This window comes from Scylla paramamosain, chromosome 7 (assembly GCF_035594125.1).
Source record: "Scylla paramamosain isolate STU-SP2022 chromosome 7, ASM3559412v1, whole genome shotgun sequence".
Classification (NCBI taxonomy): Eukaryota; Metazoa; Arthropoda; class Malacostraca; order Decapoda; family Portunidae; genus Scylla; species Scylla paramamosain.
Genome location: NC_087157.1, coordinates 17127554 through 17271732, shown reverse-complemented (window position 1 = coordinate 17271732; position 144179 = coordinate 17127554). Strand labels below are relative to the sequence as shown.

The 144179-nt window shown below is 39.7% G+C and overlaps 1 long non-coding RNA gene and 1 pseudogene across 3 annotated transcripts; both read right to left on the bottom strand.

The window, feature by feature from the left end:
• Positions 1-36021: 36021 nt before the first annotated feature.
• Positions 36022-114511, bottom strand: LOC135102136 (uncharacterized). 3 transcript variants are annotated; one of them, XR_010269538.1, is made up of 8 exons: positions 113688-114502; positions 96682-96814; positions 66293-66415; positions 64903-65097; positions 64558-64649; positions 51294-51394; positions 50677-50769; positions 36025-36841 (listed from the first exon to the last, which is right to left on the bottom strand). It is a non-coding gene; the product is annotated as an uncharacterized LOC135102136 (long non-coding RNA). The 3 variants fall into 3 exon arrangements; XR_010269537.1 differs by lacking the exon at positions 64558-64649 and having other exon boundaries at positions 36022-36841; positions 50129-50769; positions 113688-114511; XR_010269536.1 differs by lacking the exon at positions 64558-64649 and having other exon boundaries at positions 36027-36841; positions 113688-114491.
• A 242-nt stretch (positions 114512-114753) lies between these two features.
• LOC135102135 (Y+L amino acid transporter 2-like) lies at positions 114754-126442 on the bottom strand (annotated as a pseudogene).
• Between the last annotated feature and the right edge of the window lie 17737 nt (positions 126443-144179).

Here is a 144179-nt window from a genome sequence, read left to right as displayed (position 1 = left end):
AGGAAGAGATAAAAACAGAAAAGATGAGAGAGAGAGAGAGAGAGAGAGAGAGAGAGAGAGAGAGAGAGAGCAATCTGGCGAATGTGGACACCCAGTTATGTAGGGTAAGGAATTTTTTTTTTTATTTGCTACAATTCCCTTTAGAGCACCATATTAAAAATATTATCATTTGCAAGAATAGAAATATGAGTACATCATGACCTAGTCCGATTGGTACTAGTCCTTTCAGGGAAGTTTAGCAAGCAAAATTAATAAAATGTCAATACAGCTTGTATGAGTAGTATGAGGCGGGAGGCTGTGTATCACACCCCTATCACCAACTATCTATCCTGAGTAATTACTGACGGCACGTGCCTGTGGTAGACGGTCACTGTTCTCCTAAATCTATTAACAGTGGTGTTCCTCTGGGTTCTCCTATCACCCCCTCTCTTCCTATTTATTTTATATTTTATTCATCAATGATCTAAACCAGACTTCTTGTCCTATCCACTCCTATGCTAATGATACCACCCTGCAATTTTCCACGTCTTTTCGTAGACGTCCAACCCTTCAGGAAGTAAGCAGTTCACGCAGAGAAGCCACAAAACGCCAGACTTATGATCTCTCTAAAATTTCTGATACGGGCAGGACAAACTTGGTATTGTTCAACACCTCAAAAACTCTATTCCTCCATCTATAAGCTCTACACAACCTTCCAGATAACTATCCCCTTTTCTTCAGTGACACTCAACTCTCCACCTCTTCTACACTGAACATTCTCGGTCTGTCCTTTTCTTATAATCTGACTGGAAACTTTACATCTCATATATATATATATATATATATATATATATATATATATATATATATATATATATATATATATATATATATATATATATATGGTGTAACGCGAGTTTCTGTAAATACTGAAAGAGGTGAAAGAACGTGTAATTCTAAGTAGAAAATGTTCTATACACATATGTATTTTAAGGCTTTGCTTACCCGTCAGAGATGAAATTGTATGGGACTCACAGGTGTATTATGCGTGTAGCTATGAGGTGACGGACACACGGTTGCATTGTCGCAGCCTCGGAGGTGCCACTTGTTCAAATTACTAATGGTTTATTTTTATTTATTTATTTGTTTATTATTATTATTATTATTATTATTATTTTTTTTTTTTTTTTTTTTTTGCAGGCTGTGGATTATTGGAATATCTTGTAACAAGAAAAAAACGGTATTTACCAAAAAGCATTACACGGCACCATTATTGAGGTGATTAAATTACTCCTCTAAAATGATACGTGGCATCATTTAAAGCGAGGGAGGACGGGGGAGCGAGTCCAAGCGACCTTGAAAACAGCTGTGTGATGATGCCAAGTAACATTTTACAGGAGTACTTTTAATCACCGCTGTGAGGCTGCTACAATGCAACCGTCTGTCCGTCACCTCATAGCTACATGCAGGTGACCACCGCCTTCGAGTACCAAGCCGATCCTCCCAATTTACCTTGGCATTGTATTGGACTACACTAATTTCTCGTGGTGAGTCTTCCACGTTATATAAGTTCAGTTCCTGGATCGTATAACCTATCTGAGTATCACTGGGTCATCTTAACCTTGTGCTGAGACAATATATTATATATTTATATAACACTCGCGAACTCATTCTCTCGGAGCGTAAGATGAATGAAGTCCCTCTCTGTCTCTCTCGAGGATGCTTCTCCGGCAGTCAGGTGAAGTATCCACGTTACAAGTGTACGCCTCGTTAAACCACAGCGTCCTGCACTACACTCTGAAAGCAGACAAACCCAAATTGTCTCCACCGGCCCGGACAAGGACACAAACTCAACCAAATAAACTACGTAAATTTGTGAAGTGCTGGAGAGGCGGTAGGAGCACATGAGTTACAAGAAGAAAATGTCGAGTAGCGTCAAGAAGTTTTGTTGAAAAAGGCTTTTGTACATAACGAGGCTAACTTGTCCAAACACTGGCTATGGAGGGCACTCATGTCAGAGTACAAGACGTAGTTGTAATGAATGCGAGAAATAAGGGAATCTCTCTCCTGCTTTTTATCATTATCATAGCTCTCATCGTTATTGTTGTTTTCATTATTTTTTTGTTGCTACTATCATCACCACCACCACTACTAAACTACTCATCTTTAACGTTCACTATTATTATCATTCCTATCATTATTACTTGTTTCGTTCTTACCATTTTTTTACTTTTCTCTCTTCTTATTCAATATTCTTCTCTCCCTGCCTTGACTTATCCATTCTTCTTTTTATTTCTTACAGTCTGCCTTTCCTATTTTTTTTTCCTTTTCCTCACATTATTTTTTAGTCATCTTTCTCCTTCCCTGTTATTCTATTTTTTTCCCTCTTTTCCCTTCCTCTCTCTCTTCTCGCCGTTCTCCCCCAACCTCTTTTACTTTAAATTACCCTAGAATTCAGGTAGCTCGACTATTTTTTCTTTTCAACTCCCAGTCCATGTTACAACCGCCAAGATGATGAAATAAATTGTCGTCCGTTTTTCGTTTCACGTGGCTGCTTTTTTTAATCTACGTGTGTGTGTGTGTGTGTGTGTGTGTGTGTGTGCTGAAAGTAATTGTTAGTCTTTCCCTAAAAATGGAAGAGAGAGAGAGAGAGAGAGAGAGAGAGAGAGAGAGAGAGAGAGAGAAAGAGAGAGAGAGAGAGAGAGAGAGAGTGTGTGTGGTCAAACACACATACACACAAACACACAAAAATACGAAATTTGTTTTCCATATAGATCAATTTAGTTTAGCCAACGTTTTGTCCGTCACGTGATCGCCGCTTGGGAATCCCGACAGGCTATTCGCTATGCATGAAGTATTTTCAGGGCTATTTCATTTTATTGACTACGTATTTCAGTGTTCCATGCACACGTCAATCTGTGCTGATTATAGTGTCATGGAATGCTCTCCTACTTTATATCATGATCGTTCTACGCTCCTGTACCGAGGATGATTGACGTGCTAATGAAATGAAACTAAAACGAATACGCGATTGCAGGGACACTGTATACTTCAACAAAATGGTAAAAAAGAAAGGACTTTTTCGAAAACAGTTTTAGTAATACGTGTGGTGCATCCTGACCCGTTGATGCGCCTGTAATGTCTCTGCCAAGGCCTCTACGGAGACCTTGGGCTGGAGACGAGGCCTTTGTGTGTGTTTCTCCTGCACACCAGTTAAAACAATTACTAACGACTCTCGGCGATTCCCCCTTGGCCATTTATTTTGTCATGATAAAAAATAGTGAATATTAGATAAGGCTGCCAGCCACGACCACCCAAGGACTCTGGGTCCGCTGGATCCGCTGAGAAAGAAACCTGGCAGAGAGTAGGAGCTTCACGTTAACACGCCATTTTTATAAACAACGAGGACAGTCATGGCACAATTTACATCCCCAAGACAACCGCAAGAGTCGTCGCGTGACCCACGCCAGACTGCCAGTGTCCGCCCGCTCGGTAACATATGGCGCAACCGAGCTAAAAGCTTCGCTGTAATTTTTGGTGAGGCCATTACTGCTTCCTGAGCACGACACCACCTCAAGCTGTGGCGCTGGCCAGGCGGTGGGGATGGCAGTGAGTGTGTGTGAGTGTGTGTGTGTGTGACAGAGAGAGAGAGAGAGAGAGAGAGAGAGAGAGAGAGAGAGAGAGAGAGAGAGAGTTAGGGGGGAGGGAGAGGGGCGGGCTGGCAGAACAGACAGACAGACAGACATACGAACAGACAGACAGACTGATAGACAAACATAGACAAACAAAAAAGCTACCTGGCTGACAGACTGACTAACCGACTGATCAATTAAGTAAATGCTTGAGGAGGAATAGATTGACGGACAGACGCACGGCCAGCGAGACGCGTGCACGACGTAACTATCTGAACAAAAACTCCATGAATCTCCTGAACGTCCTTCACCCAAGATGACAAGACGTCAGCTCCGCGTCGCAGGTCACAACGCACACTCCTGCCTCTCTTCGGTGTGGACGAGGCGGAGGGTGAGGCAGGAGACACAATGAGGGAAGGTGAGGGGCTGGCGAAGGACAGCCTCACAAAGCTCGACATTTACGAAACTTTGATGAGGAAACTTGTTGTGTTAGTCTGATTTGGTCCGATCACCAGTCAAGTAATAAAGTAACATACGTTGTGTATTGATGATCACAGCAATATACATAAAAAGGCTTAAAAGGCACGAATATTTTTCTCTTAGTGCTCAGCGTATAGTGTGAAGTTTGCTATGTTCGTCCAGCGACACCTCCGATTTAATGCAATATATTTCTTTTTATTAGTCATGATCTTTCTCAAAGTGCAGGATAAGGAAGCATCGAGCACCGAGTGACCTTCGACGACAACAGAGAATACTGAGCTCCAGCTTGTAAAAAGAACAGCACATACGCTTATCGAGATCACGCCTCAAGAAATAAAGAAGGCAAACTAAACACTGAATAATTTATTCTTCTGAAATACATATTCTGTTGCAGGTTAAAATTGTTTCATCTAAGCACACACTTTATTGCTGTTGTTGTTGTTGTTGTTGTTGTTGTTGTTGTTGTTGTTGTTGTTATCAATGTTATTATTATCTTTAATGGGGATGGAGGCCAAGAAAGTGACTAAGGTGTTACGAGTCTCTCTTCACCTTCACACTGAATGTGCTGCAGAATATGTGCATTATTGTTTAGTATGTAATGTTATTATTATTTTTTTTTTATTGTTGTTGAATGTGTAGCATTTTATTATGGAAAATAGATGTTGAAATTTGACAATCAATAATATATGTTGCTCTTTGTAGCTTATTGTATTAACAAATAGTGTGCCATTCTATATAACATTATTGGGATAATATTACATGCTCCATTATTAGTAAATGATTACTAAACGAAATTTCGCCATAAAATCACTTGACAATTACGATTACTATAGAACACTGCTGCTCAAAATTAATGTCATTACTATACATCACGAAATTATACGAATACTATGCAAAATTATTTTACGAAACTATTAACATACGATTACTGTATAAACGAATAGACAAATAAATAAACAAATAAATAAATAAATACATAAATAAATAGTAAACAGAAAGATATAAGAAGAAAGAATTGGAAGATTTGGCCAGGGGAGATTCGGCCGTAGTCAGGATTGGCCAGGGGAGATTCGGTCGTCGTCAGGATTGGCCAGGAGAGGTTCAGTCGTTCTCAAGATTGGCCAGGGGAGATTTGGCCGTCGTCAGGGTTGTCCATTAGAGATTCAGTCGTCATCAGGATTGGCCAGGGGAGATTTGGCCATCACCAGGGTTGTCCATTAGAGATTCAGTCATCATCAGAATTGGCCAAGGGAGATTTCACCGTCGCCAAGATTGTTCATTAGAGATTCAGTTGTCGTCAGGATTGGCCAGGGAAGGTTCAGTCGTCTCAGGATTGGCCAGGGGAGATTTGGCCGTCGCCAGGATTGTCCATTAGAGATTCAGTCGTCGTCAGGATTAGCCAGGGGAGATTTGGCCGTCGCCAGGGTTGTCCATTAGAGATTTGGTCGTCATCAGGATTGGCCAGGAGAGGTTCAGTCGTCGTCAGGATTGGCCAGGGGAGATTTGGCCATCGCCAGGATTATCCATTAGAGATTCAGTCGTCGTCAGGATTGGCCAGGGGAGATTTGGCCATTGCCAGGGTTGTCCATTAAAAATTCGGTCGTCGTCAGGATTGGCCAGGGGAGATTTGGCCGTGGCCAGGGTTGTCTATTAGAGATTCAGTCGCCGTCAGGATTGGCCAGGGGAGATTTGGCCATCGCCAGGGTTGTCCATTAGAGATTCAGTCATCATCAGGATTGGCCAGGGGAGATTTGGCCGTCGCCAGGGTTGTCCATTAGAGATTCAGTAGTTGACAGGATTGGCCAGGGGAGATTTGGCCGTTGCCAGGGTTGTCCATTAGATATTCAGTCGTTGTCAGGATTGGCCAGGGGAGATTTGGCCGTTGCCAGGGTTGTCCATTAGATATTCAGTCGTTGTCAGGATTGGCCGGGGGAGATTTGGCCATCGCCAGGGTTGTCCATTAGAGATTTAGTTGTCATCAGGATTGGCCAGGGGAGATTTGGCCGTTGCCAGGGTTGTCCATTAGAGATTCAGTTGTCATCAGGATTGGCCAGGGGAGATTTGGCCGTTGCCAGGATTGTCCATTACAGATTTGGTCGTCATCAGGATTGGCCAGGGGAGATTTGGCCGTCGCCAGGGTTGTCCATTAGAGATTCAGTCGTCGTCAAGATTGGAGAGGGGAGATTTGGCCGTCGCCAGGGTTGTCCATTAGATATTCAGTCGTCTTCAGGATTGGCCAGGGGAGATTTGGCCGTTGCCAGGGTTGTTCATTAGAGATTCAGTCTTTGTCAGGATTGGCCATGGGAGATTTGGCCGTCGCCAGGGTTGTCCATTAGATATTCAGTCGTCGTCAGGATTGGCCAGGGGAGATTTGGCCGTGGCCAGGGTTGTCCATTAGAGATTCAGTCGTCGTCAGGATTGGCCAGGGGAGATTTGGCCGTCGCCAGGGTTGTCCATTAGAGATTCAGTCGTCGTCAGGATTGGCCAGGGGAGATTTGGCCGTCGCCAGGGTTGTCCATTAGAGATTCAGTCGTCGTCAGGATTGGCCAGGGGAGATTTGGCCGTCGCCAGGATTGTGCATTAGATATTCAGTCGTCGTCAGGATTGGCCAGGGGAGATTTGGCCGTTGCCAGGGTTGTCCATTAGATATTCAGTCGTCGACAGGATTGGCCAGGGGAGATTTAGCCATCGCCAGGGTTGTCCATTAGAGATTCAGTTGTCATCAGGATTGGCCAGGGGAGATTTGGCCGTTGCCAGGGTTGTCCATTAGAGATTCAGTAGTTGATAGGATTGGCCAGGGGAGATTTGGCCGTTGCCAGGGTTGTCATTAGAGATTCAGTCGTCGTCAGGATTGGCCAGGGGAGATTTGGCCGTCGCCAGGGTTGTCCATTAGATATTCAGTCGTCGTCAGGATTGGCCAGGGGAGATTTGGCCGTGGCCAGGGTTGTCCATTAGATATTCAGTCGTCGTCAGGATTGGCCAGGGGAGATTTGGCCGTGGCCAGGGTTGTCCATTAGATATTCAGTCGTCGTCAGGATTAGCCAGGGGAGATTTGGCCGTGGCCAGGGTTGTCCATTAGATATTCAGGCGTCGTCAGGATTGGCCAGGGGAGATTTGGCCGTGGCCAGGGTTGTCCATTAGATATTCAGTCGTCGTCAGGATTGGCCAGGGGAGATTTGGCCGTCGCCAGGGTTGTCCATTAGATATTCAGTCGTCGTCAGGATTGGCCAGGGGAGATTTGGCCATCGCCAGGGTTGTCCATTAGAGATTCAGTCGTCGTCAGGATTGGCCAGGGGAGACTTGGCCATCGCCAGGGTTGTCCATTAGAGATTCAGTTGTCATCAGGATTGGCCAGGGGAGATTTGTCCGTTGCCAGGGTTGTCCATTAGATATTCAGTCGTCATCAGGATTGGCCAGGGGAGATTTGGCCATCGCCAGGGTTGTCTTTTAGAGATTCAGTTGTCATCAGGATTGGCCAGGGGAGATTTGGCCGTTGCCAGGGTTGTCCATTACAGATTCGGTCGTTGTCAGGATTGGCCAGGGGAGATTTGGCCGTGGCCAGGGTTGTCCATTAGAGATTCAGTCTTTGTCAGGATTGGCCAGGGGAGATTTGGCCGTTGCCAGGGTTGTCCATTAGATATTCAGTCGTCATCAGGATTGGCCAGGGGAGATTTGGCCGTTGCCAGGGTTGTCCATTAGAGATTCAGTTGTCATCAGGATTGGCCAGGGGAGATTTGGCCATCGCCAGGGTTGTTCATTAGAGATTCGGTCGTCGTTAGGATTGGCCAGGAGAGGTACAGTCGTCATTGGGTTGGCCAGGAAAGATTTGGCCGTCGCCAGGATTGTCCATTAGAGATTCAGTCGTCCTCAAGATTTGCCAGGAGAGATTTGACCTTGGGTGATTCGGTCGCCATCAGGATTGGCCAAGGAATCGTCAGGATTGGCCAGGGGAAATATCACCAGGATAGGTCATGTCACGTCAGTTGTCTCAGTCAATGGGTTCTGTTTGTTTCATCATCAGGAACAGTCCGAAGGAGTCGTCTTCTTCGAACTGCCCCACAATAAAGTGGACAGCGGAGGATTCCTCACGGTATAGTTCGCCAACGACGAACTGAACGACGAGCGATTCTCCATCGTAATATTCTCCAGTGTAATATTCGCCTAGATGATATTCGCCAGTGGGAGACTGGCCATTAATCTCAGGCATAGGAATTTTGGCCAATGGTGCTTTGGCCATGGGAACCCTCTGGGCAGGGTGCTCCAGCACGGGCAAGCCTCTGTGCTGCTTTTCGTTTGGCGGCCCACCGCCGAGCCTGCTCCCGGCCCCACCGGGCGGCTTCGGCCCGGCACCAAGCCACTCGTTCTTGTACCTTAGTGTGTTGCACGTTGCTGTAATCGAATTTTTCGCCGTATAGAACCATTTTCAATCTCAATTATTTTATTTAATTATGATTTGACCAGGTGTAGGATGCGTTACTCCAATCACTAAAGAAAGGAATGAAGGTTACTCGTGTGTGCTGAGTAACCCTTAAAGTGCGTGTAAGGGTCTGTTACTCACTTCCCGCTGCTTCTCCGCACCAAATTAGGGAAGCTTTTAGTACACACGATACAATGCATTACTGGTGCAGGAATAAGCCATTGCGCGCACCTTACAAGATGACGTGCGTTACATACTTTTGCATGTTGGAGGAGAGAGAGAGAGAGAGAGAGAGAGAGAGAGAGAGAGAGAGAGAGAGAGAGAGAGAGAGAGAGAGAGAGAGAGAGAGAGAGAGAGAGAGAGAGAGAGAGAGAGAGAGAGAGAGAGATATGAGAAAAAAGAGAGCCTCAAATGTGCCCGAGGCTTTGAAATAAATCGAACTTGTTGGGTGGTAAAAAATTTAACATAGATCAGTAAACAAATCCGTATGCTGATCCTGAATATCAAGTCAAAACCATCCATTGACAAATGACAGGAAGCATTTGGCACGCAGCCCCTGAAGAACGCTCAGGAAGGTCCCTTTTTTTTTATTGTGTGTGTGTGGTTACGGTGCCCGCCAGACCATAAGCCGCTACACAGGTGGTTCACATAATGTGGTGGCGAGGGTCAAATGAGGCGTTTGCGCCGCAGATGTCCTATACTGTCACTATAAACAGTATCTACAGTTATTGAAGTGTAGAATATGTGTAGAATATGTGCAATACCTTCCTCCTCCTCTTCCTCCTCCTCCTCCTCCTCCTCCTCTTCCTCCTCCTCTTCCTCCTCCTCTTCTTTTTCTTTTTTCCTCCTTTTCCTCATCTTCATCTCCCATCGTCTCTCTCCCTTTCCTCCTCCTGCTTCCTGGTCGTCATAGTCAATCCGCTGGTCTGTTTTGGTTCCATCAGGTAAGTGATGTTACGTAAGAGGGAGTTTCCTTACTTTTCTATATTCTTAATAGTTCCGTAAAACAAACGCGCGCACACACACACACACACACACACACACACACACACACACACACACACACACACACACACACACACAGACACAATAAATATAATCAAAATTGAATTAAAAATAAAAATAATGATAATGATAACAACAACAACAACAACAAAAACGACACAACAACTCCTTTTCTTGCTGTACAGATTGTATAACATGTACAGACACTCAAGGAGAGTTCCCGAAACCGTACCTGAGGAGGATCTGCTGCCCACTACAACTCGATTCTTTAATCTATCGTGTAAGAAAACTGCATACCTGGATGTTAAGACGACAATATCGGTTATGAAACCTCAGCAATGCACATTTAGTTTGTTTCGGCTACCACATTCACCTACACACATCCCTGTTGTTACATTTCATCTTCGAGGCTCGTCACCATTAATAAGTATAAGAATAAAACATACATTTGCCTAACATTCTGACCTTGCTAATTGCATGCCTCTCTTACTTCCGCGGCTTCGCTCCACAAGACTTTCTACTTTCCCTCACCCTTGTTCTGTCCACCTGTCCAATGCAAGAATTAACCAATATTCTCAATCTTTCACTTTTTTTTTTTTTCTGGTAAACACTGGAACTCCTGCTTCTGTATTTATTTCTCTCTTCTTGTGACTTGAACTCTTTCAAGAAGAGAGTTTGAAGACACTTATCCTCCAATTTTCAGTAATTCATTTGGCTGTTCCCTTTAGGGACTGGCACCTCAGTGGGGATTTATTATATTTTTTCCATTTTTTTTTTAACCCATGGCCAGATCTCTTCTTACATGAAAAACATATCTATCTATTCTATCTATCTAGTTTTTTATCTATCTATCTATCCATCTCTCTCTCTCTCTCTCTCTCTCTCTCTCTCTCTCTCTCTCTCTCTCTCTCTCTCTCTCTCTCTCTCTCTCTCTCTCTCTATATATATTATGTGTGTGTGTGTGTGTGTGTGTGTGTGTGAATAACTGAGATAAAATAGAATACATGAATTATGTAAATATAAATATATAAAGAAATAAATACATAACTACTTCACAATCAGAGTAAATAAATAAATAAATCATAAAATTAATAAATTAACAGACAGATAAATAAATGATAACATAACACAACATGAAACAAAAAATAAAGAAGAGCGAAAATCCTGCAGGCACTTTTCCCGCTGAAAGACAAAACAAATATCTGAAAGTTTTCCGGCCCGCTCGTCGCCTGTGTTTGGTGTCCCCGCGCCGGCTCTTTGATGAGGCAAGATTTATGCAAAAAATCAGTCATTACTGTCCCCCCTTCCAATTTGTTGCATTTCCACAACACTTATGCCTCTTTTTTGGCCGGCATCACGACAGCCACACAGCGCGCGGCTTACTGGCTGAAGTGTGGCTTCATTGGGAAGGTGAATCGTTATTGAAGCAGAATTAAAACACGGAGCAATTAGTGATTCAAGAGAAAAAAAAAAAAAAAAACTATAATCACTGAAATTCTGCCTAGGAAATTTTTCAATATGACCAACATTTGTTTTCCTTTTTTTTTTCCTTTCTTTTGGTAGTCATTATATACAAGCGTGGTAATTTATAGACTACTGGAATAATCACTCATCTGAAATTTAATAAGCAAAATTAATGTAACAGGCGCGGTAATCATATAGAATATTTAAGCCCCTCTTTTTTCCCCTCCACCACATCCCCGGGGCGGCCAATAATGTTCCCCAGTATTATATTAACCAGCCGCACCACACCTCGAGGCACAAACTGTAATAAATTCCTGTTGACTATTTGTAATACATTTCCATCCCTTCCCGGAGAACGTTTACCAAACCTTTCAGATACTCTCCCGGATGCTCTTCTACCAATTTCCCTTTTCCCTTTCATCAGTAAATCTTCCCCTCTGTACTGACTCTATCTGAAAACTTTGAACCAGTCTTCGTACCTCAAACGTCTCCCAGATGATCTCTATGCCTTTTTCATTTCTTTTGCATTTTTTCACTTTATTATGTACCAAAACACAAAAATGAATGCAAAGCGTGTGATTTGAAAAACAGAACAACGTTACCAAAAACGTGTATTGTTTGAACTCGTTAGGTACCAAAACGCCAAAAAGCATCCAAATTACTCTATATGGGAAAACAAAAGGGCATTATGAGACACGTGTATAATGTGTTTTTGAATTTGTTAGCTACCGAAACGCAAAAATGCGTAAATAGGACTCTATATGGAAAAACAAGGACATTACCAAAAACGTGTATTTTCAGTGTTTCTCACATTGTTAGATAAAAAATAAATAAATAAATAAATAAACGTAAAAATGCATATGGGGAAACGCAATATTACTAGAAAAGTGTGTTTTAAATGCTTTTGAGCGTATTATGTACCAAGATGTTAAAAAAAATCATGTGAACTTCCTGAAACGTGCATTTCTTGCTTTTTTTTTTTTTTTTAGCTTCGCAGGTACCAAAAAAAAAAAAAAAAAAACGTGTGCATATCACCCTATATGGGGAAAAAAAAAAAACTCGTATTTTAGTTGTTTTTGAGCCTTTTACATATGAAACTTATAAAACTCCAATTTGGGTGTTTTTTTGAGATTTTTTTCGCATGAAACCAATAAAACGCAGGCAAAAAAAAAAAAAAAATGAAGGAAAAACAGACAAACATTACTAAAATTTCAGCAATTTTGAGCTTGTTAGATACAAAAACGACAAAATGCATGCAAAATACCCGAGATGGTGAGACAAATTACCAGAAACGTGTATTATCAGTGTTATTAAGCTTAGGTAACAAAACGCTAAAACGCGTGAATAGCGCTCTATAAATAGAAACAGAAGAAAATTACAAAAAAAAATGTATGTTTCGAAAGTTTTTTTTCACAGTTAGGTATTAGAATGACAAAATGAATACAAAGATATGAGGAAACGAAACGACATCACCAGAACCGTGCCTTTTTTACTGTTTTTTTTTTTTCATCATTTTAGCCACTAAAACGCTAAAAAAAAGCATAGAAATCATCTTATATGGAAATACAGAATATTACAAAAACGTATCTTTTTCAGTGTCTTTAAGCTTCATTATCAAAAACGTTAAAACGCATGCAAAACACATTTCATAGACAAGCAGAATAACATATGGAGAAAGAAAATGACGTTACCAAAAACATGTATTTTGAGTGTTTATCACATTGTTAGGTACCAAAACGCCAAAATACATGCAAATCACTCAATATAGGAAACTAATGACATTACCAGGAACGTGTCTTTTAAATGTTTTTGAGCGTTTTAGGCACCAAAATGCATAGAAAGCACCCTTTACTGGAATACAAAACATAAAAAAAAAGGTGTCTTTTGTGTGTTTTTCAGCATCTTACCAAAACGATAAAAAGCACGCAAAAACACCCATTATAGAGAAACAGAGCAACATTTCCAAAAAAAAAAAGTGTCTTATCAGTGTTTTTGAGCTTCTTATATATTAAAACGATATTACCAGAAACGTATATTATAAATGTTGTTGAGCTTTTTTATTCAACAAAAGGCTAAAACACGTGAATAGCACTCTAAATTTAGAAACAAAACCAAAAACATGTGTTTGAGTGTTATTCAAATTGTTAGATAAGAAAACGCCAAAAATCCATATATGGAATAACGAAAAGACATTACACAAAACGTTTAATATGAGTGTTTTTTTTTTAGCTTCTTAGGTACCAAAACACAAAAACGCCTTAATAACACTCTGCATGTAGCAACGGAACAACATAACCATAAACGTATATATTGTTTGTTTTTACAGGTAGGTACCAATAATATCAAAATATATGTAAAGCAACATATATTGGAAAAAGAAATTATATTTCCAAAGACGTGTCTGTTGAGGGCTGATGAACATGTTAGGCACCAAAACACTTTATGGGAATACCAAACAATATTACGGAAAACGTTTTTTTTTTTTTTTTTTTTTTTTGTGTGTGTGTGTGTGTGTGTGTGTGTGTGTGTGTGTGTTTTGAGCTTCTTACGTACCAAAACGCTAAAACGCATGCTAAAACACTTATTATGGAAAAAGAATAAGATTACCAAAATTAAGTATTTTGAGAGTTCTTGATCTTATTGCGTACAAAAACGCCAAAATGCATGTTAAGTACATTATATAGGAAAAAAAAAAAACGGACATTACGATTGATGTGTATTATGCGAGTTTTTGAGCTTCTTAGGTACCAAAACATTAAAACGCATGAATAGCATTCTATGGAGAAACAGAACAACATTACCAAATATGAGCATTTTGAGTGTTTTTCACATTGTTACATGCCAAAACTCCAATGGGAAAACAAAACAACTTTATAAATGACATGTCTTTTGATTGTCTTTGAAAGTGTTAGACACCAAATCGCTAATGAAAATCATCCTATATGGTATACAAAAGAACATTAAGAAAAAATGTCTTTTAAGTAGTTTTGAACTTTTTCGTACCAAAACACTAAAACGCATGCAAAACTCCCTTTAAGGAGAATCAGAATAACATTAACAAATAAATGTATTTTGAGAGTTTTCTATCAAGTAATGTAGAAAAACGGAAAAATGCTTACAAAGTACTCTATATGTAGAAAGGAAAAGACATCACGTGATTCGTGTATTATTAGTGTTTTCGAGCTTCTTAGGTACCAAAATGCAAAAAACGTGTTAATAACATTCTATATAGAAATATAAATCATTACCAAAACCGTGTATTTTGAGTCCTTCACATTGTTAGATATCCAATTTCCAAAAACTCCAAAATGCATGAAAAATCCCTTATATGTGGAAACAATTGACATTATTAGAAACTTATGTTTTGATTTTTTTTTTTTTCATGTGTGTGTGTGTGTGTGTGTGTGTGTGTGTGTGTATGATATGCTTCAATACGCTGAAAAATATTGAAAGCACCTATATGGTGATAGAAAACAACACCAAAAAACGTGTGTTTTCAGTGTTTTTAGCTTACGTACCAAAACCTTAAAACGCATGCAAAACTCCCTTTATGAAGAAACTGTATAACATTACCAAAAACAAGTATTTTGAGTGTTATTGCGCTTGTTACATACAAAAACGCCAAAAATACATGCAAAGTATCCTATATAGGGAAACGATAGGACATTACGAGAGATGTGAATAATGAATGTTTTTGAGATTCTTCAGGTACCAAAACACAGAAACGCATAAATATTGCTCTTTACGGAGAAAGAGAACATTACCAAAAGTGTGTATTTTCAGTGTATTTCACATTGTTAGGTAACAAAGCGACAAAATGCATGGAAAGCATTATATAAGGAGAAAACACACTTTTTTCAGAACGTTTCTTTTAAGTGGTTTTGAGCGTGTTTAGCACGACAACGCTAAAAAGCCCGGAAAACACCCTATATGAGAAAAGAAAACAATATGAACGAAAACGAGTCTTTTTAGTATTTTTGAGTTATTTACGTACCTAAACGATAAAACGCATAAAAAACACACTTTATGGAAAAAAAAAAAAAAATATATATAAATAAATAAATAAATAAAAAAATAAATAAATCATTTTGAGTGTTTTGAACTTATCTACAAAATGACAAAATGCATGAAAAGTAACTAATATGAGGAAACGAAAAAATGATAACGAGAAACGTGTATCATGAGTGTTTTTGAGCTACTTAGGCACCAAAATGCGAAAAGGCATGAATAGCACTCACTGGGATGGTTAGTGAAAGGTGAAGAAAGCCAAAGCTGGTGGTGAATATTGAAGTCTCCAAGAATGGAAATTTCCACAAAAAGGAAGAATCAAAATGTGTTCCACTTTGGAAGCTAAGTAGTCAAAGAATTTCTTTTAATCAGAGGAGTTAGGTGAGAGGTAAACAGCAAAGATAAATTTAGTTTGAGAGTGACTCTGTAGTCGTAGCCAGATGGTAGAAAACTCGGAATATTCAAGAGCGTTGGCACGAGAGCAGGTTTAGTCATTGCGAACATAAACGCAACATCCAGCTTTGGATTGAAAATGAGGATAGAAAGAATAGGAGGGAACAGAAAATGGGCTAATGTCAATTGCCTCAGACACCTGTGTTTCAGTGAGGAAAAGAAGATGAGGTTTAGTAGAGGAGAGGTGGTGATGTACAGATTGAAAATTAAATCTAAGACCGCGAATGTTGCAGAAGTTAATGAAAAAAAAAGTTGACGGGGATGTGAAGACACTTAGGGTCGATATCAGAAGAGCAGTCCGACCTGGGGACATTTGTGATCCCTTTCCCAGATAGGGAATCCGAGGATGGTGTAGGAGTCGCCATTATAATTTTGAATTTTGAGTGAAGGGTGTTTGTAGTTTTGTGAGAAAGAAGAGAGTGGTCTTTAAAGGGCATGGTGTTATTACCTCCTTGTGTTGTGAGACACAAAGGGAATTGTTCAGTGAGGTCACAGCTGGGTTTAATGATAAGTTCACAGCACCCACTGATCCAGTGCTTTAGATCTCAGTGGGAGTAATTATGACTGGGCGATCAAAACCTTTCCGGGCGATTCACAGTTTTAGCGTGAAGTGAGTGAGGGACAGGGAGGGATGGGGCGGAAAGAGAGGAGGAGGAGAGCTCAACTTTTTATTCACGACCACAGTTACCAGCTCAGGTAGGCTTAGGAGAGGAAGCAAGCGTACCTACCAATCCTCTTTCTCTGTGATCCCACATTACTACCAAACAGTCTAGTAAGCCTTGATAGATTCTCTCTCTCTCTCTCTCTCTCTCTCTCTCTCTCTCTCTCTCTCTCTCTCTCTCTCTTTCTCTCTACGTATTTTTTTTTGTGTAACCTTTTTGAGTTGATATTTTTTTTAAAGTTGTTTGTGCCTTATTACTGGATGTATTACTCGTTTTCTTTTGTTTCTTTATTTTCTTATGTTTTTTTTTAAGTGTTTATTTGTTTTTATTAATTTGAAAATGTTTTGTTGCCTCGTATTTTTTTTTTTTTTTATGTTGGTTGGCTTATTCCTGCAAGTATTACTCGTTTTCTCGTTCACTTCATATTTTTCCGTTGTATTGTCTGTGTATATTTTATTTGTGCGTTTTCGATAATTTGAAAGTGCTCGTTGCCTCTGTTTTTGGGTAGATTTTTTTTTTTTTTGTGTGTGTGTGTGTGTGTGTGTGTGTGTTTTCATGTAAATATCAATATGATTTTCTGTGGTTTGTCGTTATTTTCTTAGCATCTGTGGTGCTTGTGTTGCGTTCCCCTTGACTGTAAAATATGACAGTGTTTCTTTCAGTACCTCGCTTTTGCTTGAAACTCTATTTGTGTTTCTCTCCAGCTTCATAGTTTTGTAGGATTTTTGTAACCTTGTTCCTAATATCTCTCTGGTTGCATTATTTAGACATTATTCTGTTTTGTAATGTCACTCCCTCATTAGCTCGTATTATCTTCATTTTGTAGTGTTTTATATTAAGCGCTTTCACTTTGTATTGGTCTTGTTTCATAATTCCGTAGCATTTTGTACTGTGACTTGAAAACTACAGTATTTTGTATTATGGCTTCATTACTTTGTAGTAACTTATGCACTTATGTATGACTTGCCCGCCACGGATGCCGCAGCCTAACACACACACACAGACACACACACACACACACACACACACACACACACTCACACACTCACACTTGGCAGATCTGTGATGTAATTCTTAACTTGTTAGTTTTATTCACTTGACTTGGACGCAATTAAGAAATCAATGTGTAGGATTCCGTTGGTAACTGCTCTCTCTCTCTCTCTCTCTCTCTCTCTCTCTCTCTCTCTCTCTCTCTCTCTCTCTCTCTCTCTCTCTCTCTCTCTCTCTCTCTCTCTCTCTCTCAGAATGTTTCCTTTTGACACACACGCATGGAAATTAAAAGAAATCATCGTGGTTATGAAAAAAAAGTGTTTAAGAATGTCAGTTTGACCACGAGTTAACCAAAACAATGGTGACGAATGAGGCTAAGCTAAAAACATGATCTATACAACATTTTACCACCACAAATACATCACCTCTCCTTGGATCAAAGTAAACACACACACACACACATACACACACACACACACACACACACACACACACACATTGTATAGATCATGTTTTTTTAGCCTCATTCATCACCATTGTTTTGGTTAACTAACATTCAAGTTTTTTTTTTTTTTTTTTTACATAACCACGATGTTTTCTTGTCATTTTCATACGTGTATGTCAAACGGAAATATTCTGAGAGGGTACGGGGCACCAGCCAAGGACAACAAGATTATAATGGAAAAAGGCCCACTGAGCCGCGGTCTCCGAATAGTCAAAAAGTGATCATCAAAAATTAAAGGATAAGTGTCTCAAAACCTTCCTCTTGAAAGAGTTCAAGTCATAGGAAGGAGGAAATACAGACGCAGGCAGGGTGCTCCAGAGTATACCAGAGAAAGGGACGAAAGATTGAGAATACTGAATGACTCTTTCTTGCATTAAAGAGGTGGACAGAATCGGAGTAAGGGAAAGGAGTCTTGTGCAGCGAAGCCGCGGGAGGAGGGGAGGCATGCAGTTAACAAGATCAGAAGAGAAGTTAGCATGAAAATAGCGGTAGAAGAAACCAAGAGATGCAACACTGCGGCGATGAGAAAGATGCTGAAGATATTCAATTAGAGGAAAGAAGTTGATGAGATGAAAAGATTTTAATTTCATCCTCTTTATAAGAGTGGTATGAGTGGAACCCCCCAGACATGTGAAGCATACTCCATACATGGATGGATAAGACTCCTGTACAGAGTTAGCAGTTGGCAGGATAAGAAAAAACTGGCGGAGATATCTTAGAACACCTAACTTCATAGAAGCTGTTTTAGGTAGGGATGAGATGTGAAGTTTCTAGTTTAGATTATAAGTAAACAACAAACCGAGGATGTTCAGTGTAGAAGAGGGGTCAGTTGTGTGTGTGTGTGTGTGTGTGTGTGTGTGTGTGTGTGTGTGTGTGTGTGTAATAAATAAGAACTTCAAGAATTCAGGACCATATTGGACGTTAGTTCCCAAATATTACTAGATCATATCATAATATTTTCACAACTTGAAGAAAAAAAGGGAAACAGGCAAACCGTTACCAGGAATCCAGCCTCAGTATAATTATTTAGCTTTACACACAAGAAGACTGTGTCCATCACCTCAGCCCGTCGTCCTCGACCTCACCATCAACACAAGCCTGCCGCCCTCTTTCCTCACATCCTGCGCAGCTTAACCAATCTTGTTCTGCTCTTAACCAGTTATGTTGTGCATTGTCTTATTGATCAGGTTAGTGGATGTGATGACTTTGTAATATTTGTGAGTCTCTTTAATTTTGTTTCCTTTTTCATGCAGGAATATGTGTATGAGTTCAACTTTGCCTGTAACTTTTCAGTGGTTTTGTTACACGGGTAACAAACATATATAATGCATCCCTGGAGCAGGGATGCATTATATATGAGTGAGTCATGAAGGAGTGAACACACTGGCTAGTTGCACTAACTGAAGGTGGACAGAACAGTGACTCAACAGGTGAAAACATAAACAGGCAAGGAGTGTATGAGTGAAAGGAGGGAAAGAGAGAAGACACTGGTCCACTCTTGTGACTGGTGGCGATCGTGGGATAACAAGGTGACACACCCAGCCCAAATCAAACTGAATGTTCTTGTTGCTGGTTTTTGCATGAAGCAAAACTTTTTCATAATCACACAAAATGTCTGAACAAATTGAGAAAACCTCTACTAAGAAGAAAATGAAGAAGGGCTCCCGATTCCTCCGTGCGCTGAAGAAGCTCCTGTGCTGCTGCTGTTGCAAGGCGCAGCAGCAGGACGAGGAGGCCGAGGAGTACGTGGTAGTTGAAAGCTCACGTCAGGATGAGAGAGAGAAAGTCGATGTGTGTGAGGAGAGTGGCAGCCTGGCTGACAGCGGCTCGGAGACGGCCCAGTCACTGCAAGTGACTTGCGGACAGTCTCCTGAGTGCGAGTCGGCCCAGAGCTTGCCTGAAGAATGCGTGGCGCTGGAAGATCCTGTGCGTGAGGCTGGCCAGAGCTCCTCTGACGATGAGTATGTGTCTGCGCCTGACGTGCAGACGTCGTCAAAGGAAGACGATGAATCCCCTGAAGAGTCCCTAGACTGTGAAGCGGTGTGTGATGAATCCTTGATTGAGAGTATTTATGCTCTGATTGAAGAGCCTCGGAAGCCATCAGCGACAGAGGCTCTAAAGTGTGTTGAGGCGATGCCTTCACCGTCCGAGGAGCAAGACAAAGCTGAGAGGCAGACAGAGCGCTGTGCTGCAAAACGTCGGCGACGCAGGAAGAAAAAAATGCGACACGAAGAGGAAGACATTGGTGGCGAGTGGCAATTGGTGTGTAAGAAACCAAGACGGAAGAAGAATGAGACAGTCATCCAGGAAGCCATCAAGCCCTCTGAGCCTGAGCCACAGCGCGTGTCCCGCAAGTCCAAAAAGCCACGCTGGAACAACAGGTGCCCTCAGGACGACCGTGACCGAGTGCGTCTGTCGTGGCAGGAGAGCACAGTGGAGGTGGCGGTGCCGGTGCCGCCAAACAGACGGCGTCACGTCATCGGCACGCGGGGAGACACGATCCGTCAGCTGCAGCAGCAGTACCCCGCCGTGCGTGTGTCAGTGCCCCTCCCGCAGGACCTCGAGTCCCGGGAAGTGATTATCGAAGGGCCGAAGACACAGGCTGACGCCGTGGCGCTGCAAATCACCCTCCGCCTGCAGGCAATAGAGGAGAAGCTGCGCGAGGCAGAGCAGCTTCGCCAGGAGAGAAAGAGAACGGTGCTAAAGGTGCAGGTGGCATCCCACATGCGGCGCCACGTGGTGGGTCCTCGAGGCGAGACGCTGAAGAGGCTGGCACAGGAACACCCCACCGTCAGGGTGACTGTGCCGCCCCCCAGCGACACTCGGACCACCAGTGTGAGCATTAAGGGGCCACGCAATGAGGCAGCCATTGTCGCAGACTGTATCATGGCCTGTGTGCAAGTTGCAGGCCAGCGGCAGCGGCAGCGGCAGCCCAACAAGGGAAAGCAGTGAGGAGGCAGCGCACTAACTACTGCACCCCGTCATTACAAGGACATGACAATTACAACACGCTAGACTAGTTAAGGCTTAGCTAGGTTAGGTTAGGTTTAGGTTGGGTCAGCTTTAGTCATACATGTCGAAGTATCTTTGTGTGGGAATAACAATGAAAGTATTTCCTAGAATATCTAGTGACTAGTTTCGGAGCGACAGGAGGCTGTCATCACAGGGGAGCGCAAATACTGCCATAGGAAAAATGTGACCCGGCACGCTAAGGCCCTGCCGCACGCGCCCTCACATTCACTGCTCAGTAATAAAATTAAATAGAAAATAAATTAATTATAATAGAAAAAAATACACTTAAAAAAAATACACTTAATAAATAAATGAAAACTGAATAAGAGGAAAACGTAATAAAAATAAGAATAAAAAGATGATTACATAAAATGAAAATGGAAATGAATAATCGGAAATTAATAATTAAATATAGATAAATATAGTAAATAAAATATGATTTTAATTAAAATAGAATATAAGCAAATGAAATTAGTTAAACAAATTAATTAATAAATAAATAAATTTATGAAAATAAATAAATAAATAAATTTATAATCAATGAATAACAATAAATAAATGATAGAGTAAAATAATAATAATCAATATTAAAAAAAAAAAAATATGAAAAGAAAGTGCGGAGTGACACGTGAGAACATGTTGCGCTGCACTGAGGAATTGCAGTGAACGGCGACTGAAAAAGTTACTCTGGTGTTGTGCAAGATTCCACCCACCATGGCCTGGGTGTTGCCTCCTCAGCCTTTGGTGTGGCTCAGGCAGAGACGTGGCGCCGCCTCCCTCAGTCTGCTGCCACGACTGTCACCACTCGGCCGCGTCCAACTCTAGTGATGGCACTTCCCAAACACGACGGTCGACTGGCGCTCTCATCTCTTGTGCGTTTCCTCCAGTACGTTTAGAAAATGAAATAATTCCCTTGCTAAAAACTCTACCTTGGATGAATGATGGGTTGTTCCTTCCTGTTCTCCACCCTCCGTCTACTTCATGCTGTCAGGATCCTTCGCAATGAAGTTTTCCATGCCCTCGCTGGCCTTAACCCTCGGAAGGCTTATGGACCTGATGGGATTCCTCCTATTGTTCTCCGAAACTGTGCCTCCGTGGTTCAACATTTACCTCTCCTTCATGCTGGAAGTTTGCCTGCACTTACCTTCTTTCTGGGTGACCGTTCTTATCTCTCAAACTACCTTTCTATTGCTTTAATTTCCTTCCTCTCTAAAATATTTTTTTTTAATCTATCCTCAACAGAAATATTCTTAAACATCTATCACTTCACAACATTATATCTGATCGCCAGTATGACTACTGGTTCCCGTGTCAGGGATCCGTCTCCGTGTGCTGAGCGAATAACAGAGTTAATAGTGTCTGGCATGGAGGCGTACATTCCTCGCTCTTTCTTTCCCCCTAAACCTTCCAAACCTTGATCTAACACAGTCTGTTCTCGTTCTGTACATAAGAGAGAGATGGCCCACAAAAAGGTATTTGAGCCTTCCATCACCAGAATCTCATGCACTTTATATTTCTGCTGGGAATCATGCCAAGTCTGTTCTCTAACTAGCCAAAACTCCTTCATTAATAGAAAGTGTTAAAATCTTTCAAGATCTAACTCCCCTCTTGACTTCTGGCACCTAGCCAAAAAACATATCTAACAACTTTGCTTCTCCTTTCTCTCCTCTTTTTCAAGCTGGTGGCACCACTGCCATCTCATCTATTTTTAAAGCTGAACTCTTCGCTCAAATCTTTGCAAAAACTCTACTTTGGATGATTCAGAGCGTGTTCCTCCCTCTCTTCCACCCTCTGACTGCTTCATGCTATCCATTAAAATCCTTCGCAGTGATGTTTTCCATGCCCTTGCTGGCCTAAACCCTCGAAAGGCTTATGGACTTAATGGGGTCCCTCCTGTTTTCCAAAAACTGTGCCTCCGTGCTTGCACCTTGCCTAGTCAAACTCTTTCAGCTCTGTCTGTCAACATCTACCTTTCCTTCTTGCTGGAAAGTTGCCTACATTCAGCCTGTTCCTAAATAGGGATGACCATTCTAATCCCTTAAACTACCGTCCTGTTCCTTTAATTTCATACCTCCCCTAAGTTTTCTAGTCTCCCTGCAACAGGACGATACTTAAACATCTATCACTTCAGAACCTTCTGTCTGATCACCAGTATGGGTTCCGTCAAGGCCGCTCTTTCTTCTGACTTTCCTTACTGAGTCTTGGTCATCCTCATTTGGGGATTTTGGTGAAATTTTTGCTGCTGGCTTAAGACATATCGAAAGCTTGTGATAGAGTCTGGCACAAAGCTTTGATTTCCGAACTAGCCTCCTACGGCTTCTGTCCTTCTCTCTTTAACATCATCTCAAGTTTCCTTTCTGACTGTTCTATTGCTGCTGTGGTAGACGGTCACTGTTCTTCTCCTACATCTATTAACAGTGGTGTTCCTCAGGGTTCTGTCCTGTCACCCACTCTCTTCTTGTTATTCATCAATGAACTTCTAAACCAAACTTCTTGTCCTTTCCACTCCTACGCTGATGAAACCACCCTGCACTTTTCCACGTCTTTTCATAGACGTCCAACCCTTCAGGAAGTAAACATTTCATGCAGGGAAGCCACAGAACGCCTGACTTCTGATCTTTAAAATTTGCGATTGAGGCAGGACAAACTTAGTATTGTTCAGTGTTTCAAAAACTCAATCCCTCCATCTATCAACTCGACACAACCTTCCAGATAACTATCCCTCCTCTTCAGTGACATCCAACTGTCTCCCTTTTCTACACTGAGCGTTCTCGGTCTATCCTTTACTTCTAAAGTAAACTTTACTTTATTTTTAATTTACTATCCTTTACTGTCTTAACTGGAAACTTCACATCTCATCTCTAGCTAAAACAGGTTCTATGAACTTACGCGTTCTGAGTCGTCTCTGCCAGTTTTTTCTCCCCCACCAGCAGCTCACTCTGTACAGGGGACTTATCCGCCTATGTATAGAGTATGCTTCACATGTATAGGGGGGATGTTCCACTTATACGATTCTTTTAGACAGGGTGGAATCAGATGTTTTTTTGTCATAGCAACTCCTCTCCTCTAATTCACTGTTTTCAGCCTCTCTCTCTCTCTCTCTCTCTCTCTCTCTCTCTCTCTCTCTCTCTCTCTCTCTCTCTCTCTCTCTCTCTCTCTCTCTCACTCTCTCGCAATGTTGTATCTCTTGCTATCTTCTACCGCTATTTTTATGCTAACTGCTCTTCTGATCTTGCTAACTGCATGCCTCCCCTCCTCCCACGGCTTCTCTGCACAAGTCTTTTCTTTCTCTTACCCATATTCTGTCCACCTCTCTAATGCATGCAAGAGTTAACCAGTATTCTCAATCATTCATCCCTTTCTCCGGTAAACTCTGGAACTCCCTTTCCACTTCTGTATTTCCTCCTTCTTATTTTCAAGCGGGAGGTTTCAAGACACTTATCCTTTAATTTTTGAAGACCACTTTTTGACTGCTCGGGGACCGGCACCTCAGTGGCCTTTTTTAATTATAATCTTCTTGTCCTTGGCTGGTGCCCCTCCTTCATAAAAAAAAAAGAAAAAAAAAGAAATATTGTAACGAAAAGGGAGGAAACGGACAGAAAGGTGCGAAAGGTGAGAGGGAAGGGAAGGAGAAAGGGAGGGAGGCACGCTGGGTCAACACCTCGCGGCTCTAGTCTCGGGAACGCGAATTTACTCAACCTACACGAATACTGAGGTGTGTGTGTGTGTGTGTGTGTGTGTGTGTGTTTTTCTCTGCCACTTTTGCACTTCCAGTCTCAAGCATGTTTACAAGCAACTTTCCCTCAAATTGCTTTGTGTTTGATCAATTCATGCGTTAAATATTACAGCGTCAATTCTAATTATCTCATGTCCACTCATCGACTTGCTTGCTTTCACTCCGTGATTTCTGCTTCCATTTTCGCCTTTCTGAATAATTGTATTATTCCACTTTTTTTTTTTTTTTCCTAAACTTATATTGTTCATTTGTCGCATTTTGTTTCCTTCTTCCGGAATGACGTGACTAACCTTTCCGGGATCATCTCAGGCTTGCAGGTCGTCATGGCAACGGACATTTACTGACCACCATGAACTCTGATCAATTTGTTATCCACGCAAAGAGAACGGAAAAAAAAAATGAAAAGGGAAAATACTGATATTCCAGCTTACACTTGCAAATTATCCCTACGTGTTGAAAACAAGCAGATTATAGATTATAGTACTATATGTTTATGATTCAACTGTTTATGCATTTATTTTCTTAAAAAGAGAATTATATGAAAAACTGAATGCTTCACACTCCTTACGTAATTAACTAAACTAAATAAAAAAAAACACTACATTTATGTTCACGACAATACTGTTGTCACTAGTTACGGAAATGAAAATATCACATTACGTCCAAGTGACTGAAGAAACAGAGCCAAACAGGCGGTGATATAACATGGAGCTGAGAACACAACAACAATTAATGACCGTTCACTTGAGGAAGGCAGTATTAGGAGAGAATAACAGCGCTGACTAAATTCTGGCCACCACGATACCAGGATGGGTGAAGTCAGTAATTGTCTCGGTGCTATCACAACACATAATTTCACCATTATCCCAAACCTGGGTGATGATGGTGCTGCCTCCCACGCTGTTGGTCAAGGAAATCCTCTCCTTGAATAGTAAGAAAGCTGAAGTCATACAAGTATACACAATAAGGCATTATATGAAAAAAAAAAAACTTGATTGACTGACTGACTGGCTGGATGACTGATTAACAGATTGACCGACGGAATGTGTGACAACAGGATTATAAAGCACCAACACACAAAAAATGATAGACTTTGCTAACCCTTTCACTGCTACAGCTTCTCATCTTCGTATAACAGCCTTGCACAAGTTTAAATGAGGATTTTAAAAGATTACTGTCACAACAAAGATTGCCACCGAATATCTAATAGAACCTTTTGATGTTCGTTGTAAGCAAAATTGTGCAAAGTAATATCATGTGTGTCATCAGAAGTCAGAGGGTTAAGAGATAAGACAAAACAACAGGAAACGCCAAACAAAAATAAAACAAGACTCTCATTTCACAGTGCCATTCTAATCTTTGTCAAAATGCAGTGCAGATAACGCCAGCGGAGGATACAGCCTCGCCCACACGTTCTCGTATATCCCTTGAAAGACGACCCGTACCCTGACGACACGCCCGCACCACTGACGCCGCAGCCGCGCACCAAGTAAGGGAGGCCGGGCTAAGTTGGCAACATGCAGCCACGTTAGAAGGTCGCATTATTTGATTGGAGTGAGAAAAGTTTAATTTTTGTGCTGGTGAGTAAAGTTTCACTGATATTGTTTGTTGCCACATGCATGTAGTTACAGATGAGTGATATTCATTTTAGCCATGATCTATCTCAGGGTTCAAGGACTGTTTACTCTTGAAACAGATCGTAACAGATTTCTTAAATATGTAGGAAAATCGTTTGTTTCAATTAGTGGTATGGATGGGGCAAGGTGGCACGAAGACAATGGGGCAAATTGCCACACTACCAACTATATATAATTAACATTTGTCTATTTATTACCTGTCCATTCTAATTTTATATTTGATTTATATTTTTGTAATACATGTATGTTGGTACATATACGAATTGGCTTCCTGAACAAATTTTCATCTTGTATTTTTAGAGATGGTTCGAACATAGAAATGAACTTACTTTCCTCAGTAAGGGAAATATATATATTTTTTCCGTTGACTGAACCTAATCTTCATGAAAATTAGCTTTACAGATATCATGCATCTAAACATACAATTACCTATATTTGATTTGCTATTTATATGTAATGTGCCAATTTACCCGATAGTGTGTGTCAACTTACCTCTGATATGGGGCATGCTGGCGCACTTATTATTATTATTATTTTATTTTTTTTCTAAGTGTGAGGAGTCAGGCGGAGCTAGACGCATCGTGATGTTCAGCTGCCTAGCGTGGGGTTTGATGGGAAGTGTTTGCTTTGGAACGAAAGAGATTTTGGCGCGGAACACGGACACTTGAGGCGTTGTTTTAGAGGTGTGGATTGTGTGGCTTTGTCAGCATAGCAGGTATGTGATAGTGTATATCATTGTGAAGATATTGTTGGGCAAAGTATTGGATGTTAATGAAATGTAAGGAGCGGAAGAGAGGATGATTAGAGTGCACCATGGGTGTGTTGCAGGAGTTTCACGGTGATGCTTAAGGACGCAGTCGTCTTCACCAGTGTGTGCCTGTCTACTGGAGGAGTGGTGTAGTGTGTGGCCATCCTGAGCCCTATCAGTTTGTGGTGACAAGAGGGAGACACCTGTCATCACTCAGCAGGGGACCAGAAGCGTTCGTGTGAACAAGGGTTACCCGTGGTGTCCCTCAACTGCAAATTTTGAGGTGTATAAGTTTTATTTAGTTATTTCTTTCTTTTTTTATGGTTGTGAGTTTACACGAGTTGTGTATTGATTTATTCTGATATACATTAAAGTGTTATTTGTATGTTTTATGTTTGTTTACCCTGGCAGGAGATTTATTTTTAGTTTTCACTCCAGTGGTGAAGTTAAGGTGAGCCCAGGCTGGCTGGTGGGCAGCTGGTACTTCATTACATAAGTAATGCATAGCTTTGGTTTCTAATTTTTTTTTTTTTTAATTCATGGAAAGTAAGATGAATGTTTCTATCTTTCAATAAAAGCATAAATAAACAAATATTCTTTGTAGTTTTGTTCCATCATTGAGAATGTACAAAGTGTGCCAACTAGCCCTGGTCTGCCTTGCCGGATTGAAGGGGACGAGAATGAAGGGCTAGCTGAATGAAGCGACATTCTCCAGCCAGCACCACAGACTTGTAGCTTACACTCGCTAAAATTGTAAGGAGTTTTCATATGAGTGAAAATTTACAAGTAAAATTCTTCCCCAACACGAGGCTATGTATTCGTCAAAAGGGAAATATGGACAGGAATGACTTTACGACTGTGAGTGACAAAGTTGAAGACTGGCTTAAAGTTAAAATGTAAGTACGAATCTTCACCAGCAGGAGGTGATGTGTTAGTCAAGAAGCGAATGTAGATAACAATTGATGTAAAAGTGAGAGTGACAAGAAAGAAGATTGATTTAATGTTCGCAGCACAGACTTGCATCTCAGACTCGGTAAAAATGTAATGATTTCCAGCATGACTGCGAAAATATACAAGTAGAACTCTTCCCTAACACAAGGTCATGTATCGGCCAAGAAGCAAAGGCAGATAAGAATGCATTTGCAAGATATAAGACTGATTTAATGTCTGCAGCATAGACTTGCTTCTCAGACCCGCTAAGAATGTAATAACTTCTAATATGACTACGAAAATATATAAGAAGAACTCTTCCCCAACCGGAGGTAACGTATTGGTTAAGTGAAACAAAAAAATATATATATAAATAAATAATAATAATAATCTACAAGTGTGAGTGACAAAGGAAATCGATTTATTACTAAAATATGTTTGCAATGTTCGAGTTCACTAATGTTTACTTGTTACTTGGTGCCTGAGAAATGCTTAAATTGGAGTATATTTCTAAACCTTTACATAATATAATTATACTTTATCTACTTTTTATGAATAAAAGTTGCAAGTGAATCGACAAAGAACAATTTGACAGCATATAGTATACGCATGACAGCCAACATGATCGTTAAGTATTCATTACTTAGTCAAGGAGCAAACTCGCTAATCTGCTGACTAATTGCTGACTGACTAAGAGGCTCACTATTTGGCTAAAAGGCCCATTATGGTGAGAGCTTCAGCTTCGAAGACACGAGCGATTTAAGGTCGCGGGAGGAAATACATATGTAACAGAGACCAGCACGAGGCGGAGAGAGAAAACATGGAATGACAGGACTGGGAACACCTACAGCACGAGGACGAGGACGAGGACGAGGAGCAGGAGGAGGAGGAGGAGGAGGAGGACAGAGAGAGAGAGAGAGAGAGAGAGAGAGAGAGAGAGAGAGAGAGAGAGAGAGAGAGAGAGAGAGAGAGAGAGAGAGAGGGAGGAGGGAAGAGAACACAGTATCTGAAGGAAATAATTTGACAATTTCCTATGACAAGATCAAGTGTATTTGTGGCCCATACATTGGTTCCAGACATTGTCACCTTTACTGCACATAGATACGTAATACAGCTTCATTTGTGCCTTAGTGTTATTATGAAAGGATACAAGATACAGCCAAGATACAGATACAGTCCGCTTTGCTGACGAAGTATTGGTTTCTCGTCATTATTACAGTCCAAAGTTCAAAGACGTTGGAGTGATCGCCGCTTCGCCGAGCCCAGACTTGCCAAAAAGCGCGGCGTCACAAAACAGTCAGTCCTGCAGCCTCTCGGAAATACACGGCGAGCAGTTCTGGTTCTTTTAATGAAGTTTTGTTGTTGGGATTAGTTTTCTGGCACGGAATTGTGTTCTCTCCAGATATCACAAATCTTTTCCGTAGTATTGGACATCACAGGAGCACCGAGCATTGAGGGGAGTCTCTCTTGCAGATTGTGTAGCGATAAAATGATTGGCCGTGTATTGGATTCACATTTCCTCCATGTGAACCCAAGCATCGCGTCACCTTTGTGGTTCCGAGATGCGCAATCATGTGGCCATTTCGCGTCGCTGGTAACGATGAGGCCAGTCTCCTTTTTACTCTGCCCGCCATTGTCAGGGATCAGAGTGCGTGCTGCTGTGTTGGATGGATTTTCTTTTATCTTTTTTTTTTTTTTTTTTTTCAAGTGTATCAGTTTATCATATCAAGGTCGAGTGTTATTTCTCAATTTCCGGATCAATGAGAAACCTTAGAAAGGTGTTTCACGACTGACCACACTGCCTGGTGCTCCTCTCTCCTTCCACTAAGTCAGTAAAGCAGTAATCTATCAGTTGCAATTCTTATTTTCTATAAACATTGAGTAAGTGGGTTCTTGAACGTTTCAGCATCTTTTGTTTACTATTTTTAACAGGCTATAGCAGAAGGTATAAAGATTTCTGAAGGCGTTTTCCTTCTTCTAAAAGTTTAGCGAGGATTCTGCATCTTTATACAGAAAAAATAAATAAATAAAAATAAATAAATAAATAGCATGCCTGTGAAACGAACTCATCAGCTCTGTAGTCTGTGAAACAGTCCGATGAGCACCTCAAACGTTTACCACTTGGGTTAATCCTCAGGTTCACGACAAATGGCATAATTACAGCGAGATTCAGCCATTCAGTACAGACCATTGTCTTTTCCCAGCCACCTCCTGATCCTGGCATATGAATGATGTATTTACGCTGAGTGTAGTTTATCTAGGAGTCTCGCATGAGGGTCCTCGTCAGGTCCTTGTTCCAGAAATCGAGATGTATTTCACTGGTGAGCATTGGCCTATTCCTGTGTTCATGAATATCGTAAGAGAAATCCATCTGGAAATTGAGGATAAACATTGGCTCCTGCTTCCCTGCTGGTTAGCTGTGCTTGCTGAATTTATTATTTATTATTTATTATTATTACTTATCTTGATTACTTCACTGCAGAGGTTATTTTTACTAACAAAGAGAGAGAGAGAGAGAGAGAGAGAGAGAGAGAGAGAGAGAGAGAGAGAGAGAGAGAGAGAGAGAGAGAGAGAGAGAGAGAGAGAGTCTACGTATAGTCGCATTTTACAGGAGTATTTTTAATCACCGCAATATTGTTGTCGTGTAATGCTTATCGGTAAACTACATGCTTTTTAATGATATTTTTCTTGTTATAAGATAATGTAATATTCCACAGCCTGCAAAAAATAAGATTAAACAATTCGCAATTTGACTCAGTGGCACCTCCGAGGCTGCGACAATGCAACCGTGTGTCCGTCATGTCACAGAGCACACCAGCGAGTCCCGTACATTTTCAACTCCACTGACGGCTAAACAAAGCCTTAAAATGCATATGTGTATACAACATTTTCTACATAGAATTACACGTTATTTCACCTCTTTCAGTATTTGCAGAAACTCGCGTTTCGCACTGTATTTATCTCTCCCTCGATCAGAGAGAGAGAGAGAGAGAGAGAGAGAGAGAGAGAGAGAGAGAGAGAGAGAGAGAGAGAGAGAGAGAGAGAGTTGGAGGAAGGATAATGAAGGAATGGAGGAAGGAAGGAAGGAGAGTCTGGAAATCTTATTCATGGTATAAATTTGGTGCTTAAAGCTTCCTGGACGAGGCAAGATGGACTCCGAACCAAAAATGGGAAAGTAAATTTTCAAAAATATATAGAAGCCCATCGAGGCGAACAGGGAAATGAAAAATTGCAACTGAAAATATTAACATGAATCCTCCCACAAATAAATAAATAAATAAATAAGTAAGTAAATAAATAAGTAAATAAATAAATAAATGAATAAACTGAAGGAGAAAATATCAACTTGAGAAAAAAAAGACAAAATAGATTGTGTAAAATAAAGGAGATAAATGTGTATATCAATGACAACACCATTAAAAGGACAAAAAAAAAAAAAAAAAAGAGGAGAGAGGAAAAAAACGATAAAAATTCATATCTAGAGGAAAGAAATTCAAGGAAAAACAGAATAGATATGTATACAAATGGAAACAACATTACAAGGGAAAATAAATAAAGGGAAAGAAAAAAATCACGACCACGAGTAAGGTAATTGAAATAAAAGAAAATTAAAGGAAATACAGACACAAATTACGACAAATAAAGGAAAACAATAATGACAGCAAGAAAATAAAATAAAAAAATACCAACACAAAGCAAAACCTAACAACATTCATAACACAATAATAATAATAATAAAAAAGTCAATTGACGTCATTCAAATTGTGAAAGTCTCCGCCGCGCATCCAATGACAAAATGTACAAGAGAAGATCGGGACACAGGTGAAATCGCACCTCAAGACAGAGCAAAAGAAAAGAAGAAAAAAAAAAAAATAATAAATAAATAAAATAAGATACAGAAACATGACAGATTGTGGACATGAAAAAAAAAAGCATTTTAACCCTTTTACTGCTAGACAAATTTTCTTCTTTAATACCTATAACTTTTTAGACGCTATTTTTGTGCTAAGCCAAATAAGGTACTTTTATTCCGGCACCATGGAAGTGCTGGAAGAGAGGGAAAAAAACAGAAGGAAAAAGGGGTAACTCATATCCTATACCATTTCAATAAGAGTATTAATGGATATTTTCATTCATTCTTGAGTTGCAACATGGGAAGAGAAAGTTTGTTTTTTCTTTATATCACTTTTTTTTTTCATTCTAAATCAAAGTTGATTTTAATTTCAGGTTCCTTTGATATTTCGAATAACAGATGCTTTCATTTCTACGTGACTTTGAAGGGGATGAAAGACATTGATTTTCTATATCATGAACAATGTTAATTATTTTTCTGATTTATCTATTAATCCTACACCTCAGGAACAAGTCAAACAGTGTGGCAAACTTCACTTTCTCCCTGTCTGAAAGTATTCCAGAAACGTGGTGAAAAAACGGCAGGGAATTTCATGATCATTAATCGAACAAAAATCAATATATGAACGAATCAGCTGCTTCATGTCAAGGGTTTGCAAAGACGGAGAAGTGAGGATGGAACAGTACGAAGTAGTTGCCAGTACTGATGGGGATGATGATGACGGCAATAATGATAAGGATTATGCCAAAAACTATGTTAAAAAAAACATGCTAAAAAAAATTATGAACACGACAAAAATAATGAAGAAAATTACTTCTTGTGACCTCTAAACATTTACACACACACACACACACACACACACACACACACACACACACATCACATAAACCCAGTCATTATTCCATCAATCAAAAACACACACAACACAAGAGTAAGAGTAGTAAGAGTAAGAATACACTTCAACACGCCTTACACTGGACCAGCAAATAATACACACTTCATCTCACACTTCGCACATCACTGAGAGAGAGAGAGAGAGAGAGAGAGAGAGAGGAGAGAGAGAGAGAGAGAGAGAGAGAGAGAGAGAGAGAGAGAGAGAGAGAGAGAGGATGTGTCAAAGTTAATCCAAAGCTTTACGTTCTAATATCCAGACGTACGTTCACCTCCATCATTCCAATTGCCTTGTGCTTATCTTGCTCTGAGTCTCATTAGGAAAGGTTGGGATTTGATGGCGGGGGAGGTGAGTCGGTTGTCCTTTTTTTTTTCTATTTATTTATTTTTATTTATTTATTTATTTGTGTGTGTGTGTGTGTGTGTGTGTGTGTGTGTGTGTGTGTGTGTGTGTGTGTGTGTGGTGTGTGTGTGTGTGTGTGTGTGTGTGTGTGTGTGTGTGTGTGTGTGTGTGTGTGTGTGCGCAGCCTTAGGAGGGAGGGAGTGAGGGAGGGAGGGAGGGAGGGAGGGAAAGAAATAAATAAAAAAGAAAGAAAGAGAGAAAGAAAGAAAGAAGAAAGAAAGGAAGAAAGAAAGAAAACGAAAAAGAACCTGCGACAAAAAGAAAACGGGAGAGAAAGGAAGAGAAAATGAAAGAAATTATGAAATAAAAAAGTAAAGTAAAAAAATAAAACATACGTACATGTATTTCTGCAGACAGACAAACCTACACACACAGAAGCAAGATTGACAAAATCTAAATAAAAAAAAAAAAAAAAAAAAACATAGGCAAACAGAAAGACAGACAGACAAACAGACAGATAGGCAAGGAAGCGGGCAGTTACATAGACATTAAAAAGACAAAAACTAAAAAATAAAGAAAAAAGTTCAGAAAAAAATAAAGAAAACTGCAGAAAAAAATGAACACTTTACTGTGAGTCGCTCCATTGCAGGTTTTTAATACTAGACGGAAAAATAAGAAAGTTTTGATGTTAACGGCGTAATTTGGGAGATATTAGCTGTGATAGAAGGCGGGGCTACACAGAGGAGAAAGGAATGAAGTGAAGAGAAGAGAAAGGAAAAAATAGCAGAAAATTTAGAGAAGGATAATCTGACTCTTCTATTCCTCCATCTTTATTCGTTTCCTCCTTTCTTCCTTTATTATCTACTATTCTTCTTCCTCCTCATCTTCCTCTTCCTCCTCCTCCTGTTGCTATTACTAATACTATTACTAACGGTAATAGCATTCTCTTCTCCTCCTCCTCCTCCTCCTCCTCCTCCTCGCCTGCTGAGTCTGCCCGCGCGATAGTAGTGATAGGATAGGAAAGTGGGAGGAAATATTAGAGTAAAGAGTAAAAGAGAAAGTGGGTGGGAAGAGAAGTGTGAAAGAAAGTAAGAGATAAAAAGAGTGTGGGCTTGACCACACAGCTATTTTTAATATACATTGGATGGTAGCCGCTTGTTTCTCTTGTATGACTAATATTTTATTTTTTTTTTGTATTTGCTACTGGTGACATTTTACTAATTTTAGTCTTTTCTTTCCCAGGTGAAATGGTGAACAAACGAGCTGAAGGTAAGTGCTGCAGGAACAGGCGAGTACAGCAGGAACAAGTAGGTGCAACAGGAACAGAACAGATAAGTGCAATGTAAACAGGTAGTAAATAAGTTTTTTTTTTTTTTTTTTTTTGACAGAACCACAGCTATCCTATGTAAAAAATGAAAAAAAATAAAAGATGTCCGTAGACAAAAACCCAACTAAAAAGGCCCCTAACAGCTCGACTGTCAAAAAAGGTAAGAGTTTTACTATGGTATCTCATTTTTTCTTGTATTCCTCTTGCTTTCTTCTTCTAATTGCTTTTAATGTTAATATTCTCTTCTCTCTTCTTTCTCTTCTTTCTTCTTTTTCTTCTTTCTTCTTTTCTTGTTTCTTGCTTTCTTCTTTCTTCATCTTATTTCTTCGTTTTCTTCATTTGCTTTAGCTTTTGCTTTTTTTTTTTTTCTGCAGAGACACAACTACCCTAACAATAAGACTGTCCTCAGACAATACTACGGCTAAGAAGGTTCCTAGCGACAAGACTTGCCTTTTTTTTTTTCTTTTTTTTTCTTTTTTTTTTTTTTTTTTTTTTTTTTAGGTTATAGTATTCTAATCACTACTTCTTCTTTTACAGGTTAATACACAACAAAGAGTCCCCTTAGCCCAGCACCACCGGTGAGTACTATCCCAGGCAAGTTATTTACATATTTACAGTAATGTTATGGTTGTGTTGTTTATATGTTATGTTGTGATGTGTTGTTTATTTCTTAAACTTCACGTCATGGCACGGGTCAGGCGCTGCCGTGGCTCCCTGTCGCACCCGCTGGGTGGAGTCACATTTCTCAATTTCTTCCCAGTTCAAAGGATTGGATGTGGCTGTAGAACAAGTAAAGATGCCTCAGAGTGATTGGTAATTAGGGAAAGGTGTACCAATGGCAGTCAAAGGGTTAACAGGGTTTTCAGTACCATTAATGAGGAAAACATCAACAAGAATCCAACTGACTATTTGTGACCTTTGAAAACAGTCACTAATTTCATGCCTTCTTGCATTCATGTACTTCTCTCTCTCTCTCTCTCTCTCTCCTCTCTCTCTCTCTCTCTCTCTCTCTCTCTCTCTCTCTCTCTCTTTCTCTCTTTCTCTCTCTCTCTCTCTCTCTCTCTCTCTCTCTCTCTCTCTCTCTCTCTCCTAATTAAAGTGACTAGGCCAATTATTCTTCTATTCTATTCTATTCTATTCTATTCTATTCTAGAGAGAGAGAGAGAGAGAGAGAGAGAGAGAGAGAGAGAGAGAGAGAGAGAGACAGGAGGCGAGAAATTTATTACGTTCAGCAAATTTAGAAAAAAAATTACGCGCCTTAAGCCGTCCACTGTTTTCACTCCACGTCTTCTTAATTATCTGTGAAATATTACTGCCATTACCATTATTATTATTATGATGATTATTATTATTATTATTATTATTATTATTATTATTATTATTATTGTTGTTGTTTTTGTTGTTCTTGTTCTTGTTATTCTTATTCATATTCTTCATCTTCATGTTTTAGTTGTTGCTGTTGCGCTCTCTCTCTCTCTCTCTCTCTCTCCTCTCTCTCTCTCTCTCTCTCTCTCTCTCACGTAAGACCCGCGGCAATTTCCAGCGTTGGGAAGCTCTGCAATGGAGGGAGACGAGGGAGAGGGAGAGGCTGTGACGTCAAGGGAGAGTGGTGACGCAATTGTGACGTGCGTGGAGTGAGAGAGAATTGAGAGAAAGGTTGCATCTCTCTCTCTCTTCTCCTCTCTCTCTCCTCTCTCTCTCTCTCCTCTCTCTCTCTCTCTCTCTCTCTCTCTCTCTCCCTCCCTCCTGTCACATCTATCAGTATTTCAGTCCATGAATGTTTATAAACGTAAATAAACAAAAACTCTTTACGTGACTAATTGGTTTTTCTCAGACTATTATTCTTTTTTTTTCGATCAGTCTGCATTTTCTTTCATTACTTCACTCAGAGATATCAATAATTCTTCATAAGGAAATAAAAGCAATTTACTTTATTGGTTTATTTATTTTATTCATTTATTTATTTACTTTTTTTTTCCAATATTATGTATTCTCTTAGCCCGTTTATTTTGTACACACCCGAACAGCATTTCTCACAACACATTTTCTTTGACTTGAATTATTCGTGAAAACTTCCTACACAACCTCTCTTGCGTTATATTCATTTGTAAGTCCTTTCATTAATGTTCATCCAACGTCACATATTCTACGTTTCCTTTTTATGCACCTAGAGTAAGAAATTGTGTCACATTTTTATATTAACACATTCCTTTAATTCACCTGTAAGTGTGCACTCACGCTGCCATGTTAGATTATCCTTCAGTTGGTCTTGTTTTGTGAGGACTCCTGCCACATCTTATTCTTCATTACGTATTCTTTTTGTCCATCTATCAGTGCACACCCTCGTCACATCCATACTACATTTTTTTTTATCTCGCTTTATTGGTGAGAAATCTTGTCCCATTTCACGTAACATAATACATTCTTTACAGTTCATCTGTTATCGTGCACTCTCACCACATCAATGTTACATTTTCTTTTAGTTCCTTTTATTGGTGATACTCTTTCAATAATTCATTTAACATGAGGCAAGTTTTTTTTTTTTTTTTTGTCCATTCATTAGCGTGCAAACCTCACCGTATCTATATTGCATTCTCTTTTACTTCATTTTATTAAAAAGAACTCTTGGTACATTTCTGCCAACTTTTTTTTTTTTTTCTTCGTTAGTACTCAACCTTACCGCCTCACAGTATCCTTCACAATACATTTCCTTTCACTTCAGTTGCTGGCGTGGTGGCGGGCTCCTCCCCTCACACCGCAGCGGGATGCCTGGAACACAAGCACCGGCTCGTTAGCACCACACTAAACCAACCCAGAATCTGAGCCTGAAAACTGGTCTTACACTCTTCCCTCTCGCAACATTTTATTTCTTCCTCTCATTTATTCTTCCCTTCCATTCTCCCACTCTGCTCTTCTTCGCTCTTCCGTGTTCTTTTAAATCTTGACACTTGAGTTCCTCTTGTCTGCTCGAGTGAAGCGAATGAGGCTTTGCTTCGTTCAGAGTTCAAGCACTATAGGGTTGTACCATTGCCAACAAAACCTTTTTCGCCGTGCTTTTATCAAGAGATCTCAAATTTTCCGTGGTATTATTCATTTCAGCTTAGACTCCAGCACACTTGAACACTGTATGGTTTGAGTACTAGACAAATGTTTGTATCTATCTAGTTACTTGCGTCTATAGTTTTTAATCAGCAGGAAGCAGAAAGCGAAGGTGGATGAGTGAAAAGTGAGAAAAGATATCTTTCCTTTGATCACAACGACTTGATATGTTTTCTTCCCCAAATCGTCTTCAGTTACACAAGACCTCTAACCAAACCCTACAAACACTGACCAAACATACAGCCAATAAAAAAAAAAAAAAAAAAAAAAAAAAAAACAGAAAAGCAGCGTTTCAGCACGTCCTGAGAGCAAGACAGATCCTGGAGGGCTGGACTCGACTGGACTCAGCTCTCTGGACGTCTCTTACTCCTCAACAAAGCGAGGCGAGGCGAGGCGACCGGCGGGGCTCATATACCCGAACCCGCCATTCAGTGGAAAGCCTCCTGATTCGCTCTGACCACCGCACGCACTTGCACCGGCCAAGACAAAACAATAAAAGGAAGCAAAAGAAGTCGATGCTGCTGCTAAACTCAGGATGAAACTGACCGCACAGGTATATCTTCTTCTTTACTTCCCACGACCTGCACACACTTCTAAAAGTCAAGGCAAGGGAAGCTGAACTGAAGCGAAAGGATGAAAATAAGTAAAGGGAGAAGAGTGTATGTTATTATTTTTTTTTTCCGAGATGCACTTTTCGTTATTATTTTCTTCCTTAGGCATGTGCGTTCATTTCTATATATATTTATAAGAGGTGGAGGTGGAGTAAAACAAACATGCAAATAAATAAAAGAGAAAGATGTTATTTTCATTCTAGGATGCACTTTTGTTATGTATATTCTTTTCATTAGACACAATATGCACTTGTTTTTTTTTAGATATATTTCGAAACAGAATAGGAGTGAAGCGAAACATTTAAATGAGACAAGGGAGAACGATATGTTTCTCTTTATATTTTCTAACCCAGACACGTGCATGTATTTTTAGATACCCGTACCTACATTTCAAGAGGAATAGAAAATTGAGTTGAGAAAAAGATGGAAGAGAGAAAGAACAAAAATATATTGATGTTATCAGTGAAGGAGAAAGGTGTATGTTATTATTTTCCTCCTTAGACTTGATACTTTTTAGATACAAACATTTAAAAAAAGAATAAATAATAGTGATATATTTTTATTTTTAAATTCTTACATTTTAAGAAGGAATAGAAGGTTGAGTGAAGTAAAAAGAGAGAACGATGGAGGTCATTATTTTACTCCTTATCCACATGCATTTATTTTAGTTACACTTGATATAATAATAGAAGATGGAGTGAAGTAAAACGATAAAAATAAATAAAAGGGAAAGAGAAAAGTTATATATGTTTTCATTCCTACTTGTGACGCATACGTGTGTGTGTGTGTGTGTGTGTGTGTGTGTGGTGTGTGTGTGACTAGGTATATAGATAGATAAAATTCCAACTGACATTTCAAGAATGAACAGAAAGTCAAGTAGAACAACAAACTGCAAATAAGTAAAGGAAGATAGAGACATTGGTATACACTTTTGAAAGACCTAACAAATTATTTTACTTCCTGTGACAACGATATATTTCAGAAAGAAAAATAACGCACGGTAAAAAGCGACGAAGTGAAAGTAAGCGCACGGTAAAAGGCGACGTAGTGAAAGTAAGCAAAGTGAGAAAGAGATGCAGTGATTATATTAAAGTGAGTAGCATAAATATTTCTTTGTAAGACTTCCTTGCACATTGTATTACTTTCTCTGACTTCAATACATTTCAAAAAGGAAGAGAAGGTGAAGTGAACAGAAAAAAATGAAAACGAGATTCCCTGCCATTATTATTTCTTCTCCTGAGACTTACAGATGCCTATTTTACTTCATATGACTTTTGCATTTTCAAAATGGATAAAATGGAGAAACTCTTATTATTGTAATTGTTCCTCATTATTCTCATACAAGATATGTAGCAAAGAAATTAAGATAATTGAAGAAGATTATGCTATACTAAAGATAACAGCAACGATTCCTAATTCCTTCTTCCAACCACAGACATCTATCCAACCTCCCATAAACTGCAAACAATAGAAAAGAAATACAAGATGAGGTGTGACAAAAAACGGAAAATAAAGAAGGGAAGGAATTTTGCTAAAGTTTACAGTATTCATGATGGCTTTTCCCGATGACTGAGACTGATTTCACTACATTTCCCACAAGCTACATAAAATATAAAGTAAATCAAAATCAAGAACAAGTAATACGAGATAAAATAAAGCACGGAACTGAAAATATTGAAGATTACAGCCACAATCTACTATGTATTCTTCTCTCCCAGAGTTAAGTCTACTTTCTTTAATCCCTGTGACTTATACACATTTCAGAGAGGACTGAGAGGCGAAGTGAAGCAAAGGAATGGACATACGCAAGAGAAGAAAGAAGATACTGTTGCACTGAAGATGCTAACAAAGATTTATCATTATTTTCCTTACGATCCAGACATTGCAAACATTCTAAAATATATCACAAAGTGAATTGAAGCCAAGAATTCAAACCAAGGAAATAGAGAAACGACAAATTACTAAACTGGAAATAGCAGGCACACTCTACCATTATATTTTCCCAAGACTAAAACCATTTATTTCCACTCCTATTATCAATAAATATTTCACAAACGAATGGAAGGTGAAATGAAGTAAGGTCATGAAGATAGTCAAGAGAAAATGATACTGTAAACTGGAGATACTAACCAAGATTTACTGTTATTCCACCCCACAACCCAGACACTTATTGTGCTTCCTACGAAATGCAAGTGTTATAAAAGGAAACAGAAGGTCACATGATGCAAAGAATTCAAACCAACAAAGTAAATAAAGAACATTATTAAACTGGATGCTATTTCCCAAAGACTACGTCCATTCAATTCCTGTTACTGACATTCATTGGAAAAAGGAAGAAAATGCGGAATGGCGGGAAGTAATAAAAATAAGTAGATGATATTATTAAATGTATTATGACAATTCTATCATTATTATTCTCACTGGACAGACATTTATATTACAGCAGCATAATAGTGTGTGTGTGTGTGTGTGTGTGTGTGTGTGTGTGTGTGTGTGTGTGTGTATGGAAGCCATCTCCCATGCATACAAATTCAATTTTAATTTTCTTGACCTTATTTACTTTATGTATTATGGGAAGAGGGGTGAAAGCTATGGTCCACTACTACTGCTGCTACTGTTACTACTACTATTACTACTACTACTACTACTACTTCTACTACTACTACAATCATTACCACCACTGCCATTCCTACTGCTACAACTGTTGCTACTACTACTACTACTTTTTCTCTCTCTCTCTCTCTCTCTCTCTCTCTCTCTCTCTCTCTCTCTCTCTCTCTCTCTCTCTCTCTCTCTCTCTCTCTCTCTCTCTCGACAAAATCTAGCACGATTTTGAAATACTTTAAAACCAAAAGTGCTAACAAGTAAATTAAAAATAAAACAATAAAACAATCGAATCTGAAAAAAAAAAACAGTAAAAGACTGAGAAAAAACATAAGAGGAACAAAAATATAAAAAAGTAAGATTTTTTAAAGATAAACGATTAAAAAAATGTGAGAGAGAGAGAGAGAGAGAGAGAGAGAGAGAGAGAGAGAGAGAGAGAGAGAGAGAGAGAGAGAGAGAGAGAGAGAGAGAGAGAGTCGTAATGAGAATCACACACCCAGTATTCAAGAAACAAAAGATAAGGTAAAATGCAAAGGAAGAAGCGCAAGAGGTGTAACTGAAAACAAAGGAGCAAGGAGGACAGGTGGGACAGGTGGGACAGCAAGGGAGAAAACGACAACACTCTGAGAACAGCAGGTTGTGCGTGACTCATACACTGAAGCACAGGACGACGCGGAAGCAATCGAGGCGCAGAGGAGACACACGGAGATGTAATTGAGCCGAGAAAGAAAGAAAGAAAGAAGGGAAGAAAGAATACATGGGGAATCATTTTGACAGACACGGAAAAAGGATATGAGAGAGAGAGAGAGAGAGAGAGAGAGAGAGAGAGAGAGAGAGAGAGAGAGAGAGAGAGAGAGAGAGAGAGAGAGAGAGAGAGAGAGAGAGAGAGAGTTAGAAACAAAACCTTAACTCTGAAATAATGTAGACAACTGAAAAATAAACAAAAAATATCGCACAATTTGAAACTGACAAAAAAAAAAAAAAAAATTCAGGTAAGGAAACTTCAATCCAGTAAGGATGAAGAAGGGAGGAATTTTCTGGCCGAGGAAAAAAAAAATGCAAGAATGAAAGGAGAGTTACTTTGGTACTGATGAGAGAGAGATGGAAGAAAAATTGAAGAGAAAGCAACCAATAAACAAAGAAAAATCTAACCTAGCATAATGAACTACGAAAGAGAAACGTATAGTCACAGAGAGAGAGAGAGAGAGAGAGAGAGAGAGAGAGAGAGAGAGAGAGAGAGAGAGAGAGAGAGAGAGAGAGAGAGAGAGAGAGAGAGAGAGAGAACTAGAGTAGATATTCCGAAACCTGAGAATGAGAGGTAGGCACAATTTGCCTGACAGATGCTCGTGTATTTGGAGAGAGGGAGTGAAGCACATCCCTACAAACTGAGCAGCAGCAATCACCCCGCCCCATTCAAGCACAAGTGTAAGGAAAGAATGAGCGAATACACAGTGACACCAAGACTGTGAAGGTGGGGAGATCCACACTACACTTGGTGTAGTAAAGTCAGTGTTCAGAGATGATAGGCCAGGTTCTCCAGAGAGCTTCTCTTGTTAATAATGTAGGAAGGTAGTTAATCTGCCACTACAACCATGAAAACACCCTTAAAGACCCGTGGCACTTCAGGACGTTTGGCAAGGGTGTTTACGAATATGGTCTTAAAGCTGGTGCACAGTTCTGATATAAGAGCATGAGAGCATAAGAAAATAAAGGAAGTTGTAAGGAACTGTGTACAAATAGTATCGTGCAGCAAAGTCCATAGTCATTAGATTTCTTTAAGATGTCAGATGAATTCCTGGATGAATATTGCAGGTGGTAAGCTTTATTAAGTGCTCAAGAGCTGTCTTGTGTGGACTGACTGACCTTTTGCAGGCTCCTTACTTTATGTTACGTTGTTAAACCTTTCAAGGGACCTTTTCTCTGCCAACTTGTTTTTCTCCTTATTATGCAATGATAATATGAACTCATTGATTTCTTATGTTTTCAAGATGCACGAAAAGAATATAAGAAATTTAAAATGTTATTTTTCACCGATATGTAACAGAAATTCCATTATGTTAAAATATTTTCTATTTTTGGCAAGAAGCAACGAGGCAAACTTTTAATGAAAATAGACATCTGTGTTTTTGTTCTCCCGTACAAACAACAAATTTAGCGTTCCGGGGTAGAAGCAGAGCAGAGTGCGTCCCTTAACCTTTCTTTGTGCATTGCCTTCCCGTGAAGTATTTGACTGACGTGCCAGGAGGCAGTGGTGGAGTGCGAGGTTATCCACATCGGAGGTATTGATGAAATTAGTCGCAATTAACACACAGCTGCCTGGAACAAAGGCATTGGTAGGAAAACTGTTGAAACAAATAAGACAAAACTAAAGTATCTGCGTAGTCTGACAAATTATATCAATTTTATTTTTCTGAGACAAGAACGAAATGAAAAGCGAACTCAGGAGCTCCGCGAGTGTTGATAAGTAACGAAAATCAAGGCGAATAGAAATAAAGTAAAGAAAAAGTGGAAAAGCCTCAATAGTACAAAGAGAAAACACGTCAGTAATGTGTTACGTAAGGCTTTCAAATATACGATAATGAGAACCTTTTTAATACGAGGCGGAAAACTCGTCACAGCACATCCACGGAGACGAGGTTATTGAGGTTAAGCAGAGGAGCCTCGAGGAGAGATTAAAGAGGTTAATGACAGGATGAGCAACTCCCTGGATGAGAGGACATCATTACACAACCGTGAAGGGAAGCGCGCCAAGACATCCAACAATATATTACTTTTTCTAGCATATTTCTATGTAAGTGTGGAAGAAGGACAAAAAAAGGTTATGATTCCTATAGGGTAAAAAATAAAAAGTATCCAAAATTTGAAAAGTGTTTTAATTGTATTCTTGATAATCGCCAGTTCCCTTGAGATCTTCATAATAGAACAACCAGTAACCATCACTGTGTTAGAAATATTGCTGAATCACAGGACTGACCGTGACTTCTGTTACTAGATGCAATTACTTTTCTAACTGAAGGAGGAGAGAGAGAGAGAGAGAGAGAGAGAGAGAGAGAGAGAGAGAGAGAGAGAGAGAGAGAGAGAGAGAGAGAGAGAGAGAGAGAGAGAGAATGTGTGTAAAGGAAGTGGCGGAAGATAGAGAAGTTTGGGATAGTTAAGGATGGTTAAGGATGGTGACAAATGCTGACCGGCAGGTGACAATTGGAAGACGTAGCTCGGAGGGAGAGGAGAAGCCATTAGCAGAGGTACACAGTGATCCGTTACTGGAGGGGAAGGTGAACTGATCCGCTGTCGCCCAAAGGAAACAAACCATTGGCAAGAAATCCAGCGTTCCCTCTCTTGCCATCTGCTCCTGTGCTGGCCAGACGTCACCTGGGACACAACCCTGACGCAATGTGCTGTTTCAGAGACCTTACAGAAATGCACACAGGAGAAATCATATTTGAAGACAATAAAAGCATACAGCATAACGGCTATCCCAGGGACCCTATAAAAATACACAGCAGAACTTCCTTTTTTCCAGGCTTTACAAAAACGTACAGAGCAGAATAATTATTAGGAAAAGACTATAAAACTGCACACACCAGAACTCATTATTTCAGAGGCACTACATAAACAACGAAGTATAACTATTTGGAAAGATCCCTGTAACCCTACTACGTATTTGGAAATTATACTATGAACCTAAGAGCTTAAGAAGCCAAAACAACAGTCAACAGGTCACAATTCCAAACTACGCCTCAGTCTCCAAGTCTTCCCACACAAGCATAACCTGAGTTCAGACACGTGTAGCCAGTCCACGCCAGGGATTACAGCACCAGCCATCACCTGCAGCCATTCACGTCCGCCTCAGTCCAGACGCGCCGGGGCAAGAGGTGCTCAGTTGGCCTTTCAAGACAGTAATACCACTAACGATGCATAACACCCACACCACAGCGGCCCCACTCCACGTGCCTCTGATCTATCCCTCAATTGGCTTTACACACAACTCCGCTCACCGCTACCCGCTACTGATGCAGTCAATCCCTTCACTGCTCCATAAGACAGACCCGTTCATAACCGCCCTTCTTCACGCTGCCGGTGTCTATCAACCCCTGTGTAGAGGAGAGGGGGCAAGGCAGAGGTAATAGAGGTAAGAGTAACAAGTAACACAGGCCCCATAGCAGATACAACCTTCGTAGAGCGCTGGAGAGAGGCAGTGAGGAGGATAACGAGGCCTAATACACACTTGAAAGGAACCTGAGAGAGGGAGACAGTACGTGTGTGGATCACAGGGCACACCAGCCGGTACAGGGGGCCAGAGACGCGTGCTGTGGGGACTGACTCCTGGCGGCCTGACAAACTCACTGGTGCTAATTAAGTGAAGGGTGACCATGTTAGGAAGTTACATTACTGTTAGTTTTTATAATAATCTTTTGCTGCTACTAGTGTTGTTGCTGCTGCTGCAGTTTTTATCATTATTATTATTATTATTATTATTATTATTATTATTATTATTATTATTATTATTATTACACCACCATCCCCACTACTAACACACATTATAATAACAAGCCTAACACTACCATAATCACCACTACAACCATCAATACCACAACATAACAACAAACCCTTAACACACTCATTAACACCACCATCAACACTAACAACACCAACACAATCATAATTCTAACACCACGGCCACTCTTCCTACACGCATCCAATCATGATGCTGGGAGACACAAATATCACTCTATGTTTCCCTTCCCTGTCACATTTCCTTACCCTTCCCTGGCAATGTTTTCCTTTCTCTATCACACTCCCTCACTCCCTTCCCCTCCCCCCGCATAGCCACCTCCCCAAAAGGTTGTGCGGACCATTAATTTGTTTAATCTTGTGGCAATGTCGCACACAGGAGTTTCTTGTTTTCTCCTCCCACCGACCAAGTCTCCCGGGAACTGCTATTGTAAGGCATGGAATCCTCCTTTATCCCGCTTTTTTTTTATGTACGTTTCAGATTTATTCTTGTCTGGTGAAGTCCGGCGATTACTACACATTACGTACACTACACGTCTGTCTCTTACGTTTCCTCAGTGTAGGCGAAGATAAACTACATTGATAACCCCAAACCTTGTAACAAAGTCCGTATTATCTCTTAGATTGTGTGTGTGTGTGTGTGTGTGTGTGTGTGTGTGTTTCTTTCACGATTTTTCTTTCCTTTCCCTTCTATGGTGGTAATTCCCAAGATCTTACGTTATTTTTATCTTCTGTTTTTCTTGCACGTATTTATTTATTTATTATTTTCTGTCCTTCCACGATGATTTCCAGAGTGGCGAGTCTAAGCAATGTGAAGGGAAAACAAAACAACCCTCACGTAATTCTCCGTGTCTCATCTCTTTCTTGCATTTGTGCGTCTTTCTCACAACAGTAACTTGTGCATTATGTGTAAGGTATATTAATTTTCGTCTCTGTGATGGAAATAACATAAGCCTGCCACAAAATTCTGCTTCTCATCTCTTTCTTACACTTCTATCTTTTTTTTCAGTATCGCTTCAATAAAGGTTCTCTGTGTGGTAAATCTGAGCTCTATTGCTTTTCTGTGCTGGTCACGTCACGAGCTGAAATAACTCAAATGCCATGTTAACTATCCAGGTTGCTTCTCTTTCCCACACTTCTAGCTTTGTCAGTCTCCTTCACAATGGTTCTGTGTGGTAAATCCACAACAATGTTATTTCTCTGTCGTGAAAAGAAAAACAAATGTTAGGTAACTTTCCGTGTCATCTTTCTCTCATGCTAGCTTTTATATTTTTCTATTTTATTTATTTATTCATTATTGACCACTCATTACTACCACAATAACTCACACTCACTACTCCATGCATGACCTCAGCGTACCTGATTATTCTACCTTATAATTAGCAGCCTCTAGAAATAAACCACTACTACATTTATCCCAGTCGTGGTGGAGTCACAGGCGCGCGTGTCGCTGATCCCCGGTCGCATGATCACCGTTTTTATTTCACGAATAATATGTAAAAGTTATTATTATTATTTTTTTTTTATGTAGGAAGAACACTGGCCAAGGGCAACAAAAATCCAATAGAAAAAATGCCCACTGAAATGCCAGTCCCACAAAAGGGTCAAAGCAGTAGTCAAAAATTGATGAATAAGTGTCTTGAAACCTCCCTCTTGAAGGAATTCAAGTCATAGGAAGGTGGAAATACAGAAGCAGGCAGGGAGTTCCAGAGTTTACCAGAGAAAGGGATGAATGATTGAGAATACTGGTTAACTCTTGCGTTAGAGAGGTGGACAGAATAGGGGTGAGAGAAAGAAGAAAGTCTTGTGCAGCGAGGCCGCGGGAGGAGGGGAGGCATGCAGTTAGCGAGATCAGAAGAGCAGTTAGCATGAAAATAGCGGTAGAAGACGGCTAGAGATGCAACATTGCGGCGGTGAGAGAGAGGCTGAAGACAATCAGTTAGAGGAAAGGAGTTGATGAGACGAAAAGCTCTTGATTCCACCCTGTCTACAAGAGCAGTATGAATGGAACCCTCCCAGACATGTGAAGCATACTCCATACATGGACGGATAAGGCCCTTGTACAGAGTTAGCAGCTGGGGGGGTGAGAAAAACTGGCGGAGACGTCTCAGAACACCTAACTTCATAGAAGCTGTTTTAGCTAGAGATGAGATGTGAAGTTTCCAGTTCAGATTATAAGTAAAGGACAGACCAAGGATGTTCAGTGTAGAAGAGGTGGACAGTTGAGTGTCATTGAAGAAGAGTGGATAATTGTCTGGAAGGTTGTGTCGAGTTAATTGATGGAAGAATTGAGTTTTTGAGGCATTGAACAATACGAAGTTTGCTCTGCCCCAATCAGAAATTTTAGAAAGATCAGAAGTCAAGCGTTTTGTGGCTTCCCTGCGTGAAATGTTTTATTTGCAAAATATCAGTTTCGATCCGATTTAATTATTCACGAGAATATTATTTGGTCTCACTTTAAATACTTCCATAGCAAAATAGCCTCCTTGTAAAACAGAATTAATGAACATATTTATATTTGGCAGCGATACCGAAAACATTATTTCTGCCTAAATTTTTCAGCCATGGCGTCTGGCGCTCTACGTATGTCCGGCTGCCTATCTGACTGACTGACTAACAGACTGACTGGGTGAGTGACAGACTAACTGATGAACTAACTGACGGACTTGCTGACTGCCATTAGTACAAAAATAAAAAAAAATGAAAACCTTCTTCCCTTTCTCACTAAATAAAGAAATTAGTAAAGCCTGTTAAACTATTAGTAATCATGGAAACACTCTTGTAAACCCCGATAACTGCCACTGGACACCTTTAGGATCGCAGAAACGAGAAACCGAAAGTGTGACGCTCTGACATTTATTTTTCCGTCCCACGTCTTTCTCATGCTGCTTTTATTACTTTAATGACTCACCTTTATAGCTTATGGGCTTATATTCTTATTAATATCGTGTGTGTGTGTGTGTGTGTGTGTGGGTCGATGGGTGGGTGTGGATGTGGAGTCAGTCAGTCAATCAGTCAGTCTCTCTCTCTCTCTCTCTCTCTCTCTCTCTCTCTCTCTCTCTCTCTCTCTCTCTCTCTCTCTCTCTCTCTCTCTCTCTCTCTCATGCAAATAAATAAATAATCCTCATCCAACACCCACTTATTTTCACGCTTCCCCCTGCACACACACACACACACACACACACACACACACACACACACACACACAACTTTCCTCGTTAGCTCTAGGATACAATCTTCAGGCCACTGTCGCCTCCACCTCGTGTGTTTAATGGACACAATGGGTAGCATATTTCAGTGATTTTCTCCTTGAATTATAAAGAAAGTGTTGGAAGCCCTGGTATTGATTCCCTGCCGCCGAGGGACCGCTGCTGACTCCTCCGCCGCAGCCACCGTGACGTGACAACCCCTCGCCGCCCCGCACCTCAGCAGCCCTGCGTCACAATTCGCCTGTCAGCGAGGTCTCTATTCTTAAACGCTCTGCTCTCTCATTAGGACTGTTTAGAAATATGGTTCCGATGTGATTCTGTGATTTTTCATTTATTTATTTATTTTTTTATGTTTTTATTTGTGTTGAAATTTTGATCTTCCGGCGTACTTTTCATCCTTCACTTCAAATAAAATCAAAAGCACAGCACGTCGAGATCATTAACTGAAGCAACGAACACGCTGCTTATGACACACCAGCCACACGCATTTCTCTCCAAAAGCAATCTTTAAATTCGTTTTTTAATCATAGCGACTCTTCTTTATCTCTTAGTAGAAAACGCAGGCCGGCAGGTGTGCCTTTGTAGTGTCTTGGGTTACTGCCGCCTGCCTCGGACCCGCCAGCTGCGACTTAAGGGACAGATCGAAGCAGAGTCTAAGTGGAGGCCGCCTCTCCCCCTTGCTAAGCCACAGGGCAGGACGGGGAACACGCGGACCCTCTTGTTTCATTATTTACGCCGCACAAGACATGCCAGGGGTTGGGAAAATGTTTTAAATATAAGAGTATTGTGTGTCTTGTGAATCTCCAAAACTCCGCCCACTGACATGCTGGATAGTAGAAGTGGTGGTAGTGGTGGTGGTGGAGCTAAGAACTATACTGGTGCTGTGTAGGTTATGTACTGAAAGTACACTGCTACTATTGCTGCTGCTGCGATTATCACTACTTCTAATATTAATATCACAACAACAACAACTACTACTACTACTACTGCTATTACCATCATTATAAACCAGAATCCAAACTACCTTCGTGTTTACATATAAAAACAACAAAACGAAAATTTCCAGACACCACGACCAGTTCTAGGTGTGTCATGGTATTCCTTCACTGAACTAATTCAAGTCACAGGAATATCAATAAAAATAATGGAGATTCTTCTGGTGTTGACAAGAGATTAAAGAGAGAAGATGTGGCTTAAATAAGAAGTAATGGAGATTCTTGTGGTGTTGACAAGAGATTAAAGAGAGGAAATATGGCTTAAATAAGAAGTAATGGAGATCCTTGTGGTGTTGACAATTACAAGAGATTAAAGAGAGAAAATGTGGCTTTACTCCTGCATTAGTGGACTGGACTGAAAAATGGTGAGAGTAAGAACAAAGTCCCTGGCAGCGTGGTCATAATTTTCAGCGGCAGGAGAAAAATAAATGCTGGAAATGCGTATAAGAAGAAAAACACACCATGTACATTCTCTCTCTCTCTCTCTCTCTCTCTCTCTCTCTCTCTCTCTCTCTCTCTCTCTGTATAATAACTAAAAAAAAAAGTGCAATTCTCGGCTGGTTTTGGCCGGGAATGTGAAGCCGGGAGCGAAGTGCAGCCGGGGTTCTGGATCTTGTGTCTTTTCAATGTTTCTTCCGTACCTTTATAAGACTTTTCTGTGGCTTCAGTGTACCGTAGGTGTGTGTGCTGGTGAGGATATCTATGGTTTTCATTTGATATTATACTGTTCAGTTTGTTTAGTTTAAGTTGTTTAGTTTAAGCATGGTACTTCACCTTAACGATACGTGTAAAAAATATAATTTCCTGGTCTTTATTTATTCATGAAAAGACCGCTCCCCCCATTTCCATGACATCTGGTCTTCTGTAGCAAACAATGTGACCTTCCTTTAATACTAAGAATTGTTCCGAGTTGTTACCTCACTCGCACAACCAACGCTATCATAACGGTGCAATAATACTTCCTATCACAGCCGCAGCCACCCACCAACACAACACTATAAAGGTGAACAAGAATCATGTACTTACCTCTCATAGCGGCGGCGGCGGTGTGTTGAGGGAGCACTTCCACAGTATACGGGGGAAAATGGAGATATTTCTTTCCTATCACTATTAACGAGAACAAGAATCATGTACTTAATCTCAGTAGCGGTGGTGGCGGTGATGATGGCGGCGGCTGCGTTAGTATAACTCAAGCACCGAATTATTGTCACGCCTATAGTTTTTTCTAACGATCAATAATCATTCGCTATAGTCTCATCACTACAACACGCTTAGTGATCCGACTGTATGCGCTGCACCAATACACAGTCTTGATAACACAACATTGCAGTGTTCAGCACAAGAGACTTCCTGGCCACGGTCACAGTTACCATGGCGCCGCTCCGTCACGTGTGTTGAGAGCACTCGCCAGCCTCCTCCACGATATGTGTCTCGTTAAAAGAGACTGCATAACCGCTACAGTCCTGCACCACATAGTTCACTCCCGAGACTCAGCATCTACTCAGTCCTGGCTGATCATCCACCCTCCCAAACACCTGCGTTATCTGGAATTCCGCGGCCAGGACAAAACTCACCTCTTGCGGCAGATCTGTCCGCGAGACCAGAGGCGTAGCTACTGCGTCACGGCGTCTTTTCGTCTCAACTCATGTACTTGGCGCTGGCTTGCTCTGTAAATACATAGAAGCAACGGCGTTATATCTGTCCAAGAAATTGTATTCACACGAATGTATCATATTTTTATATACTAACATAGTTTTTTTTTTCATATGGAAATAAGAGTTAGGCTGTAAATAAAGGAGATGTGGACGCTGATAGAGATGAGCATGAACAGTGAGTGACGCAGTGAAGCAGCTCGAGCGTTTCACTCGTCATTACCAGGCTGTGAGTAGTTAACATGACTTACAAAACAAAGATGAGGTGACACAGGAACATTGATGTTTACAGTGAGACAGAGTGAGATGGAGGGAAGAAATTGCGGTAGAAGTGCAAAGGACGGGAGTCACAGAGGAAGATGCAAGGGACAGAAACAACTAGAGGAGACTCGTACATGGAGCCAACCCCTCACTACAGGAAACGGCGGTGGGAGACCAATATTGTTATCTGATGCGCAAGACTCATCAGTATAAAGAAATAATAAACTGCAGAATACCTGTAGATTCATAAAACTATCTGTGGTAAGCTACATACTTACATTTACACCACACATAATCACATCAGCCTCGTCCCTTGAGTCTCGCGCTGCCAAGATGATTCGTCTCAGGATTCAGTTCCACGTACCGTCCATCTAGAGATCTGCGACGTCACAAGAGGTTGAGGAAGGTCAGGCGAGCGAGGGATGGATAGGTAGTGTAGGGCAGGCTGGTTGTGAGATGGCTAGGACAGAGTGGAGAATAACCTGGATAGTGGATAAGGCAGGGGAGGAGAGAGAGGGATGACTAGGCAGGAGGATGACAGGTTGGGTGTGGGGATAGCTGGGTGGGGATGGAAACAGTGGAAAGGGAATGGTTGGGTGCAGGAAGAGGCCAGTACGAGTATATGGAAGAATTATTGTGTGTGTGCGTGTCAAGGTAATCAAATCTAACGTGAGTTTCTATGCTACTTTGTTTCATTATGCTTTATATGATCATCAGAGACCTTTACCTGTTAATATTTCACAATTGTGTGGTGGAGCTTCACTACTGGAGGCGTGAAAAGTTTACCCTCCTCACTACTCAGAATAATTAAATATAACATGACTTTTTATGCCACACTCTATGTTACCTCATATGAACACTGCTATTGTCTCCCTCTTAATACTCTGTGAGGTAAGTGTGTGGTGGAGATTCATCAGTGGAGGCGTAGAATGGTTAAGCTCCACACCACTCCCAGCAATTAAATTTAACACGACTTTTTGCACTTTTTTTCTACGTTATAATACGTTTGTAAAATCACTAGACTTTATTTTTCGTCTCAGTAGTTCATGTTAGGTAAGTGCGAGGCGGGCATTCACTAGTAGGGGAGACTTCTCAACCACTTCATATATTACAATACTTTCCGGAGCAGCGTTAATAAACTCACCACACACTTGACTTTTCCTGACTGGTTCGTACAGATATTAAGTTAAAAGTAAGGCAGAAATTCAATGGTGACAGGAGCTTCCTCAGTCGCCTCACCACTGCACAAGTGTCAATATACACAACACTTTTCTTTTTACACATTATTTTCTGAAAGTTAATACACTCACCAGACTCCTGATATGTTTTTGTCTCACTATTTCACATAAATACAAAGTAACATAAAAATAAATCCACTTCACATGATGAAATTTAACAAGCCTTACTCTTTTTATTCAGCTTCCTCTGCTATGGTATTTTATCTAAATTAGCTCTCTCTTTTTCTCTCTCTTTTTCTGTCTTGCTTTTCTATGTTACGTAAGTACGAGGCACAGATTAACTAGCGAAGGGAATTTTTAAACCACCTCACGACTCCAAGTAATTCCATCCGACATTCCTTGTATCGTTCCTTATAACACTTTCTAAAACGACGTACATAAATTTTTTGTCACCTGACTTGTTGTTTTTTCCCTACAATTTCATATTGAGTAAAAGTGAAGGAGAATTTCAATATTTCAGTAAAGGCAAGAACTTTTAAGCTTAATTTAAAAAAGCCTTCCTTAACTTTTTACACGACTTTCTAAGCTACGTTTATAATGTTGACCTTATGTTTTATTTACTTTTTTTTTTTTGTTTCATTGTAAGAGGCAGAATCTCAGCTTAATTTAACACAAGTACCTTCTTTTCTTCCACACAAGACTTTTCAGCGACGTTTATGAATATTCATCAACAAACACCCAAACAGCTTTTCTTCCTTACTGTATTCTTAACCGGTTTGGTACCTTATCTTAATACCTGGAAAGAGAGAGAGAGAGAGAGAGAGAGAGAGTCGAACAGACAGAGCAAGACAGACAGACAAACAGAAACACAAACGAACAAGGACAAAAAGACAAACCCAGACAGACGGACGACCAAAGAATGATAAGAAAGAAATTGAAGTAGCTTTTTTCATTTCTCAGAAAAAGAGAAGAAAAAGGAAAGAAAACGGACCCATAACTGACAGGAGAGCTTCAGCATTTATCAGGAAGTGAATAGTTAAAAAGCGGCTGCTGTTCAGAGTCTGATTAAAGATGCAATATAAAAAATAATCCTGTGTGTGGCGAGGGGCTTCCCGCACGCTGCCGGAACTGCCACTAATGACTCAGTCGCCTTCAGGATACAATGAATACTGTCCGGGATGAAATGACGGAATGGGAGTGGCGGTGTGTGTGTGTGCTACATTTTATAAAGCTTGATGTAGGGATGGTAGCAACGATTTGGCCTCGGTAAATAATACTTGTGAAACAGGAATTTAATTGTACTTGATTTGTTTGTATGGTGAAGGTTTTAGTTAGGAAATATTTTTAAAGCTGGATCTGAGATGTATTGCATAGAAGTAATGAAGTAAAGCAGTAAAGAAGCAAGGACCTCATGTATTTAACGTTTTAGTTTGATCGCAATATTGATGTGTGTGTGTGTGTGTGTGTGTGTGTGTGTGTGTGTGTGTGTGTGTGTGTGTGTGTGTGCGTGTGTGTGTGTGTGTGATCTGCAGCGCCTCACATCCTTCCAGCATGGCGTAGCGGGCGTGAACTACCTGCGTGTGCCTGCTGCTGCTGGCGGGAATGGCGGCCTGCTAAATGGTGGTGGTGGTGATGGTGAGAGATCGGATAGTGCATGATGGTTGTGGTGGTAATGAGGGGTCGGGGAGTTTTTGGTGATGGTGGTGGTGGTGGCAAAACACACAGAAGAAGGAGAAAAATTAGCAGAAAGCAGTGAAAAGGAACCGGAAGAATTAGTAGGACTATAAGGGGGAAAACCGATGCTATGGTCACACAACACGTACTGTAGGGATGAATCAGCAGGAAGCAGAGGAGAGAAAGTGGAAGAATTAGCAGGAAGCAGAGAAGGACGGGCGATAACATGGTCCCACAACACAAAAACAGGGAAAAATTTAGCAGAGAGAGAGAGAGAGAGAGAGAGATAGTGATGGTATGGACACGTCAGCTTGCACCACGTCACTGCACCACCACCATCACCACCACAACCAAGCGCGGCAGGGAAAAGGTAAAAGCAAGACACGAATACTTATCACCATCTCGTATTACACACACACACACACACACACACACACACACAAAGACCCTGGAATGAAACAGCGACACCTCAGCGCTCGGACATTACAAACAGCGAAACGAGACTTTTTTTTGGCGCAGGGTCGGTGTGTTGGCGTGCGGAGCTATCAAGGCGCTCAGCTGGTGAAGGACGGCAGGTACAGCAGCGGCGAGAAAATGAGAGGGACCTGAGGCAATAAGTTCAGGCGGGGAGGTGATATCAGGCTCTTATGACCAATTCACCTCAGAAAAAAATCGGGCCTCATATCATACTTTTCCCCAATCAAGTTACTACGCGAAACTGAACTTAAGAACCGCCCATCACGGGGAACACCATAAAGGGAGCTTTGACGTGTAACTGATTGAGTCCACGAGAGGAGAGGTGAGGTGAGGGGAGGGAAGGGGAGGAAGGGAAGGGAAGCTGAGGTGAGACACGAGCAGATAAGATTCAGGTAAGGCAGGCGAGGCAGGAGTCAAACAGTATCTGCTATCTTCTGACCTATCTTTTGTTTCCTCCTCGTGTCCTTAAGGTTTTATGAAATATTTTGCATTAATTGGTTAACTAAATTTGCTGCAACACAGCGGTCACATGTTGCAATTGTTTTGGCAGGGCAGGAATCAAAGACTGCCTGCTGACTTATAGTCTGTTCTTCTTGTGCTTTCTCCTCATAGCCTTCATGTTTTCTGTAATGTTCTGCATTAATTCGTTTATTTAATTTGCTTCAACACTGAAGTCATATGGTGCGAAAAATTTCTAAACAAAAAAAAATTACCTACACAAAGAAATTTACTCCTTAATTTTTTTCTTAATTTTTTTATTCAATTAAGTTTATGATATAGCATACAATTTTCACAAAATTTACACACAAGCGAATTTTCTTTGTTAATTCTCTTCGGTAAAGCATGCGAAGTTTCGTGTACAAAACACGAGACAAATACTTCACTAGTTGCCAAACACGACAGTCGTATTACAAGTATTAGATGCCCAAGCATGCTAACAGGTGATTATCCACAGCTGTCATGAAATGTTCACCTTTGCTGGTGTAATTATCATGAGAGTGAGGACCTCTGCTCTCCTTGATTAGTGAGTACAACCTGGTCACCTCGCCTTGCCCACGAAACTGCTCCCCTCTTCACCACCTCTCTTCCCCTCACTTCGCCTTTCCCCGACCCTCACCAGTTTCGTCTCTTATCCAAACCATGACATCCCTCCCTTCCTCACCACCTCCCCTCGGCTCGCCTATCCCCCCCCACGCCTCAATTTCGTTTCTTATCTAACACTCACCACCCTTCATTCATCTTCATCCCCAGTCTCATTTTTCTTTTCCTACCCAACCACGCTCCCAGTCCCGCCTCAATTCCATCTCTCCTCTCCCACCCATCCCTGCCTCGTCCCGCCCAGCCCTGTCCTCTGTTCATGCCTGGGGACTATGCAGCAGCAGCAGTCAGTGACCCGAGGCTCTTTCAAGTCGTCCTCCACACGTAACACAGTGCAGACTTGATGAAGACAACAGTCGTCATGTAATCTGAATGTTTGAATATATTTATTTTCAGAGATTTACACGTGAGTGGAGTCACGACAAGATGTATTCTTGAGACTTATAGACTTTGAGACGCAAGAAAACACAGCAAGACGCATTGCTGTGGCTTGTAACATTATGAAGTCACAACAATATCATGATGTAATCTGAATATTTACATATATTTCCCGGCGGAGAATATACATCGGGGTGAAGACACAGCATGACACGTTATTGAGATTACAGACTTAAGAATACAATGCAGTCATGATATACTGTATGTTTATGGTTTTTGACACCTAAAGGTCAAACATAGCATAGCATAGCATAGCACAGTATAGCACAGCATAGCATAGCAGTGTAAAATAACAACACCAAGTTGGGTCAGTTCCCAGCACACTGAGGTCTCATTTACCTCTCTACAGACTTCCACACCGCACCTCCACTACTTTCAAAAGGCTCTAGTTAGTTAGTTGCACGGGATTCTAAGAGTTCTTTCTGTGGTTGTAATGGCAGATATCATTTCTACGCCACTAACAGGAGAAACACTCTTCATAACCTGGCTAATCATCTCTGTAGCCTTTGAAAATAGTCGTGGTGAGAGAGCAAAGCGTTTCAGGACACGGACCTTTGCTTCTTTAGAGACAGAGGCAGGCGAGAGCATTATTGATGAATGGCATGTTACGCACACCCGCCACGTCCCGCCTTCGGTGTACGATAATACCAAATGTCATTCATAATCATTCGTCTCTTAACAATGATATATCATGAAATTGTGTGTGTTTTTTTTTTTTTTTTTTACAAAATAAGAAGAATATAGCTCTACGGGGCATAAGAAGAAGGACAAAAAAAAGGAAACGATATGACTAGCGGTGGATCATGTCAACATTTTGAACGTTTTCTTGGCTTGTCAATACAATATGAAGGCAAAGTCAAAATAATACTAGGAAAAGAAAAGGTAAAAAATAAATACAGGGTGGAATCAAAAGCTTTTCGTCTCATCAACTCCTCTCCTCTAACTGACTGTCTTCAGCCCCTCTCTCACCGCCGCAATGTTGCATATCTAGCTGTCTTCTACCGCTATTTTCATGCCAACTGCTCTTCTGATCTTGCTAACTGCATGCCTCCCCTCCTTCCGCGGCCTCGCTGCACAAGACTTTCCTTCTTTCTCTCACCCCTATTCTGTCCACCTCTCTAACGCAAGAGTTAACCAGTATTCTCAATCATTCATCCCTTTCTCTGGTAAACTCTGGAACTCCCTGCCTGCTTCTGTATTTCCACCTTCCTATGACTTGAATTCCTTCAAGAGGGAGGTTTCAAGACACTTATCCACCAATTTTTGACTACTGCTTTGACCCTTTTATGGGACTGGCATTTCAGTGGGCATTTTTTTTATTAGATTTTTGTTGCCCTTGGCCAGTATCCTTCCTACATAAAAAAAATAAATAAATATTACAAAAAAAAAATAAATGTGTTGACAATGTATTGATAACTTATAGCAAATGTTGTGTAGCCTAATCCGTAAAACCATTCGTGTGGCTCACTAATAAGGTCTTTATTTAAAGTTTATATGTAATATTTTCATCACGAAAAAAAATATTTTATTCATATTCAGCAAAAAAAAAATAAATAAATAAAAAAAATAAATAAATATACCAATCATCACTGGTCAGAGAGAGAGAGAGAGAGAGAGAGAGAGAGAGAGAGAGAGAGAGAGAGAGAGAGAGAGAGAGAGAGAGAGAGAGAGAGAGAGAATACATAAATGACAGAACGGCTAGCCGGCTTGTAGTTACCAGTCAGTTTTAAGGGATGGGAGAGGTGTCTGATTGCGTATTTGTGCCGCTGGACAGTGACGTACACTGAAGCCCACACAAGAGTTAAGAAGGTAGCAGTGGGTGTAAGTGACGAGGCGCTGAGCAGCTCGGTGAGTACTGAACAGGGAAGCTTAATTGGTACAAAGTATGCATTTGTTGCAGGTGTTTTGTTGTTAGCCAATTAGCTGTGCCCTTGTTGGTGGCTGTGACTAAGCTGTCCACTCCTTGTTGACGTGTTCAGCATGTTGTGTTCCTGGCTGTCCTGCGAACTGCGGATGCTCAGAACAGCCAAAGGAGTGTTGATAAACATATATGTGCGCTGCTGAAGACTTAGGTGAATGATTAGCCACAAATAGCGATGAAACAGATCCTGTAAAGCACTTGTTCACAAACTTCTTTTCGTCTTTTCCCCCTTCAAGCAGTTCCCCTGTCCGGATTTCCTCCTTCATACAGTGACAAGGAAATGTTGAAACTCCTACAAAGTCATTACTAAAGACGATCGTACCATAAATTTTTATTTGTATTTGTATATAGTACTGCAACAAAACCAAACTACAATATTATATGCTTTTTTTTTCTTCTGTCGGTCAGAGAGAGAGAGAGAGAGAGAGAGAGAGAGAGAGCTCACAGCAGTGCAGGGACTCCACAATCATGTGGACTTTCCCACACACCAGCGTGGAGGCTCCCTGGACCCAGTGGTGACGGACCTGCCTCAAGAATGTGTTCAGTGCTTCCCTCTCGACTGTGTGGGCAGCTCTGACCATCATGCCGTGCTCACGACCGTCAGCGTTGCCCCGGCGCGTGACGAGGATCACCAGCAAGCCACCTGGCTGTGGCACCGCGCCGACTGGGTGGCAGTGCGGCAGGCCCTGGCCCTGACAGATTGGGACACAATATTCACCGGGGACCCGCACCATGACACCACCGCCCTCACTACTGTCCTCTGCACACTGCAGCAGCAACACGTGCCACACAGGACGTACTCAACCAGCGCAAAGGACCATTCCTGGTTCGGGTACAGGTGCAAGACTGCTGCTGAGCAAAAGTACAAAGCCTGGACGCGGTGCAGGAGGCACAGTGTAACAAAGCCCCACACAGAAGAACGTGCAAGATCATGATAAAGACAGTGAAGTGGGCCAAGGCAAGGTGCGAGGCGAATATGAGGCGGAAGCTGGCCTCCAACCAGGTTGATGCCAAACAGTGGTGGGGATTAGTAAAGGAGAGGCAAGGTGTCTCCTCTCATGAACGTATCCCCGCCCTGAGGAAGCCTGACGGGGATATGGCCGTCTCCAGTCAAAAAAAAGCAGACCTCCTCGCCCGCCAGTTTGCTGAAAAAAATGACAACTCCAGAGCCAGACAGGCAACTGCCCGCCCTCCCCCACCTTAAATTACTGCCTCGAGACTGGAGGGCGTTGCCATCTCTGAGGACGCCATCAGAAGACACCTGAGGGATGTCAACACCAGGAAGGCCCCTGGTCTTGACAGCGTGACCCCACATCTCAAAAAGTGTGCTGTTGAGCTCGCTGGCCCTCTCGCACAAATGTTTCCCTGCTGTTTGCAGCGAGGGGTCTGGCCGTCACTATGGAAGGAGGCGCGACACACCCGTGCATAAAGAGAAGTCGAGGTCTGAGCCAGGTAACTACCGGCCTTGTTACCAGCCAATCTCGCTCCTCTCCGTACTCAGTAACATCTTGGAGAGGATCATAAGCGAGAAGCTCACTGAACACCTCGAGCAGCACCAACTGCTGTCGCCAAAGTAATGTGGCTTCAGAAAAGGCCGCTCCACCTCAACTTGAAAGCGAGCGCATACCTGAATAGCCTAGGTCATGTTGCATGCAGTGACCAACAAGTGATGGTGCATTCTGACTCACTGACTTTCTGTACCCTTCAACCATCACCTTCCCTTAGTGTAGCTGTACGTAATATTGTCACACAATTCACACTCTACAGTAAACAGAGAGAGAGAGAGAGAGAGAGAGAGAGAGAGAGAGAGAGAGAGAGAGAGAGAGAGAGAGAGAGAGAGAGAGAGAGAGAGAGAGAGAGAGAGAGAGAGAGAGGGGGGGGGGCAGACACGTAAACAGAAACGTACGTACATACATACATACATACATACAGACATACAGACAGACAGACAGACAGACAGACAGACAGACAGAAAGATAAATAAATACAGACACAGAAACAGAGAGACAGCAATATGCATGCATAACATACAAACATAACATACAGACAGACAGACAAACATACAGAGTGACATACAGACATATCGGATAGAGTGCATCAATTAACACCGGCCAGTGAGCAGCTGTTGCATTTGGTGTTGTTTGTTGCAGTGCGTGTATTCGATGAGTGTTACTTCATCGTCACCTTTATTCACGCAGCGTGTCATTTCCTTCACCTTCTTCACTCTATTGCTATTATACATTTATATTGTGCCTACTAAAAAAATGCACCAAATTATTAACACAGCTCATTTATATGTAACTTACTAGACTTGTCTGCTTATTAATTGCCAATATAGCAACGCATTTATTATTGTTATTGCTGTTCTTGTAGTTACTACTATCACAACCGCCACGACCACCACCACCACCACTACTACTACTATTTCTATTGTTATTATTATTGTTATTATTATTATTATTATTATTATTATTATTATTATTATTATTATTATTATTATTATTACTATTATGAGTGCCACTCCCTTCCTGCAGGAGGCGCCGCGGGAGGTGAGAGAGCTGGTGCGTCCTCACTAATTACGTTGCTAAATTTGCTTGAAGCTTCACCTGGCGTGGCTTGGCGCAAGTAATCAACACGGCTCTGCATTCAGGTTTGTAGGAGCATAAGGGAAGACCCAGTGAAGGTGCCACTCCACAAAGAATGCAGTCCAAAAGATTAGTGAAAATAATGAGAAGCGTATTGAAACCTTCCCTCTGCAACAGTTCAAGTCATACTGAAGCAGGCGAGGACCTGAAGTGGTCAGGGTGACAGTGCTGCCGTGGCTTGGAATGGACAGGTAGACTGATCAGTAAACAATTTTGTATTTAAGTTCCCCTCTACAGCAGAATCGAACTGGGAACCTTAGGGCACGGATAAAGAACTGTGCCATAAAGAACTGAGCTACCTGACGTCCAGAGAGAGAGAGAGAGAGAGAGAGAGAGAGAAAGAGAGAGATTATAAAGAGAAATATTTAAATTTGAACGTCTCACTCATAAAGCAAATTCAAGGTGAGGAGCATTGAAGAATTCCTCCACCACGCAGGAAGAGAGAGAGAGAGAGAGAGAGAGAGAGAGAGAGAGAGAGAGAGCAAAAACAGTGACGCTTCTGGTATTTATTTTTTGGTTGTGGTGTGGCGGCGGCGAAAGATACTGTCATTTTTTAACATCGCTGACAGAAAAGATGACCACCGCGATGTAAAAGAGCGAAGGAGGAGAATAAAAAAAAAAGGGACTGAGCAATAAAAAGACGATCGCGGTGAAAATTTTGAGATTCTAATAAAAAAAAAAACACAAAATGAAAATAGCTAAAAATAAAGAAGGTTATGGATGAAAATAGCATTACACAAGAAAGAAGCAGAAGAAAACAACCCAAAATATGAAAAATTATAAATGAAAACAGCACAAAAAGAGGAATAATGTGGAAAGAAATAGCCCGAACAGGAAAGTTATCAACGAAAACTGCCCAAAATATGAAAGTTATTGATAAAATTAGTGTAAAAAGAGAAAAAAAATATGAACGGAAATAACCCGCACAGTAAAGACATATAAGACAATATCACCAACCACCTATGGAAAAAAAAAAATCCCAAAATACTTGGCCTTTGGTGCAAAACAGTAAAATTATAGAAAAAAAAAAAAAATCGCCTAAAGCATTAAGATCATGGAATGAAATCTGACAAAATGTTTGGTCTGTTGAGGAATAATTGCGTAAATAAGGAAATCATAAAAACACAGTCTAGAATAGTGAGGTTCTGGAAAGTAACCCAAACCTGCAAAATAATCTAAAAAAAAAAACAAAAAAAAAACATGAAAATAAAGTTAATAATTCTTTTTTTTTTTTTCTTTTCATTTAATCTACGTGGTACTGTAATATTTTTTTTTCTCTTTTTTTCATATTTCTCACTTTTTTTCTTTTTATTTGTATTAACATTATTGGTTTCATGCATTTTTATGACGTGTGTGAGTGTGTGTGTGTGTGTGTATGTGTGCAAACAGATATAGCGTGCCCATTTCTTTTTATTTCTTTTTTCCACATCCACACATTTTGCTACATACTCTTATTTCTACATACATTCATTTTTTTTTCTACAGCTGCTGGAAACATCTGCGTACATTTATTTTATTCTTTAACACTACGAACACTAAATCTTTGCATTACCCTCCTTTGCATCCACTCTTAATATCAACAAACTACTTTTTTAAGTCTCAGAAACACCTATTTCTACAGGTACTCTTCTCTTAACACATTTCGAAACACCTGCATACTTTGCTGCTTTTTTTTCTTTGCTTTAACATCACTTGCATTCACTCATAACACGAACCAAACTCCTTTTCCACTTCAAACACGTTCATACCTATTATATTTCGCTGATGTATTCACAACAGGCTTACCTGAAAGTACCTTCGAGACCTTTGGGAATATAGGTAACTACATTTCTCTTTACAGCGCTCAATATTATAAGGCTTCTTTTTATTTATTTTTTGTATTTTTCTGTAATGTGTGCTCTCCCTTTCGGCCAGGGCAGTCTTGAGGCACTAATGATCTGTAAACCGTCACCAGTTGTGCCTCGTGTGCTCTGCTGAGACTCAAAGTACAAAGAGAGGCAAAGAAAGGGAAGGGAACGGTATCTTCATGCACTCACGATTCATCTCCTCTTGCCTTCTAGGAAACGTGCATCTTTCATTTATTTTATTTGAGTCTACGCGAATATCTGACCGTTTTCTTACACACTCGTTTTTCTTTTATCGCTTTGGTTCTTTGCAAGAGTTCTGTTTGCTCGCTTTTATGAACTCCTACGTCACTATTCCTCAACTTTCCTCCATAATTCTGACTCAAAGAAGCAGTCTGGGGGGGGGGTGGAGATTAACTGATACTATACATTAAATGAGGAACAGAGTAATTTTAAGACCCATCAGATTATGTTCTCCGAGAGAAAACGGGAACCGAGGAGGCATTGCGTCACGGAGTGGGAGCACACAAGTCTCCGTTTAACCCGCGCAGTGCCACCGCCGTAAATTTACGGCATCTAGCTTACCCGCGCTCAGTGCCACCGCCGTATATTCACGACGGCAATCTAAAAAAAATTCTAGTATGTTTATTTGTCTAAATAACTTCATAAAAAACACACTAAGTATACCCCAAGCTCCACCCTACGCACTGAATGTGTTAGTTTGTTTGTATGCTCCTTGAGTGGCCCCCAGGCGGCGCGCGGCGCGGCGATCACGTCAGACTCATGACAGCTTGTACAACCACCGGAGGAAGCAGTCATGGCGCGCCGCCGTGGGTTGTGATGAGATTATCTCTGCTTTACTTTCTTCTAGTATTGATGAAATGTTATCAGACATGTCTGATGATGATTCTGTACATGACAAAGACTATGTACAGCTGAGTGAAAATGTAAAAATGTACCAAGCACTACTATCATACGAGTAGCCTACCTATGCATAGTCTATGCATATTGATAGTGTTGATATATGTAATATATAAACAAATAATCCATTACCGAGGTCACATAACATAATTTACGAATACTGGTGTTGATCAAAAATGGATAGCACCGAGCACACTACGAGTATCAGCATCACACTATATGCGCACCAACATCAGACAACTTCTCAGGTGATTATTTTTTTGTTTTTTTTTTACTTTCTAAGACAACTTTTCTCGTGTTTTCATTATTTTTACATGATTTAGGATTTTTTGAAAGCATAAAAAAATATGCAAAATTGGCTGGCAGCACGGGTTGGTTTAGGATAAAAGTGGCCGGCAGCGCGCGGGTTACACCTGTTTCGTCACTCTCGCTGCCTCAAGGATCCAGGAGAGGGATAACCAATACTTCATTAGGTATACTCTTAATTAACACTGTCACCGTGACATCACGTGAGGTATAAAGGGTTTTCCTCAGTAACACTTAGTAAAGCTGGTATCCTTCAATGACATTTTACGGGGGAAGAATTAATTACTTGATTATAATATTTTTGTAGTACTTTAATTAACTTCTCAAGGTACGAGAAGGTTGTCTGAAGGGTTAATTAACTACTGTTAATCATGTAGATAATTATCTCTGCCATTAACTACTTCTTTAGTTTTCACAAAACGACCATCAACTGCTTGGCTAGAGAGAGAGAGAGAGAGAGAGAGAGAGAGAGAGAGAGAGAGAGAGAGAGAGAGAGAGAGAGAGAGAGAGAGAGAGAGAGAGTTAAATGAAGTAAAAAGGATTGTTTGACGGAAAGTGAAGAAAAGTGAGGTGAGGAAGAAAACTTGATAAAGAAGATAATTGCTTTCTGCTGCCTAGTGAAGAAGAGGAGGAGGAGGAGGACGACGAGGAGGAGGAGGAGGAGGAGGAGGAGGAGGAGGAGGAGGAGGAGGAGGAGGAGGAGTAATAAAAGAGAGGAAAGATGAGGAATAAAGAGGAAGAGATGGGGGATGAAAGTATAAATGAAGACAGGAAGAAATGAAAGCAGGAAGAGAACAGAAAAGAGGAAAAAAGAAGGAGGTGAAAAAAAAAAATAGAGGCCGAAGGAAAAATGAAGATAGAGGAAATGAGGGAAGAAAGTGTGGAAAGATGAGGGATAGAGAGGAAAGGGTGGAATAAAGAAATAGTGGGAGAAATATGATGGAGGGAGAGGAGGAGAGAGTGTAGAGAATATAAGGAGAATGTGATGAGAGAGAGAATAAAAGAGAAATATGTGGGAGAGAAGCAGGTCATTCCCTCACCTCTTACTTGTGGGATTAGTAGCTGGATAAAGGTAAACCAGGTGTATAAAGTCATCAACGGATGAGCTGTAACTGAATTATCTCTCTCTTACCTGTAGAGTGAATAATTAGACAAATAAGAAAAATGCAGGTGTTGAGATTAATCAACATGTCATGCATATAGAATTGCTTTAGTGTAGGATAATTAACTGATATACCAGAGGAACAGACGTGCTAAATCATTGCAACAGAACACTCAACATAAAAAAAAGTAAGGAAAATAAGGAAAATTAAGAAAACACTTGCCAAAAAAGAAAAAAAGCATCCTTACCAGTAAAATAAGACAGGTTATTAAATACCAGATACCTTAGATGTAAATACAGGTAATCTCTGCGACCTGTAACCTTAGTGAGGTCATCTGTCACGTTGAGGTTCACCAGCAGTATGAGGAGGGGGGCTGTGTGGCCACCTGGCGACGGTACTGCCCTTGGTCACCTGTGAGGGTGTATTACCAGCTGCCAACGCCGCCACCTCTTGTCATGTTCCCGCACCTGAGAGTACCTGTGTGGCAAACAAGGCGTGATTAGTGAGCTTGTTCCTGCGCGCTGTTTCCTCCTTACCCTCCCTCTCCCTGCCGCTGCTACCTCCACTCCTCCCACTGCTCTCCTCTACGCCCTCCCTTCCCCACTGTTCTCTGTGGGTTGCTGTCACTTGGTGCTCAGGCCCTACATCTGAGGTCACCTGATCACCGCTTACTCTTATTATTATTATTATTATTATTATTATGGATCATCGTCATCGTTGTCGTTATCATGAAAGGTTTACAATATTGTTATTATTATTATTATTATTATTATTATTATTATTATTATTATTAGTAGTAGTAGTAGTAGTAGTAGTAGTAGTAGTAGTAGTAGTAGTAGTAGTAGTAGTAGCAGCAGCAGCAGCAGCAGTAGCAGTAGTAGTAAAAGTATTAGTAAATTTGTTATCATTGTTATTAGTAATCATTGTCATCATTGTCAATATGATAAAAAATTACGTTATTATTATTATTATTATTATTATTATCCCAAACACACACACACACACACACACACACACTCACATGTGGTAATAATGGCTCTCCCGCCCGCCACATCCCAGGAAAAGTTTGTTAGCAGTTAATAGGCCGCAATTTTCCTTATGTAAAGTCGTCTTGGTCTCGTTCGGAGCAAATCACCATCATCGCAGTAGTTTGTAGTTTATTTTTTCATCCAACACTCTCAGACTTCCCCACACGTCATATTGGCAATTCTCTCCTTCCCCACCATTCTCTCTCTCTCTCTCTCTCTCTCTCTCTGCCGGCAACCACAACGTGCACACCTTCCCTCTTCACTTCACCTCAGACTCTGTTGACTCTGATACCTAGCGTGCTTATTTTCCCATTGGTTTGTACCGGAACTCCGCCAGTCCCTACGCACCACAGATGACAACTCTGCTAACGCCTATCAGCCTCCAGTGATCCCTCGTTACAAACTTTTCTGGACCCTGACCGGAGGAGGCAATGATTGCTGCGGCCTGACTTAAAGAAGTGTTGTTCTGTCTGCCTGCCTGGCCGTGAATAGGCTACTGAGCTGCCCGCTAGGTATCCTTACAGACCTCAGACCTCGCCGTATTGCTCGAAATTAAACCAAGTACTGCTAGTTAATTCAGACGGGTCGCAGTTACTATGGACTCGTCGAAGACCAAAGCTTTTCCGCTCGAATCAAGGTCTTACCGAAGGCGATGAAACACCTCCACCGAACCCAAGTGAAGGCGAGCAGACGGAGTGGCGGGCAGGAGTGGTGGGTCAGTGGCTTCTTACCTTGACCTCCGTGAACACAGGTGACGGCACACTTACCTGCAAAGAAAAGGGATTATCAGCATGGTTGTTATATTCTACCTGAGTACAGCCTTAATGTATATATTTTTTTTTATGTGTGCATATTTATTGCATTGAGTGTCGAGCTGATGTTAAGGCAGCTTTGACCTAAATAAAGCGTAGAAATTGCACTGAAAGGAATATGAAAAATACGAAGTTAAACTACGCAAGGTATCAAATAAAAATCAAGGAACGTCTGTCCGCCATCTTCCTTTCCAACATCACATCCACTCTTTCAAAAAATAGCATTATAAAAGCCATACTATAACTTTTTTTCCTCCCGTCAAATAAAGTCACTATTTGCTATTTCAGTGGAGAGCCTGTGAGTTGCAAACACCACAACTTCACGGCGCCTTTTTTCCCCTCGCCTGGCTGGATGTCTTGCATCTCTCCGACACTCCAGTTCGTGACTCAGCCACCATAAGATGGAGATAATTAATTACAGTTATCAGCTAAAGCAAATGGTGCACTCACACACTCTCATTCGCGCACCACACCCACCAATCCACACTCACACAAAAGCAACCGATGCCACGCAGGGCACAGGGTATCAGGAAAAGCCCTCCCTGTTGCAATGCCGGACTTCACCGTTGGTGGCAGCGTCATCCCCCTATTCTCTCAGTACAGTTACCTCGGAGCTCCAGTCAAGATCTCAGCAGTCCTCCCTGCCCGGCGTCAGCCCCATCCCATCATTAGTGACCTATTGGATCGTCTCCAGCGACGACTTCGCCCTCTTCAGTGGCTCACCAACATCTCCGGCATCTGCATTTTTGTGACCAGTACTATCTATGTCACTTTCATTCACTCTGTTGTTGATTATCTCTCCCCTGCCTTGATTCAACTTCCTCGGGCTGCTTTAGAGCCTCTGCAAATTTTTCAGAATAGAGCGATGAGAATCATTGTTGGATGCCCCGTGACCACCAGGATCGTAAACATGCAGCGTGAATTGAGGCTCCCGCCCTTAGTTGATAGAATATATTCAAATGTTACTTGCCTCACAGTGAAGTGTCTTCACTTTCCACTTCTCTCGCCACACTACACGCAGCTGATCAGGACCTCTCTTGGCCCCACTCCACCAGTCCCTCCTATTCTGCCCACTGGTCGCCGACTTATTGTGTCTGCTTCCTCTTTGCTTAGGAGCCTTAATTTGCAAGTTTCTGCCGCTGCCGTGTCCCCAGGCCCACCCCCGTGGATGCTACCAGCGCCTGAGGTGAGCTTTACCCCTACAACCAAGTCAGATCTGCCTCCTCTCCAGCTGCAGCTGGCCTTGAAACACGTGGCGACAGTGACGTCCTCCATCACAGCTCCTCATCGCCTCTACACTGACAGGTTTCTCCAGTCGGATGGAGCGGCTGGTGGTGCGGTTTTCTCACCTGACTTGGAACCACCTCCAGGTGGCTGGTTCGGCCGTCGGCTCGGAGACCACTCCAGCTCAACGTTGTGTGAGCTCTATGCTATCCTGGATGCTGTTAGGCTGCTTACACACGAGCGTTTTTGTACGCGCGTCGAACGGACGCACAGAACGCGTCATATTTTTTGTACACGCGTTTGCCCCGCGTTCGCGTTTCTCGCCCTGCCTCCAGCCTCTATCCATGCATCTGCTTTCTTGTTCCTGTTTTTATATTCTTCGGTCGTAGGATCCCACAGGACAGGCCTCTTCCCTACTTCGGAAATAAGTTCTTCCGTGTTGTGATAGTCTGCCATTCTAGTCGTCTGAAAATGTTAGTTCATTAATTAATTGTAGTAGGCTACGCGATGTATGCATGCATGTACTATATCAATTCTTTCTTGTAGTATCTATACACATTTACTATAAACAATAAAACTGCTACATCACACCCAAATGCAGTACACACCAGAGTTCTATCCACATGAGCGGGACGGGATGGGTGACTGGCCTCTCACCCCCAGCTGAAAGTAATGACTGATATGGCAGCAGGACCTGCGTGCGCGCGTAACCGAACGCCCGTGTGCAAGCTCCCATTGAAACGAATACAGCCTTTAGCCTCGTGTGTCAGAGGAGAGTGAATGCAGTTGTTATTTGTGACTCAAAGCCGGCCCTTCAGTCTCTTTCGTCCCACACACCTAATAGTAGTTCAACAGATTCTTTCCTTTTTAGCATTAATGACTGCTCGCAATGTGTGTGTCAAGTTTATATTGGTAATATCTCATGTTGGTTTACGCCACAATGCTACAGCTGACCGCCTAGCGAAGGATGCCTGCCGCCTACCTCCGCGTGGTGATAGTCGTCCTCTCTCCCTGCCATGCCACCTTCCCCGCTACAATTTCTCCATTGTCCATAATTCTTTTCAGTGCACACACACACACACACACACACACACACACACACACACACACACACACACTGGCGGCAATAATAAATCTCACAAAGGATCTCGCAGCCTCTCCGCCAATGGGGCCAAGGAGCACCAGCTTTCCTCTCCAATAGCCATGCCACCTTTGTCCTCCTCCTCCTCCTCCTCCTCCTCCTCCTCGTTCATTAATCACTCCCCTTTTCTTCTCGATTTCATTCTCACTCTCACCCCATCACACCACTGTCTCGTCTCATCCTCTCTCTCTTACTTTCATTTTAATCCCGTTTTTCCCTCTCCCCCGCCATCTCTCCTTTTCTCAGTACAACTCTTGTCCTTCATGAAGTGTTTCGAGAGGCCAAACAAAAGCTAAAGCTCTGGATTTTCTCTAGAAGCAAAGAATTAATGTCCAACTAAATCACTGCCTCAGACGAGACGAATGAAGGACTGACTTTTTTTTTTCTGCAAGGAAGCGAGTGAAATGAACAGCCTCGTCCTTCACGCTTAACATCGGAAGGAAAAAATAACGTAAATAAAACGAAAAAAAAAAAAAAAAGTGAGGAAAAGAATATTGCCAAACTTTTTAGCAAACGAAAATGTTAAGCAGAGAATATCATTTCTTTTCCTTTTAAAATTAATTTCCCTTCTATATGCAAGTCACCATCTCCTTCCCCGAGTTGTATTTATCCTCTTTGTGGTGTAATCTTTCAGGAAATTGTAAGTCTCTTGAAGAGTAACTGGATGTGAAATTGTTCAGCAGACGACTTGTGAAAGAGAGGAGCGGGAGGGAAAGTGCACAGCCTTGAGGAAGATGAAGATGTGAAGTAAGACGATGAGGACAGGAAGGCGCAGGTCTGGCCGAGGAGGAATGAGGGAAAACAATAAATAATAAGTGTAAGCTAAGAGAACAACAACAACAACAACAACAACAACAACAATAATAATAATAATAATAATAGAAATGGGAGTAATTACGAAAACCAGTCAAAATCGCATTAACGCTACAAAACAAAAAGAAAAAATGATTTTTTCATTTTGCCTTCAGTATCCCATTTCGCTCTGTATGACAAAAACAAGGAGGAAGAAAAAAAAAGACGCAGAAGAGAAGAAAAAGAAATCTGATCGTTTTACCTTTGAAGACAACAAAAACCTGTTCAGTAAAAAGTAGCAAGTTTTCGATCAAGCTTCACTAGGATCAGAAACTTTCTGAAAAGAACAGACGAGCAATTTGGTTCACGAAAAGGGAAAGATTTACGCCGTTATTTGGCTCTTAAGGATCACAGCTATGTGTGTGTGTGTGTGTGTGAGAGAGAGAGAGAGAGAGAGAGAGAGAGAGAGAGACTCATCGCATTACTGTCTGTTGTCTCATCCTCATTCTTTCTTTTATCCTGTTCTCTCCTTTTCTCCCCAGCCACCTCTCTCTCTCTCTCTCTCTCTCTCTCCCAATGATGACATAACGTCGTCTCCCCTACTCCACCGGACGAGGCGGGCGCCTCATGGCAACCCAACGGCAAGACAGGCGAGGCCACACAGCTACGAGCACACATCCATCTCTTGGCGTAATGGCGGCCGCTCATCTGAGGCACTGTGCCTTTGTCTCCTCCGCGAAGCAAGATGGCCGGCGTGTGACCCCGGATGGCGAAGATAAGCCGCGACCACTTCCGTTCATCACGACGCCGACAACACACACACACACACACGAACCACCAACACTCGACTGCTGCTGCTCCTTCCCCGGTGATACCGACTTGTGATTGGTTCCCGTGCCGTCCACCCCCTCTTTCAGTGTTCCACAGCTCCGTCATCTTCCTGTCACCATTACGTGCTGATAACTACGCAATACATATTTTTCTAGCAAGAACTGGACGTACTATATAAGCGTGAACACTTTTTACAATGCCAAGCCTTACAGCGGCAGAGTCTGGTATTAAGGGCTCGCTGGCGTGCGAGGCTTCACGAGGCTCCGAACCAGTCGCCTCGAGCAGCGAGCAACAGGCAGTGTTGTAATGCCATCTGGCGGCGTGCGGTGTCTTCCTGATCCAGACTGTGTGTGTGGGGACAAGGGCTGCATGAGGAGAGGCGCTCACGGGCTGGAAAATAACCCAGTGTGCTCCTTATTAAATAATACTGTGACCAGCAACCATGACTGTACTGCGCGCAAGACGGAGGGAGTGGGAGGGGTGAAACAGGGAGAGGGAGGAGTGGAGGGAGAGGGAGAGGTGGAGGGAGAGGGAGACTGTAACGGAAGGAGTGCGGCGAGGTCCTATTTTTCCGTGGTGAGAGGATAAGACGTGAGTGTGAGTGGAGGAGGGTGGCGGCGCTACTGAGGAGCTGGGAGGAAGAGGAAGAGAAGGGGAGCCATAACACCTTAATGGTTTAGGAAGGGACGACCTGAAATATGTATAAGAAGATCCAAGTGATGAAAGAGAAGCCAATATAATGAGTAGTTGAGAGGAAGGTTACCACGTAGATTATTCAGGAAAGAGTGTTAAGAGGAACAGGAGTGCAGGTGAAGAAGATCAGGGGAAGAGTTTTTATGAGAATGAAAGGAGACTAACAGGGAGGTGAAAGTGACACACTGAGAAAAAAAATGACTACGGAAGTGATTATCAGTGCAAGGAGAGCAAAGTGCGGTATGATGTAGTCACTGGTTGAAAGGGAATAGGAGCGAGTCAAAAGGGACAACAATTACAAAGTGGTGAGCGGGACAGGAATTAGAAGGAAGATAGAGACGGAGAAAATCTGCAGGAGGATAAAACAAAAGAGAGAGAGAGAGAGAGAGAGAGAGAGAGAGAGAGAGAGAGAGAGAGAGAGAGAGAGAGAGAGAGAGAAAGGAAATGTAAACCTGCAGAGGAGTGACGAGGCACTGAGGTGAAGGTCCCCGAACAGAGGCCAAGGCGGTAGTAAAAAATGACAGCATAAGTGTCTTGAAACAGTTCAAGTCACAGGAAGGTGGAAATACAGAAGCAGGCAGGGAATTCCAGAGTTTACCAGAGTAAGGGATGAATGATTGAGAATACTGGTTAACTCTTGCATTAGAGAAGCGGACAGAATAGGGGTGAGAGAAAGAAGAGTCTTGTGCAGCGAGCCCGCGGGAGGAGGGGAGGCATGCAGTTAGCAAGATCAGAAGAGCAGTTGATAAGACAAAAAGCTTTTAATTCCACCCTGTCTTAAGAGCGGTTACTGAGGGTTACTGAAAAGATGAGGGAAGAGGATGGGGAGTGAATGGGAGCCTGCAGAGGAGTGACGAGGGTTAATGGGAGGTTAAGGGAAGAGGATGGGGAGTGATCGCCCTCCAGGGAAACTTGTCATCCCTTCATCCTCACGAGCTGCCACTCAGCAGTGTCACCCGTCACTGGTAGAGACGAGAGAGAGAGAGAGAGAGAGAGAGAGAGAGAGAGAGAGAGAGAGAGAGAGAGAGAGAGAGAGAGAGAGAGAGAGAGAGAGAGAGAGAAACCAAGCGGAGGTTTCCTAACTGTAAACACGATATAAAAAAAAAAAGCTAATTCGATGTGAGCTGAACAAGACCGGTGATGGAGGATGGGGAGGACTGGGAGGGAAGGATGAGGTGGTGGTGGTGGTGGTGATTTGCCTGTTTTATGGTGTCGGGCTGTTCATACATAACACTTCATGCAATAATGCTTTCTACTGAAAGTATAAGAGCCAAGACCGCAGTGCTCTTCAAACACATTCCATTTCATTATTTTGTTACTTGAGACAGACCAAATGCTGCACATTATGGAATTACTGACAACACTATCGATGCCAAATACCTGACAAAAGAATTGCCAGGCGAGCAAGGCGCACGGCGGCACACAGGGCCTGGCCTCGCGTGCTGCTCACACTGCTGCCCACGAGGCGCTTGATGAAATTCTCGCGACCACTGGGCGAGGCGCGCAAAGTGGCCCACGAATTGAATGTCCAAGCAGCGCCAGCTTGCTGTAATAATAATAATAATAATAATAATAATAATAATAATAATAATAATAAACGGTTTATTATTTAGGCAGTTGACAAACTGAAAATGTACAGAGGGGATGGGGAAAAACTTAACATTAATCCTAAAGGTAAGTCTAATCTAGGAGGGAAATACTATTGATTGATGGCTCGCACCATGGTGGGAATCGCACTGAGTCTGTACCGGTCCGTGCGCGGCGCCTTCAGGGGCGTTATTCTGTTGTGGTGTCTGGTGGCACGGACCGGGCGAGGCGCGTCGGGCGGCAGCATGTTTCTGAGACGTGGATGATGCAGTAGTCCCCTCCCAAACTTCTCCAGAGCCTCTCGGTGCCTGGTGGATATTCTGGACAGACTCAGGGTGGTCAGGGCTTCTTCATAGGTGGTGTATGCAGGGCCAAGGATGACCCTGCACGCCCTTTTCTGCACACTCTCTAGCTGTAGCTGTTGAGTGTGTGTGAGGGAGGAGGACCACGCTGGGAAGGCGTACATGAGTTTGGGGAGGATGAAGGTAAGGTACACCCCCCCTTAACTCATCTATCGGCGTCCCCAGCGACCTGAGTCTGCGCAGCATGTACAGCCTGTAGGTAGCTGATCTCACGGTGCTGGCGACATGCTGCTTCCAGGTCAGCTGGTCGTCCACCGTGACTCCGAGAAGCTGTGTGTGTGTGTGTGTGTGTGTGTGTGTGTGTGTGTGTGTGTGTGTGTGTGTGTGTGTGTGTGTGGTTAAATAATAATGTTTTGGCGCACCTCCACACGGCGTTCTCAGATCGTGAGAGAAAGGCGTGCATCATTTATGTCTCAACAATGAAGTACTGTTTGTTTGTTTGTGAGCCGCTTCCCTTGGAAACTCTCATACTGACCATAAGCTTATTTTCACCTCTGACACATCTATCTTTACCAAAATATACCTATAATTCAACGCCATTCACTGTCTCTACACCACTTAAACATGTCCTCCTCCACCACAAGAATCAGCTTTTAGCAACCCATCATAAAAGAAAGGAAAGTTAAGTATTCCATCTCACACTCAGCGGCTTTCCGTCTTCACAACACAGCACAAGGCAGGGCCAGGCGCCCCCTGCCGCCCTGCCAGCCTGCGCCTGCAGGCTTCGCTACACCACACCACCATACCACACCACCACACCACACAATCATTTGCGCCTCCTTCATTCCTCCTTCTTTTTTTCTCCTCTCCTATTCGTCATTTTCTTCTTTTCGTCCTCCTCCTCATCCTCCTCTTCCCACTACTACTACTACTACTACTACCACCATCACTCCACCGTTTCTTCCCTTCATTCTTCCTTCCTTCTTCCTCTTCCTCCTCTATTCCTTACCTTTTTCCTCTTCCCACTACAGCAATCTACGCATTTCATACTTGGGCCGGAAAACCCTGGAAAATGAGGGAAATGTTGACGAAGAGAGACAGACTGGTAGGAGGGAAGGTCTCGGTCTGGGTCCTGATTGTGTTGGTGGTAGACGAGACGAGACGCTCTGAACGGGACTGCACCTATATTTACGTAACGTAATTCACTTTGAAAATCGCGAGAAGAAAGAAGACGCCCAGACTGGAATGCACTACAAATTCTGACTCGCCGTTTACTTTAGCTAATACCCAAAATATAAAAAGATTACCGAACTCAGTAATAATAACGAAATATCCTCCAAAAATCTGTATTATTTACGAACGGTGCTACAAAAACATTATAATATCTAGAAACAAAACACAGCCAGACTAAATCCTATTATATATTCTGAACACATTTTTTTTCTTTTCCAGACAAATAAAAAAAAAAAACACGAATTGATCGTCGTATAAAGAAAATAGTTTTTTTTTTCCATTTTAGCAACGGACGCATGTTAAATTTGAAAATACGCATTGCTAGACTAGATTTTATTGAATATTATTACTTGATACATGTTTCTTATATTTTTTTAAGTCTTAAATCCAATACCAATACAATCATAGGCGTGCTAATAAAAAAAAATGTAAAAATATATAAAATGACGAAACGGTTTATTTTCGACAAACAAAAACACATCTAGACTGGATTTCATTATGTGTCATTCCTTGTTATAGTTTCCTAATAATAAATCAAATATCAAAACAATGCCAACTCCATCAGTAGAAAGGAAAGAATATTGATACCGCGCCGAAATGTTTTTTTTTTTTTTCCTCCTTTCCTCAGTACCTCTTCCCTTTTCCTACCCCGCATACTCTTCCTCTTCCCTTCATCTTTCTTCCTTCTCCTAGTACTATATATCCCGAGTCTAGAAAACACCTGGAAACTGCTGGAAATCCTGAAATTTACGCTAAATATTGACGGGGAGAGACTGTTACCATAGCAGAGACAGGGCTGGGCTAGGCTCGGCAGGACTCGGCAGGGCTGGGCGGCAAGGATAACGTGGTGTGTGTGTGTGTGTGTGTGTGTGTGTGTGGGTAACTGTCCTGTTTCTGTGTGTGTGTGTGTGCACGCGCGTTTAAGTGTATAACTGCCCTGTGTGTGTGTGTGTGTGTGTGTGTGTGTGTATGTGTGTATTTGTGTGTGTGTGTGTGTGTGTGTGTGTGTGTGTGTGTGTGTGTGTGTGTGTGTGCACGCGCGCGCGCGCGCGCGTTTAAGTGTATAACTGCCCTGTGTGTGTGTGTGTGTGTGTGTGTGGGTAACTGTCCTGTTTCTGTGTGTGTGTGTGTGTGTGCACGCGCGTTTAAGTGTATAACTGCCCTGTGTGTGTGTGTGTGTGTGTGTGTGTGTGTGTGTGTGTGTGTGTGTGTGTGCACGCGCGCGCGCGCGCGTTTAAGTGTATAACTGCCCTGTGTGTGTGTGTGTGTGTGTGTGTAAATATCTAACTGCCCTATTTGTGTGTGTGTGTGTGTGTGTGTGTGTGTGTGTGTGTGTGTGTGTGTGTGTGTGTGTGTGTGTGTGTGTGTGTGTGTCTCAGTACTGCAAGGCACGTCACCTTTCTCCCTTCCCTCCTACCCCCGCACACTCAAATCCTCAATTTTGGCGCCTTTTAATTGCGCTTGCTTTTCAAAACACATACCACATAAGTTTTGGATGTAAACAAGAATTGGGTAAAAAAAAAATGGTTTTGTTCGTGTTGTTGGTTTCCCGTTGTCTCCCAACAGCCTGGCAACTTTGCTCTCTCACCATTATTGTTTACAATGGTCGTGATGAGGTGACATGAGTTTCAAGGGTTTTTAAGGTTATACTGACAAATTAACAACACTTTTACATTACTAAGAGAAGAAACAAGCTTGAAAATCCGGGTCATCATCTCTGTGACCTTGAAAATAGTCGTGGTGAGAAAGCAAAGCGTTTCTGGATACACACCTCAGAATAAAGGTTTGAGGCGCCGTGCCCTGTTGTGTGTGTGTGTGTGTGTGTGTGTGTGTGTGTGTGTGTGTGTGAGGCAAAAAAACGGAACTGTTGGTTGGATGGTTGATTAATCTTAGGTCATAGTTGGAATGTCACGAAAGAACGCTGACATTGGACGGCGATTATCCACTCAGAGATACAGCAAAGGGAAACAGCAAGGAGAGAAATTGCAATGGAACGTTTTCTTCACTGGAGACGACACCTGCATCTTTCCTTCCTCGTAAACACTTGATGATGCTGAGTGTTGGAGAGTATGAGGTCAGGTACTTTAATTAGTGGAATCTCTCTGCGTATCAGCTTCGCGTGAGGGATTGGAAGGTTTTTTATTCGCTGTTGTCTCAATGTTTAACTCTGCGACTTGTTACCTGACTGACACTTTTAGGATTCGACTTTTTTTTTTTTTTTTTTTTTTACCAGTCTCCGTTGTCCTTGGCCAGAGCAGCAATTACATGAAAAAAAAAAAAAGTAAGAGTAAAAGGAAATTGTGAGAACGTGGATGATGTTAAGCTTTAGCGAACACGAAATTACATCTCACACAACAAAATACAAATTTGGAGCTAAAGATTCATTATTGGATAAGCACCTCACTCTGTAGCTACGCGTGTCCGTCCCGGCAAGCACGTGGACGATATTGAACGTTACAAAGCATGAAATCAAAGGCTCTTAATTGCTGAGTTCCATCTAGGTATTCATTTCACGTCACGGACTCAAGGATCATGGCTCCAGATCTCTTACGTTGTAACTGCACGGTTCCTTTCATGTAATGTAGAGTATGAATTCAAATAATCTCTGTTGAAATGCATCTGTGTATTTATTCCACGTTAGGGACTATAAAATTAACGATGAAATGTCAAACGAGATCCATTTAGTTAATATTTAGTTAATAAACACCCCGTCTACGTATTAATCAGAAGAAAACTGGGCTAAACAAGCATATCACTAGTGGCGATCCTAGCGCTATTGATGGTGGTGGTGGTGGTGGTGGTGGCGGTGACGGATCCATGTTATCTCGTGAACCAATCAGTGAAGTCATACAGCGGTGGTGGTGGTGGTGGTGGTGGTGGTGACGGATCCATGTTATCTCGTGAACCAATCAGTGAAGTCATACAGCGGTGGTGGTGGTGGTGGTGGTGGCGGTGACGAATACATGTTATCTCGTGAACCAACCAGTGAAGTCATACAGCGGCCCAGTTAGCGGGCAATAATGCTATTACTCACCCAACCAATTACGACTAAGGCTGGGACAAAATTGAAGCCGTTCCCTCTACCCCGCGTCCCCAGCACAAGCGCCGCCACCTGCTGACGGCGATTCCTGTGTGGCGCGGCAAATACTTGACAGCTTTTGTGGATTTCATTTGATTCATTTAGTGGAGAGAGAGAGAGAGAGAGAGAGAGAGAGAGAGAGAGAGAGAGAGAGAGAGAGAGAGAGAGAGAGAGAGAGAGAGAGAGAGAGAGAGAGAGAGAGTGTGTGTGTGTGTGTGTGTGTGTGTGTGTGTGTGTGTGTGTGTGTGTGTGTGTGTGTGTGTGTGTGTGTGTGTGTGTGTGTGTGTGTGTGTTAAGATTAGAACAAAAGAAAGAGCACAAGAAAATAAGGGGAAGCTGCAAGAAGCCATCAGGCCTACACGTGGCGGTCCCTGTATGAAACAAACCTACCTAATTATACCTGTCACTTCCAAGGTACTCAAGATTCAAGGATAGAAAGCATTTAGACTAACACTGACACACAGCACCTTTGATAGTGGAGGTATTAGCCAGGTTACATAACATCACAATAGATAACTAAAGACTCTGAGTTGATAATTACGAAGTCTAACAATAATGCACCGCGGCTTTAATAGTGGAGTTACTAGTTACTATGTTAGGTTAGATCAAGTCAAGACAACCGAAGACTGAGGGTTAAGAAGTGGTAAGCCTAATTCTGATAGTTCCGCAGCTCTAACCTTGAGCGAGACAGGCTTGGTGATGCATTAAGTGGCGCAGCGAGCGATGATCTCCTTTACGAGGGAATAAAATCATCAGGCGGGACGTTTAGTGAAAACCTTCATTCCGTAAACAGCAACTCGGCGGCTGGCTGTCGGATCAGGGCGGAGGAGTCAACCTCTCGCTGTGACTGTTGTGTTCAGGCTTCGCAGGGATGTGTTAAGATGTAATAGATATATTTAGCGTATCTCTGTAATGAATATGTTTAGAGCATCCCTGTAGTAGTAGTAGTAGTAGTAGTAGTAGTAGTAGTAGTAGTAGTAGTAGTAGTAGTAGTAGTAGTAGTTAATAGTAGTAGTAGTAGTAGAAAAAAAAAGAGGAGGAGGAGCAAGACTCATTTACGTTCCTGTTTCGGATTCAAAAGTTATCATTAATTAGCCACTGTAAGAAATGTTTATGCCAGTTACGCATTAATGTTTCAGTACACGTCATGCTATTATCAATATAAAGACATGCCTTATCAATTCTAATTCAAACTCTAAGTTAACACACTGCAACGCTTCACTCTCTTACCACGAGTATTTTCCAAGGCCACAGAGATGACTACCATGTTCCTAAGAGTGTTTCTCGTGTCAGTAATGTATCTCGTTAATCTGTCACTAGTACTATATAAAACACTCTTAAAAACCAATGCAACTTCACGACGACTATTTTCAAAGACCACAGAGATGAGTACCATGTTCCCAAGAGTTTATCGTGTCAGTAATGCAGAAATCTTGTTAATCTGTCACTCATACCATAAAACACTCTTAAAAACCCACCTAACTTCATGACGACTACTTTCAAAGGCTACAAAGATGATTAGCTGTATTATGAAGCGTTTCTCCTGTTAATAGTGTGGAAATTGTGTTAATATGTCACTATAAATATAAAAACATCGTAAAAAAGCTCGTATAAATTCGTCTGTGTAGAGTCCTTTGAAAGTAGTGGAGTTGTGGCGTAGAAGAGTTTGGAAATATAGTCCTTAGAGGGAACATCACTGCCATTTAACAATACTCGGCTTATTAACAGTAAATAATGATATCTATCACTGCGCCTGGCACTGACATCTTCACTTCATTTTCAGACTCATGAATGATTGCAAACAATGAATAAACAATAAAGTCAAGTGAAGTTTCGATCTCCACAGTAATTACTACATTAAGAACATAAGAACATAAGAAATAGGGGAAGCTGCAAGAAGCGACCAGGCTTACACGTGGCAGTCCCTGTATGAGATATACCTACCTATTTCCATCTATCATCCCCATCCATAAACCCGTCTAATCTTCTCTTAAAGCTCCCTAATGTCCCAGCACTAACAACATGATTACTGAGTCCGTTCCACTCATCTACCTCTCTATTTGAGAACCAATTTCTTCCTATCTCTTTCTTAAACCTAAATTTTTAAAGTTTGAACCCGTTATTTCTTGTTCTGTCCTGGTTACTGATCCTAATAATTTTGCTTACGTTCTTCCTGTTATAACCCTTATACCACTTAAAGACTTCTATCAGGTCCCCTCTTAACATACGTCTCTCTAAAGAATGTAGATTTAACAGCTTCAATTTCGCCTCGTAAGGAATACTCCTCATCCCCTGTATCCTTTTAGTCATTCTCCTCTGTACTGATTCTAATAGACCTATATCTTTCCTGTAATGTGGGGACCAGAACTGCACAGCGTAGTCTAGATAAGGTCTGACCAGCGCCAAGTATAATTTTAATATTACTTCCAGCCTTCTACTTTTTAACACTACTAAAAATTAATCCTAGTACCCTATTTGCCCTGTTTCTGGCCTCAATGCATTGTTTTCCTAGACGGAGTTCAGAGCTAACTATAACTCCTAAATTTTTCTCGTACCCTGTACCTACCAGAGTTTGGTTGTTTATTGTGTACCTACTGTGTGGGTTTCCTCTGCTTACGCTAAGTACTTTGCATTTGTTGATATTAAGCTGCATTTACCATCTGTCCGTCCGTTCATTCATCCTTCCTAATTCTGCCTGCAAGGGGATGGCATCCGATTCTGGCATAATTAATCTACCTATCTTTGTGTTATCCGCAAATTTACTAACATCACTGCTAATTCCACTATCCAAGTCATTGATATATATTTTTGTTAGTATAATTTGCTGGTGTATTTATTATATTTCGTATGATAACGTTGGTATTTACAAATTAAGAAAAAAACGTATTTAACTCAAACATTAGACCAAAGGGAATCATACTCAGAATATGACTGTCACTGGAAGACTTTCTTGCAATAAACAGCAACATAATATCATCAGTACATTTATCACGTTAATCGAGAATAATGCTGGCGAGTGATGAGCCTGTAGCAGTGCTATCAATCCTGGCTTCAAGAGTCGTCCTCAGAAGGGCAACATAAATAAATAAATAAATAAATAAATAAAATAGAATAAAATAAAATAAAGTAAAATAAAATAAAAGTTTCCCGACCCTCCCGGAAGTGAAAAGGTAACAGGAAAAGATTTTAACATTTCCATTGAATGCACTAATGAATCCCAGCGACTTGCATAATAGATTCGGTGCGATGGCTGGCGGAGGCAGCGAGAACAGGCAACAAGATCCCTTCCTTGAGTCGCCTCTTTCACTGTGACACCACCATTGTGACAGAGCAGAATTACACTCAGACTTCCCAGCTTTAAGGTGAGATAAAGAGCGTGGCCATCAATGTACGCCCTCCTGCTGGAGACACACGGCTCTGTGATGTGCCTGGCGAAGATGATACTTGTTGGCAAAGTAATACTAGTTAATTCTAGGTAATTATGAGCTTGTCTTTGTGTTGTCTCCTCTACGGTCTGGCATCTTGCTTTTTTTTTTTTTTTTCTAACAGTTTTTTGCCCTTGACCAAAGACATTCTTACATTAAAAAACGAAAAATCAAAGTAAAGCCTTGGACGGTAAGAAGATTGTCACAAATACCTCCTCTGTTGTGGATCGAAAGACAGCACAGGCATGATAGGACAGAAAAAAAAAAAAATAAATAAAAAATAAATAAATAAACGGACGGGAAAAAAATAACGTTTACATGAACCCAAAAGAAATAAGCTGAACCGAATGAACTCACCAGGCAATTAAACGTGAAGACAAACATAGTAATGAATACACCCAAGACGGTCCAGGGTACGAGCAAGGCGCCTTTCCTGGTGTTCAAGGTCAGAGAGAACAGCGAGGCCTAAGACTTGTCACCAGCTCAGGAAACACGACACCTGGAGCGGCTGGTGAAGATGGAAATTTGGAGATTCAAATTCATGCATACAGAGAATGTGTGTCGTGAAGATTTCCCCTCCTCGCAAGATTCACGTAGTCGATGGAATTAGGTGAGATACGACTGCCTGAATGTGACCAGGTCGCACTCCTGATGCGGGAATACGGTGAATATGTTTGATATATTTACACTTCAACCTTCCCTCTGGTCTCCTCGGTAATTCTCCTATTTGTGTCCCTCGATGCAATGATGATCACCTATAAACACCAAAATGACGCGGGTTATTTTATGTTGGATAGCAAAACGTGGTCATGATGCTACAATACGGTGAATATTCTTGGTACATTCAACCTTCCCTCTTGTCGTCTTCTCTATAATTCTTCTACAGTAACACTTGAATGTTATAATTATTACCTGTAAACGCCAAACCGATGAGGGTTACTTTACGATAAAAAGCAAAACGCTAGTATGATACTGGAACACTATGAAAATTCTTCAATCTTCATTCTTTCTTTCTCGATAAAACTCTCGCCCTTCGCTGCCACAACTGTTACCTGTAAACAACGAGCGGGTTACTTTACGCTGGGAAGTAAAATAAGTGACCATCGTGAGCATTATGACAAACACTCATCTTCGTTCCTGGAGAAGGTAAGATAAGAGAGCGAGTGAGGAGGTAATTTATAGAAAGAGTGAGACAAAAATGACATACATTGAACTGCCATAAAGAAAGAAAGTAAATAGTGAATGTTGTCTTTACCTGTGCATAGATAAGGTAAGAACATAAAGAGAAAGAGCTGCATTCACCTGTGCACAGAGAAACTAAGAAGGAAAGAGTGGCAGCTCAGTTCATCTGCGCCCTGAGTAAGTATGAGAAGTAATGAGAAATACATTCACCTCTGTAAATAGAAACAAAATAATGACGTTAATAGAGAAAGCAAGAAAAAAGACTGGCCCTGCATTTATTTGCCTCTTTGTAGAGAAAATTACAGAGGAAAAAATTACACCCATAAGGAAACCACGAAGAAAAATAGAGGAAAAAGAATGAGAACCTAATTAGCAAACACATCGGCAAAATGAGAAGAAAAGCACTTCAAAGGAGCATTTAGAAACCATTATTTTGATTAGGTGGAAGAAGAAGAGACTTGAGAGGTAACAAATGTCGGGTCACAGGGTGCAAACTCCGTCAAATTCCCTTCTTGCCGCCTAAACCATCACAGGGGAAGTGGGAGAAAGTACCATCGCCTCTGAGTGTTGGAGTGAGGCAACCTTCAGGCCAAAGACACTTCCGCCATTTTCCAGGTGAGATTTCCTGACGTGTTTTTTAAGTCGATCTCTGTGATATTTGTAGTGTGTGTGTGTGTGTGTGTGTGTGTGTATGTGTGTATGTGTGGTAGGGAGAGAGAGAGAGAGAGAGAGAGAGAGAGAGAGAGAGAGAGAGAGAGAGAGAGAGAGAGAGAGAGAGAGAGAGAGAGAGAGAGAGAGAGAAATAACCATATAGAGACGGTAAAATAAACAGACATCCAGACATAAAGACAGATATACATAGATACATATATACATACATACAAACAAACAGACAGACAGACAGACAGAAAGGAAGAAAGAAAAAAAGAAAGACGAACAAGAAGACAGCCACAAGCAGCCTGTAAGGAGCAGGTCTGGGCAGCTTTCCAGCATCACTAAGAAAAAGGAGGGAAGCTTTAACAATAAGAGGATAAACACGTCCATCGCCTTTCACCAGAACATTAAGTACCAGCCGTGCTCCTCCTCGCCGCGTAGTTCCCGCCACCACATTCTCTGCGCGACAACAAAACCCTGGAAGCTGCACTGACAAGGCTGACAATGATCACAATTTTGTCTCTGGAAATAATTTGTGTTGTGTTGTGCCGTGTGTATTTTTGCCTGTTGTATAGATTTGTATGTGCTGTATATTGTTGCTACTTTTACGCATCTCAGTGCTTCGTGGGCCATCCTGCATGAACGGTTTCCTGTGTCTACCACAAATATACTTACAAAGTGTGCAAGTTCTTCCAGCTGTCCGAGAACATGAAGTGGTGCCCAGTATAGTGTAACTCTCTCCCAGCTCAGCCATCTTAACCAAGTCCATTCTCAAACGATTCAGCCTTCACTAGTCTTAATCTCTATCATGAAAATTACCGGGCGGTTTCGATGTTATTTTCATTATTTTTGTTCGTCATCATTTGGAAAACACTCGTGAGAAAGATTTTATTTTTCTCTCCTTTTGACGCTTCGAAAGTTTATGAGATTCTACAGCTTTTGAAAACACGAGCCTTGGTTTTCCCCACACGACCAAACCACGAAACACTTTTGCGACGCCGAACTTCAGTCATTCCTGCAAACTGTTGTTGACGCACAAACCAAGAAACAAAAATAGAGAGGTTGAGAAAAACACACACACACACACACACACACACACACACACACACACACAAAACAATGAAACACATGAGATAAGACACAAGCAAGAAAAAAAAAAAAAAACAAGGACGAGGGAAATAGAAACAAGAGACACAGGAGAAGGAAAGAATGTACGAACGAGAAAAAAAAAAAAAAGAGACAAAGGAGATAAACAATAGAAACACGACGCATGAGAGAAAGAAAAAGACAAGGAAAAAAGGAACAAGGAAAAGGAAAGGAAGAAGCAACGGAAGTGAAAAATAGGAACACGAGACAAAAGTGAAGGAAAAGACGAGGAAAGAGGAAACGAAATAAATAAATAAAAAGAACGAGGAAATAAACAGGAAAATGTCAACACAATGTGATGATAATTTTCCACGTACAAGAAAGTATCAGTGGTTGTTGTTGTTTATCGTGAGACAAAGACAAAGGTGCGAAATGTTGTCAGCGTTAATTAATTACTATGAGGAATGAAAGGGATTGTGTGACTTGCTTTTATGTTCACTCCATTATAGACGACCCTTTGTGTCCCTTCCTTCTGAGCCCCGCCACAAGACACACTCAGCTGGTAATAATGAGACGACAGTGTGTGTGTGTGTGTGTGTGTGTGTGTGTGATACTGGTTCGTATTCTGAAACACTTCCATCTCTCACGCAGAATATTTTCAAAGGGCACAGAGATAAACAGTTGTGTTCTAAATGGTGCCTTCTTCAGTGAATGGCCAGAATTCTTGTTAAATTATCAATGCAGTCATAGAAACATCCTTGATAACAACCTTGCCTGTCAGTACAGCTTGATACAGCTTGATAAAAAAAAAAGTCGAGAAGAAACGAGGTCCATTACCGTACCACGAATCAGGCACTGTTAGGTATACTACTACTACTACTACTAATACTAATACTACAGTTATTATTATTAGAGACAAGTGTCATGAAGCAAGCTTTTTTAATTATTTTCGTTCTTGGTTTCTTTAGGGGAACAATAAATGTAACTCGCCTCAAAAGACACACACACACACACACACACACACACACACACACACACACACACACACACACACACACACACACACACACACACACACACACTCACTCACTCACTCACTCACTCACTCACTCACTCTCTCACTCTCTCACTCTCTCTCTCTCTCTCTCTCTCTCTCTCTCTCTCTCTCTCTCTCCATCCCCAACCTGTCTGAATGTCTGATCACAATGATTCCTCTGACTACTATCACGCTCCACGGCGGGGATGAGATGTGGCAATCACGATCATGCGAGAAACGCGAGGCCCACCTTGGCCAGACATGAGTGTTCGGTTGTGTCATCCAAACATTCAGGTAGACCGATTCCTTAGAGGTGACCAGACGCCGCGGGGTCATCTGTAATCTACATAAAAAAAATCCATTGTCTGCAAACTCTCTATAGGTACTGATTAGGAAGAAGAAACCAACAAGAATTTAACTATTCCCTACCAGCGTCATCCTTCTTCTTACGCCACATTAAATACAAATATTAAGTTCTCTTTGTTTGATTTTAATGCTGCTTGCTGAGAATATTAAACTTTTAAAATATCAACAGATTTTCTCAAAGCATCTACCCACACGCATATCCTGAGCACAGAACACGGATGCTCCTCAGACGTTGTTAACCTCAATGCAGCTTGATTGAGACTGCTACTTATAAGATATCAATAGATCTTCTCAATGCATCTGTCCCCACACCAGTCCTGGGAGCTTTTTTTTTTTTTATGTAGGAAGGATACTGGCCAAGGGCAACAAGAATCTAATAAAAAAAAATGCCCACTGAAATCCCAGTCCCATAAAAGGGTCAAAGCATTGGTCAAAAATTGGTGGATAAGTGTCTTGAAACCTCCCTCTTGAAGGAATTCAAGTCATAGGAAGGTGGAAATACAGAAGCAGGCAGGGAGTTCCAGAGTTTACCAGAGAAAGGGATGAATGATTGAGAATACTGGTTAACTCTTGCGTTAGAGAGGTGGACAGAATAGGGGTGCGAGAAAGAAGAAAGTCTTGTGCAGCGAGGCCGCGGAAGGAGGGGAGGCATGCAGTTAGCAAGATCAAAAGAGCAATTAGCATGAAAATAGCGGTAGAAGACAGCTAGATATGCAACATTGCGGCGGTGAGAGAGAGGCTGAAGACAGTCAGTTAGAGGAGAGGAGTTGATGAGACGAAAAGCTTTTGATTCCACCCTGTCTAGAAGAGCAGTATGAGTGGAACCCTCCCAGACATGTGAAGCATACTCCATACATGTACGGATAAGGCCCTTGTACAGAGTTAGCAGCTGGGGGGGTGAGAAAAACTGGCGGAGACGTCTCAGAACACCTAACTTCATAGAAGCTGTTTTAGCTAGAGATGAGATGTGAAGTTTCCAGTTCAGATTATAAGTAAAGGACAGACCGAGGATGTTCAGTGTAGACGAGGGGGACAGTTGAGTGTCATTGAAAAAGAGGGGATAGTTGTCTAGAAGGTTGTGTCGAGTTGATAGACGGAGGAACTGAGTTTTTGAGGCACTGAACAATACCAAGTTTGCTCTGCCCCAATCAGAAATTTTAGAAAGATCAGAAGTCAGGCGTTATGTGGCTTCCCTGCGTGATATGTTTACCTCCTGAAGGGTTGGACGTCTATGAAAAGACGTGTAAAAGTGCAGGGTGGTATCATCAGCGTAGGAGTGGATAGGACAAAAAGTTTGGTTTAGAAGATCATTAATGAATAATAAGAAGAAAGTGGGTGACAGGACAGAACCCTGAGAAACACCACTGTTAATAGATTTAGAAGAACAGTGACCGTCTACCACAGCAGCATTAGTACGGTCAGAAAGGAAACTTGAGATGAAGTTACAGAGAGAAGGATAGAAACCGTAGGAGGGTAGTTTGGAAATCAAAGCTTTGTGCCAGACTCTATCAAAGGCATTTGATATGTCCAAGGCAACAGCAAAAGTTTCACCAAAATCTCTAAAAGAGGATGACCAAGACTCAGTAAGGAAAGCCAGAAGATCACCAGTAGAGTGGCCTTGACGGAACCCATACTGGCGATCAGATAGAATGCTGTGAAGTGATAGATGTTTAAGAATCTTCCTGTTGAGGATAGATTCAAAAACTTTAGATAAGCAGGAAATTAAAGCAATAGGACGGTAGTTTGAGGGATTAGAGCGGTCACCCTTTTTAGGAACAGGTTGAATGTAGGCAAACTTCCAGCAAGAAGGAAAGGTAGATGTTGACAGACAGAGTTGAAAGAGTTTGACTAGGCAAGGTGCAAGCACGGAGGCACAGTTTCGGAGAACAATAGGAGGGACCCCATCAGGTCCATAAGCCTTCCGAGGGTTTAGGCCAGCGAGGGCATGGAAAACATCATTGCGAAGAATTTTAATACGTGGCATGAAGTAGTCAGAGGGTGGAGGAGAGGGAGGAACAAGCCAAGAATCGTCCAAGGTAGAGTTTTTAGCAAAGGTTTGAGCAAAGAGTTCAGCTTTAGAAATAGATGTGATAGCAGTGGTGCCATCTAGTTGAAGTAGAGGAGGGAAAGAAGAAGAAGCAAAGTTATTGGAGATATTTTTGGCTAGATGTCAGAAATCACGAGGGGAGTTAGATCTTGAAAGGTTTTGACATTTTCTGTTAATGAAGGAGTTTTTGGCTAGTTGGAGAACAGACTTGGCATGGTTCCGGGCAGAAATATAAAGTGCATGAGATTCTGGTGATGGAAGGCTTAAGTACCTTTTGTGGGCCACCTCTCTATCATGTATAGCACGAGAACAAGCTGTGTTAAACCAAGGTTTAGAAGGTTTAGGACGAGAAAAAGAGTGAGGAATGTACGCCTCCATGCCACACACTATCACCTCTGTTATGCGCTCAGCACACAAAGACGGGTCTCTGACACGGAAGCAGTAGTCATTCCAAGGAAAATAAGCAAAATGCCTCCTCAGGTCCCCCCAACTAGCAGAGGCAAAACCCCAGAGGTACCTTCGCTTAGGGGGATCCTGAGGAGGGATTGGAGCAATAGGACAAGATAAAGATGCGAGATTGTGATCGGAGGAGCCCAACGGAGAAGAATGGGTGACAGCATAAGCAGAAGGATTAGAGGTCAGGAAAATGTCAAGAATGCTGGGCGTATCTCCAAGACGGTCAGGAATACGAGTAGGGTGTTCCACCACTTGCTCTAGGTCATGGAGGATAGCAAAGTTCTAGGCTAGTTCACCAGGATGGTCAGTGAAGGGAGAGGAAAGCCAAAGCTGATGGTGAACATTGAAGTCTCCAAGAATGGAGATCTCTGCGAACGGGAAGAGGGTCAAAATGTGGTCCACTTTGGAAGTTAAGTAGTCAAAGAATTTCTTATAGTCAGAGGAGTTAGTTGAGAGGTATACAGCACAGATAAATTTAGTATGAGAGTGACTCTGTAGTCGTAGCCAGATGGTGGAAAATTGGGAAGATTCAAGAGCGTGGGCACGAGAGCAGATTAAGTCATTGCGCATAGAAACACAGCATCCAGTTTTGGATCGAAAATGAAGATAGAGAAAGTAGGAGGGAACAGAAAAGGGGCTACTGTCAGTTGCCTCAGACACCTGAGATTCAGTGAGGAAAAGAAGATGAGGTTTAGAAGAGCAGCATCCAGCTTTGGATCGAAAATAAGGATAGAGAAAGTAGGAGGGAACAGAAAAGGGGTTACTGTCAGTTGCCTTAGACACCTGAGTTTCAGCGAGGAAAAGAAGATGAGGTTTAGAAGAGGAGAGGTGGTGTTCTTCAGATTGAAAATTAGATCTTAGACCGCGAATGTTGCAGAAGTTAATGAAGAAAAAGTTGAGGGGGGTGTCAAGACACTTAGGGTCGTCGACAGAAAGGTAGTCCGACCTGGGGATATTTATAGTCCCCTCCCCAGATGGGGGCTCCGAGGCTGATGTAGGAGTCGTCATGATGATTTTAAAATTTTTGAGTGAAGGGTGTGTGTGTTATTAGGTGCTTGTAGTTTTGTGTGGAGTAAGAGAGTTGTCTTTAGAGGGCAAGCTGTGACTGCCCCTTTGTGTTGTGAGACATAAAGGGAAACGTTCAGTGAGGTCACAGCTGGGTTTAATGATAAGTTCACAGCACCCCCTGAACAGTGCTTTAGACCTCACTGGGAGTAATTATCGTTTCGGCAGGTGTCTACTGCCTCCTCCTCATATATATATATACGAGTATATATATATATATATATATATATATATATATATATATATATATATATATATATATATATATATATATATATATATATATATATATATATATATATATATATATATACCAGCCGTTCTATTTGTGTTTTCGTTCACTCCTGGAAACATCTGAACAATACTACACCCAAGAACAAATTAGGAGGAGAGGGTTATAAAAACTGATGGAGACGACTCTGAATTTCTAATTTCATATAAGCTGTTTTAGTTAGAGATGAAATGTGAAATTGGAGGAGAGGATGAGAAAAACTGGTGGAGACGACTCTGAATGTCTAACTTCATATAGTTAGTAAGAGATGAGATGTGAGATTTCCAGCTTAGAGAAGAGGGTCAGAATGTGCTCCACTTCGGAAGTTAAGTAGTCAAAGAATTTCTTATAGTCAGAGGATTTAGGAGAGAGGTATACAGCACAGATAAATTTAGTATGAGAATGACTCTGTAGTCGTAGCCAGATGGTGGAAAACTCGGAAGATTCAAGAGCGTGGGCACGAGAGCAATACTCCTCAGACTGGAGCACGTCCTTGGTGGTGAATGCTGAAGGCGACCCTTGAGCCAGATGATCAAGGCTTTTGCTGCGAGAGCTTAACATGCCCTTCCTTTGAATTATCTGACCGAGTCAGCGGCTTAACGCCCTCTGTTTTCACAGTGTATATAATACGTAACAACAGCGGAGCTCGAAATAGAAGGGTGGACTAAAGCAAAAAAAATTGGTGGTGACCTAAAATTAGCCCTGTATTCTGATCCCGAAAATAGCAGCTTAGGGTTTTCCCGCAATTCTAATTCCTCTAATCTACTAAAATGTACAAAAAATAAAAAAAAATAAAAAATAAATAAATAAATAAATAATAAAAAAAAAATATATTCTCAAGTTTTGCAAGGAGGTTGTAAGAACACCAGGGGACTTTGGCCTCAAGGAAAATGAAACTCACAAAAAGGGAGTGCGACATGCCGGCTTCTGAACACTATACCACTGCAAATCTCCGCACTCCTTTCCGACAGGCAACTTGATCTAGACAGCTACAGACCAGACGGCAACACTCAGAAAACACTCCAACACCAAATGCGGGTTGTCACCACCACACACTTCCGCTGTCTCACAAAATCATCTCCCTCAGCGACTTAATTTATGCGCCTCGTCCACACATGTCTGGGACACGCACCACCCAGCTCGTGTGAAATGACTAAAGAGTAATAGTTGGGAATGAACGGCAGCACCCACTCACTTCCTGCACACTATTTCACAAGCGCGATAAGACTGACCACTGATTCCTCACCACCGGATGTTTGAGACTCAGTCATGCATTCCTGATTTTTTTTTTTTTTCTCTCTCTTTTAAGGATTATTTTCAGAGGCTACTGAAAATATTAGTTATTAGTTTTTTTTTTTTCTGTTCTGTTGATGGTGTACAGCTCTTGTTCACCAATGACAATGATCTGGAAGACATCTCTTGTAACTCTATCGGTTTCCACTGAAGTCAATTAAAAGCAGGTGAAACAAGACGCCGAGACGAGGGCGCGACCACACAAAACCCGCCAAGGAAGACGCGGCATTCCAGCTTTTTCTTGGCCCATTCCACCAAGGCAGTAATTACAAACATTAATTGAACCCACCAAACTCATGAACATTTATCATTTGCGTGAAAGAAATTACAGAGACCCCACGGAAGAAGAAGGCAGGTTTCCATTCCCGCGGCTGCGTCCCTCACGCCAGCGAAGCATCATGATTACTGCACATGCTCAATAAAAAAAATAATAATAATAATAAATAAATAAACAAATAACTGCACATTGCATCTTGGGTAATTCCTGCGCTTTCCTTCCTTGGCTTCTGAGCAGGTTGCCTAGATAAGTCATTAATATTTTTGTTTGGAATAATTTCGCTACCTTCTGGCGTTCATTTACCGAAACCTTTAATTGTGGGTGCGCAATAAAGGTACTGCATTATACTTTATTTATATATATCCACCTAAAGATACTTTATCTATATATCCACCTAAGCTTCCTTCACATATTGCTCACTTCACGCTAAGGTTGCAGCTCAAATAATCTCGTTTCGGTAATACACGTCAAGTATGAAGAGGGCAGCATAACACGCGTATATTGTATTTCATTAGTAGCTTAATAGCGGGACTCAAAACCATCTTGCACTCCCCTCGTATTGAGGTCAAGCAGCGTACTTACATCAGCATCATCATCATCAGTAGTAGTAGTAGTAATAATAGCAGTAGTAGTAGTAGTAGTAGTGAGATTTTGCATGTAATATTTAGTAGTTTAAAAATAATATAACAGACCATTGATGAAAGGATATTTGTTTCTATTAAGTTTAATTCTCAGCATGTAATATTAAATAATTGATAAAATTAAGACTTAGCAGTGAGATAAAGCCTAATTAATATTGTGGCAGCAGTTGCGGTTATACTCTAAGGTTGAATGAGAATATATTGGTTTATTGTTAAATGAACATATAATTTTTAAGATAGCCTGAAAAATAAAAAAGTGCGCAAAGGTTGTTTCTTGTCTCTTTATCAAAAAACATGTCTAGTTCACGATATTTAGAGTCTAGCCTACTCGCTGACAAAAATGTTAAATAGCTGCGGTATCTTGACCGTGCAAAGGAATAGTAGTAGTAGTAGTAGTAGTAGTAGTGGACAATAGAAGAAAGAAAACTTTCGAGAACTTTTTTCTTTTTCCTTTCTCTCTCTCTCTCTCTCTCTCTCTCTCTCTCTCTCTCTCTCTCTCTCTCTCTCTCTCTCTCTCTCTCTCTCTCTCATTTTTTTTTTTTTTATTGTTGTGTTAAATGAAGCAAGGATACTATGATGCCAGTGATCGGCGCCACCAAGACCAAGGGGCGACTAGCTAAGCCTCCACAAATGAAAAGGCTGATGATCTAAGCCTCACAGAAGAGTTACAGTACACAGCCTACCCAAAGCTTGACGCAAACAACAAAAATAAGTAACAAATCAATAAACATAATAATAATAATAATAATAATAATAATAATAATAATAATAATAATATTAAATGATAAAAATAATAATAATAATAATAATAATAATAATAATAATAATAATAATAATAATAATAAACAATGTTTTTTTCTTACGAGTTAGAAAAAAAAATTTAAAAAAACCTGACTGCTGGCTGAAAAAAAAAGTGATATGACAAACAACTGACTGATAGAGGAAATTACATCAAAGGTTATGCAGACAAGATTCTTATGGTCTGTAATCTAGAAAGGACTACAAGATCAAGTTCAGTTTAGATTGAAATATATATAGATAAAAAAAAAAAAAGACAAAGACATAGCGAGAAATGACCTCACAGAGTGGCACATGGCAGCAACAGACTCAGTAATCGAGTCATTAGTACCGGATTAGTAAGGAGCTTTTAAAAAAAACTGGACGGATTTATGGAACGCCATGATAGGCAGGCACAGGTATTTGTGTTTTATACAGGATTTACCACATGAACACCCAATAGTATTCTTTGCACCTCCCTTACGTTTCTATGCTCTTGAAAAATAGCTCTTACGAGAAACTAAACCTTTTAAAAGCACATCTAGCGAAAGAAAAAAAAAAGGTAGCAGTGAAAAGGCAAGGCTAGTTACAATATAATTCCAGAGCTTTGCGAGTCTGTCTCAACACAAACACATTATCGATCAGCTCACTCTGCCATTGACAGATCATGCGCCTCACTTCCCCTGATCGCTTTGAAAACTCTCCTTCACTCTTTTCCTTTCCTGCACCACACAACGTTTCTACACCACTTGCTTTTGTGCTAATGTACAAATTCACTGAGTCCATTATTAGTATTGTACCCTAATTTTTTTTTTTTTTTTTTTTTTTTGTGTGTGTGTGTGTGTGTGTGTGTGTGTGTGTGTGTGATTTGTGTGTGTGTGTGTGTGTGTGTGTGTGTGTCGTACATGATAAATTGTTTTTCTCCTTTTTTTTGCTGATTGAAAAAAAAACGGTGAATTACCCATTATTCGATATTAAATTAAAGAAAAAATTATACTGAGAGTCTTAATAAATAATTGGCTTAAATCCTTTGTTTATAACTCTCTCTCTCTCTCTCTCTCTCTCTCTCTCTCTCTCGTCGTGTATAGATTTTTCCTGTTCTTATTCTTAAGTATCTTCTATTCATGGTAATCCTTTTACTTCCAGCACGTGGTAACGCTCAGCACAAAAGCATCATTCATCCATTCCCTCTCCCTTCCCACTCACTCACTTCACTCAAACAACAACCAGCAAAAGTCAAGGACATGCTGAGCTTCGACTAATTATTCCGACCTTTCGCTTCCTGGAAAGTAAATCTACAGTGTGAATTTTCTGGTAACAAGCTTTCCTCTTTGCTCTTAATTCTCAATGAGTGTTTTGCTCCTCGCCTGCCCATGACCTTGTAATGAATGCAGGTGAGGCAGGTATGTTTACCGCTTATTGATATCTGCGTGGAAATGAAATCCACCTGAGAATCGGGTGACTTCAATTTTCAGAGCCATTAATCAAGATAGGATAAGAAATAGCGGGTTAAAGCTTCATGGAGAGAGAGAGAGAGAGAGAGAGAGAGAGAGAGAGAGAGAGAGAGAGAGAGAGAGAGAGAGAGAGAGAGAGAGAGAGAGAGAGAGAGAGAGAGAGAGATTTAAATCATCCTTTTATGAAACGGAAGAGACACAAACCTTTTTTTCTTACTGATATAGAAATAACATTCCTGAGAGAGAGAGAGAGAGAGAGAGAGAGAGAGAGAGAGAGAGAGAGAGAGAGAGAGAGAGAGAGAGAGAGAGAGAGAGAGTCTGATAAGTTCCTGGGAAGTTGAATATTGTTGTTGCTCTTATTAGTATCATAATAATTATTGAAATGACAAATACAAGAATAATAATCATCATCATAACGTGCATCATTCTTTTCCATGCCTGCAATTCATGAGGCACACACACACACCCTCCCCTGGACCCCCACCCTCTCCCTTCCATTCCTCCACCCGCCGTTCCTCCTCTTGGTCGGAAGCTTTCATCCTGCTAAGTAAATTCCCTATAAAGGACAAATATTAGCTTGAGAAGTCTTTGCTTATAATTAGCATCGTCAAGTATCATGACAAAGAAAACAAATAATTTGGTTCAACACATCGGCAGTTCAATGACCGATATAGTTCTTGCTTTAGCTAAAATAAAAGAAAAAAAATAATACCCGTAATTCTTTTGTGCCCCTTTACAATAAACTGATCTCTTGCAGCATAACAGGATACAGTACAACACAACGCTGCACAACACAAACAAACACAACACATATCACAATACAAGCCCCTTACAACACAACACAAAACAACATACTGCCTTCTTACAACACAATACAACACAGTACAGTACACTTCCCTCACACAACACAACTCAACACAACACACTGCCCAAACACAACACAACGACACAAAACAACACACGCCCTCTGACTACACACCACAACCCAACACACGCCCCCTTATAACACATATCTATCACAACACAACACTGCCCTACATAATTCACACACACACACACACACACACACACACACAGAAATGATCCGTGCTAATGAACACACAGGGCAAGTCAGCATACAAGCAACAAATGAACAGCACGTCACGGGATTAAGAGCAACACGTGAGGAAGGATTTGAACAGAATAAAAAAAACTGTTGCAATAAGTGATGAACGCGCAGTGAAGAGAAAAAAAAATATTGCAGGGATTAACTTGGTACTTTACCCTCGCCATTGCTGTCAACAACACGAGTAGTAACAGCAGCGACACGTGGCATTAAATAACAACTATAACAAATGAATGATAGATCAAGGTACCGCATTCACTTGCTAAACAGATATGTACAGTGCATGATCGTGAATAAGTTTGAGTAATTGATTAATATGATTGGCTGAGTGGGTGAGACAAGTGACTCATTAAAAAACAAAACGTAGCAGCCGACGTGAATGAATGAATGAGTAACTGAATGAATGAATGAATAAGAAAAAGAATAAATAAATAAATAAATAAGACAATTAAGGACTAACTTCATAGAATTTATGGTGGCATCGTTACTTATAAAACAAACAAACAACAACAACAACAACAACAACAACGCAATATTCTAGAAATATGGATAAAAAACAAAAAACAACAAAAAAAAAAAACAGACCGAGAGACAGACACGCAGGCAGGCAGTCAGACAAACACAGTGGCAAGCAGACAAGCAAACAGGCAGACAAGCAAACACGTATTGACACAAACATGCATAAGGATAACAAAAAAAAAACGGAAAAACAGACAGAAAAACAAACAGACAGAAAAAAAAACTGACAGAAAAAAAAAACGAACACACACACACACACACACACACACAGTAACAAAAATAGACACAGACACAAATAGACACAGAAAAACACATAGAGAGAAACAGAGACTACCTTAACTATATAAACACACACACACACACACACACACACACACACACATGATAAAGAAGGCTAACAGGACACTCAGTAATAAAGAAGAATACTGCAAATTACAACGTAAGTTTGGGACAAAATTGGTCAGTTTTAGGCAGCAAGACTTGTGGTGGTGTGGTCTGAGCTGGACTTGCATGGGCCATTAACTTTTCTGCAGTGGCCCTCTCTCTCTCTCTCTCTCTCTCTCTCTCTCTCTCTCTCTCTCTCTCTCTCTCTCTCTCTCTCTCTCTCTCTATCTATCTATCTATCTATCTATCTATCTATCTTTTTATCTATCTCTATCTTTCTGTCTATCTCTATCTATCTATCTATCTACCAATATATCCATCTATCTATCAATTAACCTCACACAAGTGCATTATTATTACTTTTCAGCTCGCCAGCACAGTACGTGTCTCTACATTCCCAGCATGTTGTGAAAGGCCACTAAAGGGGAAGGGGCGAGGTGGTAGCAACGCCTTTTCTCTGTGCTTATTCCCGTAGTGAGGAAAGTAGACACAGACGAGGGGTGAGATTAGAGTCCTCGCTGAACCCTGATGGATGAGGCTGGTCTTGTCAATACCTACTTTCTTTGATAGGAATGACTGGGTTAGGTTAGATTAGTGTTGTTGTTGTTGTTGTTGTTGTTGTTGTTGTTATTGTTGTTATTGTTGTTGCTGGTGTTGCTGGTGTTGTTGTTGTTGTTGTTGTTGTTGTTGTTGTTGTTGTTGTTGTTGTTGTTGTTGTTGCTGGTGTTGTTGTTGTTGTTGTTGTTGTTGCTGGTGTTGTTGTTGTTGTTGTTGTTGTTGTTAATGGTGGGATTGTGGTGTTTTTACTGGGCTGGTTGTTGCAGTTGTGGTGGTGGTAATGATGGTGAGTAGTAGTAGTAGTAGTAGTAGTAGTAGTAGTAGTAGTAGTAGTAGTAGTAGTAGTAGCAGTAGTAGTAGTAGTAGTAGTAGTAGTAGTAGTAGTAGTAGCAGTAGTAGTCGCACCACCATCAACACCACCACCACCACCACCACCACCACCAGTAACAGCAGAAGTAACAGTAAAAGTCAGATCATATCAGGTTAACTTATACCAATATTAAGTTGAGTCCCACGAGACCAAGGTGGGAGAACAATATATGGTAAAGCGCAGTACAAGAAAGTCAATATTGTAAGGCACAGAACAGGGAGGGCAGTGTATCGTGAGGCGCATTACTAAGGCCAGTACATTGTGAGGCACATTACTAAGAAGAGCTGTGTATTATAAGGCACAGTACAAGAAAGGCAGTATATTGTAAGGCACAGTACAGGGAGGGCAGTGAGAGGCGAGGTGTAGTACTCACTGACGAGCGGTGTCTTCTCAGTGGGCGGCAGGGACTCTGATGGTCATGAGGAAGACAGTCATGGAGAGCAGCGTCGAGATGCCCCGAGTCACCTTCTCCCCGGATTCGCTCGGCACGTGGAACACCAAAAGGGCTGCAGAGAACAGAGGGAAGGTACATGTAGGTCAAGAGTGAAGCTGATGGAGATGTTTAAGTGGCATAAGGGAGATGGCAACCAGAGGAAAGGTGTATATAGGTTAAAAGTGGTGATGATGGAGGTATTCAAGTGCCATAAGGGATATAACAAGGTGACAAACAAAATATTCAGGGTTAGTAATCAGGAGAGGTAGGTTTTCTACAGGGACTGCCACTTGTAGGCCTCATCACTTCATGCACCAACCCATATTTTGTCGTGTTATGTTCCTGTGGTTCTGATGGAGGTGTGCAAGTGGCATAAGGGAGACAACACAGTGATGTAGCCAAGATTCTATATGGTCAATAATCAGGATGGGGCTAGAAGATGCTATAATTTTGTCAAGGAGTGACGAGGCTGGACCAAATCATGAAGGAATACATCAGCAGGAGACATTTCCTCGTCTGTTTGAGAATTATTCCTAACAAGCTAACTAAAAAATCAACAAATTCTAACAAGCTAATTGAGAAATGAACTAACTAACAAGCTAAGAGATCAATTAATTCCAACGAGGTAACTAAGAAATAAACAAATTCTAACAAGATGACTAACAAATCAATGAATTCCAACGAGATAAACTAATTCTAACAGGCTAATTAAGAACTCCAGCTTATCCTAACAAACTACCTAAGAAATCAAATCATTCTAAAAAAAAACTAACCTAGAAAATTAATCTGTTTCCACGCCAGACAAGTTCCTCCCCCGCTGTTAGAGGAAGGGGAGATGGTAAGCCATCCACCACGCCCCTCTGGCTCAGGGCGTCTCGGCAATACTGGCAGGGTGCAAGGTCACAACTCCTTGGCTTACGTCCAAATTGCTATCTCTCCTCTTCTTTCTCTCTTTCCCTCTATATCCTCTTCTTTTTCTTTTTCTGTGACCTATTTTTTTTTTGTATTTTTCCTCTTCTTTCCGTCTCTTCTATTCCTTTACCGTGACTTTTTTCAGCCTCTCCTCTTCTTTCCCTCTCTTTTCTCTTTCCTCATTTTTTTCTGTAGCTCTCCTCTTCTTTCCGTCTTTCTCTCGGCTTCTTATTCCATGATTCTGGACTTTTCTCTCCCTCTCCTCCTCAATGTCTAACTTCATTTTCCTCATCATCATATTTTCTGAAGTAGTATCTTGCGCGCCTCCTTTTGGTCCTTAGCCTCAGAATAAGTAAAGTTCTGACGAAGTACCACCTGCTGCCGTCAAAAAAAGTATTTCTGTTGTCTAAACTTTGCTTGGTTTCATTTTCTCTCCCCCTGAGCTACTAACCCACTGAATGGCTCCAATTTGACCTCTTGACTGTTAATGACACACGTTTCACTTCACTTGGGTTACCTTAGATAAATAACACACAGAGCCGAAATAGAACAGTAGGCCCCGGAAGGTTCCAAGCACCTCATTGTTTACGTCTTTTGAAATTATTCTCTCAGATTGCTACACATTTCCATTCGTTCGTGGCAGTGACAAGTAGATCAAAGAGTTTAGTGTAAGCGCAGTGTGTGATTTCAAAGCGCGAAGTGACATCAACAGGAGTGATCGAGTCTCAAATGTTTTAGTGGCCCAGTCAGAATCGTAAAGGGCAGTGTGTGTTTCTGAACATGTGGTGCTGAGATCAATTTTAGGGGGGACTGAAAAATGCTGCGTATATTGTTGCGGTACAGTGTAAATGCTGCTTGCAAGGCACACCAAACTATCGGGTGTGTACTTTTATATTTGATGAAGTTAGCCTCATTTTCAACTGTTAATACAACTGTAGTTAATACAACCAGATATTAGAATTAACGGGCGCGGGAGTGTCCAGACTAGACGCAAGGAGTGCTGAGGTCGCAAAAAAAGGTTAAAAAATGTTAGTCTATGGAGAGATGAAGTAGTAAGTGTCACATTGTCATTGGCAATAAAGTGTTAACAAAGGTACAAGAAAAGAAAATCTGAACTTCGTTACAGTACAAATGAGGATAAAGAATACTTGTAGCCATCCTGTCCTCGCCTGATGTATGACACAAGCACAGGGAAGGAGGGACACAAACACCTAAACAGAGAAGAGCAATAAAAGTGTTAAAAGAAGAGGAAAGAAAAAGAAAAAAAGAAGGAAAAAATGAGGATAAAAGAAGAAAAAAAAAACAGTTGTTGGTACATATATAACAAAAGAAAGTTTATACAAAAGAGGATTATTAATTATGTTACTGGAGAAAGAAAAATAAAGGAAAGAGAAGCTTCAAAGGAAAAAAAAAACAAAGTAGATGCATAAATAAAGAAAGGAAGTTATTACACAAAAGAGAATTACAAATTATGTTGTTAGACAAGGAGAAAATAAACAAAAATAAATAAAAATGTAGAAAAATGAGTTAGCATGAGAGAGAGAGAGAAAAAAAAGGTTGATGCATAGACATAAGAAAGGAAAGTTATTACATAAAGGAGGATGATTGACTTTTGTTCCTGTCTACACTACAGAGTCAGGAATGATTGTTTTGTCCCCACCGAGAAGTTAATGTACACAGGAAGGACTGGTAAATATTAAAGGCAAACAGATAAACATGATGACTAGATAATAATGATGCAAAACAAAGAGATTACTTTTCAACAACAATCTGAGGAATTAATGTCCACAGGCAGAGCAGGTAAATGTCAAAGGTAAACAGATAAACACCAAAACAAAATAATAACACAAAAATAAGATGATTACTATTTCAGCAAAATTACAAAATGAGAACAATTTATGAGCACTTTCTCGTCTAAACAATTAGTACACACAGGTACGGCACGATACATCAAAGGTAAATATTTACACACAACAACTAAATAATAATAATAATGGTAATAATAATAATAATAATAATAATAATAATAATAATAATAATAATAATAATAATAATAATAATAACAATAATAATAATGATAATAATAATAATAACAACTACAACAACAAAAACAAAAACAACAACAACAACAACAACAACAACAACAACAAGGTGATTACTTTTCTAGCAACACTACCAAGAGCGAGAGAGACAAGAAGAACCAGTCTCACCTGTCCAATTAACATGCAAAGGTAAATGAGAGATAAACACTAAGGGTAGATACAACACCTGAACTAAATAATATTACAAGAACAAGGTAATTAATATTTTCCATCGCCACTAAAGGAGAACCAAGACTAATAACTTTCTCACCTAAGGAGTGAACACACACAGGTAAGGCAGGTGAGATGAAAGGTAAAGACACAAATAACTCAGTAATAATCACACAGAAGGAACATTACTTATTGAAATACAAAACCGAGACAGTAAAGAGTAATTTCCTTGTTCTCACCTGTGCTGTCAATAAACACAGGTAGAAGAGAAGAGGACAGGTTCAATGAAAGGTAAATACATAAAGAAAGAAGCAAAAATGTTATAGTAAAGAGGATTATTGTCTTTTGGAAATACACAACAAGGAGAGCAAGGAATAATAATCACTTTCTCACCTCAAATATTAATAGCCACAGGTAAGACAGGTGGAATTAAAGGTAATTATATAAACAGAAAAGCAGGAAATATTACAAGAATAGAGGATTATTATTTCCTAATAATTCAATAAAAAGTAATGGATAATAACTCTCCTCTCACCTTAGCTATTAATAAACACAGATGAAGGACAACATGACAGGTGGAACTAAAGCTAGTTACTTAAAAAAAAAAAGGACAAAAATGTTATGCGAAAGAGGATTGCTGTCTTTTTAATCTACATAAGGAATAATCACCTTGTCACTTGAAATATTAATAGCCACAGGTAAGACTGGTAGGATTAAAGGTAAATACATAAAAAAAAAAAGACCAAAAGTACTATACGAAAAGAGTATTATTATTTTAACTACTCATAAAAAATAAGGAAAAAATAACTTTGTTCTCACTAACAATACTCACAGGTAGGACAGGTAAAGTAACTCCCAAAACTATCTTTAAAAAAATAAAAGGTAAATAATAAAAGACCAAAAGTATTATACGAAAAGAGGATTATCATTTTAACTACTCAATAAAAGCAAGGAAAAAATAACTTTGTTCTCACTAACAACACTCACAGGCAGGACACGTACAGTGGCTCCCAAAACTATCTTTAAAAAAATAAAAGGTTTACATTCTGACACAATGGACGATATTATTTGACACGTTTGGTGATTACGGTGGCAACAGTTGGCAGCCCTGCACACTAGGGATGGTTGCCGTATATAATAACCAGGGCAATAGATCGATCAAGCAGCAGGTGTCATACTGTTCATTATGCCACAGTTCGCGCCACACTTTACACATACTTGTGGGAGTTGCTGTACACTCAAAGGTTAATACATAAACAAAACACAAAAAATATCATACGAAAACAGAATCAACATACATACATACATACATACATACATACATACATACATACATACATACATACATACATACATACATACATACATACATACATACATATACATACATACATACATACATACATACATACATACATACATACATACATACATACATACATACATAATATATATATATATATATATATATATATATATATATATATATATATATATATATATATATATATATATATATATATACTCGTATATATATATATATATATATATATATATATATATATATATATATATATATATATATATATATATATATATATACATATACATATATATATATATATATATATATATATATATATATATATATATATATATATATATATATATATATATATATATATATATATATATATATATATATATATATATATATATATATATATGTATATATATATATTTTTTTTTAACTGCACAGTGAAAATAAAGTAAGAAATGATAAGTTTGTAAAATGAAAATAAAAAATGTGGGGTATTAAACACCACAGATGTTAAGAGTAAATGGACAGACAAAAGAGCAAAATTATAATACAAAAAGATGATATTTATTTTTAAAACTCCACAATTAAAAGTTCAGAAAAATAAATTTCTTCCCACCTTAGCTATTAATTATTTACCTATTTATATTAGCTATTTATTTAATTTATTTATATTAGCTATTAATTTATATAATATTATTATATTTCATAGAGGGACTGCCACGTGTAAGCCTGGTCGCTTCTTGCAGCTTCCCTTATTTCTTATGTTCTTATGTTCTTTTCCTCCTTTTTTTGGATTTTATTGTTTTAGTTTCTTCTTTACTTTCAATTTCTTCTTTCTTGATTTTGGTCGCTGATGACTTTTTTGTTCATTTTCTGCTTTTATTTCTTCTTTCTTGTTTTTGGTCGCTGATGACTTTTTTTCATTTTCGCTTTTTCTTTTCCTTCTCCTTTTTTTGGATTTTATTGTTTTAGTTTCTTTACTTTCAATTTCTTCATTATTAACTTTGGTCGCTGATGACTTTTTTTTTTTTTTTTTATTTCTTCTTCAATTTCTTCTTTCTTGATTTTGGTCGCTGATGACTTTTTTTGTTCATTTTCTGATTTTATTTCTTCTTCAATTTCTTCATCCTTGATTTTGGTCGCTGATGACTTTTTTTGTTCATTTTCTGATTTTATTTCTTCTTCAATTTCTTCATCCTTGATTTTGGTCGCTGATGACTTTTTTTGTTCATTTTCTGATTTTATTTCTTCTTCAATTTCTTCATCCTTGATTTTGGTCGCTGATGACTTTTTTTGTTCATTTTCTGATTTTATTTCTTCTTCAATTTCTTCATCCTTGATTTTGGTCGCTGATGACTTTTTTTGTTCATTTTCTGATTTTATTTCTTCTTCAATTTCTTCATCCTTGATTTTGGTCGCTGATGACTTTTTTTGTTCATTTTCTGATTTTATTTCTTCTTCAATTTCTTCTTTCTTGATTTTGGTCGCTGATGACTTTTTTTGTTCATTTTCTGATTTTATTTCTTCAGTTTCTTCATTCTTATTTTTGGTCGCTGATGACTTTTTTTGTTCGTTTTCTTTTATTTTCTCTTCCACACACACACACACACACACACACACACACACACACACACACACACACTTTCTCCTTTCGTCCATGTTAGAATCCACATATGCACGCGCGCACGTACTCACGCACACACAAACGCACGTAAGACAATTAATCATGACTTTGAATATTATATAAGTTATGCCAATACATACACGCATTCATACATATGACTTCTACATGGCTATACATATAGGTACATATTCACACATATTTCATCATAACTTGGAACATTGTCAATATTATGATTGCCTTCTACATGGCTATACATATAGGTACATATTCACACACATTTTATCATGACTTGGAATATTGTCATGAGTACATATTCATGCATATTTCATCATAACTTGGAATATTGTCATGGGTACATATTCATGCATATTTCATCATAACTTGGAATATTGTCAATGTTATGATGTCCTTCTATATGGCTATACATATATATATTTATCAGGACACACACACACACACACATAAACACATATTAATAGACGCACAATAATAGACCATTTAATTTATTAAATGGCGCCTCAGTGATGGGCGAGACTGTGGGCGTGGCGGCGGGCGTGGTGGGCGTGACGGTGGCCAGCGTGAGCGGCGTGGGCGGTGCGGCCAGCGGCCTTCAGACACCCCCTGACAAATGCCTCCGCGCCGGCCACCTGGGTGCGCGGGCCGCGCAGCAGCACGGTGCGAGACACCTTGTCTATTGCTGGCGGCACTCTCACCTGCACGTCATGGAACTCCTGCAGTAGTCTCCTGACAGTCGCGCCGGCGGGACCCACCACGTGGCACCGCTGGCGTGGCGTCACCGCCACTTGCGCCTCGATCACCTCGGCCTGCCGCAGCAAGGCCTCGAGGCGCGCCAGGGCGGCGGGAGCCTGCCGGGCAGGTCCGCACAACCTGATGGTGGCGGTGCGGGTGTCTGAGGGAGGCGGCACACTCACTCGCACGCCAGCGAACTCTTGGCACACTTCCCGCAGTGTGGCGCCGCGTGGGCCAACGATGTAGCGCCGCATGTGGGGCGCTATGGCGAGAGTGGCCTCCTTCTCTTCCTCCTGCCAAGAGCGGCGCACGCTGTCCAGCGCACGCTGCTGCTTGGCTCTCTCAGCCCGCTGCTTTCCTTTCTTCGCCTCGAGCTGCTGGCGTCGAGGAGATTCGATGGCGGCCTTCACCTCAGGCAGGCTAGGCGCCTTCACCTTCTTGGGCCTGTTCTTACCGCGGCCCACCACCGCCTTGCCCTCTGAGTCCCTCTTAGGGGGGTCTGGGTCCTCAGGGGTCTTCGCCACAGCCACAGGTTTCCATTTTCATCCCTTCCTTACTACCCTCTCAAACCTCGCCCCTACCCCCTCAAATTTTGCTAATTTCTTTTACTGCAAAATAAAATTTAAGGTGGCCTCTGATTGGTGGACTGGTGCGTGATCAACTCCAAGTTCACGGCCTGGAGAGAGTCAAGGCTCACCGCTCTGAGTTATGTTCACTACATGTAAAGGCATCAATTGTACATAAGAAGTGGCTGCACTAAAGCTGTTATCTACACTATACATAAATACTTAACAGCTTATCCCAATACAGTGACAAACGACACGCTGAAAAAAGAGAGAGAGAGAGAGAGAGAGAGAGAGAGAGAGAGAGAGAGAGAGAGAGAGAGAGAGAGAGAGAGAGAGAGACAGAGAGAGACAGAGAGAGAGAGAGAGAGAGAGAGGGAGGGAGGGAGGGGAGGGAGGGAGGGGAGGAGAGGGAGGGAGAGAGAGAGAGAGAGAGAGGAAGGGAGGGAGGAGAGGAGGGAGGGAGGGAGAGAGAGGGGAGAGAGAGAGAGAGAGAGAGAGAGAGAGAGAGAGAGAGAGAGAGAGAGAGAGAGAGAGAGAGAGAGAGAGAGAGAGAGGAGAGAGAGAGAGAGGGGAGGAGAGAGGAGAGAGGAGGAGAGAGGAGAGAGAGAGAGAGAGAGAGAGAGAGAGAGGAGAGAGAGAGGAGGAGAGAGAGAGAGAGAGAGAATGAAGGAGAGAGGGAGGGAGGGAGGGAGGGAGGGAGAGAGAGATGAGAGAGAGAGAGAGAGAGAGTGAGAGAGAGAGAGAGAGAGGAGAGAGAGAGAGAGGAGAGAGAGGAGAGAGAGATGAGAGAGAGAGAGAGAGAGAGAGAGAGAGAGAGGAGAGAGAGAGAGAGAGGAGAGAGAGAGAGAGAGAGAGAGAGAGAGTGAGTGAGTGAGTGAGTGAGTGAGTGAGTGTGTGTGTGTGTGTGTGTGTGTGTGTGTGTGTGTGTGTGTGTGTGTGTGTGTGTGTGTGAATGACAAAGAAAACCGACACTTATGATAGTCCTATACACCTCGTCGGAGATTTACGATTTCATTAATATGATGCAATGAATCCTGATTTTTCAGAATATGAATTGCAGTTTGGAGAGTATTGATATCAGAATTGATATCAATATTGATACCGATATTGATATTAGAGGCTCCTTGGAAAGGTTAGGGCACACGGGATAGATGGAAAGGTGTTAGGCTGGATAAAGTCATGGCTAAGCGACAGACGACATAGAGTAGTAATAAACGGCTTTAAATCTAAGTGGGGTCATGTAATTAGTGGGGTGCCACAGGGATTAGTATTAGGGCCATTGTTGTTTTTAATAATATATATATATATATATATATATATATATATATATATATATATATATATATATATATATATATATATATATATATATATATATATATATATATGTTACAGTCAATACCTGAATCCAGACAATTTGTAAAGTGACTTATTTTTTCAGGCAATTTGTGAACTGCCTGGTTAGGTTAGGTTAGGTTAGGTTAGGTTAGGTTAGGTTAGGTTAGGTTAGGTTAGGTCTGGATTCAGGTAACCTAACCTAACCTAACCTAACCTAACCTAACCTAACCTAACCTAACCTAACCTAACCTAACCTAAACTAACCTAACCTAACCAGGCAGTTCACAAATTGCCTGAAAAAATAAGTCACTTTACAAATTGTCTGGATTCAGGTATTGACTGTAACATATATATATATATATATATATATATATATATATATATATATATATATATATATATATATATATATATATATATATATATATATATCAATGACTTGGAAAATGGAATTAATAGTGATGTTAGTAAATTTGTGGATGACACGAAGATAAGTAGATTAATTAGGTCAGAATTGGATGCCATCGCCTTGCAGGCAGATTTAGATAGGATGAACGAATGGACAGACAGACGACAAATGCAATTTAACATAAAAAAATGCAATGTACTTAGCACAGGACGAAGAATAAGGATACTGTAGGTCCATTAAAGGCAGCAGATGGGGAGCTGGTTAGTTCTGGGGAGGAGATTAGTAAACTTCTGAATGATTATTTTTTAACTGTCTTCACCCAGGAAAACATACAGGATATGCCAGATAGTGAACAGGTGTTTAGAGCAGATGAGAATGAGAAGCTGACAGATATTTCCATAACTAGGGAGATAGTGGAACAGGAGATAGATAGGCTAAAAAAGTTCAAGTCACCAGGACCTGATGAAATATATCCCAGAGTACTTAAGGAATGTAAAGAGATTATTAGGGAGCCGTTAGTTTCTGTCTTTAGGAAATCACTGGAGTCGGGTGAGGTACCAGTAATGTGGAGGCAGGCTAATGTAGTACCCATCTTTAAGAAAGGAGATAAAACTTTAGCGTCTAATTATAGACCTGTCAGCTTAACTTCAGTTGTAGGTAAAATGTTAGAGTCAATAATAGCGAGGAACATTAGGGAACATTTAGACAAACATAACTTGATAAATCAGTCACAGCATGGCTTCACGAAGGGGAAGTCTTGCCTGACAAACTTGTTAAGTTTTTACAGTAGGGTGTACGAGGCAGTAGATAATGGTGATAGTTATGATATCTTATATCTGGACTTTAGTAAAGCATTTGACAAGGTACCCCATCAAAGGCTCCTGAGAAAGGTTAGGGCACACGGGATAGATGGGAAGGTATTAGGCTGGATAGAGTCATGGCTTAGTGACAGGCGACAGAGAGTGGTAATAAACGGCTCGAAATCCGAGTGGGGTCATGTAATTAGTGGGGTGCCACAGGGATCAGTATTAGGGCCATTGTTATTTCTAATGTATATCAATGACTTGGATAGTGGAATTAGTAGTGATGTTAGTAAATTTGCGGATGACACAAAGATAGGTAGATTAATTAGGTCAGAATCGGATGCCATCGCCTTGCAGGCAGACTTAGATAGAATGAATGAATGGACGGATAGATGGCAAATGCAATTTAATATCAATAAATGCAAAGTGCTTAGCGTAGGTAGAGGAAACCCACACAATAGGTACACATTATACAGCCAAACTCTGGTAGGTACAGGGTACGAGAAAGATTTAGGAGTTATAGTTAGCTCTGACCTCCGTCTAGGGAAGCAATGCATAGAAGCCAGAAACAAGGCAAATAGGGTACTAGGATTTATTTTTAAGTGTGTTAAAAGTAGAAGGCCGGGAGTAATATTAAAGTTATACTTGGCGCTGGCCATACCTCATCTAGACTACGCGGTGCAGTTCTGGTCCCCACATTACAGGAAAGATATAGGTCTATTAGAATCAGTACAGAGGAGAATGACTAAAAGGATACAGGGGATGAGGAGTATTCCTTACGAGGCGAGGTTGAAGCTGTTGAATTTACATTCTTTAGAGAGACGTAGGTTAAGAGGGGACCTGATAGAAGTCTTTAAGTGGTATAAGGGTTATAACAAGGGAGATGTAAGCAAAATTCTTAGGATCAGCAACCAGGGTAGAACAAGAAATAACGGGTTCAAGCTTGAAAAATTTAGGTTTAGGAAGGAGATAGGAAAAAATTGGTTCTCAAATAGAGTGGTAGACGAGTGGAACGGACTCAGTAATCATGTAGTTAGTGCTAGGACACTAGAGAGCTTTAAGAGAAGATTAGACAAGTTTATGGATGGGGATAACAGATGGAAATAGGTAGGTGTGTTTCATACAGGGACTGCCACGTGTAAGCCTGGTCGCTTCTTGCAGCTTCCCTTATTTCTTATGTTCTTATGTTCTTAAACCCACACAGTAGATACACAATAAACAACTGAGCTCTGGTAAGTTCATGGTACGAAAAAGATTTAGGAATTTTAGTTAGCTCTGAACTTCGTCTAAGAAAGCAATGCATAGAGGCCAGAAACGAGGCAAATAGTGTATTAGGATTCATTTTTAGGAGTGTTAAAAGTAGAAGGCCTGAAGCAATATTAAAGTTATAGTTGACGCTGGTCAGACCTCATCTAAACTACGCTGTGCAGTTCCGGTCGCCATATTACAGGAACGATATAAGTCTATTAGAATCAGTACAAAGGAGAATGACTAAAAGGATACAGGGGATGAGGAATATTCCTTACGAGGCGAGGTTGAAGCTATCAAATTTACATTCTTTAGATAGACGTAGGTTAAGAGGGGACCTGATAGAAGTCTTTAAATGGTGTATGGGTTATAACAAGGGGGACGTAAGCAAAACTCTTAGAATCAGTAACCAGGACAGAACAAGAAATAATAGGTTCAAGCTTGAAAAATTTATATTTAAAAAGAGAAAGGAAGAAATTGGTTCTCAAATAGAGTGGTAGATGAGTGGAACGGACTCAGTAATCAAGTTGTTAGTGGTAAGACATTAGGGAGCTTTAAGAGAAGATTAGACGGGTTTATAGATGAGGACGATAGGTGGAAACAGGTAGGTATATTTCATACAGGGACTGCCACGTGTAGGCCTGATGGCTTCTTGCACCTTCCTTTATTTCTTATGTTCTTATGTTCTTAATAATCACTGGTAAATAACAAAAGGAAAACTTGAATTGAAGGTCAAAACGAAAAGAAAAATAAAACAAATCTTAGACGAAAAAAAAAATCATACATTTTGTTTAATTATGAAACGAAAAGAAAATAAGAAAAATCAATCGTCCTCTCACCTGAGCTGTTAACATAACCCCAGGCAGGACAGGTACAATTAAAGGTAACCACATCAGCAAAAGAACATGAATATCATACAAAAAGAACATTATCTTTGTTAAGTAGTAAGGGAATAATGAAAGGCAAATATTTACATAAAACAGCAGAAATATTATACAGAAAGATGGTCATTATTTTTGTTTAGCTACATTATAAAAACGTGAACGAGCAACAACCAGCAGTAATTATACACTGGCCTGGGAACAAAGCTAGACAGGTGAGACTGAAGTGGTCTGGACGTATCAAGAGGAGAGACGAGGAACATGTGGGAAGGAGAATGCTGGAGAGGAATGTACCAGGCGGGAGGTGGTGAGTGAAGTACTGAGTGAGTACTGGTGGGAGTGAAAAGAGAAAGACATACGTGAATGTTTACTGATGTAATGAAAGAAGACATGCTTGTAGTGAGTGTGACTGAGGAAGGGAAGAAGACCTGAGTGTGAATGAGGAAGTGTGACTGAGGAAGTGTGACAGGAAGTGTGACTGAGTGTGACTGAGGAAGTGTGACTGAGGAAGTGTGATGACTGAGGAAGTGTGGCTGAGTGTGACTGAGGAAGTGTGAGGAAGTGTGACTGAGGAAGTGTGACTGAGGAAGTGTGACTGAAGAAGTGTGACTGAAGAAGTGTGACTGAGGAAGTGTGACTGAGGAAGTGTGATAACTGAGGAAGTGTGACTGAAGAAGTGTGACTGAGAAAGTGTGATGACTGAGGAAGTGTGACTGAGGAAGTGTGACTGAGGAAGTGTGACTGAGGAAGTGTGACTGAGGAAGTGTGACTGAGGAAGTGTGATGACTGAGGAAGTGTGATGACTGAGGAAGTGTGACTGAGGAAGTGTGACTGAGGAAGTGTGATGACTGAGGAAGTGTGACTGAAGAAGTATGACTGAGGAAGTGTGACTGAGGAAGTGTGATGACTGAGGAAGTGTGACTGAAGAAGTGTGACTGAAGAAGTATGACTGAGGAAGTGTGACTGAGGAAGTGTGATGACTGAGGAAGTGTGACTGAAGAAGTGTGACTGAGGAAGTGTGACTGAGGAAGTGTGATGACTGAGGAAGTGTGACTGAGGAAGTGTGATGACTGAGGAAGTGTGACAGAGGAAGTGTGACTGAGGAAGTGTGATGACTGAGGAAGTGTGACTGAAGAAGTGTGACTGAGGAAGTATGACTGAGGAAGTGTGACTGAAGAAGTGTGACTGAGGAAGTGTGACTGAGGAAGTGTGACTAAGGAAGGGCAGAAGACCGGGCGTTGGAGGTTGCTTCTCTCTCTGGTGACCCCTGACGGAAGCAACCCAGAAAAGAAGTAGGGACATAAATAAGTAGACGAGAGATTATTAACTCCTTACTTCCTTTCTTCCCTGCAGTACAAATTGTGAGGAACAGTGAGGAAGGGATAAGGAGAAGGAAAAATGGCAAACAATAAATGTAAACAATAGCATACTGGAAATGGAAAGAGAAAAGAAAAATTATAAGATGCACAAAGTAAAACAATGAAATGTAACCACAAAAAAAAAAATTTAACAAAACAAAATAAACCTCAAAAGGAAACTCAAACGAAAGCAAGCAAAACACAAAAATAAATAAATAAATAAATAAATAAATAATAATAAATAATAAATAAAATAAGATAAAATAAATAAATAAATAAATAAATAAGTAAAAAGACAAGAGCAGTTCATTGACCTCGCTCGCCTTTCGTGGCCTGGCCTGTCACCTTAATGAAAGCACACCTGATGAAAAGAAGACAGGTAGCTACAATTGAAAACACACCTGATGAAAACAAGACAGGTAGGTACAATTGTAAACACACCTGAGAGTGACACCTGAGCATGTGTGTATGTACCTGCGCGTCGGTCACTCTCCTGCCACTCACCGGTAACACGTCAAGAAGCACAGATGAGGAAAAGAGCGATAGGAAGGGCTTGTTCGCTAATCACTTCCATTAACGACGGGAGGGAGGGAGGGAGGGGAGGAAGAGCAGGAGTAACATAAATGAACATAAAAACAGTGATGACTCGTACGATAAAGAGAGTGGAGAGCATATCGTAATATCCAAGGTCTAGGATATCAACACAAAACAGTGAATCACTCAGTAAATTTTGTAGACAGGCGCACTGGAGTGCACACACAAACCATTGAATCCTACTGGAATAGACACAAGAGCTATATAAAGAAAATGCGTGGCTGCAAAAGAGATATGTTAAGCTCCTACCTGCAGGAATTCATGTGGCACGACAGATTCTCAAAAAATGCTTTTGAGAAGCTATGTGAACATATTGCTGCACAATATCCATTAGAAGTGCTTCACAGTGATGAACACTATTAATTGTATCATACTTTTAATGAAGTAAACTTTTTTCTGCATTTTTTATATCCACTCAGTTTTTTAATGCGTTCATGTTTCAATAAATGACTTTTATGAAAAAAAGGCTGATCTTAAAAGTGAGAGAGTCTGGGGTGGCGGATCTTCAGGTGAGACAATCTGGGGTGGCGGATCTTCAGGTGAGACAATCTGGGGTGGCAGATCTTCAGGTGAGACAATCTGGGGTGGCGGATCTTCAGGTGAGACAATCTGGGGTGGCGGATCTTCAGGTGAGACAATCTGGGGTGGCGGATCTTCAGGTGATCCGAGTACTCCATACATGACGATGGGTACAGTCACCACACTCTCGCTAACTTCCATACCTTTCTCCTCCTCTCCCTCGTCCTTAAACCCTTGCTTTGTACCCTTTCTTGGTTCCTCCCTTCTGCACCGCTCCGCCTTGCCCTCTTTCATTCTTTCTTCCTTCACTTTCTTTGTCAGATTACACTTTCCGAACACTTCACTTGTATTCCTTCACTTTATCTGGAGTCCTTTCACTTTCCTGCACTTAAAACTCTTTCATTTTGACCTGTTGGTGATGAGAAGGTATGGCTCCATTCATCCGATCCTGCTGCTGCTGCCTGTGTGTGTGTGTGTGTGTGCGTGTGTGTGTGTAATCTGATAGTTACTTATTTTGTATTTATTAACTTATGGTGTTACGTTGGTTTGTAGTTCTATAATTTTGGATGTCTTTATAAATGTAATCATGTTTTGCTGTTAAATTATAAGCTATGGTACATGGACGTGTGTGTGTGTGTGTGTGTGTTGCAGGGATGCCAGGTACACACAACCGTCCAGAGGTGTCAGAGAGTCGTCACAAGTGAAACACAAGCACATAATTTATCCGGATCGGAAACACAAGCATACCCCCTCCGCCATCCGAGGCTGGGCGGCGACTGGCGGCGGGACTGACTGTGTGTGTGATCTGAGCGCCGCGGCTGTCTCACTCTTCTGATCGGAGCACCAACACAGCTTTGGATCACGCCTCGTTGTGTTTGATGCCTGTGTTCTGAAACGCTTCGCTCTCTCAATACGACAATGTTCAAAGGTCACAGACTTGATCAGCCGAGTTCTCTAGAGTCTTTCTCTTGTTCATAACAAGGGAATCTTGTTTATCTGCCACCAGAAATATAAAAACACCCTTGAAGACCATTGCAACTTCAACTACAGTCTTCTGAAAGTAGTGGAGGCGTGGCACAGACGTGTTTCAAAATAATCCTTGGTTCTGTGAGGTTCTCCTTTTGTTGTGAAAATCCGTTTTCTGTGAACTTGAAAGAAGTGTAATCATGTTTCGTATAAAAAGCAAATACGTAATTGTGGGATGCATTACGCCACGAGACTCTGCGATATGCAATAATTTACACCACATATTGCATTAGTAGTAGTAGTACTAATACTATTTTTTTCTTCCCCTCCTCCTCCTCCTCCCTTCATGGACACTCATCATTTACACTCACTAACCTTGTTTTGCTGACGCCAAGGTACACCCACACACTCATCCAGGACTTCCTTCCCTTTAGGAGTAACAATATCGAGCAGCCTAAAACAGCCAACAATGTTCGTAAGCCGTAAACAACCCGAACAAAATAATTGTCTTAATCGGCAGATCATTTGAACATAAATGAAAGAAATGATCCTCACTCTGTACAACCCCTTGGTCCGTCACCTCCAAAGCACTACCCGACCAAGCGGTCTTTCGAGAAAGGGAGAGAAGGACGCCAGGACGGGCACCAGTGGCGGAACACCGCGACAGTGAGGCGGATCCTCTAGACCACTGCTTCCCAACCTTTTATAAGCTCATGGACCTTCAAGGGAGCTTTTGAGATATTTATGTATCCTAACACATAGGATAATGAATTACAAAAAAAAAAATAAAAAATAAATAAAAAATGCATAGTTTCAAGACTGAAAAATATAAATTAAAGTAGCAGGTCTCTGTTTTAATAATAAAAAATAATCACCCCATCCTACATAACTGTTTTATAAGTACTAGATGTACTATAAAGCAAAATGCTACAACTCAAAACCTGTGAGGCGCGAGTTGCGTCCAAGTGTAATATACAATACGCTAATTTGTATTATTTTAATTTAAGTTTAAATTAATTTCTTACATGACACAATTTGCTTCATGTATATGCATTAGAGTACAACTGTGCACTCTAATACATACTGGCCATGTCATGTACATGCTACATGACACACAATTTTGTTTCTAAAACATCTTTGCCCACTGTGCACTCTTACATGTACTAGCCATGTCATGTACCCAATTATTTCCAAGTATCCTTTGAAAAACATCATGCGCCCTAGGATGCACCATGTACCCAGCTTGACTATCACTCTAGACTACCACCTAAATATAGGGCAGGGTTGGCGGGAACGAGGGAGGGGCGGGGAGGCATCCCCAGCGGGGATACCGAGGCAGCGGGAGGAAGGCCACTGCCAGGCCAAGTCAGCTGTACTAGTTTTAGGGAATGGACACAAGCCTTACCAGATGTGGTCGAAGGGCAGATGGTCCATCTGGAGGCGGCAGAGAGGAGCAGTTCATGGCCTCACCGGCTCGGGTGGCAGTAGCAGCTGGCTGATCACCATTACAGTCTGGCGCCCATCAGCTGGCTGTCCGGCACATGTGCACCACCCACGGCCTTAACGACAGAGTACACCTCTGGCCACAGGAGAAGAACAACGAGACGTCCTTGCACGTCAACGACTCAGGCGAGAAAGACAAGCATTGATGTCACTCCTCACGACCAAGTACACTGCGCAGTGCGCACACGAGACAGCTATCGTGGTGTCCGTCCGGAATCCGGCTTCGTTCCAACTTTGGATTCGGATTATTCATGTTTGGACTGCATTGGTTTTAATATATATACACCATGATGGGTATTTTATCATCTGAGGTAAAGCAACATTATAATGAACATGTCCACAACCTCCTAGCTTCGCTCATTTCACCAGTTCACTACGGTTTTCAATCCTCGCCTGCTGTTCTTGAATATTACCAACCACCGCTTGTTTTATGTTTGGCCATCCTTTGACATCGCTAGACAAATATTTTAACTCATACGACAGAAACAGCAGAAATAATGATTCACGATACCCGCCATGTTCACGAGGAACCACCTCAACCAAGGAATGTAGACGATGGGTAGAATTCTTGACCTCCACCAAACCATGGATCCCTGGTGGGTCACACTGCACCATGCTACACAGAATGCCTTGGATCACAACTTTAGATGGATCCCCCATGAATAGAGGCATCTTAGTAGGGGGTCTGCACTCCAGCAAGGGAGGGAGACAAATCCCACAGCTCCTCTCCTCTCGGCCCGGGAGTCGAATCATCATCCTCTCAGCTGTGAGCCAATGGAACGTGTTGCGTGACAGGTCTCAACTTACTCATCTCAAGGAAGCTCAAGTCTGTAGCTTCCTTGGATTTAAACCATAATCATGATCTCTAAACTCTAGAGAGAATAGCTGGGACGGCTAGTCCAGAAAGATTCGCATGACACACACACATACACACACACACACACTTGATGACAATTAAACAAGCTAGCTGTAAAAAAGGCACATTTATTTCATTCTTAGAAACATGGTAACAATGAAGTGACGTTGATGCCTGGCGGACACATTGCCTCTTTTGCTCCTAGAAAAATATGCTTTACACATCATTACCTACTGTTGGGCCAAAACTACTCTCTCTCTCTCTCTCACCAATGAGCAAAATATATTTGATTTGCCACCGGACATGAATACAACTATATATCTATAATTACACACACACACACACACACACACACATTAATTAAAGCCCAGCATGGTCTTGATGATAATGAAAAGGATAATAAAATAAAAAGATTAATAATGAGTGATCATAAAGTATGCATGAACTTTCTTGTCTTTCAGCACCATAAATGCCCAGAAAAAGAATAAGATAAATTATGAAATACACACACACACACACACACACACACACACACACACACACACACACACACACACACACACACACACACACACACACACACACAGCCCTCATTTGTCTGATGCAGAGATGAAAAGATGTACATTTATTTCCTTTTCTTCATCGTGTCACTCATGAGCAGGGGGTAAATTCCCTACAAGGCAGAGGTGCAGGCAGTGGCTGACCACCAGAAGGGAAGACAGGAGCATTGTGAAGGAGGCAAGCCTAGCTAATAACAAAGGCTTGTGCCAAAGCTAATCAATTTATAATTGTCGTGAGGCTTCTTGGCTGCTCCAGTGACTATGAGTGTCACACCAGCTGTCACCTCACCCCAGGACTGCCTCCACACAGCACAGCCTGGAGTTAGGCCATGTTCATTTATCCTGTTGGTCTAGTCTGGTCAGAGGTCATGTAATTTGCCACACTCACTCCCAGTGTTTAGCATTTCCCTCAATTTTAAGTCCTGTGACCTCCTTAGCATCTGTCATCTGTTATATTTGTGAGGAGAGTCTGTGGATTATTGGACTTAATACTAAGGGAAAATGTTAAAGACAATGGGAAAAAATGTGGGACAATAAAACATTTTTGACTGATAACACCACCATCCACAGGTCTCACAGACACCTGCTGAGCAAGGCATAAGGGGAATAGCACTAGGATTCCCATCAAAACATTCAAGGTACACAACTCTTTACCCATTGAGCTATGAGTACAATGATAACTGTAGCCCAAGAGGAGTTTGGTCAACCTTCAGTGTTCAGTCACTAAACTTCCCTAACAGGACTGCCTCATTGTCTCAGCAACTGTGGTACTCCCAACATCTGGATCTGCCAACAAATAAGCTCATGTGGTGCCAGTTAACATCCATCCAGCACATACTCATCCAGAATGGCCCACACAGCTGCCAGACAGTCACACGCTTGAGGCTTCTCATCACCACTGTGAGGTCCAGACAGGCAGTAAGCAAAGACCAGGACTAACAACCCTCTTGGTGAAAACCTAAAAATCAAAATACCTAAAACGGATATGTAATACTCTCACTTACTTACTGTTATCTCTATGTACAATTGGAATACTATTCAATTTATCTGAAAATTGCACCTTCAAGTATTTCTTGGGTTCAGAACCAATTTCAAATTATCAGATAAAGTGGTGCAAAATCAGCCTATGACCAAAATACAATAAAAAATAATGTATAAAACCTTCAATATTCCCCTTCTGAAAAGTATCACAGATTACAAAGAGCATATCCAGGCTGACAAATCTGTTGCTGTGTTGCTTTTGCCACATGTGTGTGTGCATGTTGTCATCACTGACAACACAGTTCACACCATCCAGCTGCCCCCCCAAGGTCCATCAGTATACACACACACACACACACACACACACACACACACACACACACACACACACACACACACACACACACACACACACACACACACACACAAACCACTTGAGCAAAAATACAAACAGATCACCAAGGATCCAGCAGCAGCAGCAGTAACAGCAGTTCAGAGGGGATTAAAGTAGGGAACATTTCAGATATCCATTGTCTACCAGCAGTGTGATTTGCCATGATGCACAGAACCATAACCGAGTGGATAAAATATGTGAAGGCTGTATGATATGATGACACACACACACACACACACACACACACACACACACACACACACACACACACACACACACGTGCGTTTCTTGGCAGCTGTGGTAGGGCAGCAGCAGCAGTAGCAGCAGCAGTGATGGTAGTAATGGTAGAGGAGGTGCAGTCAGTCACTCCTCACTCAGTTTTCACAGATACGAAGAGCAACTGTGTCCAAACAGTGAGTTGGTCTGTTGGAAGGACACAGGACAATGTCAGTTTTGGATGTGTGGACACCAGGTCAGGTGATGCTGTGTGAGGGAATGGATAGTTTAATTCTCTGTACTTTTTGTGAGAATGTCTGCTTAGTATAGATATAGATGCACATAAATTTATAAAGCTTGAGGCTAAGATGTAAAAAAAGTACTGAGAATGTTATTACATTATTATATGAATGAAAGTATGGATGTATATGCCTTGCTCCAGCTGTTGGTGAGTGAATAGATGGCACTGAAATAGTTTAATGTAAGAAGGTGGTAAACCATACTGTTCATCATTTATTTTCTTGCCAAGGAAAATATGGCAAACAGTGAATATTACTCACATTATCAAGAAATATTCAAGAAAGATGGAAAAGAAAGCCCTAGTCTTTCAGTGCCCCTCCACAAGTAAGGGCTCATTCATACCACTCAGTATTGTGTTGCTACTATTTTGTGGCACACTGGCCTAACATCCCATGAACAAAAGGACAACCATAAACAGACCACTCACCAAGTGCTGTTCTTACAATTTTTGGCTTGTTCTGCCAGTACACAAAGAGGAAGTAGGCAGGCACCCCAGAGCCAGTGATGAGCAGGCCCATGCCCACCTCATATGGCCGCACATACAGCGGCAGAAACACCAGGAAGCCACACACCAGCATGAAGGCGATGGGAACGATGATGTTCACCTGCACAGAGAGGGAGGCATTGTAGTCTTGTGGCATCTGTGTCCTGTTCTAATTATCAGCATGCCATTTGTCTATATATTTAGTATAATTTCTGTGATAACTATGTCCTCTTTTAGCTACACACACACAGCCTTCTCAGAGTGAAGTGGTTTGTCTGTTGTTCAACAGATCATCATGATAATTATACATTTCAACTATAAATAAGCTCTGAGGAGGTAGTATGTATTGATGTGGTGGTTGTGTGGCAGCAGTGGTGCCTAACTCATGTTGGCGATGCATTTATTGATACATTTTCTTTATTTCTCACTAATTCATCTAGGGTGACACAGCTTGCCTAGTTCAGCTTTCAGTGAACAGACTTGATGAAACAGGTTTTCCTGTAAAGGCAGCCATGAGACCAAGTTGTTGGGGATTGACTCCCTGGGCCAGCATTCTGACACAGCAGGCCATGATTCCTGAAACTGGTAATCCACCAGTGTGGGGTTTTCACCTCTCCTTTCAGATCAATTGCTGTTGTTCCCAAGTAACATCCTATTCTCCTTCTCCTGCTAGCCCTATTTTTCTCCTGCTTTTCCTCTTTCAGTCTTTTTTTCTTATCCTGTTATTCCATCTTCTTCCATTGCTCCATTTTCTAAGGCTGAATCATCATCATAATCCATATTGAGTTGTGAGAAAACACACACACACACACACACACACACACACACAACAAATAAATAAATAAACAAATAACAATAAATGAATAAAAAAAAATATATATAAATAAATAAAAATAAAACCACAGGCAGATCATAATCACAGCCACCACTGCTGTCTGGTGCTCACCTTGATGGGCCGCTCCATGTCAGGGTATTTCCAGCACATGTACAGCAGAATGGCGATACTGCACAGGATGAATGAACTCTCTACAAAGCTGGCGTAGTCAATGAGGCAGTAGATGTCCGTGGTGGAGAGGTAGACCAGTGACAACAGGCCCTGGAAGAAGAAGGAGAGGAAGTGGAGGTGAGTCTTTATGAATATTCCAAGCTGTGGTTAAAATGGAATGCCTTGTCAACCTCTCATTCGGTAAGACAAACTGTTAATGACTGAGTGAAGGAGAGCAGGAAGGGGCATTACAGACAGTTGTGCCAGATCTCATCATGTGGGGCTGTGGCACCAGGTACTTTGAACTAGTCCCACATGCTTTTGTTCTGATACAGAAGGTAATTACAAGAAAATAATAGACAAACTGCATTTAGACAAATATTCACTTTTAGACGCACCAAGTTAACTAAACATTCCAACCTAAATCTATTTTCTTCATTTGTGAGGATGTGTTCTGTCTGACTGAAAAATATATAAAAACTGTGTGTTTGTGTGTGTGTGTGTGTGTGTGTGTGTAAGTGTGTGTGTGTGTGTGTGTGTGTGTGTGTGCGTGTGTGTGTATAAATCTATTAATAACTCTAGGGAAACTCATCAATCACTTTTCATACAAATACATCAACTTGGAAACTAAAGACTGATGAAGTTAAGAACTAAAAAATGTTTGTGTAGGTAAGCAATAATGTACACATAAGTACATTCACTTCCATACTTCTTTCCATCTGTCAAAATATTAGCTCACACTGCACATCCTGAGGGGACACCATAAGGACCATGATGCATGCTCACACACACACACACACACACACACACACACACACACACACACACACACACACACACACAGTAGTAGTGGTAGTAGTATTTTACTGACAAAAAAAACATTGAAAATAACACAAAAAATTATGTTGTTTTTGTCCAACTTCAAAAGAACACAACTGCAACATGTAGAGGACTAATTGAACCAAAGCTACTATTCACAAAAATTATGAAAGGTGTCACACATACTGTTTTAAAATACATAAAAGCCACAGCAATGAATCTGTTAATGACAATAATAAAAAACCTATGAACACACACACACACACATAGCATTGCACAATGTCTTACCAGGAAGATGAGAGAAGACATTGGAGTGTTGCATTTGCAGTTGATGAGAGCAAGGTTGTCTGGGAAGTGGCCTTGTCTTGCACCCACGAAGCACAACCTGTCAACATCATTAAGCTGGTGAGTGGGGCATTACTACCAGTCATAACTTGTGCTCTAAATCTGACAGAGAGTAGAGGGAGTGTATGAAAGGAATGGATTGTGGAGCTCATGGAAATCTTGCAATCAAGTATATCTAAATTCTTGAATAAAGTGGATTCTCTGTTAAATAAATAAGATAACTTTAGAATTGAACTCCATCATCATTAGTGGTTATAACTGAAGCAGGAAATCTCTTAATATAGCACAGTGGTATTTTCACCAAACACTACTGCTATTCATATATGACAGAAAACCTGAACGCAGGAGTATAACACCAGATGTGAGTTTAGGTATGAGAGAGAGAGAGAGAGAGAGAGAGAGAGAGAGAGAGAGAGAGAGAGAGAGAGAGAGAGAGAGAGAGAGAGAGAGAGAGAGAGAGAGAGAGAGAGAGAGAGAGAGAGAGAGAGAGAGAGAGAGAGAGAGAGAGAGAGAGAGAGAGAGAGAGAGAGAGAGAGAGAGAGAGAATTTTCTTATGTTTCTTATAATTAATGGATGACAATGAAAGATAGAAATAGATGTGTCAGTATGTTCCATGCATGGACTGCCACATGTAGGCCTGATGGCTTCTTTTACAAGTTCTCTTAGTTTTCTTAATTGTGTTTTGAATTAAGAAAGCCTAAATTCCTCAGTCAAAAAGAGCTAGATAATCCTGAAGTGAAGTAGTATGCATTTGTGGTTATGATGAGTCAAGTGTATGAGAGGAAGAGCAGTTAAATTTTCTCCAGACCCTGATGTTGATGCCTTGCCTTACCTATCTACCCTGAAGGATAAAACAAGCCTGGTATAGAGATAGATAGCCTGAGATGTGTGGATGTAGTGGGATTTAGCTAGTTTTCCCTATCTAAGAACAGGCAGTCAGGAAGTGATGAATCAGCTGGGAAAATTATATATATATTACATCAACAAACAAAATAGGTGGTGAACAGATGAAAATAGATCTGAAAGGCTAGCGGGAGCAACACCCACCTGGAGGAAGTCATGATGTGCACTGAGAGACCACCAAAGGCTGAGAGGGCCACCAGCAAGGGCATCACCCAGCTGCCGCTGCCCATTAGACGGTCAGCAAAGGTCTGTCATCAAGGCAACAACAACAACTAAGGTTATGTTCTGTAACACTGACCATTAGCTTGGATAGTGTGTGATAAAATTATTAAAAAACAATGGGGAGAAAATTTAGAAAGGTAAGTAATTCTCATATTATATAATGCTTGAAGTCTGCAGCTGCTAGATAAGCCAAACTTAATATTAATGATAATTCCTGATTATTGTCTTTTCCTCTAACATAAATACACTGTGGTATGCTAATAGGAGAACCAAAATATCTAAGCTATTACATATAATTGTAAAGTTTAATGAATGGACTCAAAACACTAGAAAAGTCCGAGCAATGTCTGCTATAATTACGTTCTATATAAAAGTAATTACTGAATGATCTGACTAACTTCTCTATCACTTGTGCCACAACAGTCACATGGTGCCATCAGCAACACAATGCAAATTACTCATGGAAGCTGTCAATGGTGTACTCACAACAGCAATGGCATCAGAGGCCAGCATGTCGACAGGGGAGAGCACAGCCAGGTAGGCAACATTGGCCATCACGTAGACCAGCGTCACCAGTGGCAGAGAGATGTAGATGGCCCGGGGCAGGTTACTGTGGGCAGGGTGTGATGTTAACAGGACTGGTGGTGACTGGTGGTGATATCTGATCATTGAGCTCCTTGTATTTCTCAAAATTAATTATGTACTAACAGGACATAACCTTCACAATGTTGCTCATATTCTAGTGAAGCTGTTCTTAATTATTTCTTGTGAAGATGTAATGTATAGAAAACCCATAATGTGAACAAGATATTACTATTTCCTTCACATAAATTTATACAAAAATAGTTATACAGAATCCAAGGAAGGAACAAAAATACTTTATGAGGAAAACACTGTAACCAATGAAACAATATTTGTCACTCCAACAAAGAAATCAAAATAATACAAAAACAGAAAGGTAATTTGCATTCATGATACCTTTAAGTGGCATGTTAATTTGATACAAAGACATATAGATCATTTGCAAAATATACAAGTCCAAAATGGAAAAAGATGATTCACATATCACGATTTATAGATAACAGATAAAAAGCAAAGGTATATGCTTAAAAGATAGACCATTCTATCACAACTCTACAAAGAAGTATGCTCTCCATTACAAAAACAGCAAGAAATTAATCTATCATAAATGAGCGAGGTAAACCTGACTAGAGCTTGAACCCAAATCTGACAACCCAAAAGGACAAGTTTTTACTGCTTGGACCATAAGGGAAGCACCTCACAGTCAGTCCTGCTTTGCCTTGTGTTTGTGTCTTGTCACAGTAAGGCTTGAGCCAAGGCCTACAAACCAGCTGGTGTGAGTGGCAGTGTGGTGCCAAGTGAGGGAGAGACGGTACTCACACAAATGGGTTCTTCAGCTCCTCCGTCATGAAATTGAGGTAGTTCCATCCAGCATAGGAAAATATGCCTGAGTAGAAGGAGACAGCTATCTCGCCTGGCTCAGTGCTGATGCCCTGGAAGGAGTTGTGGAAGTTCTGAGTGTTGCCTAAAAAGTGGAGGTGAAGATTATTATGATGTAGATTTTTTTTTTTTGTGTACTTCAGAAAGACTGTTAGGAATTTTTAATGTGTTCTGGAACTTGGATTTTTCACATCTTGACTGTAAAGAATCAACAAAAGCACAATAGAGCAAAGTTCTATGCATAAAAATGGCTTACTAACAAGACTTAAACAAGGGTTAAAATAGAAAGCCATAGGAAACATGAACACATATAACTGAAGGCACTAAAGAATGATTAGATTGGTGTGCTATTACAATTAACAAGATTTCACAACAGGATCAATCAAACTTGCTATGTGAGGTCTCAGACACATATGATTTTGTTCTATCCCTACAAAAAATAAAGTAAACATCAGTCTTTTAAAATATACTTAATAGCTATGGGATACAAGACTCCCCAAAATTAATATAATGTAGACTGACACCTGACTGACTGACTGGCTGATGGCATTGCAGTGAAGGGCAATGCTGCTAAAGACACATTCACTCACTCACTCACTGGCTCACTTGTTCAAACACTCACCCATGCAAAGGTGGACGATGCCAGCAATGATGACAATGAGCAATGCACCAATCTTGGTCACCATGAAGAAATCCTGCAGCTTGGTGGTGACTCGTACATTCCAGCAATTCAGTGCTGTCAGGAAGCCTGGATGGGGAGGACACAGTGACAGTCAAATATTAAAAAACTACACAACTCTAAACAGAATAAGAAATAATAAACAATGCCTTTCATTATTACAGAGAACCATAATATACATAATATAGTAAATCTGTCAAAAGAAACTCTGTATGATGTAATATTTGTAAAAGCATAAGAACTGGTCAAAACCTTTTTAATGTGTTTTTTGATGGACCACAACCTATAATGTGTATATACTGTATATATTTTTCTTGGTGCAGTAAAAATAAATATCTATATATCTAAAGATGAAAAGATGCTGGAATTATAAGAATGAAAAAAAATAAATAAATATATAAAAATAAATAAATAAATAAAACAGTGTGTGTGTGTGTGTGTGTGTGTGTGTGTGTGTGTGTGTGTGTGTGTGTGTGTGTGTGTTTACCTAGTTTACCTAGTTGTGGTTTATGGGAGGGGAGTAATCTCATAGTATCCCATCTCTGTATATATCCAGTTTGGTCTTAAAAGTATGGACAGTTATGGCATTGACAACATCTTCACTGAGTTCATTCCATTTGTTCACACTTCTGTGAGGAAAATTATACTTTTTGATGTCTCTTCAACAGTTCTTCAACTTCTTACTTCTTCAATTTCTTACCGTGTCCCCTTGTACTCTGTGTGTCTAAAGTTATAAAACATTCTTTGTTCATATTTTTCATACCATTTATCATTCTATAGATGTTTATTAAATCCCCTCTCTGTCTCCTATTTTCAAGGATAGGAATTTTCAGCATTCTTAATCTCTCTTCATAGGTCAACTTACTCAACTCCGGAACCATCATAGTGACTACTCTTTGTACTCCTTGTGTGTGTGTGTGTGTGTGTGTGTGTGCTCCAGGACCAAAACATCACTCACATATGGACAGTGCTGCAATGAGCCGCACAGCATCGTCTGGCAGGTCACAGTTGGGGAAGAACGGTTGAATCACATACTTGGCAAAGGCCAGCGCCATGATGGCATTGGTGGTGGGCCTGGAGAGGGACAGAGGCATCAGTATAGCACACACTACTGAGGAAGACCAAAGCATTAGCAATATGCCAGTGAACTAAGGAATATGTACAGTTTTGGATGCTTGAATGGGAGGTGAACATTAAGGTTATATACAGTGTGCATAGTTATCATGGCATTAATAAGTACTAAGATCAAGTAAGAGGGACACAGGCACTGTACCAGTATAACAACACATTACAGAGAGAAGGCCAAAGCTTCGATAATATAACAGTGAACTAAGGAATGTGAAATGTTCTAGATGAGCATTAAGTTACAGTTTTCATTGTAAAGTTATCACAGCACTAAGTATTAAGATCAAGTAAGATATTAGTAAGATGGCAAAACCCTTATGCACTTATAAAGACATGATGGCCACCACTTGAACACTTGCACAACAAACTTAACTTTACACAAAGATGAGGCTGGCAGCCCAGAGGAAAAGGAAGGCAGGGAGGGAGCCAAAGCCAGCATTAATGTACGCATAGTCTCCGCCTGATTTTGGTATGGATGTGCCCAGCTCTGCATAGCATAGCGCGCCCACAATCGACATGAGGCCACACATCACTCACACCAACAGCGACATGCCCACGCTGCCTGTCTCCCTCAGCACTCCCTTGGGCGAGATGAAGATGCCTGCAGAGAGAGAGAGAGAGAGAGAGAGAGTGTAATGAGACTGAAACGCTTGGTGGCAACTCCAAGCTTTATTCAACAAAATACCAGGCTCTCATATTTGTAACAGATACAGACAAAAATAACTACCGACAATTACACAACACATTAACTCAATATAAACAATTAATGACAATCATGCAACACAGCACGAACACAGTACATAACAGGACAAAACAACATAAATACACACACAAACTCACACATTAACAGAAGGAAACAGCTGGGTCTGCACTGGCCTGTGGTACCATTGTGACTGACGATACACAGTGCTACCAAACGTGAAAACAGTAACTCCAGTCAGTGTTGCCAATGTACAATAATTACCACAGAGAGAGAGAGAGAGAGAGAGAGAGAGAGAGAGAGAGAGAGAGAGAGAGAGAGAGAGAGACCTTGATAATTACTGTGTTAACATTTTCACATCTGCTACACACACACACACACACACACACACACACACACACACACACACACACACATTGCTACAGTTAGTATTACTTTTGCTATTTTCTGATAATTAGTATTGGTACTGGTGTTTAGAATTTTTTTACATTATAGCATTACATTATATCATCATGCTTTTCCCTTGTATATTTTTGTCTCTCAAGATGTTTATTATAAAATTTTATTACTATTTTTATTATTATTATTATTATTATTATTATTATTATTATTATTATTATTATTATTATTATTATTATTTTATTATTATTATTATTATTATTATTTTTATTATTATTATTATTATTATTATTATTATTATTATTATTATTATTATTTGTTACATCATCAAGAGAACTCAAAAGAAAAAAGAGAAGAAAATCTGATAATATTTAGCTTTCCAGAATATACACATACATAGACTACTGTACCATACAGATTCGTGTGAAAACAACAGCAATAACAACAACAACAACAATAATAATAATAATAATAATAATAATAATAATAATAATAATAATAATAATAATAATAATAATAATAATAATAACAAGCTAAAACAAAAATATACACAAGAATAAAAAATAAAACAATATTAATATAAAGGATTGCAAAAATGAGAAAATGCAAAAACAATTTGGTACACACACACACACACACACACACACACACACCTGAGCCTACAATGATGCCAAGGATGAAGGCCACGCCCTCCAGCAATCCGAGTTCCTTCTTGAGCTGTGTCTTTTGCGTTTCATCCTCGCCCACCTCCCCAGGTGGCCTCTCCTCCTTGGGAGTCATGGGCTCCAGCTCCGCCGTGAGGGCCTCCGTGGTGTCGCTGGTGGGCACGCGCTTGGCCGGCATGCTGGTGGTGTCGGTGGTGTCGGTGGAGATGGTGGTGGTGGTGAGAATGGACCTGGGGAAAAGACGCAGAATAAGTTATGGTCCATATTTTGAAACATTTCAGTCCGCATCCTGACAAGTTTTAAAGGTCTCTAGTTGAAGCTATACGGGTTTCCAAGGGTGTTTCTAGGGCTCTAGATTAACAATATTTCTACACTATCAACAGGAAAAACAGCCTTGAGAATCCGGCTAAACATCTCTGTGGCCTTTGAAAATAGTCGTGGTGAGAAAGCAAAAGCGTTTCTGAATACGAGGCAGCGTCGCAGAGTTAGTTGGTGAGATTGGACCTAGAGAGAAGACGGCACATTGAGAACAAAAGAAAACAAAGGAAGTTGCAAGATGCCATCAGGCCTATACACGGGGCAGTCCTTATAAGAAGAAAAAAAAAAACCTACTTATTTCCACCTCTCCATAAATTCATCTAATCTTTTAAAGCCCCTAATGACTCAATTGAGTCCATTCAGTTCATCTATCACTCTATTTGAGAACCATTTTTCTTATCTCTTTTCTAAATCTATTTCAAGACGGGACTATATTCTGAAACACTTCTGCGCCGCACCTCCACTACTTTCAAAAGACTCTGGTTGTTGAAGATCCACGATTTTTTAATGGTGTTTTTTTTATGGTTCTATTGACAGATGAATAAGATTTCTACATTACTGACAGGAGTCTTGAGAATCCGGTTAATCATCTCTGTGGCCTTTGAAAAATAGTCGTGGTGAGAAAGCAAAGCGTTTCAGAATACGGACCATTATAAGGATATGTACTAGGCAGCATTGTATGTTTTGCTTATTGCCGTGCGTGTTTGATATAAGAATGCGTCAGGGGAAAGGCAACGCCATCAATAACAAAGTTAGCGTCACGAAGAACTATAATAACAGACTGAATCATGACAAGACGTAAAATGTAAAAATAATAAATGAATGTATGATTGAATGAATGAATGAATGAGTGGATGAATAAATAAGTAAATAATGAACACTAAACGATAAGAAAAGAATGAGGGAAGAATGTTAGCGGGAAAGGTTTACGTCTCTCGTTTGTATGTATAGGCTGATCTGCGCTCGCTGCCCAGACGGATCGAACCGCGTCCATTCACTCCCGCAGACTTGTGTTGCGGGCGGTGGCGACGGTGGCAGGGGCGGCACACTCATCCAGACACACTGTACGCTTCTCAGCAGAAACGAAATTACGGGTGATAGATTAGATCCTGCTATAATTATGTGTTATTTGGATGATGACGATGGTCTTACTAACCACATGACGCGTCCAGATTCAGTGACAGTTACTTACTGAAGGCTACATTTATCTCTAGGGCAATAATTACGTGCTGGCGAGATCTGTGGCCCGTGTTCAGAAACGCTCTGCTCTTTCACCACGACTATTTTCAAAGGTTACAAAAAATTCTTTCTCCTGTTAATAATGTGGAAATCTTGTTAATCTGTCACTAAAACCATAGCCAGTATCCTTAAAAACCCGTGTAACTTCAACTAGAGTCTTTTGAAAGTAGTGGAGGTGCAGCGCAGAACTGTTTCAATATGTGGTCTTATGCACTAAAATCACAATTATTGACATGACATCGCCGCCGTGAGTGAGGTGTTGACTTGTGGTCACTTTGAGGACCGCACAGAGCCATTCCTGTATCCTGTGCTGCAGTCCCCACGCCACTATTACGCCAGACGAAACGCAATTGTATGTAAAATTACGATGAATGAGAGCATGTTACAATAAAATTTGGTATAATTCTACTGGCTGTTGTTCCATTGTTCAGTGCGGAAGAAAGCCCCGCTGTCCTGTCTGTCACGTGACACCAGCACCACCACGCGAATAGACCGTATTCAGAAACCCTTTTGTGCCGCACCTCAACGACATTCAAAAGGCTCTAGTTGAAGTGACACGGATTTTTAAGAGTGTTTTTATAGTTTTAGTGAGATACTAACGGGATTTTTACGCTATAAACAGGAAAAACAAAACACTCTAAAGGACCCAGTTAATCATCTGTGGCCTTTAAAAATAGTCGTGGTGAGAAAGTAAAGCGTTTTAGAATACCGGCCAAATTTTACCATGGTTTAGAGTCCGTGCTCAAGGCCGAGCCACCGGAACAAGGCGAGCAAGTGTGGACTAAACTCAGCTGTGTGACATCCACTCAGCACCCCAGCTGCGTCAAATTTCCCGGCAAAAACAAGGGCAATCGGCCAATCAGAAAGTCGCGTCGTGCTCCAGGCCTCAGATAACAACCTCAACGAAACTCTTAAAAAAAAAACGCCTTCCATAATCTATGAAGGCGGATGGGGAGGGGAGAGTAAGACGTCCCTAGTCTCCCACCCAACCCTCGCCCACCTGCAGGCACCACTTGGTTCATGCAGACAAATGAGGTCAACTGGCGCGGGAGGCGTGGGTGAAGCTGAGGCACGACAGAAGGCGGGAGGCAGGATGGCGGTGATGGTAGCCCGCTGGTGGAAGTAAGTGGCAGGGAAGAAGCAAAATATAAGGAAAGTAAGAGTGACAGGGAGGAAGGAAGTAATCTGGTGAACTTGTAAGCAGCAGCACGACATGGCGGTGGAGTCTTGGTTGTTGCCACAGAACGCCAACAACAATGAAGGATTTTTTTTTCTTTTCTTCCCACGCCGTTTTCCTGTAGCTAAGAATTATTGTCATGTACGGGGCTGTCTTCATCTGCTTTTATCAAGATACACACATACACACGTTAAATGTTAAGTACCAAAAAGCAAAAACCCACAAATAACACTTTATTTAAAAAAAAAAAAAAATAGGAATTTTTTTTTCATCTTCATAGGTACCGAGATGCCAAAGTTCTGGGAAAATTTAGGAAAATTATATGAACAAAAGAATATTATCAAAAAAGTTAATTTTAGCTTTCTTTTCGGACTGTTATGTACCAAACCCTAAAGTGCATGCAAAGCCTCCTATATGAGGAAATTAAACGACCTTACCAGAAATCTGTCTTTTGAGTGTTTTTCAGCATGTTAGGCACGAAAACGATAAATAATAAGGAACTCACTCTATATGCAAATCCAAAACAAAATTACTGAAAATGTATCTTCTCAGTGTTTTACGTAGAAAAACGCAAAAACTCGTGTATAAAAAGAAGTTTCTTAGATACCAAAATATTCCTAGTTAGCAATACCCAAAATAGCATGCAAAACTAGTTTTATGAGGGAAAAAAATGACATTACCAGAATTGTCTTTTAATTGTTTTTGAGCGTGTTAGGCAATGAAGTACTAAAAAGCAGGGCAATCACATTACATGTGAATAAAACCAGCTTTTACCAAGAACTTGCCAATATGTGTTTTTGAGCTCCTTACATACCAAACAGCTAAAACGCATGGAAAACAAACTCTATGGAGAAACACGATAACATTACCAAAAACATGTATTTTGAGTGTTTTTGATAATGTTATCTATAAAAACGCTTAAATACATGCAAAGAACCTTATGTTTGGGAAACGTAAGGACATTACGAAAAACGTGTTTTATGAGTGTTTTTAAGTTCCTTAACTATCAAAAAGCTAAAACCCACAAATAACACTCGTTATTTACAAAAAAAAAAAAAAAAATAGGAAAAAATAAATAAAAGGATTTTTTTTTTTTATTCACCTTCATAGGTACCGAGATGCCAAAATTCTGGGAAAAATTAGGGCAATTATATGATAGGAGAATATTATAAAAAAAGTTTATATTTGCTTTTTTTCGAACTGTTATGTACCAAACACTAAAGTGCATGCAAAGCCTCCCATATGAGGAAATTGAGTGTTTTTCAGCATGTTAGGCACCAAAACGACAAATAATAAGGAACTCACTCTATATGGCAAACCAAAACAAAATTACTGAAAACGTGTCTTCTCAATGTTTTACGTAGAAAAACGCTAAAACGGATGGAAACCAACCAATATCAAGAAGTAGAAAAACATTACCAAACAGGTGTATTTTGAGTGTTTTTGAGCTTGTTACCTACAAAAAAACGCGAAAATTGATACAAAGCACTCTATATTGGGAAACAAAGGGACATTGCGAGAAAAGTGTATAATGAATGTTTTATAGTTCAAAAGAACCACAAGGCAAAAAACGCAAAAACTCGTGTATATGGAAAAGTTTCCTAGATACCAAAATGCTGAAACTCATGAATAACACTCTTAATTGAGAAACAGAACAACCTTAATAAATGCGTGTATTTTTAGTGCTTTTCACATTCTTAGTTACCAAAATCCCAAATTGCATGCGAAACCAGCTTTATGTGAGAAAAAAAATGACATTACCAGAAAAGTGTCTTTTGAGTGTTTTTGAGCGTGATAGGCAATAAAGCACTAAAAAGCAGGGGAATCACTTTACATGCCAATAAAATCAATTTTTACCAAGAACTTGCCTTTAAGTGTTTTGAGCTCCTTATATACCAAAACGCTAAAACGCATGCAAAACACACTTTATGGAAAAAGAGAATAACATTACCAAAAACATATATTTTAAGTGTTTTTGATCATGTTACCAATAAAAATGCTTAAATGCATGCAAAGAACCCTATTTTTTTGGAAACGAATGGACATTACGAGAAACGTGTATAATGAGTGTTTTTAAGATAATTATTTACCAAAAAGCTAAAAGCCACAAATAACACTGTTTATTGAGAAAAAAAAATACGATATTTTTTTTCTTTCTTTTTTGATCTTCACAGGTACCGAGATGCCAAAATTTGGGTAAAATTCAGGAAATTATTAGTCAATTATCAAAAAAGTTAATTTTAGCTTTTTTTTTTTCGTACTGTTATGTACCAAACCCTGAAGGACATGGAAAGCCACCTATATGGGGAAATTAAACGTCTTTGCCAGAAAACTGTCTTATGAGTGTTTTTTCAGCTTGTTAGGCACCATAACGGTAAATAACATGCAAGTCACTCTATATGGGAATCTAAAACAAAATTACTGAAAACGTGTCTTTTCGGTGTTTTACGTAGAAAAACGCTAAAACGGATGCAAACCAACCAATAAGAAGAAATAAAATAACATTACCAAAAAGATACATTTTGAGTGTTTTTGAGCTTGTTACCTACAAAAAACGCGAAAATGGATACAAAGCACTCCCTATTAGGAAACAAAAGGACATTACGAGAAACGTGTATAATGAGTGTCTTATTATTTCTGAGCAAAAGAACTTGTGGTTCACAAGAACCAAAAGGCAAAAAACGCAAAAACTCGTGTATATAAAGAAGTTTCTTAGATACCAAAATGCTGAAACTCATGAATAACAATATTAATTGAGAAACAGAAGAACCTTACCAAATGCGTGTATTTTTAATGTTTTTCACATTCTTAGCAAAACCCCAAATAGCACGCGAAACTATGTTGGAAAAAAAAAAGACATTACCAGAAGTGTGTTTTGAGTGTTTTTGAGCGCGTTAGGCAATAAATCACAAAAAAAAAAAAAAAAAAAACAGGGCAATCACATTACATGGGAATAAAACCAACTTTTACCAAGAACTTGCCTTGAAGTGTTTTTGAGCTCCTTATAAACCAAAACGCTAAAACGCATGCGAAAAACTCCTTTATGGAGAAGCAGAATAACATTACTAAAAACAGGTGTTTTAAGTGTTTTTGATCATGTTACCTATAAAAATGCTTAAATATATGGAAAGAATCCTATGTTTGGGAAACGAAAGGACATTACGAGAAACGTGTATCAGGACCGTTTTTAAGTTCCTTAAGTACCAAAACGTTAAAACCCACAAATAACACTCTTTATAGAGAAAAAAAAAACAAATAAATAAAAAAATTGCTTTTTTTTTTTATATTGATTTTCATAGGTACCAATATGCCAAAATTCTGCCAAAATTCAGGCAATCAATCAAAAAATTCAATTATAGCTCTTTTTCAAATTTTTATGTACCAAACTCTAAAGTGCATGCCACCTATATAAGGAAGTTAAACGACTTTACCAGAAACCTGTCTTTTCAGTGTGTTTCAGCATGTTAGGCACTAAAACGATAAATAATATGGAAGTCAGTCAATATGTGAATCCAAAACAAAATTACTGAAAACGTGTCTTTTCAGTGTTTTACGTAGAAAAACGCTAAAACGGATGCAAACCAACAAATATGAAGAAATAGAATAACATTACCAAAAAGTGTTTTTGAGCTTTTTACCTACAAAAAAAAAAAAAAACGCGCAAATGGATGGAAATTACTCTATATTGGGAAGCAAAAGGACATTACGAGAAACGTGTATAATGAGTGTTTTATAGTTTCACAAGAACCACAAGGCAAAAAACGCAAAAACTCGTGTATATAGAGAAGTTTCTTACATACCAAAAACGCTAAAACTCATGAATAACACTTTTAATTAAAAAACAGAACTACCTTACCAAATGTGTGTATTTTGAGTGTTTTTCACATTCTTAGTTACGAAAATCCCAAATTACATGCGAAACTAGCTTTATGTGGGAAAAAAATGACATTACCAGAAAAGTATCTTTTGAGTGTTTTTGAGCGTTATATGCAACAAAACACTAAAAAGCAGAACAATCACATTACACTGGAATAAAACCAAATTTTACGAAGAACTTGCCATTAAGTGTTTTTTAACTCCTTACATACCAAACCCTAAACGCATGCAAAACAACCTTTATGGAGAAACATAATAACATTTGCAAAAACATGTATTTTGAGTGTTTTGATCATGTTACCTATAAAACAGCTTAAATACATGCAAAGAACGCTATGTTTGTGAAACGAAAGGACATTACGAAAATCGTGTATTATGAGTATTTTTAAGTTCCTTAAGTACCAAAAATCTAAAACCCACAAATAACACTCTTTATAGAGAAAAAAAAATAATAAAAAAATAAAAGATTTTTTTTGTTATTCATCTTCATAGGTACCGAGATGCCAAAATTCTGAGAATATTCAGGGAAATTATGTGAAAAAAAAACAAAAAAATAATTTTAGCTTTTTCCAGAGTTATATACGAAACCCGGATGTGCATGCAAAGCCACTTATATGGAGAAATTACACGAGTTTACAAGAAATGTGTCTTTGGGTGTTTTCAGCAATTTCAACAATATTACTGAAAAAGTGTCTTTTTAGTTTTAGCGTAGAACGCTAAAACGGATGCAAACCAATATGACGAAAAAGAATAACATTTAAAAAAAGTTGAGTGTTTTTGAGCTTGTTACCTACAAAAAATGCAAAAATAAATGAAAAGCAGTCTATATTGGGAAACAAAAGGATATTACAAGAAAATTGTATAATGAATGTTTTAATAGTTTTCAAGAACCATAAGGCAAAAAACGCAAAAACTCGTATAATTTATTATATATATATATATATATATATATATATATATATATATATATATATATATATATATATATATATATATATATATATATATATATATATATATATATATATATATATATATATATATATATATATATATATATATATATATATATATATATAATAAATTATACGAGTTTTTGCGTTTTTTGCCTTATGGTTCTTGAAAACTATTAAAACATTCATTATACAATTTTCTTGTAATATCCTTTTGTTTCCCAATATATATATATATATATATATATATATATATATATATATATATATATATATATATATATATATATATATATATATATATATATATATACATATAGAAACGAATCTACATTACCGGAAACTTTTCTTTTCCAGTATTTTTTACTGTTAGACACCAAAGCGATAGAAAGCATGAATTCACCCTGTATGGGAATGCATAACAACATAACGAAAAACATGTATTTTAGTGTTTTTGATCTTACCTACCAAAAACCATAGCGCATGCTTACTTTATACACGCATACTTTATAGAGAAACATAGTTACATTATCAAAAATAAATATTTTGAGTGTTTTGTCTTAGTTACGTAGAAAAACGCCAAAAACAATGCTAAGTACCCGAAATGGGGAAACGAAAAGCATTAAGAAAAACGTGTATTTTAATTGTATTTCACATTCTTAAGTACTAAAACAGCAAATTTCTTAAAAACCAAGCTACATATGGAAAGGAAAGGAAGTTTCCAGAAACGTGTCTTTTCAGTATTTAAGACAAAGCTGTACACCAGCACGCTAAAAGGTATGGAAATCATCCTATAAGGGAATGAAAAAATACAGAAAACATCTCTTGTGAGTGTTTTTGATGTACTTATGTACCGAAACGCTAAAATGCATCCAAATACTATTTATGGAGAAACAGAATAATATTACTAAAAACAAAAAAATTAAGTGTTTTTTTAGCTTTTTATGTAGAAAAACGCCAAAATGTATGCAATGTACCAAACGTGTGGAAACGAAAAGGCATTACGAGAAACGACTATTATGAGTGTTTTTGAGCCTCTTATCCACATAACCTCAAAAAGGATGAATACCACTCTATATGGAGGAATAGAACAACATTACCGTAAACGTGTATTTTGAGTGTATTTCACATTCACTATATGGGGAAAAGAGACAAGATTTCTAGAAACGTGACTTTTATTTATTTGTATTAACTGTACTGATTCTAATCGACCTATATCTTTCCTGTAATGTGGGGACCAGAACTGCATAGCGTAGTCTAAATGAGGTCTGACCAGCGCCAAGTATAACTTTAATATTACTTCCGGCCTTCTACTTTTAACACTCCTAAAAATGAACCCTAGTACCCTATTTGCCTTGTTTCTGGCTTCTATGCATTGTTTCCCTAGACGGAGTTCAGAGCTAACTATAACTCCTAAATCTTTCTCGTACCCTGTACCTACCAGAGTTTGGTTGTTTAATGTGTACTGGTTGTTTAATGTGTACATTAAAAAAATTAAACAAGCATTTTGATTGATTTGAGCTTTTTATGTACTAAAACTCGAAAACTATATAAGAAGAATCAGAACACCATTACCAAAAAAGAGCGTTTTGAGTGCATTTCACATTGTTAGATAGCAAATCCCCATAATGCTTGCAAATCACCCTATATGGGGTTAAGAAACGACGTTTCTAAAAGACTTCTCTTTTGAGTGTTTATGAACGTGGTAGGCAACAAAACACTAAAAAAGATGGAAAGGACCCTACTTGAGAAAACAAAAACATCACTATCAAAATTGTCTCTTTTCAGCGCTTTTGAGCTATTTACGTACAAAAAACAAAAAAAAAGAATATGTAAAACACCCTGATTAGAAGAAACAGATTATAACCAAAAACAAGATTTCGAGGGTTTTTCGGCTTCTTACGTAGAAAGATGCATGGAAATTACAAGCTATGAGGAAAGGAAAAGACACTAGTCGAAACATGTGTTATGAATGTTTTTGAGCTTCTTAGGTACAAAAACGATAAAACGCATGAATAGCATTATATACTGAGAAACAGAATAACTGCGAAAAATGTGTACTTTGACACCTTTCATGGAGAAACAGAGTAACATTACCAAAAACAACTATTTTCAGTGTTTTTGAGCTTGTTACGTACAAAAATGCCAAAATGCATCCAAGGTACCCTATATGGGAAAACGAAAAGACATTACGAAAAACGTTTATCATGGTCTAGTTACGTACTAAAACAATAAAAAATATCAATAGCACTCTATTTGAAGAAACACAATAACATGAACAAAAACATGTATTTTAAGTGTATTTCAAAGTTAGGTATCAAAACGCCAAAATGCATGCAAAGCACTCTATATGGGTATAAGAAACGACATTTCGATAAACGTGTCTTTAGAGTGTTTATGAGCGTTGTAGACACCAAAACAATAAAAAAAAAGCTTAGAAACACCTTATATGGTAAAAGAAAACAGTATTACTAAAAATATCTCTTTCCATCGATTTTAAGCTAATTATGTACCAAAAGACTGACAAGCATGTGAAAACCCTTTGTTAAGAACCAGTATATATTTACCAAAAAACGTGTATTTTGATTGTTTTTTTTATTTGTTACCTAGAAAAATGAATGGAAAAGCATTTTTTAAAGAGACGAAACGACAATCCAAGGATCGAATTTTTTGCGTGCTTTTATGCATACTAGACACCAAAACGCTAAAAAACATTGAAATCATCCTTTATGAGAATAAAAACCAACATTACCAAAAATGTGTCTTATGACTTTTGCAGTTTCTTACCTACCAAAATGATTAAACACATTTAAAAGGACTCTTTTTTTTTCAAGAAACAGAATAACATTACCAAAAACAAGTATTTTATGTGTATTTTAGTTTGTTATGTACAAAAATACCAAAATGAATGTAAAGGAAGATATGGGAAAATGAAATTACATAAAAAAAAAAGATGTGTATTTTGAGCTTTATAGATACTTAAATGTTCCAACGAATGAATAGGACGCTATATCGAGAAACAGAACATCATTACCAAAAACATATATTTGGGTGTTTTCCAATTATTATATACCAAAACGTCAAAATCCATTGAAAATCCACCATATGGAAAAGAAAACGTGTCTTTTGAGTGTTTTTTTTTTTGAGGTACTTACGTACCAAAACACTAAAATGCATCCAATAACACCCTTTTATGGAGAAACAGAACAACATTACGTAAAAAAACTAATTTGAGTGTTTTTTGACCTTTTTACGTACAAAAAAAAGTAAAAAATGCATACGTAACGAAGACATTACGAAAAAACTGTATTATGGGCGTTTTCAATCCTTTTAGGTATCAAATCGATGAAAGGCGTCAATAGCAATCTATATGGAGAAACATGACATAAAAAAAAACGTTTTTTTTTCGTATTTCACAAACATCAAAACACCAAAATGCATGCAGAGCACTCTATATGAGGAAAGGAAACGAAATTTACAGAAACATGTCTTTTGAGTGTTTATGAACGATATAGGCACCAAAACGATTAAAACATGGAAAGCACCGTATATACGAGAAGTAAACAATAATACCAAAAACGTCCCTTTTCATTGTTTTTGAGTTACTTATGTACCAAAACGCTGAAAAGCATGCAAAAAATCCCTTAATGGGGAAACAGTATATCTTTATGAAAAAAAAAAAAAACGTATATTTCGAGTGTTTTAAGATTGTTACGTAGAAAAAATTATAAAATGCATGCAAAGTGCTCTACATAAGAAAGCTAAAAGACATTAGGAAGAACATGTATTAGGAGAGTCTTTCAGCTAAAAAAAAAAAAAAAAAAACGCTTAAACAAATAACTATCACTGGATATGGATAAATAGAATAAAATAAACGAAACAGTATATTTTGAGTGTTTTCATATTATTAGGTACCAAGACGCCAAAATGCATGCAAAGTCTCCGATATTAGAAAAAAGAAACGAAATTAACAGATTTGTGTCTTTTGAGTGTTTTTGAGCATGGAAGTCACCCTGTATGGTTATACAAAACATTACGAAAAACGCATCTTTTGAGTGTTTTTTTTTCTTTTACTTCTTACTTAACAAAATGCCAAAACTCAAGGAAGACACACTTTATAGAGAAACGGATTAACATTACGAAAAACAAGTTTTTAGAGAGTTCAGCTTGTTACGTAGAAAATTACCTTAAATGCATGCAAAAAATCTATGAGAAAAAAAAGCCATCATGATTATGAGTGTTCTTCAGCATCTCAGTTAAGGAAAAGAGAAAACGCGTTGATACCACTCTATATTTAGAAAAAAAAAAAAAAATTTACCCCCCAAAAAATAGTGTTTTTTTTCAAATTGTTTGATACCAATACGCCAAAATGCATAGAAAAAACCCTATATATGTAGAAACGAAACGACACTCTGAGAAACTTATCTTTTGTGTGTTTTTTTTCTTTTTTTTTTGTGCATGTTAGGCACCAAACCGCTAAAAAGAATGGAAAGCACCACATATCAGAAAATAACATTAAGAAAAACGTTTTTTTTTTAATATTTTTTATTTATTTATTTTTTTTTTTTTACGCTCAAACGCATGCAAAACTTCCTTTACGAAGAAACAGAATGACATTACCAAAAACAAGTATTTTGAGTGTCGTTGAGCATGTTATGTACAAAAAACAACAAAAATGCATGCAAAATAATCTATATCAAGAGCAAAAAGAAAATTACCAGAGACGTGTATTATTAGTGTTTTGAGCTTCTTAGGTACCAAAATCATAAAACGGATAAATAACACTTTATATGAAGGAAAAAAGAAACATTACCAAAATACGTGTATATTGAGTGCATTTCACATTGTTAGGTACGAAAACGGCAAAAGGCATGCAATAAAGCCTACATGAGGAAAGGAATCAAGTTTTCCAGAAACATGTCTTTTGAATGTTTTGAACGTGTTAAGCAACATAACGTTAAAAAAAAAAAAAAACACGAAAAACAACCTATATGGAAAAACAAAAACAACTTTACGAAAAAAATGTCTTTTAAACGTTTTTTGAGCTTCTTACATACTAAATCACCTAAATGCATGCAAAACAACCTTCTTGTAAAAACAGAATAATATTCCAAAACATAAGTATTTATAGCATTTAAATGCATGCAAAATACCTTATATGGGAAACGAGAGAATATTACCAGAGACGTGTATTATAAGCGTTACTAAAACTCTAAAACATATTTTATATGGAAAACCAAAACATTAATAAAAATGTGTATTTTGATTGTTTTTACATTATTAGTTACCAAAACGCGAAAATACATGCAAAGCCTGCAATATGAGGAAGCGTAACGACATTACCAGAAACGTGTCTTTTCAGTGGTTTTGAGCATGTACTACACCAAAACACAGAATTCACCTTGTATGCCAATACAAAAAATTACGAAAAACGTGTCCTTTGGGTGTTTTTGATCTTCTTACGTAGCAAAACAATAAAACGTATGTAAAACACACTTTATGGAGAAAGATAATAACATTCCCAAAACAAGTATTTTGAGTGTTTTTTTCAGCTTCTTACGTACACAAACATCAAAAGCATGGAAAAATACCTTATATGAAGAAACAAAAAGGCATTACGAGAAACGTATATTTATGAATGTTTTTTTCTGCATCTTAGGTTCAAAAACATTAAATAGATTGAATAACACTTTATATGTATGCAAATGCATGGACACAAAATGCATGAAAAGTGCAATATATGTGGAAAGAAAATGGCGTTTCCACAAACGACTTTTGAGCTTTTATGAGGTATTATCCAGAAAACTCTAAAAAAGATATAAAACATTCTATATACGAAGATAAAACATTATGAAAAACACGTCTTTTGAGTGTTTTAAACTACTCACGTAACAAAACGTTAAAAAGCATGCAAAACACTGCTTATGAAAAAAAAAAAAAAAAAAAAAAAAAAAAATATATATATATATATATATATATATATATATATATATATATATATATATATATATATATATATATATATATATATATATATATATATATATATATATATATATATATATATATATATATATATATATATATATATATATATATATATATATTTTTTTTTTTTTTTTTTTCAGTTTTTATGCTTGTTACGTACAAAAACATAAAAAAAGCATGGTAAGTACCTTATATGATGAAACGAAAAGACATTACGAGAAAAGTGTATTTTGAATGTTTTTGAATATATTAGGTGAAAAAAAAACTCGAAAGCGCTGTAATAGATATCTATATGGAGAAACAGAACAACATGACAAAAACGTGCATTTTTAATGTATTTCATATTTTTATGTACTAAAACGGCAAAATGTACGTAAATCACCTTACATTGGTAAAATAAGACTTTTAGAAATGTGTCTTTTGATTTTTTATGAGCGTGTAAGGCACTAAAATAATTGATGAGCAAGGGAAGCACCCTATGTAAGACAGCAAAACAACATTACCAAAAACATTTCTTTTCAGCGTTTTTAAACTACCTACCTACGAAAACTCTAAAACGCCTCAAATCCACGATTTATAAGCTCAAAAACAGTCATTATACACGTTTCTCATAATCTTTCGTTTCCCCATTAAAGGAGGTTTTTTCTATGAAAGTAAACTCCGTTTCCTTATTATAGTTAAAGAAAAAAAAATATATTAGCGTTTTGCAACCTATTTGAACAAAAAATAAATAAACGTTTATTGTTTGTTTATTGTTTTGTTTCTTTCATTATATAGTTGTTCGTTTCATTATATTATATATTATATTCATTATTATATATCTTTACGCGTTATTGCATTTTGACACCTTAGCTCAAAAACACTCATTCTACACGTTTCAGGATGGTTTACATGCATTTTGGTGTTTCGCTACTTAACAAAGTGAAAAATACACTGAAAATAAACGCTTTTAGTAATGTTGTTCTGTTTATATAGAGTGATCTTCACGCGTTTTAAAGTTTTAGTATCAAAAAATCTGAAAAATATAAAATACACATTTCTTGTAATGCTTTTCCTTTCCCCATATAATGTGCTTTGCATATATTTTAGCGTTTTGTTACCCAACAATGTAAATAGCACTCAAAAGTTTTTTGGTAATGTTATTCTATTTCTTTGTATAAAGTGCTATTCATGCGTATTAGCGTTTTGGTACTTAAGCTCAGAAACATTTATAATACACGTTTCTTGTGAAATCTTTTCATTTCCGAAATAAGGTACTTTCCATGAATTTTGGCATTTTTGTACATAACAAGCTTTTTGGGGATATTATTATTTTTTTCTCCACGAACGGTGTTTTCCATGCTTTTTAACGTTTTGATACGTAATAAGTTCTAAAACATAAAACACTCAAAAGACGCATTTTTCGTAACGTTGTTTTGTATTCCAATGTATGTATTATAATATGTATTTTATCGTTTTTGTGCCTAAGACTTTCAAAAACACTGAAAAGACACTTATCTGATAATGTCGATTCGTTTCACCATATGAAGTTCTTTACATACATTTTTGCTTTCGGTATCAAACATTGTGAAAAATAATCAGAACACACGTTAATGGTAATATTATTAAGTTTCTGCATATAGAGTGCTATTCACGCGTTTTAGCATTTTGTTACTTAAGAAGGTCAAAAACAGTTACAATACACATTTCCTTTGATAAAGATTTGTTTCACGATATGAAGTACTTTGCATATTTTTTCCCGTTTTTTGTTGCTAACAAGCTTAAAAACACTCAAAATACACATTTTTTGTAATGTTATATTGTTTCTCCACAAATAATGTTTTCCATGCGTCTTAGCGATAATGTACATAAAGATCAAAAACACTCAAAAGACACGCTTTTGTAATGTGGTTTTGTGTTCCAGTATAGAGTGCTTTCCATGCCTTTTATTGTTTTGGTGCGTAACAGACTAAAAAAAAAAAGCACTCAAAGACATTTTCTGGTAATGTTTCTTTTCCCCATATAGAATACTTTGCATGCATTTTAGCGCTTTGAGACCTAACATTATGAAAAATACTCAAAAGAAACGTTTTGGTAATGTTTTGTTACTCCATATAGCGAGGTATTGACGCATTTTAGAGATTTGGTAATTAAGAAGCTCAAAAACACAAAACACCTTACTGGTAATATCCTTTCGTTTACCCATGTAGTGTGCTTTCCATGAATTTGGCGTTTTGATACGTAACATTATACAAAAAAAAATAAATAAAATAAATAAATAAATAAATAAATAAATAAAAATAGACATTTTTAGTAATGTTGTTCTGTTTCTCCATGTAAAGTGCTCTTCAAGCGTTTTAACGTTTTTGTATTTAAAAAGCTCAGAGACATTTGTAATATCGTTGTAATATCGTAATATCGTTTCGTACGTTAAAACCTCAAACACGGAAAAATATATGTTTTTGTTAATGTTATTCAATTTCTCCATAAATGGTGTTTGCATGGGTTTTTGTGTTTTCGTACGTAAGAAGCTCAAAAACACTCAAAAAGACGTTTTTGTTAAAGACACTCAAAAGACATGTTTTTGGTTATTTCTATACTTTTTACCATTTTGGTGGCTAAGACGATGAAAAACAGTAAAATAGCAAGTTTCTGGCAATGTCCTTTTCTTTCCACATTGAAAGTTCTTTTGCATGCATTTTGAAGTTTTGGTACCTATGTGAAAAAAAAAACACAAAAAAAAACGTTTTTGATAGTATTGCCATATTTCTACATATAGAGTGTTATTCACTCCGTTTACTGTTTTGTTACCTATGGTAACAAACTCATAATAAACGTTTCTGGTAATTACGGTTTGTTTGACTATATCGGGTATCTTGCATGCATTTTCACATTTTTGTACCTAAAAAACTCAAAATTAGTCAAAATACACATTTTCAGTAATGTTATTCTGGTTGTCCGTATTGGGTGTTTTCCATGCTTCCATACCTAAGAAGCTCAAAAAAGACCCAAAATATGCGCTTTTCGTAGAATTATTATTTTTTTCCGTATAGAGTGTTATTCAGGCATTTTTGCGTTACTTTTTTTTCATTCCTAAGAACCTCAAAACAATAAAATAAGACCTTTGTGGAAATATCGTTTTATTTCACGATTTTTTTTTCTTTTTTAGCGTTTTGGTACCTAACACTCTCAAAAGCATTTCCAATACTCATTTCTGATGGTGTCGTTTTGTTTCCCAACATAGGGTGCTTTTCGTGCATTTTTACTTTTTCGTGCCTAACATTATGAAAACTCAAAATACAAGTTTTTTAGTAATTTTTTTTTTCTACATGGGTATTCACCCATCTTTGCGTTTTGGTACCTAAGAAGCTCAAAAACAATTATTATACACAAGTCTCATAATGTCCTTTCGTTTCCTCATATAAAGTGGTTTGCATGCATTTTCGCGTTTTAATACACGTTTTTAGTAACGTTGTTCTGTTTAAATGGTGTGCTTTGCATGCATTTTGGTATTTTGTTACCTAACAAGATGAAAAAAAAAAACACTTTAAACGCACGTTTTTGGTATTATTGTTTTTTTCTCCATATAAAGTGCTGTTCACTTACTTGTTTTAGCGTTTTGTTACTTGAGAAGCTCAAAAACAATCATTATACACGTTTCTTGTAAATTTATTTATTTTTTTTTTTGTTTCCCATCATAGGGTACTTTGCATGTGTTTCCGCGTTTTTTGTACGTAAGAAGTAAAAAAAAAAAAAACATTCAAAATTCACGATTTCGGTAATGTTTTATATTATGTTTGTCCATAAAGGGTATTTTGCATGCATTTGAGTATTTTACTATGAAAGAAGCTTTAAAACACACACACACACACAAAAAAAATCGTTTTTGTTAATAATTTTTATTCCTAAAAAGGTTCCACACTTTTATGTTAACCCACTTCATTTCCTACCTAGAATGCTTTCCATGCATTTTGTAGTTTTTGTTACCTAATAATATATATAAAAAAAAAAAACAGCGAAAGTACACGTTTTTCGTAATGTTGTTTTGTTTCTTCTTATTGAATACCATTCATATTAAATGTATTAAAAACATTTATAATGTATGTTTCTGATATCGTTTATTTTCATGATATAGGGTAATTTTAAAACATTTTGACGTTTTGGTTCCTAACAATGTGAAATACTCTCAAGTTTTTAAGCGTTTTGGTGCCTAAAACGCTCAAAAACAATCAAAATGCTCAATTCTACAAATCTCGATTCCTTTCCCGTATTGGGTGCTTTACATGCATTTTGGCGTTTTGGTACCTAACAATGTGTAATACTTTAAAAATACCCGGTTTTTTTTTCATAATGTTGTTTTCCTTCTCCATAATGAGTGTTTTTCATGATTTTTCGCATTTTGGTACCCAAGAATCTCAAAAACACTCGCAATACATGTTTCTCGTAATATCTTTTCGTTTCTCCATATAAGGTAATCTTTATGTACTTTTGCGTTTTTCTTTTTTTTTCTATGCAACAAGGTCAAAAACTCTCAAAAACACTCTGTTTTGGTAAAATTATTTTGTTTTTCCATTAAGGGTGTTTTTAATGCGTTTTATAGTTTTGCTACGTAAGAAGCTGAAAAACACTCAAAAGACATGTTTTGGATAATATTGTTTTTCATAACCACATTGAGTGCTAGCCGTCCTTTTTTTAAACGTTCTGGTGCCTATCATGCACAAATACACTCGAGAGACGATTTTTGCAATGTTTTGTTTCTCATATAAAGGG